Source organism: Nycticebus coucang, chromosome 12, assembly GCF_027406575.1.
Source record: "Nycticebus coucang isolate mNycCou1 chromosome 12, mNycCou1.pri, whole genome shotgun sequence".
Taxonomy (NCBI): Eukaryota; Metazoa; Chordata; class Mammalia; order Primates; family Lorisidae; genus Nycticebus; species Nycticebus coucang.
The window spans coordinates 101,159,404-101,289,289 of NC_069791.1; the positions used below are offsets into that span (position 1 = coordinate 101,159,404).

General features: G+C 52.4%; 4 protein-coding genes and 1 pseudogene across 7 annotated transcripts; 3 read left to right on the forward strand and 2 right to left on the reverse strand.

Moving 5' to 3' along the window:
* The first annotated feature begins 12,454 nt into the window (after positions 1–12,454).
* GLIS2 (GLIS family zinc finger 2) lies at positions 12,455–34,088 on the forward strand. 3 transcript variants are annotated; one of them, XM_053554318.1, is made up of 7 exons: positions 13,214–13,336; positions 26,968–27,208; positions 28,364–28,536; positions 29,063–29,239; positions 29,321–29,454; positions 29,569–29,687; positions 31,337–34,088. In XM_053554318.1, the coding sequence occupies exons 2-7, from the start codon at positions 27,037–27,039 to the stop codon at positions 32,134–32,136; spliced, it is 1,575 nt and encodes a 524-aa protein (XP_053410293.1). In that variant the 5' UTR covers positions 13,214–13,336; positions 26,968–27,036; the 3' UTR covers positions 32,137–34,088. The 3 variants fall into 3 exon arrangements, with proteins under 3 accessions (XP_053410292.1, XP_053410293.1, XP_053410291.1); XM_053554317.1 differs by lacking the exon at positions 13,214–13,336 and adding an exon at positions 12,455–12,570 and having other exon boundaries at positions 29,063–29,454; XM_053554316.1 differs by having other exon boundaries at positions 29,063–29,454.
* PAM16 (presequence translocase associated motor 16) lies at positions 28,599–44,586 on the reverse strand. 2 transcript variants are annotated; one of them, XM_053554319.1, is made up of 5 exons: positions 44,471–44,586; positions 36,938–37,022; positions 35,533–35,669; positions 35,287–35,352; positions 28,599–28,813 (listed from the first exon to the last, which is right to left on the reverse strand). In XM_053554319.1, the coding sequence occupies exons 1-5, from the start codon at positions 44,471–44,473 to the stop codon at positions 28,673–28,675; spliced, it is 432 nt and encodes a 143-aa protein (XP_053410294.1). In that variant the 5' UTR covers positions 44,474–44,586; the 3' UTR covers positions 28,599–28,672. The 2 variants fall into 2 exon arrangements, with proteins under 2 accessions (XP_053410294.1, XP_053410295.1); XM_053554320.1 differs by lacking the exon at positions 28,599–28,813 and adding an exon at positions 34,642–34,797.
* Positions 44,587–47,608: 3,022 nt separating this feature from the next.
* CORO7 (coronin 7) lies at positions 47,609–111,298 on the reverse strand. The gene is made up of 28 exons (XM_053554314.1): positions 111,121–111,298; positions 106,991–107,087; positions 105,766–105,840; positions 101,295–101,365; positions 100,797–100,977; positions 97,903–97,979; positions 84,075–84,125; positions 78,583–78,669; positions 77,711–77,793; positions 55,913–55,967; positions 55,411–55,468; positions 55,175–55,320; positions 55,004–55,096; positions 54,721–54,852; positions 54,154–54,280; positions 53,583–53,758; positions 52,971–53,079; positions 52,803–52,889; positions 52,580–52,722; positions 52,402–52,506; positions 52,234–52,319; positions 51,699–51,840; positions 51,522–51,611; positions 50,840–50,956; positions 50,443–50,578; positions 49,912–50,003; positions 49,373–49,459; positions 47,609–49,246 (listed from the first exon to the last, which is right to left on the reverse strand). Exons 1-28 carry the CDS (start codon positions 111,178–111,180, stop codon positions 49,241–49,243), a joined length of 2,769 nt encoding a protein of 922 aa, XP_053410289.1. The 5' UTR covers positions 111,181–111,298; the 3' UTR covers positions 47,609–49,240.
* VASN (vasorin) lies at positions 62,633–76,447 on the forward strand. Its single transcript, XM_053554315.1, has 2 exons — positions 62,633–62,773; positions 70,810–76,447. The coding sequence occupies exon 2, from the start codon at positions 70,819–70,821 to the stop codon at positions 72,847–72,849; it is 2,031 nt and encodes a 676-aa protein (XP_053410290.1). The 5' UTR covers positions 62,633–62,773; positions 70,810–70,818; the 3' UTR covers positions 72,850–76,447.
* LOC128561088 (60S ribosomal protein L7a-like) lies at positions 86,994–95,827 on the forward strand (annotated as a pseudogene).
* Positions 111,299–129,886: the final 18,588 nt, after the last annotated feature.

The following is a 129,886-nucleotide window of genomic DNA, read 5'->3' on the forward strand; positions in this document are numbered from 1 at the left end:
CTGGTGGACCTGTGAGTTATTTCTACTTTTTGGCTACTATGAATAATGCTGCCATGAACATTCTTGTACAAGCTTTTGTGCAGATGTTTTCAATTCTTTTGGGTATATTCTAAAGTGGAACTGCTGCATCACCTGGTAATTCTGTTTAACCATTTGAAGAGCTGCAAGGCTGTTTCAAAGTGTCCTCACTCTTCACATCCCCAATAGCAGTGTATGAGGTGCCAATTCCCCCCCATCCCAATGGGTGTGAAGCAGTATCTCACTGTGATTTAGACTCACAGTTCATTGATAAGCCAGGATAGGCTCATTTAATGCAGCATTTGCCTCAGCAAGTGCTCCGTGCTCTTGAGAAGGGAAGAACTGTAGATAGGAGGAGACCCTGGTGAATAAGGGCAGAATGAGCTCACACCTATAATCCTAGCACTCTGGCAGGCTGAGGTAGGCGGATCATTTGAGCTCACAAGTTCAAGACCAGCCTGAGCAAGAGTGAGATCCAATCTCTATTAAAAATAAAGACCTGTGGCCACGCCTGTAGCTCAGTGGGTAGGGCGCCAGCCAAATACACCCAGGCTGGTAGGTTTGAACCCAGCCTGGGCCAGCTAAAACAACAATTGCAACAACAAAAAAATAGCTGGATGTTGTGGCAGGTGCCTGTAGTCCCAGCTACTTGGGAGGCTGAGGCAAGAGAATTGCTAAAGCCCAGGAATTTGAGATTGCTATAAACTGTGATGCCACAGCACTCTACCGAGGGCAACATAGTAAGACTCTGTCTTTTTTTTTTTTGTAGAGACAGAGTCTTACTTTACTGCCCTCAGTAGAGTGCCGTGGCATCACACAGCTCACAGCAACCTCCAGCTCTTGGGCTTATGTGATTCTCTTGCCTTAGCTTCCCGAGCAGCTGGGACTACAGGCGCCCGCCACAACGCCCGGCTATTTTTTTGTTGCAGTTTGGCCGGGGCTGGGCTTGAACCCACCACCCTCGGTATATGGGGCCGACGCCCTACTCACTGAGCCACAGGCCGCCGCCCAGGCTCTGTCTTTTTTTTTGTAGAGACAGAGTCTCACTGTGTCACCCTAGGTAGAGTGCCGTTGCGTCACAGCTCACAGTAACCTCCAGCTCTTGGGCTTAAGTGATTCTCTTGGCTTAGCCTCCCAAGTAGCTAAGTCTCTTTCTTAAAAAAAAATAAATAAATAAAAATAAAAGGCGACACCTGTGGCTCAGTGAGTAGGGCACCAGCCCCAGGCGGGTTCAAACCCAGCCTTGGCCAAACTGCAACAAAAAAATAGCTGGACATTATGGCGGCCGCCTGTAGTCCCAGGGGGTCGGGAGGCTGAGGCAAGAGAATTGCGTAAGCCCAAGAGGTAGAGGTTGCTGTGAGCCATGTGACGTCATGGTACTCTACCTGAAGGCGGTACAGTGAGACTCTGTCTCTACAAAAAAAAAAAAAGGGGCGGCACCTGTGGCTCAAGGAGTAGGGCGCTGGTCCCATATGCCGGAGGTGGTGGGTTCAAACCTAGCCCCGGCCAAAAACCACAAAAAAAAAAAAAGAAAGAAAGAAGAAAAAACTGGGCTTGGCGCTTATAGCTCAGTAGTTAGGGTGCCAGCCACATACACCAACGCTGGCGTGTTCAAACCCGGCCCGGGCCTGCTAAATAACAATGACAACTGCAACAACAACAAAATAGCCAGGCATTGTGGCGGGCACCTGTAGTCCCAGCTACTTGGGAGGCTGAGGCAAGAGAATTGCTTGAGCCCAAGAGTTTGAGGTTGCTATAAGCTGTGACGCCACGGCACTCTAATGAGGGCAACATAGTGAGACTGTCTCAACCAAAAAAAAAAGAATAAGGGCAAAATGGGGTACTTCTAGGAGCCTTCATGCCCCAAGCAGAGGACGACACCAATGGCTTCTTCCAGGTGATCTGCCTGTGAATTGTGGTGTCTAACAGCAGTCCCCTTCCCTCCATGCCACTGCCCTGACCCCTGAGGGTCCCAATACTTTAACCCCCTACATCAGCTCCTGCGGGGATCCAGTTCCTTCCTCACAAGGGTCAAACCCCAATCCAGCTCCATTCAGCCGATGCCTACTGCCCAGGGCAGAGAGGTCTTGGATAAGTTCCTACACATTCCTTGCAATCTGTCCCTCTACTAAATGTCAGCTGTGTGAGGGCAGAGCTTTATCTGTCTGTTGCTGTATGCCCAGGCGTAGACAGGCCATAAATACTTGTCAAATGGATGAACACAAGATAAAGTGAGAGAATCGAGATGATGGCAGGAGGAGAAAGGGAATAGTAAAGGCTTGGGCTGTGGAATGAATCAGTTAGGACCTGAACTCCACCTCTGGCACCTCACGGCTTCATACTCTTGAGGAACCACTGGCTTCTCTGAGTCTCCCTTTCACTATCTATAAAATGGATCTCAGGGTCATGACCACCTGGGAGGGTGACTTTGAGGACTGAATGTGATAATTCAGTTTGAGCAATATTATGTGCCAAGGACTTTTACAAATGCAGTCTGGTAGTGTCAACCCCAAGAGCCTTGTGAGATTGGACTTTTTTCATCAACCTCACTGTTTCAGACGAGGAAACCAAAACTCAGAAGGCTCGAGAATCTGTCCAGTTCAAGATCTAAACCAAAACATCTGCGTGGATGCTGACACAGAAGAAAGCTGGGCAGGTCTGTGAGCAAGTAACAGGGTGCTCTAGGGGTACCTACCCATTCAGCTGATGCCCCAGTACCGTGGAATTTCTGAGCCCTCTAACTAGGACAGCAGGAGACAGGACACCTGCAGAAGCTGAGCCTGTTTGGGTGGGGTGGGGGAGGAATCGGGGTGCAGAGATACCCAGCTACAAGCCTGGGGACCTGGGACAGAGGGGGGGCTGCAGGAGGAAAGGTAGGGATCAAGAAGAAGGGGTTCTGTCAAGATGGCAAGCTTTGTGTACAGCTTCAGAAAGGACCCATACAGGCTGGGCTTATGAGAGTGGCTCATGCCTGTAATCCTAGCACTCTAAGAAGCCGAGGCAGGTGGATTGCCTGAGCTCACAGATTCAGAGACCAGCCTGAGCAAGAGTGAGACTCTGTCTCTAAAAATAGCCAGGTGTTGTGGCAGGTGCCTATAGTCCCAGCTACTCAGGAGGCTGAGACAAGAAAATTGATTGAGCCCAAGAGTTTGAGGTTGCTGTGAGCTGTGACGCCACAGCACTCTTCTGAGGATGACAAAGTGAGATTCTGTCTCAAAAAAAAAAAAAAGGACCATACAAAACCCAGAGCTGTTGGGCCACCTTAGGGTGACAGGTATGGCTAGATTCCCCTCAAATTGGAGCGTCTATTTGGAAGCACTCCAGTAGGTTAGCCAAAGGCAGACACCAAGCAAGTTCCTAAAACAAAAGGCTAGTGTGTCCCAGAGGCCGAGTATAAATATCAGGAACTCTATAACAGAGTACGCTCTTGCCCTTCAACTAAGGAATAGCCTCAAAGCAATGGAGTTTCCTGAGTAGAACCCTAGGGAATATTTGGTCTTCCCTAATATTTGGCAGAGGGAGGGACCCTACAGGGATTTAGGAGGCAAGAGAAACTGAAGGAAAAGGTGATCCCTGCTGGGATCTCAGCAGCAAAGTCACAGTGTGAAATGTTGGACGGACCACTTAGGACAAAGCAAGGAAGAAGGAAGGGGCAGCCTGGAACTCAACAGTAAGTGGGTGGCCTCAGGTAGCTAATCTCTGGAGAAACTTGGCAGGGGAGGTTTGTAGACAAAGCTGTGGCCAAAGAGCCACTCACTGATGATAGTTGCTCCAGCAGGGACTGGAATGTGTTTCAATTCAGTCATAGAAAACAATCACACGCACCCGCCTCTGGCTCTGGCTCAAGGCTGCTGGAAGGCTCCTGAAGGGGACTTATGGCTGTCTGACTGGGAGGTCCAGGATGGTAGTTTTCACAGGACCATGTGTGGTGCAATCACTTGGGGAGCTTGTTAAACATGCAGATCCCTGGGGCCTGGCCAGAACTTCAGCGGCTGAGTTTGAGAGCCCAGTAGGAATCTAAGACTCCAGAGCTCACTGGGAGGTGAAGACTGTAGAGGGAAGGAGGGACCAGCTCAATATGCCCACAGTGACTGTTCCCCATGAGCCCCTCCTCCCATTTTAGCCTTCTCTCCAAGAATCTCATGATGACCTCTGTAGCCACCCAAGGGGGTCCTTGTCCCCAACTATCCTCTACCCTGAGCACCCCAGTCACACCCACCTAGGCAGTCACTATAGCTCCAGCTATACCTTCAGTTCAAGGCCAAGGTGCACAGAGGTGGTTTAGGCTTCCAGGTGGAGTCATTCACATGAAGACATGCCCAGCTCCAAGACCAAAGTCCCCAACTTCACTCAGGAAGAAGTCGCTGGTGGATGATACTGCCAGCTGCCCTCTAAGGTGGCTCTGGTCCCAACTATACCAGTCCTACCCTGCAAAGGGACTAACTCCAAATGCTAAGGCTGGAGCAAGGCCTGGGAATGATATTGCTGAGAAGGAAGAGAAGAAAGTGCCTCTGTCTCCTTTGGTCTTTATCCCCTGTCATCCCTACACCTCTCCAGAGTGTGTGTGGGTGGGAGTGTCTCCAAGTAAGAAATCCACTCTGGCAAACATATGGCCAAATGCAAAGTACATACCCTCTGTTGAGGCGAATGAGCTCTGAGGGCCCTGCAGCCAAAGGTTTTGGACCTGAATCCCATTTCCGCTATTCCACAGCTGTGTGCATGTGAGCCAACCACTTAAGATCTCCAAGCCTCCCTGTCAAAATGGGCCTGATAGTGAGTACCTGATATTGGTCCTGTCCCACACAGGACTTCAGACTCACTGGCCACCTGAAGCAGGGGCTCATGGAACAGCCCAGCTCCTCAAACACAGAGAATGGGGTCCCACTCCTAGCCCAGCACCTTTCACACCAAGCTAGAGAAGGGGCAAATTCTAGCTGACTCACCATCCCCAGTTAGAGACCCGCAGGCCTTCAGCACCTTTAGGCCAGAAACACAGCCCAATCTTCACAGGAGCACAATAGAAAACATTTCTCCCCTTCCCACTGCAGAGAAGCCATCACAGCATGCAGAGCCTGGACTGGTAACCCTGAGTCCTTCACCCCTTAACTGAGCAGCAGGCACAGAGTTGGGGGGGGGGGAGGTTGCATGTGTGTGTGTGTGTGTCCATCTCTCCACCACCTGCCCTGCAGTTGTTCCAGAGCACTCAGCCACACAGCCCACCCCCCCATCCATCAGAGGTAGCCTCTTTAGGGCTCCCACCCTCCCTTTCCCAAAGTCACCTGTAGGAGTTCCAGAGCCTAGAGAGGTGACAAGTGCTTCCCAGACAACAAAAGTGTGTCTTAAGAACTTAACAGCTGTCTGCAAATGCTTTGCTACACCCTTGCTACACCTTTGCTACCCCGATTTCTGGCTGGCTTTAGGGGCCCCAGCATATTTGCATTAGGGCAGACAGGCTGTTAGGCTGACTGTCAGCAAATACAGCCCTGCTTGCCCATTTTGGGGGTCAGGGGGTGTCACCATCCTGTCTCTCAGCATTCTGGGAGGAAACTGAGGCATAGTGTGGTGGACCTGTTGTAGTCAAGGTCATCTCACTATGGTATGAGTCTTCAGGGTGTTTCACACAATCACATCAGTCTCTTTGGGTTCCAATGCTTATCTGGCCACTTCCAAGCTGTGTGACCTGGATTATTTAACAAATTATTTAGCCTCCCTGAGTCTAATTTCCTCCCAAATAGTAAGTTAATCCACCCCTGGACTGTCCCCAGGATGAAAAGAAATAATAAGCATAAAGCACTTAGCATATTGCTTGAGTAATTACCATCATTCTACCCTTTTTATTCTCTCCCCCCCTTCCTCTCCAGTCATGGCCTCAAATACCCAGCTGCCCCGTTCCCTCCGCCTGGATGCTCTTTCTAGAATGTTCTTGGATAGCTCCCCGCATGGCTTGTTCCCTCGCTTCCTGCAGGTTGTGACTCAAGTCACCTTCTCAGTGAGGTCCTCTGCTAAGTCCTCGCCTCGGCACTCATCTGAGTCCTGGATGTTTTACTTATTCGCCTAATTGGTGGCCTCTTGCGCCAGGAACGTGACCCCACAAGGACAGGGCCATTCTAATGTGAGGACAGGGCCATTCACTCCTGCGTCCCCAGCACCAAGAGAAAAGAATGCTCCCAGAGGCGCCTAGAAGCCCAACTCCAGGGCCGGGGCGGCCCCGCGGAGCCTCGGGCTGCTCCCTTCGGCGGCTCTGGTGCACTCCCGCAGGTCACGTCCGGGGCGCGCCAGCCGGAAGAAGGCCCAGCCGGGGTGGCGGAGGCGGGGCGTCCGAGCCTGGACACGCCCCCAGTCTCGTGCCCGCGGCGGGGGCGGAGCCCGCCTGGCCGGGGCCATCTCGAACTTCCGCTCCCCAGCCGGCTTATCCATATTCATGAGGCAGCGAGGGGCGGGGCTAGGTCACCCGTGGTACCCCGCCCGTGGGCCTGTAATCCCGTCCAGGTTGAGGATTGGGCCCCCACCGCCCCCTCTCGGCTTCCGCCTCGGGGAGGGAGTTTCCACTTGGTCACGACTCAAAAATGTGTTGCTCCCGCTCCTCCTCCCCGCCTTTCCTTGCTCTGGGTGTGTGGGGGGGTCTCCTCCCTCGGAAGGCAGGAGGGGCGAAGCCCGGGGACCGACAGCTCCTCCTCCCTGGAGCAGGACCGTAGAGATCCGGGCAGACCCCTCCTCGCCCTCCCAGTTAGCGCCTGTCTTAATCCTCGTTTTTAAAGCAGAATAATAGTCTTAATTTCCTCAGCGCTTATTCTGTGTCAGACGCTATGTGCCTTTCATATAAACAAATTCTTTTAACTCTCCCAGCAGTTCAACCGAGGTAAGAAAAACCCTGAACTACTGAGTGATTTACCCAGGATCACTCCAGCTTCTCGGGTAAGTTTGGTCTGGTTGGGCTGGGGGCCAGGTGCTGCTGCCCACCACCTTTGAGGACATGGGGCTTCCTACAGCACTTTGGATTTGCTGGGGATGGCTCAGGAGAGGGTCCGAATGCACTGATATGAAGGAGAAGCTCCATACTGGACGAAACCAAAGCATGAAGACAGGACAGGCTGAGTAATGTAAAATGAAAATGCCAGTGGAGGGAGGGTGCCCTGTATTCAAAAATAATTAGGAGTTTCAGGAGGGTGACAACAAAACAAAATATTCAACCAAATTCAGGCCCTTCTAAGGTTTTTTTTAACAGTTGCAGAGTTCACTTGTCCACTCCTGATGTTACTTTCCCCCAGCCCAGGAGCCTCATCCCTGCCCTGACACACAGGGCCCCAAGCCCAGACTTCCAAAAGTTGAGCACTTCGGCCAGGTGCAGTGGCTGGCCCCTGTAATCCCAGCACTCTGGGAGGCCAAGATGGGTGCTCATTATTGTGCTCACAGGTTTGAGATCAGCCTGAGCAAGAGTGAGACCCTGTCTCTGCCAGGCATTGTGGCTGGCAGCTTTAGTCTCAGCTACCCAGGAGGCTAAGGCAAGAGCATAACTTGAGCCCAAGAATTTGAGGTTGCTGTGAGATATGACACCATGGCACTTTACCAAGGGTGACAAAGTGAGACTTGTCTCAAAAAAAAAAAAAAAAATCTGAACACTTCAGGCTCTCCCAGGACAAGTTTTCTAGGGGTCAGGTGAGTCAAGTGTATCTCAAACCTGCCAAACCCAGCCAGGTCTGGGGACTTTGTTTCCTAGGCATTTCCAGCCCTGGGCCTTGCAGACAGGTGGTGCTATGTTGTCTGTGTCAGACCCAGCACAGCCTGCGTTCTCCAAAGTCTCCTTTCGCCCTGGAGCAGGGTGTGAGGAGCAGCCAGGCTGCTTCCCAGAATAAACACCCCGCCCATGCCCATAGACAGCCCCAGCCCTGCAGGCTCAGCAAGCCCATGCCAATGGGGAGAGATGCTCACCAGGCAGCCAGCTCAAGGTTGAGAAGTAAGTCATCCTGATCTCATTCCCTCCATCACTCCCCTTGTGCCTGGGCCCTGTTCACTGTGGGTTGTTTCATTAATAATAGCTACCGCTAATGTGCTGTTTCTCTCTGCCAGGTGCTGGTAAGAAGCCCTTTTTGTGTGCCCTGCACTGAGCCTTACCCCGCCCTGTGGTAATAGTCACCCTGAGGATTGCCATGTCACAGATGGGGAAACTGAGGTGTAGAGAGGTTGAAAGACTTGGCCTAGGTCAAGGGCTGGAGTTCAGAACCTGCCACCATTTATCCATCCTGGTTCCTGTCATCCTACATCTGCAAATAGGTTTTAAGGCTCATTTCTGTATGGTATCTGGTGTTATTTACTCTTAGCTTAGGTTCTCTGCCTATACCACTGATACCCTACTGGATCTAGCATTGTGCCTTTATTATACTAAGCTCCTACACTGTGCAGGATATCCTCCTTGCAGTGGGCAGGTGCATGTGAGTAAGTAAACTACGTCCCCTCTAGGTACTGACAGATGAGGGGTCCCCACTAGACCAAGAGATCTCCTCGAAGGCATGGGTCGGTTGCCTAGCCTAGTGCACACAGTAGACCTTCAATAAGTGTCGTTGAATGAACACATCCAGAGAGCTTAATAAGCATCTGTTGAATGAACAGGAACCTGGAAGATATTCAATAAATGTTTACTGGTGAAGGATTAGGGAAGCATGTGCAGCCCCCAAAATATATCGATCAGCTACATTCAGAAAACACTATATGCTACGCTTTCTGCAGGACCCTTCGGGGAGAGTGACAAAGCAGACAATGCCCCTGAGTCCTACTCCTTGTGGAAGTTACAATATAACAGGGAAAATCATGCTCCCTCAGAGGAAGCCCACCATGATGGCAGGGAGGGAAGGAGGGCATCCCTTCTTGCCTGCCTTTCATGAAGAAAGAGGAATCTAGACCTGTCCTGGATGTTACAGCAGGTGCTGTTTCTTGTCCTGAAAAAGCAGGACCAGAGAAAACAGCTCAGACCCTGGCTCTCTAGGATGACCCTGCCCCCACCTTGCCAGATCTGATGCCCCAGGGAAATAGTGGGTTAGATAACATGGTTTGGAATCAGACTACAGACTGATGTTAGGAGACGACAATCTGGACTATGTCTCCTCCTAGTTTATAAAACCTTGATTATATGAGTGAATTTCTCTGTGCCTCAATTTTCTCCTCTGTAAAATGGGAATCACAATAGGAGCCATCCTAAGGGTTGTTATGAATATAATAAAATATCTGCTAGAGAGAAAGAACTGGTCTGGCTGAGAATTGGAGGAGGTTCTAGTTGGGTGAACCCCACCAAGATTATAGAGTTCCTTCTTCCCTCTTGTTGGTTTTACAGGTGTCAAATAGCCAAGTTTACAGTTTTACTGCCAGCAAAACAGACACCAGCAGGGTCAGGCTTGACACCTAGCTGTGAATGCTAACATGTATTGAGAGAGTACCTCATTTAATCTTCACAACAGCCTCAGAAAGGACATACTGTTATTCTCCATTCAAACTTGGGAACTGGGAAGAGGTTGGGATCCCAGGTCAGAGTTCTTCTGGGAGCAACATACAGAAAAACAATCTCTGAGAAAGACCCTGGAGGGGTCTGATCCAGACTCCCTCATGGTTCCGGGGACATCTGATTTCTCTGGTCACTTGATTGAGGTCTGTCTCCTGCAAGCTTCATATTGGATTAGAGCCTAAAAAACAAACAATTCACACACACCCCCAAGAAAAAAGAAGAAGGAGAAAGAAAGAAAAAGAAATAACTCCTGCAAGCACTCCATAAATAATTTGCTAACATTTAAACTAGCCACTGGCCAGCGCTGTGGTGGCTCATGCATATAATCCTAGCACTCTGGGAAAGCGGAGGTGGGAGGATACCTTGAGCTCAGGTGTTGGAGACCAGCCTGAGCAAGAGAGAGACACTAGTCTCTACTAAAAATAGAAAAATAAGCTGGGCATTGTGGTGGGCCCCTGCAGTAAGCTCCTTGGGAGGCTGAGAAAGAAGGATCGCTTGAGCCCAGGAGTAGCCTAGGCAACATAGTGAGACTCTGTCTTTAAAAAATAAGCCACAGTGTACCTTTTTTTGTACATACCTGGATTCTCTGGGGCTGGAGCTCTGCCAGGCTGAGATCCGACCCTGAGACCATGCGGCGGCTGCAGGGCTACGCTGCCGGCTAAGCCGCAGCGATTCCCGGCGCCGGGAGAGGGCGCTATGTCGCCCTCAGCCTCAGCCCTTCTGGACAGTCGTGCTCGTCTCCGGACCTGGAAAGCCAACCTTTAACATCCCCCTCCAGGAAGTGCTAGGTCCCGAAGCTGGCCTTCCCCGGGTGCCCCATCTGTCTGGTAATGTTTAACCCGGCCACGCTCCACGTTATCCACACTCTGGAGACTAGCCTGGGGTGGGGGCGGAGTCGGGGGAGGTTACCCCCAAATCACCCCCTTCCTGGCCTTTCTTTCAGGTGGACGGCCTTCCTAAATCCCTTTTTTTTTTTTTTGTAGAGACAGAGTCTCACTGTACGGCACTCTGTAGAGTGCCGTGGCGTCACACGGCTCACAGCAACCTCTATCTCTTGGGCTTATGCGATTCTCCTGCCTCAGCCTCCCGAGCAGCTGGGACTACAGGCGCCCGCCACAACGCCCGGCTATTTTTTTGTTGCAGTTTGGCCGGGGCCGGGTTTGAACCCGCCACCCTCAGCATATGGGGCCGGCGCCCTACTCACTGAGCCACAGGCGCCGCCCCCTAAATCCTTTTTTTTTTCTTTCTTTCTTTCTTTTTTTTTTTTTTTTGAGACAGGGTCTCACTATGTCGTCCTCGGTAGAGTGCTGTAGTGTCACAGCTCACAGCAACCTCAAACTCTTGGGCTTAAGCGATTCACTTGCCTCAGCCTCCCAAATAGCTGGGACTACACGCGCCCTCCAAAATACCCAGCTATTTTTTTGTTCCAGTTGTCAATGTTGTTTAGCAGGCCCGGGCAGGGTTCGAACCTGCCTGCCTCAGTCTGTGTGGCTGCTGCCCTAACCACTGAGCTACGGGCGCCGAACCCTAAATCCCTTTCTTGTATCAACCAACAGGTTATGAGCACCTACTTTGTGTTCATTCGCGCACTAGATCACGAGCACCTAGTATCTGTCCATTAGATTACATATAATGAGCTGCTGTGCCCATACAATGGATTAGGAGTGCCTACTGTGTGGCTGCCTATTCACTTACTATATTCAAAATATGACCAACATCTATGTGTCCAGCTAATAGCTTAGGAATGCCTACTATGTGTCAAGTGCTGTGCCAGGCACTGGCGATGGCTTATAATCAAGAGCCACACCATTCAGGCTCTGGCGCCCGACCAGACCAAAAGCAGGAATGAAGACGGAATTAGGACCAGAGTCAGACGCCCTACTTCTATCTAGAGGAGATACTGATTCTAAAATGTCTTTTCCTCTCTTCGTTCCTCAAGGCCAACAGCAAAGTGTAGGCTTGGGCAACCGCAGTAGGGCTAGGTTTTTTTCAGTTTTTTTTTTTGTAGAGACAGAGTCTCACTGTACCGCCATCGGTAGAGTGCCGTGGTGTCACATGGCTCACAGCAACCTCTAACTCTTGGGCTTACGCGATTCTCTTGCCTCAGCTTCCCGAGCAGCTGGGACTACAGGCACCCGCCACAATGCCCGGCTATTTTTTTATTGCAGTTTGGCCGGGGCTGGGTTTGAACCCGCCACCCTCGGCATATGGGGCCAGCGCCCTACTCACTGAGCCACAGGCGCCGCCCTCAGTTTTTTTTTTTTAAGATGTAATTTATTTTATTTTATCATTATTTTTTGCAGTTTTTGGCCGGGTCTGAGTTTGAACCCGCCACCTCTGGCATATGGGACCAGCGCCCTACCCCTTTGAGCCACAGGCGCCGCCCTTTTTTTCATTTTAAGGACGTTGTATTACTCTCTTGCCAGGCTAGAGTGCAGTGACAGAATCATAAATCACTGCAGCCTTCAGCTTCTGGGCACAATCGGTCCTTCTGCCTCAGCTTCTCAGGAGCTGGGAATACAGACATGTGACACCTCGCACGGTAAAGGTGGGCTGTTTTTGAACAAGGATGTGCCACCAGTCAGCACAGCAGCAAGAGGACAACTGGGAGGAGGTCCGGGATTAGCCCAGATAGAACACATTCTAGAAGTCGAGTCTGTGCTTCAACATAAGGAGGTAGAAAAAAGCTCAGCCGGGTGCTGGGCTCTCTTATTCGCCTGTACTCACTTATTGCACTTACCGACCCCTGCCGCCCTCAGGCTCCCGGATGCCGTTGTCCCAACTTCTGGGAACAAGATATGGGGACTGAGCGGATGTCCTATTGGTCGGGTTCAGTCCTCCTCCTATTCCACCGTGAGGGAAACTGAGAAGGGCAAGGCGAGGGGCTGAGCCGGGTTTCGAACCATGGTTGCACCGCCCGGGAATCTGGACTCGGGGCCTCTGCCCGCTAGGCGCTGCCTGCGCGTTCCTGTAACTGGACTAGGTGAAGAAATCAAGGCCTGCGGAGAGCATTCCTGCCGCCTTCCTCGCCTCCCGGGGCCGCAGGGAGCTTGGCCAAGGTGACCCCTGGAGATGGCTAGGGGTCCCCACCCCTTCGGCCGCTAAGACCTGTTCCCCGTCTTCCCCAGTCTTTGGGGCTTCTTCCCTGGCCCGCAGGCCCAGCCCCCTCCCGGGGCTTCCCCGAGGGCGGGACAACTCCCGCTACCCCAGCTCCTCCTCCCCCCCCCCACCTCCAGGCCTTGTCCTAGAGCTGCCCTCGGGCCGGGGGCGGGGCCGCGTAGGGGGGTAGCAAGGGGTCCTGGAGGACGCGCACGGTCCGCGGCGGCTGGGCGCCCCCTCCCTGCTCTCTCCCTCCAGGTGCTTGCTCCCCACGGCCGCACCGCCCTCCCTTCCCCCTCCCTCCGCTCAGCGCCGGCCCCGCCGCCCCCTCCCCCAGACGCGCACGCCCCGCCTGGCAGCTGGCGCCCCGGGCCTGGGGCCGCAGCGGCGAAAGGGGTTTGCTGAGAGGGCGGGAGCGGGTGAGCTAGGGAGGGAGGCCGCCCCCCGCGCCCCTCCTCCGCGCCCGCCGGTCCCTCCTCCCGCCACCTCCCTCCTCCCTCCCGCCCTCCTCCCTAAGACATCCCCGCACGGCCCGGCCGCCGCGGCCACCTTCTCAGCCCGAGCTGCAGATGTGGCGGAGCGGCCGGGCGCCGGGCGGCTGTGCCAGGGGAGCTCGCGCCCCGTGAGCCTCGCGCCCCGGCCCCCGCCCGCCCCGGCCCCTCCCCCGCTCGTGCCCCCCGACTGCCGGAGCCTGCAGCCCGGAGCCCGACCGTCCCTGCCGCCGAGGTAGGAACCCCCGGGCGTCGCTCCTTGGGGACCGGGTCCGGGTGGAGGGGCTCGGCCGTCGCGCGAGGGCTGCAGGACCCGAGGGTCGCCTCCCCCTCCCGCGTCCGCGCCCCAGGCCATTGTGAGCTCTCGCCGAGGCCCCTGGGTTAGCTTGCTTGCTGGCTCGCGCGCTCCCTCCCTCGCCGGCTTCCCGGCCCCGGCTCTGGATCTCTCGGTCTTTCTTCTCCCCGCTTCCCTCCCTCTGTCCCGGGCCAAGCCCGGGCCAGGGCCAAGCCGGGGCCAGGCCCCAGGCGGGCGAAAACTTCAGCTAGGAAGTTGGGCGGCTGTGGTGGGGGCGCGGGGCGAGGTGGGAGGGGTCACCGGGAGCCTGGGTACGAAGTTGTCTGGGGCAGCCAGGCAGCCGCCCCTCGTCACGGCCGCTCCGGGCAGTTTCTAGGAAGGGCTTGGAAGCTTCCTCCTCACTTGTCCCGGAAAGTCACCCTCCTGCTGACCCTCTAGCAAGCCTGGACCCTTCCTTGGACCTTGAGAGGGGGAGTCCCTAGGGTTGGGGACTGGGAACTGGAGTCTTGTCCCTCACTTATTCCTCCCTTGTCTTCTGGCTGAGCGAAGATGGCAGGGGTGTCCAAACTCGCCCGAGGCGGTCTGGTGCGGGCGAGGGAGGAGGGGGCGAGGCAGGTGCATCCCAGGGGAGGCAGAAGCCTGTGCCTGGTCTCCTGCTGGCCCCCTGGGATGGGGCTGGGATCCAGGCTGGCACCTGGAGGCTTTGGCACACTGCCCTGCCCAGCAGGGCACTCAGGCCACAGCAGGGCAGCATGCTGCCTGTCTGCCTGTCCAGGAGGGCCTGCCCAGCCTGGCCAGAGAGCGGCTGGGAAGCAGTGGTTTCAGGGAGCAGCCTGGTACTGCCCTGGGGCCTGGGAAGCTGGAAGGGACGCTGGGAGGAGCCCTGGGCCCCCAGCCATCACAGCCCAGGATCTTGGCTCTGGAGGGAGCGCTTGACACTGAGGGGGCAGCCAGGCCAGCTGGGCCTGGCCAAGGCCTGGGCTTGGTCTGAGCCAGGGACAGGACCTGAGCCATAGTACTTGGAGGTTGTCGCCTGGTAGCAGGCCACCATCCTGTGTGTCCTGGCATCCTAGAGAGAAGGTGGGGTTGAGCCTGTGGCTGGGGAAGACAGCACAGAGAGGCGCTGCTCCCTGAGGGCTCAGGGCAGAGGAAACGGGCCCCTTGGGTCTACCTCCCACCTCACGTCCTGCTCTGGTGCTCACAGTGCCACAGCTGTCCCAGCTGCCCCAGCAGAGCCCACACATCCCTCTCTGGTGACCTCTGAGCCTTCCCCTCTGCTCCTTTTCCTCTGGGCCCAGGCTGGGCCTCCCAGATGGCCTTGCTTGCCCTGGAGGAGGGGTTGTACCTGGGGGCATCTCCCAGGGCACCCCTTGCCTGGCTCCAGCCCAGCCCATTCACAATCCACCTCCAGCTCAACTTGGCGCTGTCTGCAGCCAGCCAAGCAGGAGGCAGTGCCAGGGGCTTGGGGCATTGTTGTTTTGGGGGTGGAGACCCCTTGGAAGCAGCCCTGTTTTTCTTAGCCTTTTCTCCTCCCCCTCCTTTCCGGAGCTGCCATTAGCGCTGACCCTCTGACCCTCTAGGCCTGCCTGCCATGCCCTGTCTGTGACCTTTGACCTTTGGTGTTAAATCTCTCCAGCTGGGGCTCCTTGGCCCCTAAGTGACCCTGGCCCAAGCCCCCTGGGGGGGGTGTCTCTCCTTGCTCTTAGCTCTCTACACAAACACCTGCCAGTCCCCTCCTCACCAGTGGAGAGGGGGTGCCCTGGGAAGCCAGTGAGTCAGCTTACTTCCAGGCACCACTACTTTGGGGGTCAGTGGCTTTGGGGATTGCCTGGAGCCAGGCTGTAGCCTGGAAGGCCAATGGGAAAAGTCCCTGGCTTGGCAGTCTGATGTTCTGCGTTCTAGTCTTGGCTCTGCCACCAATGTCCAGAGGTCCTTGGGCCAGGCTCCTCTCCTTTCCAGGCCTCAGTTTCCTCATCTATAAAATCAAAGGGTCAGACAATGTAAGCTTCTTGAGCATCAGAGTTCCAGAATCCATGAGAAGACTCAGGGGGTGGCAGTGGGGTGGGTCCAGGGTGTAAGTCTAACAAAAGCTAACTCTCAATTATCCGTGGGTGGAGCTAGTATGAATAACTGGATGCCACAGACATCCCAAAACCTCATTCTAAACAATCATGTGAACCATGTCCCCCCAAAGCTTTTGTTCCAGAAAACCCAGCTGCAAATGGATAGCCATAGTGATTTCTTCTGCCCGGGCTCCCCTCACATGGAGTACATGTTGGGGGGGCCAGAGGGTGACTGGCTGGGTGGTAGGAAGATAAGGTCTGCCAGGCCTTTCCTGGGGCCTGGATGGAGGCCTGGACCCCAAGCTCCCCTCTCCTTCTCCTGCCTTGGGCAGGCAGGGGGAGTGTTTTTTCACCACCTAATCCTCCCAGGGTCTGAGCTTCAGTGTAGAAGGAAGAATGTGTAGATGTTTTCCCATGTGCATTTCCATCCACCCCTCTCTACTGCCAGGAATCCGAATTTCCCTCTTGGGCGGGGTGTGTGTGTGCAGTGCTGCTGCTGCTGCTCAGAGTTTGGGGCAATCCCTGGATAAGGGAGGGTGGTGACAGCTGTGACTGGGGGACCAGATGTTGGGGCTGGGGCTGGAGCTCTCTGGGAGGTGTTTGGGGTGGGGCTCTAGGGGAGGCTGACTGGCCTGCGGGGAGACTGCTGTTCCTGGCTGCCTTCCAGCCCCAGAGGCAGGTTCCTCATCCCAAGGGAGGCCCAGAAGGATCCTCACCCAAGTGGAGAATTCAGATTCCAGAGAAGAGGCCCTGAGCTGGGTGGAAGGAGGGGCTGCCTTTTTTGAGGCTGCAGAGAAAAGCCTTCCGGACTCCCTTCCTCTATTCAGGGTTATGATTGTTATTTTATATTTCATACCAGATGACTCAGGCCAAAGGGGGATCCCTTGAGATACTGCGTGGTCCTTTCTTCACCCAGATAAGTGCCCTTCTCAGGGGTAGGGATTGTCCCTGGCCAGCAGAGCTGTGTGCTGAGCAATAAAGGACCCGCTCCCAGCTGGGGACAGGGTGTCTCTGACCAGACGAAAAGAGGCAGATCTGCCTCTGCCCAGTTGACTCCCTTCCCAGGGCCTGTGACAGGGTCCACAAAGATGGGCTGAAGCCTCAACATGTGTGTAGGGGTTCACCTCCCTGAGCACACCAGGACTTGTGGGGGAGCTGCCCACCCTGCCCAACTTGGTGCCAGCCTGGGATGTGTGTGTGTGGGACCACAGCCCTAGCAAGGCTCTTGGGACACATCTGCTGTCTAGTGGTTTCTGAGGTGGCTGCCTTGGCCCCACCCTGGGTGGATTCTAAGTCAGGCGTGGCAGGGCGGAGACTCAGCATTTTCAACAAGCACCTCTACTGCTTTGTTGATGGGCCAGGATTGAGCCACTATTTTGATCCCAGAAACAGGAAAGGACCTGATGCTGGGCATGGGGTTCTTCTGTAGGAGCAAGGTCTAGAGTAGACTCAGATTTCTCTACTGACTCTACCTTAGCCTGGGTGGCCCCTTTTTCTGCCACCTGCCTGGGACACTTCCCTCCAGGCACCCCCCTCCCATGTTTGGGGAGGTGAACCCCTAGGCACAGAAGAGATAGAGAGCTCTGGTGGTCCTGCTGAGAGGGTCCTGAGTAGGGAGTGATTCTTATTGACTGGGACCCCTGGGGGAGTGGAGCACCTTCCAGGGCTACAACTATGGGGCAGGCCACAGGGCTCCCTCCTACCCTTTGTTTTCCTGCCTGAGAGGCCAGGTAGTGCCCACCAGAAGAAAGGCCACACACCAGCCCGGACTTGCAAGTGTGTCCCACATATGCAGTTGTCCCCCAGCCTTGGCAGAAGGCTGTGGGGGAGGGGACTCAGATTGGGCCCTCAGCCCCTTCCCCCAGTCATGGTCAAGGGCAGTGGGAAGCAGCAAGCCCCAGGAGACAGCCCTAGTCAACTGAGTCAGCCCACAGCTGGAAACCTCCGGAAAATAGCACTGTCTGCCAGAGGGTCTTACAGGCCAAGGTTTGGCCACAACCCTGGAAATAAAGAGCCCACTCCAGGGAAACTGGGCTCCCAGAGATTTGGAGGCTTGGCCTGAGGTCATTTGGGGTCAGGGAGGGAGAGGGGAACAGAGTCTAGGGCTGTCTGGCTCTGGTCCCTGAAATGTCAGTTTAGCCTGGGGGTCCCCCCCAGCTCCACTCCAGTCCTGCCACACACGGTAAGGGCAGTGCTGGCACATGTGACTGGAGCCAGCCTCTCTCCCTCCCCCCATGGTCCACCTGGGTCTGGCTGGCAAGTCCCAGCCTGCCTGGGCCAGTTCTGCCCTGGGCCTCTGCCTCTTCCATCCATAGGCCCCAGTCCCCACCCCCACACTGCAGGCATACTGACCCCAACTGTGATGTTGCCTTCCCCCAGGGCTGTAGAGCCATCTATTGTCCTCTCTGTTCTGAAGTCCCCATACCGGTTGCCACTGGGCCCCACCCTCCTCTAGGCCATGCGCCCATCACCGCCCATCACCGCCAGGACACCTAGTGGTCATCTTGCTTTGGCCTATGGACCCTGGACCCCAAGGGCCTGGAGCAGGCCAAGCCTGGCAGGCCCTGCTCAGTAGGTGTTTCCCTTTGGAAGGAAAAGGACAGCAATGGCTTTGGAGGCTGCCCCCGGCTTCTGAACTTGGTTTGCTGTCCTCAGTGGGCCAGCAGGGGAGGGGCAGAGGTGGCTGGAAGAAAGGCGTAGGGTGGAGTCCAGAGTTTGTGTGGGTGCCCCTGCTGTGCCTGGCCTTGCCCAGCTGTTCTGGGGCTAAGGGCCAAGGCTGGGTGGGAGTGGCAGGAGATGAAGCTAAGGGGACTGTTTGGGCCCCTCCAGTCGTCCTAGCTGACCAGGGTGATCCAGATTAGCCACTCCATCCTGATCCAGGTCTGTTTCTGGGTCCTTCACCTGGGATGGGGATATGTCAGAGGACCAGACCCTCTTCTACCCTTGATCTAGTCAGATCACTTCCTTCTTTGGGTGTGAAGCCCCTGCCTCACAGCAGACGGACTCGTTCCTTCATTCACACAACAAACATTGAGAGTATCAAGTGGCTGGGAGGTGTGCAGGGCAGCCACTTTGATGCCATGGAAGGGAGATTGGATGTTTGACCTCTGGTTCTGCTATAGGCCAATCCCTTTCTTTCATGGATGGGGACCCCGGGCTTAGGACCTTGCCCCATAGAAAACAGGTCAGGCCCGGTTTTTCTGGGTCCCAAAGACCTTGAATCACCGGTTGGTGCTCTGTGGTAAAAGTGGGCTTGGTGCCAGGGGCTGTGGGAACTGGGGCACTGGTCTGCTGGTAGGACCTTCTCTTTGACACTCCCAGTGGGCTTGGAGCTGCTCAGGGCCCCAGGCACACTCTGCCCACTCCAGGCCCCCATCTTGGCAAGGGAGATTGCTGGGTCAAAGGTTGGTGGCAATGCATGCAGCCCTGTGCTCAGGCTTGAGCATCCAGAGAACACTTGAGAGCAGGTGATGCTGTAGCACTCATGGTGCATAAGTGAGGATATGACCTCAGGGTGAGTGTGGTGGCAGCACAGGGCCACTGCTGGATCACCAGCAGGGGAACAAAGGTAGATTTTTGCTCAGCAGGTTCTCAGGCACCTGGAAGAACAGCCCATGTACATACAACTGCACGGGGCTGTGAGGTCAGAGAGGGTGAATCAAGGAAGACTTTCTATAAAAGGGGGCAGAAGGGGAATGGCACCTAGAGGAGAATATGAAGGTGTGGAGGGTTGTGATGCAGGAGAGCACTGTGTGGCTCCCCAGTGCCCTCCAGTTTCTGGCCCAGCCTCCCTGGCTTCTTCCTTTCCTGCCTCCTCTAGTCAGTGACAAGGAGGTTCACTGTGAGTCAGCTGGGGCCACCCCTGTAGGCTTCCACAGCATTGCACCCAGAAAGAGTGAGTTTTGGAGTCTGGAAGGGAATCCCAGCTGGGCTATTTCCATGTAGAAAATGGGGACAATAGCACCTTATCTGTGGGCTAGGATGGCATGCACAAAGCATGCAGACTGGGCAGTGGCCTGCAGGGCTTGTTTTGTGGCCATCATGCTCCCTGCACCCCTTGCACCCAAGACGCTTCACCCCATGCCCGTGTGGCTGACTCAGATCTTCTCCCCAGCCTCTGGCAGCAGCCACCACCAAGACATTGTCCTTTCACTGCCCATCTCCCCCATCCCAGTGGACCCCACCAGGCCTGGTTCCATCTGACTCCTCATGCTCCCCCCCCCCCCGCCCTCCCACCCCCACCTCCCACCAGCTGAGTGGAGGGTGAGGAAATGCATGAGTGCACAGCTGGATAAATGGGGGAGGGTCAAAGTCCAGAGCCTGCCCCTCCCACCCCCTGCTCTGGAAGTTGGCAGGTGCCATTCATACTGGGCCTGGTGCCTGTCTTAGGGTTGTGGGAGGGTTGGGCCATATGCCCCCCAGGAACTCAGGAGGTACTTGGAGTCCACCAGCAGCTAGGCTTGGTTTGGGAAGTATAGCGTTTCCTGCCCTTGAGGGAATCTAGTCTCACACCTGACCAGGCCTTATAACTGTTTTCCTTTCATAAGCTGAGTCTTGGACCCTGACACTAGAGTAAGGGGTGACTTTTGTGTCCTGTGTGTTCCCTGCGTGTCCTGTGTGTGCACAGGGGTGATATGTATGCATGCCTGGTGTGTCTGAGGGTGCTGGGGGTGCATATTCATGTCATGTGGGCTACTGGCCAAGGCCTTTGCTGGCCCCAGTGAGCTCTGGTGGAATGCCCAGGCCTGCCCGCCCACTCAGGATGTGCCCCAACCTTGCTGGGTGTGTATCCCTGTCTGGCTCCCCCTTGTCAGCCTCTTCCAGGGATTTAGGCTGCCTGAGCGCAGCCCTCCTGGCAGGGAGGTCAAGCATGCGGGCTGCTGGTCAATTCACCCCTGGCAGAGGCCCAGGTGCAGGCACTAGTAGCCCCATGCACCCCTCAAGCTAGGCAGACAGGAAAATACCAGACATAGTTGTGCAAAGGTGCTGCAGGCGGACAGGCAGCAGGGGCGGGGCCTCTGCAGTGGGGACTGCCAGCACCAGGGAGGCCACTGTGCCCCACGGGCCCTGCAACTGGACCACCATGGCCATTTGTGTGAGTATGCCTGACCGCCTGAGCATTGTATCACCCTCCCTGCTGGTGTTGGAGAAGGAGGTGCATCTGGTGGGGTCATCTCCCAGGAAGCCTGGGCTGGTGAGGGTGATGGGGAGCCAATGGTGCCTCCCCACCTCAGCTCTGCCTGGACTATCTGAGTGACCTTGGCAAGCCCAAGTTACTGCCTGCAGCATCCCCCAGCCTGGGGCTAGAAAAAATAATTCTCTGAGGGCTATCAGTTGCTGGCACTTTCTTTGTGGCAGGCACCAGGCCAAGGCTCACCCCGCAGGGTGCCCTGAACCCTGGGACCATTAAAGTAGTGCCTGTGTAACTGAGGCCCAGAGATAGCAACGGGGACCTATTTGAGCTCCCACAGTCAGGGTGAAACGGGACTAGAACCAGGTAGATTGACTCTGGGTCTCACTCTATAAACACTTCAGGTGGGGCTCTTGGCACACCCCATCCTCAGGTGCTACTCAGCTGGGGGCCTGTGCCTTCCTACCCAGGTAGGGTCTGCCCCCCGAAGTGACCTATGGGTCCTGGCAGAGCTCCTCTCTTGGGATGGGGGGCTGCCTGCTGAGCCAGAGGTCCCAGCTCTTGCAGGAAGCGCTGCCTACCTGGCCCCACTCCTGGAACCTGCAGGGCGGGCCTTTGGATAAGCATGCCCTGCCCCCTACTCTCCTACCCCCACACCCCTGCCCTGGAGGAGACTTCTCTGCTGTCCCTGCTCCTTCCAGAGCTGATCTAGCCTCTCCCAGGCTTCCCATGCTCCTACTTAGTGCAGGCAGACTCTGGAAGGTGGTTAGGGCCAGCTGTGGTCACTCCACAGGCTGGTAGAGGTCTGACGCTTTCTGAGGGACACAGGGTGGTTCACTGGCCAGCAGGTTCTCCCAGTTCAGGATGAGACTGGAGAGTCTGTGGGCCAGACTTGCTCAGCTGACCTTAGCTGTAGAAGGGCTACAGGCCGGGGAGTCAGCAGTGAACACATTTATCCAATAAGTTTTATTAAGCACCTACTATGTGCCAAGCACTGTTCTAGGTACTGTTACATACTAATGGGAAACACTGTGATTGGATGTGCAGCATTGTGCTGATTTCTTCCCAAAACTTGATGCAGGGGTCCTATTATTATGATCATCCCATTTCAAAGATGAAGATAGTGAGGTTTAGATAGGCCACATTGTGGGAAGCAGCAGAGCCAGGTTGGAGACCCAGTGGTCTGACCCTCATTTGTAGCCCTGCTCTGCTACCTGGGCAGGAGGGGACCCTGAGAGCATGAGGCCTGCCAGGGTCCCCCAGCAGGCTCTCCCTTACCCTCCAGCCCCCAGTGCTGGGCAGCCCAGGAGGGTGGAGCTCTTGGACTGGGCAGGGAGCCGCAGCGAGTTCCCAGGAATGTGGGGCTGCCGGCCGTTTGCTTTGGCAGCCTGTCTGCCCTCAGTGCTCCAAGCCTCCTGGTGGCCCCACCCACAGCCGCCCCCTCTGGTGCCCACCCAGTGCCTGCCAGTCTGCCCTCCTAGGCTATGTACCTAGCCCTAGCTCAGTCCCAAGGCCTGAGCCCCTTTGTAGTTCCCTCCCCATGTCCATGGGCACAGTGAGCTAATTGGGACAGGGTTTCTGGATTCACCTGGGATTGAAACCAACTATATCACAGACAAGCTATGTGGACAGGTCACATAATTTCCCCGAGCCTCAGTTTTTGCATTTGTAAAATGTGGATAAAATGGCATCTGCCTTACCAGGTGCTGGCATGCACCAGATTCAACAACTGGCAGTGGGTGCTGTCAGGATATTTATGCATGCTTCCAGTTCTGGGCTTGCCACCCTGTTCAGCCTAGGACAGGTGCCTCTCTCTGTGGCCTTTAGTCACTAGACTTAGGAGTATCTCATGGAACAGGGCTTAGCTAACTGGTATGGTGGGAGGTAGGTCAGCCTCCCCCTTCCATTCGATAAGCAGATCACGTGGACTACTGAGAGGTTCATCTTGGGGCCTCGTCCCCAAGTCCTAGGCTGGACAGGCCATAGCTGACCAAAGGGGTGATTTCAAGACTACCCCAGGAATAAGGGGTACCCTTCACATCGCCCTCAACAACACTGCTGTGTGGGGCCAGGATCAAGCCCCTATCTTAAGGAGGTTACTGTCTTCTCCATAAGCCCCTATCTTTTTTTTTCTTTTTTTTTTTTTGTAGAGACAGAGTCTCACTGTACCGCCCTTGGGTAGAGTGCCGTGGCGTCACACGGCTCACAGCAACCTCTAACTCTTGGGCTCACGCGATTCTCTTGCCTCAGACTCCCGAGCAGCTGGGACTACAGGCGCCCGCCACAACGCCTGGCTATTTTTTTGTTGCAGTTTGGCCGGGGCTGGGTTTGAACCTGCCACCCTAGGCATATGGGGCTGGCGCCCTACTCACTGAGCCACAGGCACCGCCCCATAAGCCCCTATCTTATGGAGGTTACTGTGCATGGTCCTCAGGCTGGGTACACACAGCCCTCCCCACCAGCCCACTCTGCACCTCCACTGACACGCAGCCTCCTGGCTCAGGCCAGCCAGCCACAGTCCCTCAGGCTTTATCCAGGAGAGGATTCCCACCTGCTCCCTATTAGCCTGGTGACCTTGAGCCTCAGTGTCCCAATCTGTGTGACAGGGAAAATGACAGCAGCTACTCATAAGAGGGGTTGTAGAGGACTCTGTGAACTCATGGGCAGATAGGCCTGACAGTCGTGTCTACTGTACGTTCACCCCCTTTGTGTGTGTCCCACTCCAGGCCAAGGTGGCCGGGAAGAGTCTGTGCCTTTTCTGGGCCTAGTTTTCCTGAGAGTGCTGGGCATCCGCCAGCCTCCCTGTCAGAAGGGTGGGCTCTTCCTCACCCTACCTAGGGGTAGGGGCAGGCAGTGCTGGGGCTGCAGCTGGGGGCCCTCTGCTGGGCCCAGCACAATAGCAGCCATTGTCTTGCCCTGCTAGCAGGGGGGCTGCCCAGCCCACCCTGCAGGTGACCTCTGCCAGTGGTAGGGGGAGGGCCAGGCCAGTCACCCTAGCCCCCACCACTCTGGTGGTCCTGTCACCCCCGCGCTTCCTCCTCCCGCTGCTCTGTTCTAATTAGTTCCTTTTGCAGCTGCAGGAGCACCAGGCTCTCTCTGGTGGTGGGGGCGGCTCCCTTCTGGGGTGGGGGCTTTGAACTCCACAATATGTGAGCAGGGGTGCCAGGTACATCACTTTCTAACCAGCAGGGAAATTGAGGCACGGGAGAATCTGCCATGAAGCTAAGGGGGTGGTAATGGTCTGCTGAGTGACCCCTGGAACCACCCCACTGGCAGAGGCAGTAACAGGGCCCTGGGGCCACACTTGGTGGGCTCATCTGCCCTCTCAGAACAATGCTGGTTGTTGTCTCACCCTTCGGAGAATCGCTGTCCAGGTTCTTTGTAGCAGCATTAAATTGACTGGTGGGTGAACTCAGGCTTTTTTTTTTTTAAAGACAGATCCTCAAGCTGTCGCCCTGAGTAGAGTGCTGTGGCATCACAGCTCATAGCTACCTTCAACTCTTGGACTTAAGTGATTCTCTTGCCTCAGCCTCCCAAGTAGCGGGGACTACAAGCACCCACCACAACACCCGGTTGTAGTTGTCACTGTTGTTTGGCAGGCCTGGGCTGGATTCGAACCTGCCAGCTCTGGTGTATGTGGCTGGTGCCTTAGCCGCTTGAGCTACAGGCTCCGAGCCAGGCTGCCTTGTCCCCCTTCTGGGCCCCAGGCTTTCAGGAAAGCACCAACTTGGCTCTCAGTTGCCTCCTTCACCCAGCCCTGAACAGACAGCAGAGCAGAACCCAGACCGGCTGCTGCTAGTTGGGGACCGAGTGGCAGGGGATATGCTGAGGTTGGCTAAGAATCAGAACAGGAGTGGGGTCACAGGCCGCTTCCCCCTGGGGTGGGGCTGGCCTGGGTGGGAGTGCTAGGAGGTGTGGGTGTCAGGGCAGTGCCTTCCTCCTTTCCTAGGAGGGGGAGGCAGGCCTTGGGCTGGGCTCTGGCTTTCATTGGAATGAACCTCTGCCTCCCAGGCAGAACCCAGTCGCAGGAAGTATGTGGGGACTCCCTGGGGACTGGGCCTCCTGATTAAGGGGGGGCATTAGAATGCTTCCTTCTCCTTTGGGCACTGTGCCCAGCCCCACCCTGGGAGACAGTTCTAGGTGGAAGCAGTGTCTCCTGCAGGTCCTAAGAACAAGGTGACCCAGGGCTCCTGGCTCCACTTACTCCCTCTCTGGCCTGGGGGAGAGCAGCCGGGCAGGTGCCAAAAGATGTTGCCTAGGCAGCCTTGCCAGTAGAGTCTGTGTCAGTTGGAATTCCCAGTTCCCAAACCATCCTGCCCTCATGGTCCTCTTCTCCGGAAGGGTGGGGGCGGGGTGGGGACAGAGGCTGTGGGAAGGCCTGTGGCCCTGGGCCAGCTAAGGGACCAGGCCACCAGCCTTTCCTGGCTCCTGAATTCTTAATCAGCATAAATATTTACTTCCTTCCTCCCCTTCCAGGCTCCCAGCACAGAGGAGCTTCAGGGAGGTTAGACTGGGCCTGTGTCTAAAAATAAACAGGTAGAAGGACAGGCAGACACACAGATAGACAGACATAATGAGGGAGGGGTCAGGCAGAGGGCAGCTCCCTGCCCAGCCAGAGAAACAGTGGAAGGTCCAAGTTCATCCATCATTGTCAATCACCCACCTATCTGCTGGCAGGGGTCTTGGTCAGGGGTGGGGTGTCAAATCCAAACAGATTTGACAGCTCCAATAGGACAAGTCACAGAGCTGGGTCCCAAGGCCAACTGCAGTGGCCTGTGTCCTGATGGTGCAGGTGGCAGCCTCCCTGTGCTCAGAGACTCCCATGTAAGCCATGTGCAGGTAGGATCTTGGGATGTGTCCTAGAAAGAAAGGCTCTCCAGTGAGGGACGGGACTGTATTATTCCCTGTGTGCGTGAAGCATCTCCCCAGAGTTGGGACTCATGGGGCTCAGAACCAAGTAAAGACTGGATGAAGCTGTTGAGGGTGGAGGCCTGAAGAGAGGGGATGTGGGCTGTCTTCCTCTGCTGCTCCATTGAGAGCATCCCAGGCAGTTCAGTGTACTCATTGGGTACATACAATAACTCCCACAGACATATACACACAGATGAAATAAACCGAAGGATCTTACCATGTGGTGGCTACGTCCACGCTTTTGTATTAAATTGTAAAGACCTGGGGCAGTGCCCATAGCTCAGTGAGTAGGGTACCGTCCACATACACCAAGGCTGGTGGGTTCGAACCCCAGCACGGGCCTGTAAACAATGACAACTCCAACAAAAAATAGCCAGGCATTATGGCAGGTGCCTATAGTCCCAGATACTTGGGGCTTAAGCCCAAGAGTTAGAGGTTGCTATGAGCTGTGGTGCCATGGCACTCTACCGAGGACGACATAGTAAAACTCTGTCTCAAAATAAATAGATAAATAAATTGTAAAGACCTGGATGTGGTGATTGGCAGAGAGATACTTGGAGAGAGAGATTGGCAGAGGTGTAATAAGCTCTGTAATGAGCAAATGTGAGGGACTACCATGCATTGTTCCACTGCATGTGGAAGGACTGCTGTTGTGCAAAGAAGTTTGGGTTTAGAATGAAGAATTGACCTTGTTCTTGGGTCACTGGATACAGTTAGTTCATTTATACATGAAGAAAATCACACCATTGAGAAATTGTAAGAAAATGATGACAATTACACACAAGAACTTATAATAAAAGAATATTATCACCAGTAAAAATTAATAAATACTTTTTAATTAACCACCAGACACAGCTGGTCTACCCCTCCGCCAGCCCTGCCCCCGCTGGCCTGGCTGGGCCACGGTCCCCAGCTGCCCCCTGGTGGTAGCTGGGAGCCCTGGGATTCCTGAAGCTTCTCCCACAGGCCTCCTCTGGGAGGGAGGAGCAGCCTCCTGCATGTGTCCAGTTCCTCCAGTGAGGCTGGTTTCCTTGAGGAGATCATAGCTGCTTGCCAGGAACATGAATGAATGGGCCACCTTCCTCCCCTGGCCTGGTTTTGTGTCTCCAGGCCCACACTCGGCTGGCCAGTTCCAGGAAGATCTGGCTGGCCTTCAGCATTGAATATAATGGCTCTGCCCCTTCCTAGCTCCTTGACCTGAGGCTGTGCCCCCAAAACTCAGTTTCAGGCAAAATGGAAGACCATGAGCTTTGCCACTGTTTAAAGACTCAAAGGAAGTGGATGTGGAACCTCTGACTAGGCAGGATCTCTCTTCATGTTACCTGCTGATAAGGCCGCTCAGAAGTCTCCTTTCCCAGAAAGACAGCCTCATACCATCTCTCCCTGCTCCTGTGGCCTTTAATGGGTGCACCCTGAGGAGGAGCCTGGGGTCATAGTGTCACAGCAAACCTACTGTTCTTCCCCAGGTTCCTGCCTGAAGACCAGCTGGGAGCCACCCACAGCCTGCTGCCACCTCCAACCCCAGCTCCATCACCATGCACTCCTTGGATGAGCCACTTGACCTGAAACTAAGCATCACCAAGCTCCGGGCTGCGAGAGAAAAGAGGGAAAGGACACTGGGTGTGGTCCGGCCCCGTGCTGTGCACAGGGAACTTGGCTTGGTGGACGACAGCCCCACGCCTGGCTCCCCAGGCTCCCCGCCCTCAGGTACTGCCCCAGGCAGGGCAGGGGACTAAGCCCTGATCCAGCCATGGTAAAAAGAAAGAATAGCCAACATGTGTCCATTGGCAGCCATATCTCCTAGCCCCCAAGCTTCTGGTTCATAGTGCAGCTCCCACACATGTCTGTTCATCCTCTCACCAGTGTTATCTTTGTGGGGAGTAGTTCACAAGGCTGGCACATATAGCCAGGATTCATACTGAGCCCCCGAGGAGGATCTGAAGCAGCTAGTAAGGGAAGCAGGGGGTCCCAGGTCCCATGATCTCAACTCCTGGGCAGTGTAGCTGGCAAACCACAGTAGTAGACTGGGGACCCAGCTCAGCAAGTGCTTTTCAGGGGATGCTTGCCATTCCAGCCCAGGCCAGCATTCACCTCTTTTGGTCTGCCTTCAAGAGGACCCTGAAAACCCTCCAAGAGGTTCATCATGTGTCTATGCTGGAAGGCTCTGGAAACAGTCCAACCCAAATCTGCCGATTTGAAGAAGGGAGCACTGAGGCAAGAAGGGGCCTGGGCAAAGTTAGAAAGGTCCCTACCTGTCAGTATGCCAGGGGCCCCAGGTTCATGTTTTTTTGTTTTTTTTTTTTTGAGACTGAATCTCACTTTGTTGCCCTAGGCAGTGTCATGGCATCATAGCTCACAGCAATCTCAAACTCTTGGGCTCAAGCAATTCTCTTGCCTCAGCCTTCTAAGTAGCTGGGACTACGGGTACCCACCACAATGCCTGGCTATTTTTAGAGACAAAGTCTTGCTCTGGCTCAAGCTCGTCTCGAACCTGTGGGCTCAGGCAGTCCACCCACCTTGGCCTCCCAGAGTGCTAGAATTACAGGCATGAGCCACTGGACCCAGCCTTGGGTTCATGTTCTATTCTTTTATTCACTCTGTATGCCAGGCTATTCCTATCTGCAAAATGGGCACTTCCCACTTCCTATCTTATAAGTGGCTAAGCTCTCCCAGCAGTAAAGATCAAAGGTGATGGGCAAGGTCATCTCATCTGTTAGTTATACAGGCTGCTCCTCCAACACCTGGGATCCGAGGGTAGTCCTGGGTGACTTGGGGCTGGTGTCTGCTCCCAGGATCATAGTGGGGATTCAGCCTGCCAGCACTTCAGTCCCAGCACTTCCCTGGTTCATGCCTTTCTCTTAGGCTTCCTGCTGAACCCCAAGTTCCCCGAGAAGGTAGAAGGACGCTTTTCAACAGCCCCTCTAGTGGACCTCAGCTTGTCCCCACCATCTGGGCTGGACTCCCCCAACGGCAGCAGCTCACTGTCCCCTGAGCGCCAGGGCAGTGGAGACCTGCCCCCAGTGTCTGCTGCTCCGGTAAGGCGGGGGGAGGTTTCACAGAGAGAAGGTTGCTGGTTTTCTGGGGTGGCCATAACAAAGCACCACCAAATGAACGGCTTTGAACGACAGAAATGTATTATTCTCTCATAATTCCAGAAGCTAAAGTCTGAAATCAAGGTATCAGTGGGCCATGCTGCCTCAAAGTTTCTAGGGAAGAATTTTTCGTCTCTGTCCTGGCTTCTGGTGTCTTGGCATTCCTACCGTGGCCTCTTCCTTCTGTGTGTGCCTCTGTGTCCACAGCTTCCTCTTCTTTCTGTTATAAAGACACCAGTCCCTGGATTTAGGGCCCACCCTAATCCAGGATGACTTCATTTTAACTTCATTTACATCTACAAAGACTCTATTTCCAAATCAGGTCACATGCACAGGTATGGGGCAGGGGATGGTGTAGGATCCCAATGTGTCTGTTTGGTGGACACCATGTAACTCATCACAGGAAGAGGGCAGAAGGGCCAGGACTGCTGTCTCAGTGGGGCCCTGACAGCTGTGCCCTCACCTCTAGGACTTCCAGCCGCTGCGCTACTTGGACGGTGTCCCTAGCTCCTTCCAGTTCTTCCTACCCCTGGGCTCTGGAGGGGCTCTGCACCTGCCTACTTCCTCCTTCCTCACCTCCCCCAAGGACAAGTGCCTCTCGCCAGAGCTGCCCCTGCCCAAGCAGCTGGTGTGTCGATGGGCCAAGGTGAGTGAGGGCTGGGTAGGTGGTGTGGGATCCAAGGCAGGCCACCCCCACATGGGCTCAAATCCCTCTCTGGCCCCACAGTGTAACCAGCTCTTTGAGCTCTTGCAAGACCTGGTGGACCATGTCAATGACTACCACGTCAAGCCTGAGAAGGATGCGGGGTACTGCTGCCACTGGGAGGGCTGTGCCCGCCACGGCCGTGGCTTCAACGCCAGGTGAGGTTGGAGACGGGAAGGAGGGAGGACTCAACACCAGGTGACGGGGAGAGGGGAGGAGAGAGGAGCTGGGGCTCAGGCCTCCAACAAGCTGAGCTGTCCCCTCCCGAGCAGGTACAAGATGCTTATCCACATCCGCACGCACACCAATGAGAAGCCGCACCGCTGCCCCACCTGCAACAAGAGCTTTTCCCGCCTGGAGAACCTGAAGATCCACAACCGCTCACACACAGGTGAGGCTTCCTGGGCAGTGTGGGCCACTGAGGGGCACCTTGGCTGGGGAGGGGTGGCTTGGCCGGGCTGGGCTAGGCAGGCCCCTTGGGAAGAGAGGACTCTAAGGCAGGCCTGGGCCTCAGAGATGAGGGACAAACCTTGGTGGCCTGTGGTCTCCTCTGAAGTGCTGCTTGCTGGGGGACACTCATCCTATGATTAGAACTCCAGACTGTGCTCTTGGAGCATAGCCACTATCTGTACAATTGTCTAATGCCACCTCTGTGATAGCAGAGGCTGTCTGCTTCACTCCTCGGCACCTGAGCCCACGGTAGAGCAGCCCTGGTGATAGGGCCATAGTCTTACTTTTATTTTTATTTATTTTATTTATTTTTTTGAGAGAGAGTCTCACTCTGTCACCCTGGTGTTGTGACATCACAGCTCACAGCAACCTTAAACTCTTGGGCTTGAGCAATTCTCTTGCCTCAGCCTCCCAAGTAGCTGGGACTACAAGCGCCCACCACAATGCCTGGTGAAGTTTTTCTATTTTTAGTAGAGACAGGGTCTCACTCTTGCTCAGGCTGGTCTCAAACTCCTGAGCTCAAGCAATCCACCCAACTTGGCTTCCCAGAATGGTAGGATGACAGGTGTGAGTCACCATGCCCAGCCACATAGTCTTAATTTTTTTTTTTTTTTGAGATAGAGTTTCACTTTGTGGCCCTCAGTAAAGTGTCATGGTGTCATAGCTCATAGTAACCTCAAACTCAAGCAATTCTCTTGCCTCAGCCTCCTGAGTAGCTGGAACTACAGGCACCAGTCACAACGCACAGCTATTTTTAGAGATGGGGGTCTCGCTCTTGCTCAGGCTGGTCTCGAACCTTTGAGCTCAGGCAATCCACCCATCTTGGCCTCCCAGAGTGCTAGGATTACAGGTGCGACCCACTGCACCCGGCCCTCACACAATCTTACTTTAAATTTTCTAATCACACATAAGAAGGAAGGAAAAAAAAATAGGTGAAATTAATTTTAATAATATAGTTCATTGAATCTAGTATATCCAGTGTTGTTTCAATATTAAAAACAAAGCAATGATTCTGAGCTTGTGAAAAAACAAAACAAATCAATGAGGCATTAACATTCTTTGTGTCATACAAAGTCTTCGGAATCTAGTGTGGGCTTTCCTGCTGTGGTTCGTGCTGCAGCCTCATGGCACGTCTCCATTTACAGAGCTATGTTCCCAAGGCTCAGTGGCCGCATGTGGCTCCTGCTTTGGCCGGTGCAGCAGCAAATGCTTAGTGAGTCTTGAGCCTTTGGGTTGTACAAGGGCCAAAAGCAGGGCAGTTGGCACTCAGGCAGATGCCCCATGGCCAAGCCCTTGCCAGGCACCGGTCTGACAAATCTCTGAGCTTGTGTTCCACCGTTGAGAACACTGTGTAGCAGAGGTGCATGGCAAGGCCATGGTAAAGAAGGGCTGCCTAGGCTGGGTTCTTAGGTGCCATGTTTTGCGGCCCCCACCTGGGGCCAGATCCCCTGCCAGGTGCTGGGGATACTACTACCCAACACAGGAGAGCCTGTGTTCTTAGGGCTCTTGACCTGGAGGATGTTGAGTGTAAGGGTGGGGAGCCCTGGGAGGGGGTGAGGCTCCTCATGGCGGCACTACACCACCCTTCAGGCGAGAAGCCCTATGTCTGCCCCTATGAGGGCTGCAACAAACGCTACTCCAACTCAAGTGACCGCTTCAAGCACACGCGCACCCACTATGTGGACAAGCCCTACTACTGCAAGATGCCTGGCTGCCACAAGCGCTACACGGACCCCAGCTCGCTGCGCAAGCACATCAAGGCCCATGGTCACTTCGTGTCTCACGAGCAGCAAGAGCTCCTGCAGCTGCGTCTACCCCCTAAACCACCACTGCCCACCCCTGACGGCAGCCCCTATGTCAGTGGGGCCCAGATCATCATCCCCAACCCTGCTGCCCTCTTCGGAGGCCCTGGCCTGCCCGGCCTGCCCCTGCCCTTGGCTCCTGGCCCCCTTGACCTCAGTGCCCTAGCCTGTAGCAATGGCGGGGGCGGTGGGGGTGGTGGGGGAATGGGTCCTGGGCTGCCAGGCCCCGTCCTACCCCTCAATCTGGCCAAGAACCCACTGCTGCCCTCGCCCTTTGGGGCTAGTGGACTGGGCCTGCCTGTGGTATCTCTACTTGCTGGCTCTGCTGGCGGCAAGGCCGAGGGAGAGAAGGGGCATGGGCTAGTGCCCACCAGGGCCCTCAACATGGAGGGTCGCAAGACACCCCTTGAAAGGACGGAGAGCAGCTGCTCCCGACCTAGCCCAGACAGACTCCCCTTGCTGCCAGGCACTGTGCTGGACCTGTCCACAGGCGTCAGCTCGGCGACCAGCAGCCCAGAGGCACTGGCCTCTGGCTGGGTGGTCATCCCACCAGGATCTGTGCTGCTCAAACCAGCTGTGGTGAACTAAGTCTCCTGTGGACAGCTGTGGCAGCCCAGCCAACAACTCCTGGCCCTGCTCGACGAACAGAAACTCTCTGCGAAATAGCAATAATGTCCTACTGCCCTGGGGCCTGGCTGGCTGTGCTCCCCAGGCAGCCCCAGCCCCAGCCTGTTGGGCAGCAAGGATGGTGCTAGAAGGTCATTGCTGGCTCCCTGGCTCCCTAATGGGGACCTGGACCTGCTGTCCAAGGAGAGCTGTGCTCTGGGTGCTGAGGCCTTGCTCCTCTCAGGCCCTCTTGTCCCATAGCTTCTTCACAATCCTCCCCTGCCCCTGGGTCCCTCTCCATCTCCCACCCTGGTGCCTCCCTCATCCAGTGGCCAAGCTGGGCAGGTCATCCTCTCTCCCCACCTGCCAGCTATGGGGATGGCAGAAACTGGCCACCCCAGCAGTGGGGGAAGGTGGGTGGCACTTGCCCTCCCGGTAGCTCACCGGGCTCCTTCCCCATCCCCCTCCCTTGCTCACTCAGCCTCTGTCCTAGGGGCTCTTTGGACCCCTTTCTCTCTGGCCCACCCTCCAGAGAGAGAGTAAGATAGATGCAGGCAAAGACCCAGGAAGAAGCTGCCTCCCTGCTCCCTGATAAGGTGCCTCCTGGCTTTAGAAGGGGGCCTGTTCTGCCAGCTGTCCCTCCTCACACACCCAGCCCAGGCAGACAGCACTGCCGGAGGGAGGATACAGCTGATGGCTCACTTGGCCCCTGCCACCCTGGAAGTGTGGAAGGAGGCCTGAGAGAGCCCTAATTTGGAGGGAAGGTGCCACATGGGCAGCTGTGGGGTCTGGGTGACCTGACAACAGGCCCAGTGCTGGCTCAGAAAGCAGGTGGGGCCAGGCTGAGTTCCATCTTTACATCTCTGCCACAGCTGGGCCTGGTCTGGGCAGTACCAGGTGCCTGCCTGTGTGGGAGAGCCTCAGGGAAAAGAGCTTTCTGGAGGCTGTGGACTGAAGGCCCCATTTGGAGATGGCCCCTTTACCCAGGAAGGGCTAGTCCAAGGAAAGACCTGGGCGAATGGCATGGGTGCTTCTAGCTTTCCCAGCTAGACCCCTTTCCTAGATGTGTCTCTCCCTTCTCTCTTCCCCCGCCATAGCCAGCTCCCCTAGGGTCTGGGCTACTCAGGGCCCATGGCAGAAGCCAGAATAACCTAAGGATGCTGGAGGTCCCTCTGCCCAACAGCCACTGCTCAATCCCACAGCAGTGTCTCTACCCTGGGCCTCTCACCACCCACACCCACCCCACTTACCTGCCAGGTGGGAGCTCTGGCTACTAGGCTGCAGAGTGGCCAATCCCTTCCATCTGCTCATCTGCAGAACAAAGGAGCTGCCAACTGCAGTGGGGTCCTCTGGAGCCTGCAGTTCTCTGAGCAGCTCTGCTCACCCCACCCTTTCCTGGACTGCCCTTCTGTCCCAGAGGGGTCACCCTGACCTGGCCTGCCCTGTTGCTGGCCTTAGGACCCCAGCCCTGACAGGGACTGGCTGTGTTGGCTCTGCCCCTCAAAGGGGCTGTGAGCAAGTAGAAGGGAGCTGGTCTCCTTTCTTCAGGCCCCACCCAAGACCCAAGCACCCCAAACCCTGTTAGGGACCTAGGCCTTAAGGCCCCAGCAGGGGCTGTGGGTTTGAGACTCAAGCAGAGCAGAGGAAGAGGGCACTGGAAGGTGAACATTAGCTCAGCATGTGATTCAGTGACAGACCAGGCTCAGAAGGCTGGTGTACTTTTTGTGTTGTTGGGTTTGTTGTTGCACATTCCAGGATATCAGTATTTTAACAGGTTCTAAGTGCCTTTCTATTGTAGCTTATTTCCCTCCTCTTGGCTCCATTGCTGTTAGCATAGAGTTTAAAAAAAAAAAAAAGATAAGCTAATGATTATAACAATATATTCCTCCGTGTGAGAGGAAGTTTATAAAGAAACAATAAAAGTTGCAAAGATGGTTTTTGTGTTGTGGACATGCCAAAAGCTTAGCCACCTGAGATGGATGTTTCCAGACTACACATTACAAGGTTTAGGTCCTTGTCCCACTATTGCTCCCTGTGACTCTAGTGAGCAACACCTCACTCCATGAGGCTGTCAAAGGCCTCTCTTCCCCAGCCACATCTCAGAGCACTCAGCCCAGATTACAGAAATGCTAGAGTCAAACCTGTCCCAGGGAGAAATGGCCTGTGATACAGCTCTGGGGCCTAGGGCTTTGACCCTGTGGGAGGGTTGGGGGCAGACGTGAGCATGGTACTTGGGCCAGGGTGTGGCAGGATGCCCAGGTAGGGAGTCTGGTGCTAGTGCTGGTGCTAGAGAAGCAGGAATGGCTGTGTCCGGTACATGACAGAACTCAGCCAGGGCCTGCTGGCTGGGCTGGCTGCCAACCTCACCCACCCTGGCCCCTCTGGGTTGTCAGAGGCTGCTGCCTCCCTGCCCCCAGCACACACAGCCCTACAACTGGCAGGAAGAGCAACCTGCCTTCTGGAATCTTGATGCATGCACACGAGAAATGCAGAACAGACGTTTATTACCAAGCTATAAATTAGAGGTGGCAGGGTGGGGTGGGGGGAGCCGAGCAGTCACGTTTTGGGCGTCTGCCCTTTCTCTCTGTCTTCCTGGGCCTGGATTCTGAGCTCCTCATCCAGGCGCTCCTTTGCGCGGACCACCTGAGGGGGTGGTCACAAATAATCAGGCCGGTGGGAACTTCTGCCCTGTGTCCCTTGCCTACCTGGGCCTCTTACCAGCCCAGGTCCAGGTCCAGGCTGATTTCCTCCTGGAGAGTGATGGCTGGATGCAAATACCTCCTTTAGCAGAGCCCCAGGGTGGAAGGGGTGACCTGGGAGTGCCACCTCCTCCATAGGGAGACGGAGCCCTACATACAAGCATACTGCGACACCAGCCAACAGAAAGAGCTGGTGCTTCTTTTCTTTCAAAGCCCCAGTGGCTGGCAGGGCCACTGGTAAGGGTGACAGCCTGAGGAGCTAATGCAACAAATGAGGGTGGCAACTCGGGGCCCTCCCCAACACACCTTCCTACTTGTCACTCCCTTAATACCAGATCCCCTGCTTGGAAAGGAGGGATCTCAAGTGAGAGGTGGTTGAGGAGCTTGATTCCTGTGGCTTACTTATCCCATCCTAGAATCAAAAACCACTCACCTTTGACTGCAAGTAGAAGGAGCCACCCATAGATTTGTCATTCACCTTAAACAAGTGTTCATAGTTCTGCACAGGAAGAGAGGACAGGTGAGAGGCCTCACAGATTACACCCCTCCACCAGAGAACCACGTGTATACCACAGAAGTCAGAATCTGAGTTGGCTGGGGCCAGAGCCTCTACACCTGCCCCCCACCCTTTCTGGACAGCCTAGGTAAGTTATGTTTGAGGGTGGCCTAGTGGCCTCACCTTCTGTATCTCCTCAGGGCTCAGCTTGGAGATGTTGAGAATCTGCTGTGCCTCCTGGAGGCTGAGGCCAGAGAGGTTGGATGCAGCTGCAGACTGGTGTCCAGCACGTCCCCGGGCATCAGCTGCTGCCCGGCTAGCTGTGTGGACATGGGGGTGATCGCTCAACCTTAGGCAGGACATAGTTCCCCCTGGGCCATCCAAGTAGGTGGCTTACCCCTGTCAGATGGCACAGAAGAGACACACAGCCCAGAGCTGTCTTTTCTCCAGGAGTGGTTTCTTTTTTAGGGGGTTGGGGATGGGAAAGTGAGGACAGAGTTGCCCCATGGGAGGCTAAGGGCAAAGTCTGACCATCGAACCTGGCTCCTGGTTCCCATCAGGACCACAAGATGACCCTGTTCCTCTTCTCCCCCCATCCCAGGAGAGCTTTAGGTCCCGATGGGGACTGGAGTGAAGTGTGGGTGTAGAGAGGTGGAAATGGCTCTGCCAGGACCACCAAAGCTGGCTGAGTGGGAGAACCCTTTCCTCTCAGAGACCCCAGAGTCAGAGCCAGTAAACTTTTTTTGGAGACAGAGTGCCATAGCACCAGCCTAGCTCACAGCAACCTCAAATTCCTGGGCTCAAGCAATCCAGAAGCTGGGACTACAGGTGTCAGCCACAACACCCAGCTAATTTTGTTTTTTTTTCTATTTTCAGTAGAGACAGAGTCTCACTCTTGCTCAGACTAGAGGTAAATGTCTTGTTAAAGGGTCAAGTAGTAAATAACTGAGGCTTTGCAGGACAGTTAGTCTGTGTTGGAATTACTTAACTGTCTGGAAAGGCAGAAGGGGGAGAGGCAGTATCCAATAAAACTTTATTTACAAGGCAGTGCCTGTAGCTCAGTGGGTAGAGTGCTGGCCACATACACCAAGGGTGGTGGGTTTGAGCCTGGCCTGGGTCTGCTAAACAACAATGACAACTGCAACAACAAAAAAAAATAGCCGGGCGTTGTGGTAGGCACCTGTAGTCCCAGCTACTTGGGAGGCTGAGGCAAGAGAATCACTTAAGCCTAAGAGTTTGAGATTGCTGTAAGCTGTGACATCACAGCACTCTACGGAGGGAGACAAGTGAGACTCTGTCTCAAACAAACAAACAAAAACTTTATTTACAAAAATAGGTAGTTCAGTAGGCCAGTTTATTGATTCCTGCCTACGTTGCTCAGGCTAACCAGTCCACCTTGAAGATAAACCTTTTCCTCATATGAGAATGTCCCAAAATCTGGCACCACTCCTACAGTGCACCAGGTTATCCAAGTTGCAGAACCCCAGTGCTAAGAGAGATTCCTGCAATTCACAGCTGGTGAGCCTGAGGGGAAAATCCAACCCAGGCAGGAGCTCCCAGCCTGGGGGAGACAGGGGCCCTCACTTACCTGCAAATTCCTGCCGCAAGGCCCGGGCGAAGGCCCTGCCCACCACCTGCACCCCCATCACAATGATCTGGGCCAGGTACTTAGCCTGTGGGCAAAGCAGGCACCTTGTGAGCAGGCTGCATTCTCAGGGCTCTAACAGAGGGGACTGTGGAAAGGATAAGTTTGCTGGCAATCTAAGACAATGACACACAGAGCTGTGACCCAGGCCTCCTCCAAAGCCCCCTGATAAAAGCTTCTGCACCCAGTGGCCTCAGATACTCATCAGACACAGGGACAGAGGGTACTAGCTTCAGAAGAATCACTGTAGCAGGGAGCCAGGACACAGAACTGCCACTAACTTTCTCTCGACCCTGGGACTGAAGATGGCTCCTCCTATACTTCCAAAGATCATCTGGTCCAATCTTTATTCTACCAGTGAAGAAACTCTCTTGGGAGAGTTTCTTCAAGAAAACTTGAAGAAAAAAGAGTTTCCCAAGAAACTCTCCCAAACTTCTCCCAAGTCTCCCAAGACTATTCAAGTCCTATGATTTTTTTGGTTTAGTCCATTCCATTCAACACAACAACTTCACTGAAGGGTCTAAAGCAAATAGTCTCCACCTTCAGGGAGCTAAAAGCCCACTAGGAAGGTATTTAGACAAACACACCAGGGACCAGATGATTAAGTAGAGTAGGCCCAGTTCATTTCTTCAGCCACTGATTCATGCATTCACCCACTGAGTTTACTCTGCTCAGCACCGAGTACAAAGACACACAGAATCTGTCATCAGAGTTGGCCGCACACTGACATGGCCTGGCAGGGAACCACCTGCAGCACGGTGAGGTTCTGCATATCTTAAGTCCGTGGGCACAAATCAGCACCACACAGAGACATACAGGGGAATGAGCAGAGTGTAGAAAATGCAGAGGGAAAACTCAGGAATGAAATGGAGATTCAGGAAGAAGATGATATTTCTCCTGAGTTGAGTTTTGAAAGGTGTATAGAATATGACAGAATATTAGGAATTTCTAGGCTGAACCAGAACTAGAAGGAGAGAAAGTATAAGGGATTTCTTAGGAGCAGCCAGTAGCCTAGGACAGAAGAGTAGGAAGGCAGATGACATGGAAAAATGCACAGATCTCACTGTGAAACAAAGAGACAGCACATATACAGACAGCACATATAAAAAGGATCCCATGCATGTGAAATGGTACAGACACGGGTGTAGGCAGGATGCTGGAAGAACACTCACCGTAAGCTGACACTGCTCGTAGGGCGCAGCCAAGTGACTTTCCCTCTCTGCTTTGCAATTCCCTATAGTTAGATTTCCTCAGTGAACATTATCAACTGAGTCTATGTGCCAGGCACGCGGCCAAACACATTCTATTTACTGTGCTACTTAATCCTGACAACTCAAGGGGTTTAGTGATTGCCCCAAGGACATGTGGCTAGAACTTGCGGGAGGCAGGCGGGAAACCCAGAGCTGTTGTCAGCCACAGTAGCTGCTACACAGAATCCTGGGGTCTGGAAGGAGGACGAATGAGCAAGCCAAGAGTATCAAGAACCCAATCCAGGGCTGGGCATGGTAGCTCACGCCAGTAATTCTAGAACTCTGGGAGGCTAAGGCAGGTGGATTCCCTGAGCTCAGGAGTTCAAGACCAGCCTGAGCCAGAGTAAGACCTCATTTCTAAAAATAGCCAGGTGTTGTAGCCTGCGCCTGTAGTCCCAGCTACTTGGGAGGCAAGAGGATCGCTTAAGCCCAAGAGTTTGAGTTTGCAGTGAGCTGTGATGCTATGGAACTCTACGAGTCTCAACAAAGTAAGACTCTGTCTCAAAAAAAAAAAAAAAACCTAACCCAGAGGCCAAAGAGAGGCTTAGACTCCAAAACTGACCATGCTCAGCCTCTAAGGAGCTGCTCTTTCCTAACAGGTGGGATGTGATTATGGGCCATTAGGTGAATGAATAAACAGAAGTGGGTTTGGATTTCACAAATAAGTGAAATTTTCATAAACTCTGGAAAGCAGAACACAAAGATCCTCCTGTGATCAAAGCCAGGGGGTGGCTACAGCCAGCAGTGCTGTAGGTGTGAGAAGGAACAACGGATGGATGCACCTGCCCACTGGGTCTCTCATCTGACTAAAGCTATCCCCACTAGAATTAGGCCTCTGAGACAGAATGCTGGTCCCTCTGAAGGACAGAAACTGATAGGCTAGATGACTCCAGAGGGCTCCCTCAACCTAGAACACCTCTCCCACTGTCTGCTGCCATCACATGCCTTGCAATCATTTACTTTTTTTTTTTTTGAGACAGTCTCACTGTGTCACCCTCGGTTGAGTGCTGTCGTGTCATAGCTCACAGCAACCTTGAACTCTTGGGCTTAAGCAATTCTCTTGCCTCAGCCTCCAAGTAGCTGGGACTACAAGTGCTTGCCACAATGCCTGTCTATTTTTTTGTTGTAGCTGTCATTGTTTAGCTGTTCCGGACAGGGTTCAAACCCACCAGCCTTGGTGCTTGCGGCCAGTGCTGTAACCACTGTGATACAAGCGCCAAGCCCATTTATTTACTTTTCTTTCTTTTTCTTTTTTTCTTTTTGTTGCAGTTCGGCCGGGGCTGGGTTTGAACCCGCCACCCTCAGTATATGGGGCTGGTACCCTACCGACTGAGCCACAGGCACCGCCCTCTTTTTCTTTTTTTAGAGACAGAGTTTCACTTTGTTGCCTTCAGTAAGAGTGCCGTGGCATCACAGCTCAAGGTAACTTCCAGCTCTTGGGCTTAGCCGATTCTCTTGCCTCAGCCTCAAATAGCCGGGACTACAGGTGCCTGCCACAACGCCCGGCTATTTGTTGTGGCAGGCAACTGTAGTCCCGGCTATTTTTTTTGGTGCAGTTCAGCCAGGGCCGAGTTTGAACCCACCACCCTCAGTATATGTGGCTGGTGCCCTACTCACTGAGCCAGACACTGCCCTCCCCCCACCCATTTATTTACTTTTCTGCTGAGGCCAGTGACTGTTGCTAAATCACCAACAATAAGAATGGAGGTTGTAACAGGGAGCTCCCCCCACCATCCTCTGCATATTTCCAAACAAAGTGGCGTGGGGGGCCTGTGCTTTCAGGCTGCCCAGAGCTGCAAGGAATGTGGCCTGGGCTGCAAAGTTTCAGTAGCTGTCCCAGGTGCCTAAGGAACTTCCCAGATGGCTAGTTGAGGCCACCAGGTTCCTATGGGAGGAATCTCCCAGAAGAGGCAATGTGGTATAATGGTCACACGAGCAGGCTTTGGGGATCACCTGTGAGCAAATCCCAGCTGCGTGACCCTCCACAAGTTCCCAACCTCTTTCAGCCTCTCACCTGTAAAATGTGGCTACCAATATGGCTGTCATTTAATAGAAATTAAATGAAATAATGCCTATAAAGTGCCTGGCACAGAGCCTAATAACATAGTAGTTCCTCAATAAACAGGGCTTCCATTCACTTTTTTTTTTTGTTTGTTTTTTCTGAGACAGAGTCTCAGTATGTCGCCCTAGGTAGAGTGCTGTGGCATCACACAGGTCCCAGCAACCTCGAACTCTTGGGCTTAAGCGATTCTTTTGCCTCAGCCTCCCAAGTAACTGGGACATGTACACGTCCACAACGTCCTGTTATTTTTTGTTGAGATTGTCATCGTTGTTCCTTTTTTTTTCTTTTTGAGACATAGTCTCATTATGTCGCCCTGGATAGAGTGCTATGGCATCACAGCTCACAGCGACCTCAAACTCTTGGGCTTAAGTGATTCTTTTGCCTCAGCCTCCTAGGTAGCTGGGACTACAGGCACCTGCCACAATCCCCAGCTATTTTTTTGGTTGTAGTTGTCATTGATGTTTGGCAGCCCCCAGGCTGGGTTCGAACCCGCCAGCTCCAGTGTATGTGGCTGGCACCCTAGCCGCTGAGCTACAGGAGCCAAGCCATCATTCATTATATTCTTTTTTTTTTTTTTTTTTTTTTTGGCCGGGGCTGGGTTTGAACCCGCCACCTCCAGCATATGGGACCGGCACCCTACTCCTTGAGCCACAGGTGCCGCCCTCATTATATTCTTGATTGCACAAAACTTGACAATGACCAGAAAGTGCGAAGTAATTAAGCTTTTTCCAATACAGAAGCTCATTTGATATAGGCCCTGATTCCTCAGGGGCAAAGGCTGCAAAATGCTGCCCTACATTCCCCAGGAAGCTGGGAAGCAGCAAAGAAGAATGAAAACAATGTCCTAGCACTCTGGGATGCAGAGGCAGGTGGACTGCTTGAGCTCACAAGTTTGAAAGCAGCTGAGCCAGAAGGAGACTCCATCTCTAAAAAAGTACCCAGGCATTGTGGCAGATGCCTATAGTCCCAGCTACATGGGAGGCTGAGGCAAGAGGATCACTTGAACCCAAGAGTTTGAGGTTGCTATGATGTGAGCTAGGATGCCATGGCACTCTACCCAGGGCAACAAAGTAAGACTCTATCCCCCCCACCACCCAAAAACAAATAAATAAATTAATTAATTAAAAAAATAAAATTTAAAAAGTAGCCAGATGTTGGGCGGTGCCTGTGGTTCAGTGGGTAGGGCGCTGGCCCCATATACAAGGGTGGTGGGTCCAAACCCCTCCTGGCCAAACTGCAACAAAAAAATAGCCGGGTGTTGTGGCGGGCGCCTATAGTCCCAGCTACTTGGAAGGCTAAGGCAAGAGAATCGCCTAAGCCCAGGAGTTGGAGGTTGCTGTGAGCTGTGTGACACCACAGCACTCTACCAAGGGCGATAAAGTGAAACTGTGTCTCTACTAAAAAAAAAAAAAAAAAAAAAAAGGGCGGCGCCTGTGGCTCAGGGAGTAGGGCGCCAGCCCCATATGCCGAGGGTGGCGGGTTCAAACCCAGCCCCAGCCAAACTGCAACCAAAAAATAGCCGGGCATTGTGGCGGGCGCCTGTAGTCCCAGCTGCTCGGGAGGCTGAGGCAAGAGAATCGCATAAGCCCAAGAGTTAAGAGGTTGCTGTGAGCCATGTGACGCCACGGCACTCTACCTGAGGGCGGTACAGTGAGACTCTGTCTCTACAAAAAAAAAAAGTAGCCAGATGTTGTGGTGGGAGCCTGTAGTCCCAGTTACTGGGGAGGCTGGGACTACAGGCAAGAGGATCGCTTGAGCCCAAGAGTTTGAGGTGGCTATGAGCTATGATGCCACAGCACTCTACCGAGGGCACATACTAAAACTCTGTCTCAAAAAAAAAAAAAAGCTTGACGCCCGTAGATCAGCCATTAGGGCACCTGCCACATATACCAGGGCTGGCAGGTTTGAACCTGCCCCAGGCCTGCCAAACAACAATGACAACTATTATAACAACAATAGCCAGGCGTTGTAGCAGGCACCTGTAGTCCCAGTTACTTGGGAGGCCAAGGCAAGAGAATCACTTAAGCCCAAGAGTTGGAGGTTGCTGTGAGCTGTAATGCCATGGCACTCTACTGATGGCAACATAGTGAGACTCTGTCTCAAAAAAACCCAAAGGCTCAGCACCTGTCATTCAGTGAGTAGGACACCAGCCATATACACCGAGGCTGGTGGGTTTGAGCCTGGCCTGGGCCTGCTAAACAACAATGACAACTACAACCAAAAAGAAAATAGCCAGGTGTTGTGGCGGGCACCTGTAGTCCCAGCTACTTGGGAGGCTGATAAAAGAAAATCGCTTAAGCCCAAAGAGTTTGAGGTTGCTGTGAACTGTGACACTACAGCACTCTATTGCGGGTGACATAATGAGACTGTCTCAAAAAAAAAAAAAAAAAGAATGAGAACAACAATGCTGACCTGGACTGGAATCCTAGCTTTGTTTTGCAATTACTGTGTGGACCTGGACAAATTACCCAAGTTCTCCAAAGCTCTGTTTTTGTTTTAGTTTTTCTGCAGTTTTTGGCCGGGGCTTGGGTTTGAACCCACCACCTCTGGCGTATGGGACTGGTGCCCTACTCCTTTGAGCCACAGGAGCCACCCCCAAAACCTCTGTTTTTTTAAACTGCCAAATGGAGACAACACCCTGTTTATAGGAAGGAAAGCTGTAAGGCCCCCAAGAGGCAATGCACATAAAACCAAGGGGACAGACAGAACCAGGTCCAGAGCAGGAACTCAACAGCTGCCTTTGTTTCTGGACCAGACTACTTGAAGGTGAAAGGTCTAGGGCTCAGGCAGTGTGGCCAGGCCTCTCATCCACCTATTCAGTAGCCAAGTGTTCCCTGAACACCAGCTATAGGTCAGGCGGAGCTCAGAGCTGAGGATACAAGAGCAGAGTGCAGTCAGCTACAGCTACCACAGGTGAGCAAAACAGCCACCGACTGAGGGTCCTAACAGAATCCAAAACATCTTATAGTCCATTGACTTGACACTCAGGCCTGCACACCCTCTACTCCTAGATCTGCTCAGTGTCTTTGCTGATCAACTTCCTCCACCTTGAATATCCTCCCACCAACCCTACATCCTTCAGGACTTACCCTGGCACAACACCCCGTCCCTCCTGTGAAATTTTCCCAGGCTCCTCCTGTGTATACCTTCCTATGTCATTTTTTCCTATTAATATATGACAGGCTGTGTACTCGCCTGCTGTCTCCTCTAGGATACAAACTCCTCTACAACCACGTTTTATTAGGCTTTGAGGGTAGCTCAGAGTTAAATGAGTAAACACATGCTAAGGACCCAGTTCAGTAAGGGCTCATGGAAGGTCCTCAATAAACGGCAGGGACCACCACAGGCAGGAACAACAATGTGGTAGTAAATGTGTATTCTTGGGACACAGAAAAGGCTGGGCTCAAAAAAGGTCTCTGACACTGTAGGGGAAAGACAGCATGACTTCCTAAGAATTAAATGAAAAAGAATCTACATAGAGCCTCAGCTCATGGCCTGGCACCTGCAAGCTGTTACATTAGCCTTACGATTAATTAAGAAGTGGCTCCCCAAACCCACTGCGTCGTAATTATGTGTGGTACTTATATAGACAGCCTGCAGGCATAGAGCTCAAGAATATGTATTTTTAAAGATTCCTCAGAAGACCTGCAACAGTCAGTGAGGCACAGGTCTGTGGACTGGCTCTCGGTGCCAGGGGTACCCCAGAAACGCACAGAGTTCAGTGCTCGGGACTTTGGAATCCCAGGTCTGTTACTACATGGACAAGTCAACTTTCAAATGGGAATAACAGGACGACAACATCGATTCTGCGGAGCCACAGGAACCGGGGCAGGGCAGATGCTCACGGCAGGACCTAGCCTCCACCACCGCTACCCGCAGCTGCTCGCTCACACGTGGGCTGGGCACAGGACAACTACATTTGCTGAGCTTCTTGAGGCCAGAGAAATCTGCCCTGCCTCCCATCCAGGCGGCTTTCCCAGGTCCCGGGGCCGCCGCTGCCGCCGGCCTCTGTCTCGCAGGTGCGACGCTCCCAGACCCTGCTTCACACCTGGCACACAGGGGGGCTCATGGCGCCCGCAACCCGGCCAGGAGCCCACCGTCCCACCCCCGCCTTGGCCCCGACCGTGACTCCGCTCCCCGAGCAGCGCCCGACTCGGGACTCACCATGGTGTCCGCGCAGCCGCTGCGGCGCGGGCTCCACTTCCTGGCCCCAGCGCCGGGGCTCAAGGACGACCGGCAGGTCAGAGGTCAAAGTAGCCTGCAGAGAGCGCGTGCGCGAGGCCACCCTAGACATGCGCATTGTCTCGGTTCCGGGGGCGGGGCACCAGTGGTGACGTATGTGGCGGCGGCGAAGTCAGGTCCCGGCTTGACACTGTGCAGAGCCTGCTTCTGCCACTGGGGACTGACACTAGAAGCCAGGGGCCCGCGAGTTTACTACGATGCTGGGAAAAAAGGGCGATTTCCGCCCCTGAGTTTACCAACATTACATGAAATGAACATAATATGGAGTAGGTTTATTAGGTAGATAGAAAGGGACCTCCTGAGACTCTGTTAGGGACAAAGTGGCTGCCTGGAGCAATTGCTCCACCTGATTAGAAGGATGCGGTGGACCCCATCTTGATGCTGCCCCACCCATAATCCTATTCCAAGCAACTGCCACACCTAGGAAGGAGGACCATCCCTCAGGCCAGGGAGCCCAGGCACAATAGGATTTGGAAAGTCCCATAGCAGCGGTTCTCAACCTTCCTAATGCGGCGGCCCTTTAATACAGTTCCTGTGGGTAGCGACCCACAGGCTGAGAACTTATTAGGTTACGGTAACCTAAGTTTAATTATCATCTTGTTAGCTGTGTATCAAAGTGGTTCCATGGTGATGTCTGAACCACAGGGAAGGCCCAATCCAGACAGTATAAAACAGAATCCCAGACCATAACCAAGGCCCCTTTTGGGACACAGGGCCTTGTCTGTTGTCTCTGGTGAATGTATCTTGCTCTGTAAACCAATCTTTCCCTCAATAAATTTTGTTGCCTTGTTTTTGGTGGGTCTGGCCATTCTTTGGCCAAGAAAAGACAAAGAACCATGAACGAGGACTACTGCCTAAACCCTGACATTCTCAGTAATATTTAAGAAAACAGGAAATTTCAAGATAAGTTTCACTACAGAAGCTTATGCTCTCCTTCAAATCTCTGCTCAAGGGCGCCAGTGGCTCAGTGGGTAGGGCGCTGGCCCCATATACTGAGAGTGGCGGGTTCAAACCCAGCCCCGGCCAAACTGCAACAAAAAAATAGCCAGGCGTGGGCGGCCCCTGTGGCTCAATGGAGTAGGGCGCCAGCCCCATATGCCAGTGGTGGTGGGCTCAAACCCAGCCCTGGCCAAAAACAGCAAAAATATATATATATATACATTATATATATATATACATTATATATATATATATATATTTTTTTTTTTTTGTGGTTTTTGGGCAGGGCTGAATTTGAACCCACCACCTCCAACATATGGGACCGGCGCCCTACTCCTTGAGCCACAGGCGCCACCCTATATATATATATTTTTTTATGTGTATACACACACACACACATACATATATCTAGAGAGAGAGAGAGAGAGCGCGAGCGTGCCAGGCATTGTGGCCGGCGCCTATAGTCCCAGCTACTTGAGAGGCTAAGGCAAGAGAATCGCCTAAGCTCAGGAGTTGGAGGTGGTTGTGAGCTGTGATGCCACAGCATTCTACCGAGGGCAATAAAGTGAGACGTTGTTTCCAAAAATTAAAAAAAAAATCTCTGCTCAAGTGTCACCTCCTCAATGAGGGCCCTCCCCCCCAGTCCCTTTACCATGTTGTGGCTTACCTTCCATTTTCTTTTGTGGTTTCTTTCTTTTTTTTTGAGACAGTCTCACTCTGTCACCCTGGGTAGAGTACTGTGTTGTCAGAGCTTACAGCAACCTCAAACTCTTGGGCTTGAGCAATCTTCTTGCCTCAGCCTTTGCAAGTAGACAGCCACCACAACCCCCAACTAGTTTTACTATTTTTAGTAGAGATGCGGGTCTCAGGCTGGTCTCAAACTCCTGAGGTCAAACAATCCACCTACTTTGGCCTCCCAAAGTTCTAGCATTATAGGCATGAGCCACAGTGCCTGGCTTTTTTTTTTTTTTTTAAACAGGGACTCAGTCTCTGTCACCCCGATTGGAGTGCACTGACATCAACATAACTCACTGCAGCCTGAAACTCCTGGGCTCAAGTGATCTTCCCATCTCAGGCTCTCCAATAGCTGGGGTTACAGGTGTGCACCACCATGTCTGGTTTTGCTTTTTGTGTTTTTTTTAACAGATGGGGTCTTGCTCTGTTGCTCAGGCTGGTCTTGAACACCTAGTCTCAAGCAATCCTCCTACCTCAGCCTCCCAAAGTCCTGGGATTATAGGCGAACTACCAAGAACCACTCATTTCTTTTTTTTTTTTGTAGAGACAGAGTCTCACTGTACCGCCCTCGGTAGAGTGCCGTGGCGTCACACGGCTCACAGCAACCTCTAACTCTTGGGCTTACGCACTCTTTTCTTTTTTTAATTAACAGCTTTATTTATTTATTTATTTAGAGACAGAGTCTCACTGTGTTGCCCTCGGTAGAGTGACATGGGATCACAGCGCACAGCAACCTCAAACTCTTGGGCTTAAGCAATTCTCTTGCCTCAGCCTCCCAAGTAGCTGGAACTACAGGCACCCACCACAAGGCCCAGCTATTTTTTTGTTGTTGCTGTCGTCGTTTAGCAAGCCTGGGCTAGGTTCAAACCCACCAGACCCAGTTATGTGGCTGAGCTACACCACCCAGCTACAGGTGCCAAGCCACCTAGCTATTTTTTTTGTTGCAGTTGTCATTGTTTAGCAGGTTGGGGCTGGGTTTGAAACTGCCTGCCTCCGTGTATGTGACTGGCACCATAACCACTGAGCTACAGGCGCTGAGCCTAATTAACAGCTTTGTTGAGATATAATTCACACACCATACAATTCACTCTTTTAAAATGCACAGTTCAGGCTTGGTGCCTGTAGCTCAAGCGGCTAAGGCGCCAGCCACATACACCAGAGCTGGCGGGGTCGAATCCAGCCCTGGCCGCCAAACAACGACAACTACAACCAAAAAGTAACCAGGTGTTGTGGCAGGCACCTGTAGTCCCAGCTACTTGGGAGGCTGAGGCAAGAGAATCGCTTAAGCCCAGGAGTTGGAGGTTGCTGTGAGCTGTGACACCACGACACTCTACCCAGGGCGACAGCTTGAAGCTCTGTCTCAAAAAAATAAAATAAAGGGCGGCACCTGTGGCTCAAGGAGTAGGGCGCCGGTCCCATATGCTGGAGGTGGCGGGTTCAAACCCAGCCCCGGCCAAAAAAAATAAATAAATAAAATAAAATGTACAATTCAGTGCTTTTTAGGACTGTGTTCACAGAGCTGTGGACCACCAACATCTAGTTCCAGTGAATTCTAGCACTCAGTCTCCATCTTTTTTCCCCAACCTTTGGCAATTATTTCTCTTTGTTCTGTCCCTACAGAATTGCCTGTTCCAGACATTTCACAGAAGGGGAATCATATAGTGTGTGACCTCTGTGATTGGCTTATCCTGCCTTTCTCCATCCCCTGTAGGGTATTTTTCCCCAAAGCTCTTCTCACCCCCTACCATATTACATAATTCATTAATTTTTATGTCTATTATTTATAATCTGTTCCCTCCCACTAGTACATGAATTCCCAGTAGGCAGGATGTCTTCTCTTTTCTCTATTCTTGGATGTCAAGCACCTGGAAGGGGGATTCCGGCACATGACAGGCAGATGCCTTGGGCTAAGTGCTGCACCACTGCCCTTTTTCCCTTTCATCCAACTCTCCAAATCCTTCTCCGTCAGTGCCCACCAGTGTCTATGTTCTTCTCATGGATCCTCCCAGGTCTTCATGTCTTTCCTCTCAGCTGGAATGGCACCTTCTCAGAACCTTGAATACTCCACATCCCCTGCATCCCAGTCACTGCCTTTCACACAATTCACCTTCTTTACAGCCTTCTCCACACACCCTTTGCTCACTTGCATGCAATCTGGCTCCTTAAGTGACAGGCTACAACAAGCTGAAGCTCCTTGGAAAACCATGTCTCCCCCAGTCACTGGAGCAGACCACTGCCCAGAACACTCCTGGGAGCCTATGTGCTGGACACAGTACTCCCAGTAGCACACAGTTATCCAGGCCTCAGGAGTAGAGTGAGGCTGGGATGAGGGGACCCTAGGACCACCCACATGCCTGTCCCTTCCCAACCAGCCCAATGACCATAACAGCACAATAGTGGCCAGCTTAGAAAAGTTTAATTGTTGAGAACATTGGGTATATACGAGCTAGTCCCTGTGGGGCTCAACATCTCCCTTACTGGACCACCAACTCTGGGATCCCCCTAGTCCTGGCTGCAAGCCTAGGGAACAGGGCAACTGCTCCCAGGCCCCTGAGGCTGGTGCTGCTCCAGACAGCCTAGTGGGGGGCCAGCCCCAAGGCTCTTGCCCAGAACTGGAGCAGCAGGCAAGATGGGACAGTGTGTAGTAACTGAAGGTTGCTAGATGAAGCCAGCCCAGGGTGGAACCAGCCTAGGACAAGGAAGAGGGTAGGGTGCAGCAGGGAACCCAGGGCCTGCCCAGGGACATGCTCTTTACCACCCCAGGCCCCCACACCCCTGGCTGCACATGCTAAAGGCAGCTGAGAAGCAACAGCCAGACTCAGAGAAAACAGAGGTCAGAAGATCCATAGCAGCTATGGAGGAGCCCAGGGCCAATAGGAAGCCAGGGCTTCTGGGATGGGGGGTACCAGGCCCAGAGAAGCATCTTCCAGTTTGAGAATGAGATGTGAAGTGTGCAGGGGCACCTAGGAGGTGGCAGTGACAGGCAAGGCTGGAGGCCAGAGGTGGTCAGCAGGCAGGCTAGTCCTAGGGTGATAAAGAAGAGTGGCATGAAGTCAAGAGGGCCCAGGAAGGGGGTTGGGGGGGGTGGTGCCCCAGGGTACACGGGAGAGTGGTCCTGCCATTCAAGAAACTGGGCCACTTGCCACTCACCCATTCATCCTCGTCCACACCTTCAAAGGAATCCTGGGGGAGTGGGTCTTCCCGGTTTCCTAGCTTTGCCACCATGGCATTCAGTAGCTGCAAAGGAGGTGAAAGAGGTGGACAGGGAATAGGGCTCCCCAGCTCCAAAAGCATCAGATGTCCCTCCAGTTTTAGCCCCAGCAATATTGTGAAAAGAGCCATTTTAATTAGAGCCCTGACAAAGTTGATGAGCTTTCATTGAAAAAGACACAAACAGTGACAGGAGAGTCAGAGGCAGACTGTGACATATGGCACCAGAGATAGGGGCTACTCTTCCAAAACATTTCCTCAAACACTCAAATGTACTCCAGGGTTCATTTGGGTCCAAACCTCCAGCATTAGCTGGGTTTGGCCTCACCAGGGTGGGCTCTCATTGCCCTCCCCAGTTTCCCAGGCCCCACCAAGCTCTGGTGTGGAAGGGTATGTGACACGTGGCTCTTCTACCCATCCAGGGACAATGGCAAGCCTGACCCCATCTCTTCTGCACAATCATATCCCTCCCTGCTGACCTCTTCCTTCTTTTGCTGGTCTGACTTTTCTTCCAGGTACTGCGCTGAAGATGGGGCTCGACGGGCAGGTGCCTCACGGGGGGCTTGGCTCACTGGGACAAGGCAAGGACAGGTATCAGAAAGTCCCTAGGGCGGCAGGTGCTGGTCCCATATGCCAGAGGTGGCAGGTTCAAACCTAGCCCTGGCCAAAAATCCAAAAAAAAAAAAAAAGAAAAAAAAGAAAGTCCCTGGGTTGGAGCTCATTGGTGCCAAATCCTAGGGTATTCTGTGGCATAGACCCCAGAGGTGACATAACAGCCACTGAAACCTTTGTTCACTAGGCCCGCCCTAGGTACCAGCGCATGTGCACTTGCATGTGTGTGTCTGAGGTGGGGACCTCCCTCCAGAGGCCCAGAGACAGTGTGGATACAGCTACCATATCCCTGGGAGTGCCAAGGGTCTCTGCAGGCCAGCAAGAAAGACTTGGCTTTCTGCCCTTTTCTCCACCCTCCTCACCCCTGGTGCTTCCCCACATCCGGCCCCTCAGTCCACCTGGGGTCATGTCCGGTGGCTGCAGGCTGAGAAGCCGAGGCTGCCCATTAGCACCCCGCAGCCAGGCTTCTGCACTAAGCACTGGCTCCCAGCTCACAGCCGTGTCTGGGAACACATCATCCTGGAAGAACTCTTTCTGTAGGGGGAAGAAGGGGCTGTTTTGAGATCAGAGGCCTAGGGCACACTGGTGTCCATCAGGAGACGGATATGGCAAGACCTGGAATTCTCCCCTGCGTCTAGAATTTCCATGAATTTCAGAATCTCGGTAGAATAAGGGGGTAGGTATCGCCAACAAACGATGAGTAAGGAAGTTTTAGGGCAGGGTCAGACAGGACCTACAGCCTGAGGGGTGCTGGGAAGGGGGCTGGGCATTGGAGTCCTTGGCTTCCAATCTCACCCTGACTCGGGGAAGCCGGAAGGCCACGGGCTCCAGGGAGGTTTGGCGCAGCCGCAGGCATCGGGCAAACTCTACTTCCCGCACATCACACTCTGTCTTAGGCAAGAGAATGAAGCCCTGTGGAATCAAAGGGTTAAAGTTGGAGCACCACCAGGATGGACCACCAGGACCATGGCCTATCCCTGCACAGTGATGTACTAGTAATGTTGCACAACTGAGTCTTAGAAGGGACAAGCCATTATGTGCTGCATTTGCCTATTTCCACCATGGACCATGTCATACTACCAGCTCAGTGGACAGACACTGGGATGAGATACACGGTAATGCACCACATGGCCTTCCCACCGTATGAATCCAACAGAAGGATGTGCACAACCACAACTTCACAAATAACAGTAAAATCCAGCAAAACAATCAGGAAGTGAAAAACTAAGGGTTCATTACCTTAATTTTTAGTATATTTATTTACTTGTAGATTTGTATTGCAGTTCATATAGTTTAACTTTGTATAGTTTAGTTATTAATAATGGTTAGTATAACAACTACTCTCAAAATTCCTAGATGTCACCCCCGCCAGCTGCTGGGCACAGATGCTCCATTGGCCCCTGCACTGCCCCACATGACCACAAGGAGGCGGAGAAGCACACAGTTCCATGTGTGCCCAGGGGTGAGGTGGCCTCACCTTGTGGGGGTCAGAAGACATGAAGCTGTTGCACTCCAGGAAGAAAGGGGCCTCAGGGAGCAGCTCATATAAGAACACGCGAGTGTCGCCCTGAGGGGGTGGAGGGGAGCAGTGTCGGTCCTACACCAACTTTAATACCCCCACCTCCTCTCACCTGCCGCCCATCCTCCAGCCCACCTTGCCAGTAAGGAATACCAGGCCCGTGTCTGGGTCGTAGCTGGGAAGCAGAGTTGAGGGGGCCACATCAAGTCCTAACACTGCTAAGGGGCCGCCTGCCAGGGCCTCAGCCGCATAGAGGAGCAGCTGGCGCTCACTTTGGCTGCAAAGGAGGGTCAGGGGCAGAGTGGGTCCTTAGAGATGAAGGGGTGAGGACAGGGCCAGTCCCAACCTCCCATCAAAGCATCTGCCCATCTCTCAGGCCCTTCCAGCCAGCCTAGTTCAGTTTCCTGGGCCTCACTTAGGCCACTTAAGGCCCGGGTTCCTTGTAGCAGAGCCTCATCCTCTCTCTCCCAACCCACCCACCCACCCATCCATCCATTCACCTGCCTATATCCATCTACCACTTATCTTCTCATTCATCCATCCCTCTACTCACTCAACCATCCAACAAGGGGCAGGGACAAGTTCTGCAAGCCTGAAAAGTGTGTGTGACTTTTGGGAAGGGGACACAGGTGCTGTTGAAGCCTGGAAATAGCAGTCCCTGAGTCCTCACCTGTCAAAGCCGGATACCAGCAAACAACGACCATCACACACCCAGACAACACGCGCTCCACGGCCCCCCTCGGGCCCTGGCCCTTCCTGTTGAGAGATATATCACATGAAGCTCAGCCAGGGCTCCCCAACAGGGTCTGAAGGCCACCCCTAGCCCACATTTACTCACCTGCAGGGGCTCAGGGCCACTCCGGGGCTCATAGACCCGTACCCGCCCATCTCTGCAGATGGTGGCCAGCTGCTGTCCATCAGGACTCCAGGCCAGGCCAAAGATCTGGGGACAGGAGGGAACATGAGACACAGCCTCTCACCTCATGGCTGGGGCCCTGCCTCCGTAGATGTTCTACCTGGTCTTGGTGGCCCTGCAGCCTGAGCTGCTCAGCTCCAGCCTGAAGATCCCAGATGCGAACAGTGAGGTCATAGGAAGAGGAGGCTAGCACATTGGCTGCCAGTGGATGGAAGCACAGGGAGTAAATCTTCTCTGTGTGGCCTGGCAGAGAAGCACGGGGTGACAGTGAGCCCTCAGGAGTCAGTGCCCATGCCTCTGTCCCCATCCCCGGTCCACCTGACCTGTGAGCACAGCCTCTGGTGTGGTAAGCACTTCTTCCAGGCCCTCCAAGGGCACCCGCCACAGTCGGATCCTGGCATCCTCGCTGGCTACAGAGAGTGGCATCCTATCACTGCAGGGCCCATTCAGGCCCCTAGACCCTCCTTCAACCAGGCACCGGGCCTCCTTACCCACAGCAAGGCGGTGAGGGTCGAAAGGGTCCCAGGCCAGATCAGTCACAGCTGCCCCATTCTGCAGTGTGGGCAGAGCCATGTCGGGCAGGCGGCCAGGCTTCTGCAGCTGCAGGAGGTGCCCCCACCCAGCAGTCCATTAGTGCCAGGCAGGAGAGCCAGTCCCCAAGGGATGCGAGACAAGCAGTGCACCTGGCCCCTGCCCTCTGCAGCAGATGCCCCTACTGTTGCATGGCCCAAGCTCTCTGCCTTAACCATCTTTGCTCTAAGCCCAAGTGTCAACCATGAGGCCCCAGAAAGTGAGTGGATAGCAGTGTGAATTGGTGGGAAGAGCTCAGGTTTGTGGCTCAGGTGGCCTGGGTTTGAATCCCACCTCTACCACTTACACGGCTATGTGACCTGGGCAGGTTACTAAATCTCTTTGTCCCTCTTCATCTGTAAAATGGGGAGAAGAGTAGCACTCCAGTGGGGTGGCTTGGAGGACTACAGGACAGGCCGAATAGGTGCTTGGCGCACAGTTTGTGTTCAGTGAGTTGGGTGCAGGTGGCTAATGCCCTCAGCACCCTTGATGCCTCCACGGAGCAGCAGCCCTGGCAGGGTGGGGGCCCTCACCTCAAGCACTGCCACCTGGCCACCGTTGCTGAGCAGGGGAACAGCCACACGCAGCCGATTGGCACAGAAGCCGTTGCTCTCACCAGGCGTGGTAAGGTTGAGCCCTTTGAGGTTGGTGATATGGCTGTCTCGGTGCAGGACAGTGCCCTGAGCATGGCGGAACTTGGAACTAGGACCTAGAGGTGGCAGGGACAGGGAGCTTCATGTAAGGACATTGTCCTTCCCCACCCTGTGCTGCAGGCCTGGCTGCCAGTGCCCCTCACCACAGGTGGGTACACAGCATGGGCCTGGAAATAATGCCTAGGCATAAGACCTTTGCTCCTCAGAGAGATCTCAGAGGAACCTGGGAGCTTCAGGGTGTTACCAGGAAACCAGTGCTCCCAGAACCCTCCCATCTTGCAGGAGAGCCCTGCTCCAGCCCCCAGGGGACCCATGAGTCTGGATGAGTGGGGATGCCCTGGGTGAGGCCTCCCCTCAGGGTGGGACAAGACAGGGCTGGAGTACAGAGGAGGGTGATGAGGATGGGGCAGCTCCTATGATAGGGTGTGAGCTCTGCATTCGACCCACTTACCCAGCAGGCTCTGCAGTGACCTCTGGCTGGGGCTGGTCCCAATGCCACTGGTGCTGGAGTGCGAGGGCCCCAGGCTGGAGGGTGTGGATGGTGAGGTCAGCGAGCTGAGTGGTGAGGAGAATCCCTCCTGGGGGAAAGTGCAGGTGAGTAGACAAGTCCCCGGGCATGCTGGCCAAGGTGTGAAGGTACAAAGAGGTGCTAGGTGACTCCATGGACATTACTCTGTACCCCCTCCCCAGGGCCACCAAGGGCACTTGGAACACTAGGTGGGCACAAGCCCCAGCTTCAGGGGAGGAAAGGTCAGGGGAACACAGGAAGGCTGGCTGAACTTCAGGGCCTAGGGACAGCAACCCACCTTTTGGGAAGATGTGCTAGCATTTCAAGAGCAGCCAAAAATCTAGATTTTTTTATGTGAAAAGTCTTGCTTTTTAGGTGTTTGCTCAATTCAGGAAATAAACTATTAAGTTCCTTTCTGACATTTCATCTGTTCCTGTCTCTGCTACCAAGCCTGTTGGAAAGATGAACACTGCACCATCCACAGGAGACAAAGTTAGCCCCGATACTTACACTTGGGTCTATGTCATCCATGGGTGGCTCCCAAGGCTGGGGTACATCAGCTGGGGGCTCTGCAGGGGGCACCAGGCAGGATGTAAAGCTAGGCCAGGGTCGGCTGGCTGGGTTGAGGCTGACCTTCTGTACCTGTGGGGAGACTGGCAGCTGAGGCCATGGTGGGCACGGGCTGTACAATTGGGAGGGAACCCCTGGGTGGGGAGCAGGGCAGGGTTGGAGACACAGGTAAGCCCAGCTGAACTGGTGCACAGCCACTGGGGATTGCCAGGCCTTGGCCTACCTGCTGGCTGCTCCCAGCCCACCAGGTGTGGGAGTCAGAGGCAGGCACACAGCCTGCGGTGTCTGGAAATAGGTCCTCATGAAACTCCATAGCCTGGTGGCAGACAGATGGCCAGTGAGGCCTGGGCCCCCCACTCCCTAGCCACCTGCCCCTAACGCCAGACCCCCTCACCTTGCGGGGCACATGGTAGCTGATGGGCACAATGGCTATGTCGCTCAGTTGTAGGATGCGGAGCACCTCGCAGCCCATGACGGCTAGTGCCCGCCGGGGCACGAGGGCTGCGCCCCGGAGCACGCTCTCCAGAACACACTGCGTCACTGTTGAGGACATCAGAGGGGAATAGGCAAGGTGGGCTGTGGGAGGGCCGGGGGAAAGCTGAGAGAGGACCTCAACCAGGCGAGGCCTACCTGGGCTTAGTGCCGGCTGCTGTGGGGTCACCTCGTAGCAGTACAGCTGACTCTCACCCTGCAACAGGCCCAGCCTGAGCTCCATGTGCTGCCTAAGCCCTGGCAGCCTGGGTCACCCAGGTCTGGCCCCAGCTCCCTCCAGCCCTCCACCAAGACCTTAGCCACAGAACCCAGCGGAAGTCTGCAGATCGCTTATATGTGCCAAGCTGAGCCCACGGTAGCACCAGCTGTGCATCAGCATTTATGGAGCCACATGTGTGCTAACGCTACTCTGTTCTCAGCCTGCTCCTGGGAAGCCAATGTGCTGGGGGAGTTATAGTCACTTTCGGCTGCACCTGTAAAGATGCAGAGAAGATGCAGAGGCCCTGGCAGGAGGCCGCTCACCTGGCCATCACGGGACTGGGTCAGCAGCCTGGCTGCCCTGTCTAGTTCTTCCTCTCCCTAGGGCACAGGGGCTGGGTCATGGGTGGTAGACATGGGTGGGCCCCAGCTTCTGGCTCACCTTTCCTGCCAGTACCAGGAGCCTGGAGTCTGGGTCCAGCAGGGGCACCAGAGACCTGGAGAGAGAGGGCCAGGCGGCAATGGCAGATGAGGGGTGGCAGAAGGACTGAGAGCCCTCCTGCTAGGCAGGAGCTCCAAACAGTGCCCTAGTGACCAGGAGCTCTAACCTCCTCCCACTGCATCCAGTCTTGTTCCCAGACCCTTGGCCCCCTCTCTCTGTGTTGCCAAGAGGCCCAAGTAGGGCACACCACCTGGCCCAGTGGCTCCTGCCCCATGGACCTCCACCTGACCATGTCTGTTATTTTATTTTATTTTACTGTTTTGAATTAGAGTCTTACTTTGCCATCATTGCTGGGGAACGTGAGGGGGATGCTGCTCCACCCCACCCAGTGCTTCCTGTGGGTAGGTGGGCTCCAGATTTACACCAAGATTTGGGGGCATCTACTCAGTTGCCCCACACTCCTTGGGCCTCAATGATATGGTAGAGACTCAGGAACTCCTGCTGAGGCTCGGCGCCTATAGCTCAATGGCCAGGGTGCCACCCACATACACCAGGACTAGCAGATTTGAACCCAGCCCAGGCCTGCTGAACAACAATGACAACTACAACAAAAAAATAGCTGAGCATTGTGGTGAGTGCCTGTAATCCAAGCTACTTGGGAGGCCAGAGAATCGCTTAAGCCCAAGAGTTTGAGGTTGCTGTGAGCTGGCCGAGGGCAATATAGTGAGACTCTGTCTCAAAAAAAACAAAAAAACAACTCCTGCTGACTCGAAGTCCCTAAGTCCTGACACTCTGCTTGGTTCAGCTTCAGCCCTTGCCTGTCACTGCCTAGGTATCACACCTCCCATCCCAGGCCTTGTGGTGGCCCCTTTTCAACCCCCCACCCATCTAAGAGCTGCCTTCCAGCTTCTGAGGGGAGTGGGGGCCCAGAAGAACTCTGACAGATGCCTTCTTCTGCTTCTGTTTGTTTCTGGTCTTAGCTTCTTTTTTTTTGTTTTGTTTTGTTTTGTTTTTGTAGAGACAGAGTCTCACTCTATGACCCTTGGTAGAGTGCCGTGGCCTCACCCAGCTCACAGCAACCTCCAACTCCTGGGCTTAAGCGATTCTCTTGCCTCAGTCTCCCGAGTAGCTGGGACTACAGGCGCCCACCACAACGCCCGGCTATGGTCTTAGCTTCTTATCTCTGCAAGCCTGAACCCCTGCTCTGACCCTGACACTCACCCTCAAACAGAACCCTAGTGCCACTGTGGTCATGGAGTGAAAGGTCACCCAGCTGTAGCAGCTGCCTCTATCCCTCTCCTAGGCAACAAAGGAGCCAGCCTTGCCCCAGCCCCATTCTCTCTTTGCCAGCTGCCCACCACATCTTCCTGCCCACCTACCCTCCCCACCCTGCCAGGAGCCACAGTGAGCTGGGAGGCTGGGTGGGGCCCTGAGTGTCTCCACAACTTCCTGGAGTGCCCTGGGCTGGTCACCTGTGAGTAATGCAGGCCTTCAATTAGTTTGGGCCCACTAGGGTGAGCCAGACTGCAACTGCCTTTCTCAGCCCAGCCTGACCACTGCTTGCTGCAGCAGAGGGTGGATGGGGGACAAAGGTGCTGTGTGACCTGGGATGCCCTCTACACTGACACTGGCTCCCAGAAGGAGGATTCCTTCAGTAACTCTAACAGGGCTTTCATTCACTCATTCATTCACAATCATTTATTCCTTTGATGAGCTGGTCTATCCCCAGCCCTTGGCTGGACCTGCAGGTATAGCCAGAGAAAAACATGACAGACTCCACACAGAGCTTAAGTTGTTCACAGTCTGATGCGAGAGACAGACACAATCCCACAGATGAATACACAAAGGAAAGGTTCTCTGAGAACATGAAGCTGGGGCAGGGGACTTGGGCCCTGGCTGGACCATGACAGGTGGGGGTGCTCCCTATGGAGAAATGAAACACATCACAGGGAAAGAGTTCTAGAGAAAACAGCATATGCAAACGTCTGGCAACAGGTGAGCACATAGCCTATTTGAGGAACCAGAAGGATGACATGCCTAGTGGCCCCGGCAGTGAGGATGAGGAGCTCAGGCTTGGGATGAGATAGGCAGAAGCCAGATGGAAAAGGGCCTGGTGCATCACAGGTGAGTTCTCAAGAAGTCAGGCAACAAAAAGCTAATGGTACGTTTTAGGCAAAGGGGGATAGGAACCAGATTGGCACCGCACAGAGATCACACTGGCTGCTACACGGGGACAGGCTGAAAGGAAAGGGAGCAGGTGTGGCTCCAGACAGAGGCTGAGAGCAAGAGGGCTGTGCAGGGGTTCCTGGAGCCCTCAGCTGCCCTGGTAGGGATTGTGGAACAGGCACTGATGGTGGCCAGCCTCCCTCATCCTGCTCCACTGGCCACCAGCAGGCCCACTGACTCAGGTACTGGGGCGAGGGCAGGAAGTCAGGGAGGGCAGGACTGGCTCCTCTGACAGGTCAGGCTAGTCTTCCTTGCCTCAAGCAGAGTCATCTGGGCAGCTCCTCCAGGCAGCATCATCCTGACTGCCATAGCACAGGCCAGGGAAAGGGGTTATGGCACCAAGTCCCAAGGATTGGTCAACAGCTGGCACAGGCCTGACCCCAGGCCTCTTTAAGAGAGCCGAACTGGGTCTGGGTCCAGAACGTTGGACATGAGCCCAGACTGGCAAAGAGCCAGTGGTGGTATCAGCTGGTGCCAGCACCTCTCCTGCCATGACTTAGGGGCCTGCCCAGACTGAAGTCTGCTCCCGGAAGTAGAGGACAACTGTGGCACCCACTGGGTGGCACAAGGGGGCTTCCAGCCCCCTGAACATCCCTGCCTACTCTTCCAGCACTGCTGCAATGAGCACACAATGCTAGCACCAGGAGTGCTGGCTTCACACAGCAGCCTCCAGACTCTCCCCACTTTCCCCTCTAGCACCTTTCTCTCCCTTTAGGGTCCTTTCTCACCAACCCAGACAGCCTGTCATTACCCACAGTCCAAAGCATAGTCCAGGTCTCTTGGATCTGTCCCTCTCATGCAGGGTGGTTAGGCCCTTGGACCTCACCCACACTCCCTAGTTCCCTCTCTCCACAGAGATTGCTAGTAACCAAGTTCTAAGAGAGTGATGAAAAGATTGAGCAGACTGGGAAGGGTCCCCTAGAAGTTGCCCTTGAGCCTCTGGGTGAATGGCACCTATGTAAACCCAAAGCATGGGATCAAGGAAGGGTGGACATGCGGTGCCTGTGGCTCAAAGGGGTAGGGCGCCAGCTCTATATGCTGGAGGTGGCGGGTTCAAACCCAGCCCCGGCCAAAAACTGCAAAAAAAAAGGAAGGATGGACACATTAGGGAGGTGGGGTCTCTCCTCCTGCAAGAACTGGCCACAGAAGTAAGAAGCAAGAGCTCATCAGGAAGTCCTGTTCCTTGGAGAAAGTTAAGCTGGAGGCTCTGGAAGCCCCTCCCAGGCCCTCGGCATCTGTGGACACTTTTGAGGGCCTCAGAGGACACATGGCCCAAGGGAAGAGGCATAGGAAAAGCTTGACAAAAAGCCATTTCGCACTGATGGCAAACTCAGATGCTTCTGGAGCCAGGCAGGAAACTGGAGTGAGTGAAGAGCCTGGCGTGGGACAAGAGGGAGAGGCGGGGACTTGGGTGACCTGTGAGTTTGAGCCTTGGCCAGAGGAGGTAGCTGTCACTCAGCCCCAGCTGAAAGTTCCTGTTCAAGGCAAGCTGGGAAGCCCCATTTAAATGTGAAATCACCTGATGTTGTAATGTTAACAATGCCTGCAAAGTTTTAAAAACTCCCAGCACTTTGGGAATCCAAGGCTGGAGGATGACTTGAGGACAGGAGTTCGACAACAGCCTAGGCAACCTAAGTGAGATCCTGTTTCTAAAAAAAAATTTTTTAGGGCCAAGTACGGTGGCTCACGCCTGTAATCCTAGCACTTTGGGAGGCTGAGGTGGGTGGATTGCTTGAACTCAGGAGTTTAAGCTAGAACATGTCTCTAAGAATACCTGGGCACTGTGACAGGTGTCTATAAGTCCCAGCCACTCAGGAGGCTGAGGCAAGAGGATTGCTTAGGGCTTGGCACCTGTAGCTCAAGCGGCTAAGGCGCCAGCTACATACACCTGAGCTGACAGGTTCGAATCCAGCAGGGCCTGCCAAACAACGACGGCTGCAACCAAAAAGTAGACAGGCATTGTGGCAGGCGCCTGTAGTCCCAGCTACTTGGGAGGCGGAGGCAGGAGAATTGCTTGAGCTCAAGAGTTGGAGGTTGCTGTGAGCTATCATACCATGGCAGTCTACCCAGGGAAACATCCTGAGACTCTGTCTCAAAAAAATAAAAATAAAAATAGCCAGGTATTGTAGTGGGCTCCTGTAGACTCAGCTATTCAGGAGGCTGAGCCGAGAGAATCACTTGAGCCCAAGACTTTGAGGATGTGGTAAGCTATGACACCACAGCACTCTACTGGAGATAACAAAGTAAGACTCTGTCTCAAAAATAAATAAATAAATAAAATAACCAGGCACACACCTAAGGTCCTAGTTACTTTGGAGGCTGAGGCAGGAGGATTGTTTCACTTGAGCCCAAGAGTTCAAGGCTGCAGTGAGTTATGATTGAGCCATTGTACTCTGGTCTGACTGACAGAATGAAACATCTCTTTAACAAACAAAAAAACCTGGCCAAGCACAATGGCTTATGCCTGTAATCCTAAGATTCTGGGAGGCTAAGGCAGGTGGATTGCTTAAGCTTAGGAGTTGAAGCCCAGCCTGAGCAAGAGCGAGACCCGTCTCTACTAAAAATAGAAAAACTAGCTGAGTGTTGTGGTGGGAACCTGTTGTCCCAGCTACTTGTGAGATTGAGGCAAGAGGATTGCTTGAGCCCAGGAGTTTTAGGTTGCAGTGAGCTAGGTTGATGCCACAGCACTATAGTCTCAAAAAACAAACATAGCCAGGTGTTGTGGCAGGTGCCTATAGTCTCAGCTACTCAGGAGGATGAGGCAAAAGAATTGCTTAAGCCCAGAGTTGGAGTTTGCTGTGAGCTGTGACACCACAGCATTCTCCCGAGGGTAACATAATGAGACTCTGTTTATTTTATTTATTTATTTTGAGACAGAGCCTCAAGCTGTCATCCTGGGTAGAGTGCTGTGGCATCATAGCTCACAGCAACCTCTAACTCCTGGGCTCAAGCGATTCTCCTGCCTCTGCCTCCCAAGTAACTGGGTCTACAGGCACTCGCCACAAGACCCAGCTATGTATTTGGTTGCAGCCATCATTGTTGTTTGGCAGGCCCAGGCTGGATTCAAACCCACTAGCTCAGGTATATGTGGCTTATGCCTTAGCCACTTGAGCCACAGGCGCCGAGCTGAGACTGTTTAAAAAACAAAAACGAAAAAATCCCCAAACAAACAAAAACCCCAAAAACCCTTCATCATATAGGCCACACTGGTCTAGAAACAGAGGTTCAAAAGCCATGCTCTACATCTGTGCATATTAAGAAGCGTATGAGGTGTGGAGCTCTGCCTGTCCTGGAAAGAAGCCCTGTAAAGAGAAGGGCCTAGGAAGGGACATTTATAAGGGGGTTGTTGAAGACAGACCCTACTTAGTCCCTGACAACGGCTAGACACAGAAGCCATCCAGCCTTTTGAAGACAACTGAGTCCTCCAGAGACTACACAACCTTCCAGCTGGTGTGGCCCAATCTCCTGGGACAAGCCTTCAGGGCCCCTAAAGACCAGAGCTGGCGCAGCCAAAGACTTTGGCTGTTTGCCCGGTTGGAGGGGGTGCTGGTGTCCGAGGGCTCTCCGGAAGTCAGGAGCTGAGCTGGGTCCCCAAAGGCTAAGGCTTGACTCTGACCACAAAAACAGAGTGGGAGGGAAGAAGAACATTTTCCTGGAATCCTTCAAGGCAGGGGATTTTTCTGGACTAATCCAGCCATTGGCACCCGCCTGGCTGCCCAATCAAGGGCCACTGTCAACTGCAGCCCAGCCCCCACCCACTGATGGTGACCTCCCCTCCATTCTGGGCTCAAAGTTGCCAGTAACTGTGGGGCTGGGGCAGACCCTCAATGTCCTTCCTATCTCAGTCCCTTCACCTAAAATGTGGGGTGAGGAGCTCCAGTGATGCTCTCAACCCTGAAGGCTGTCATGGATAAAAGGGGCCCACAGAGATTTGGCATTAGAGTTTATACTTAGCAAGTTCTTGAGAAGGCTTTGTGTGGGCTGCTCAGGAGTTTTCTGAAATTGGGATTAGCCACCAACAATAACACACTGAGGGATTTCACCTAAAACTGATTTCCAGCTTCTCTTGAAAAATCTGCAGCTCTGGCAGGCTGAAGCTGGTCATGAGGGCTGAGCCCTCTCATCAGCCCCACTCCCCGCACCCCACCCCCTTTCTAGGTCTCCATGGGCCCTGGGGGATGTTTCTTGCATTTTAAGTTACCTGCCTAGTTCTGTACAACCGTCACTTGCCTTTAACACAGGACCATGCCCGGTGTCACACGGGAAACTAGCGCGGGAAGATTGGATCCCGGGACTCCCAACTAGGCCGCACAGGGTCCCTCCCTCCTGCCCAGGTCGGGGGTCAGCAGGGTGAGGTTCAGGTTGCCTGGCCGGGAGCCCCTCGCTCAGAAAGGGATGGGTCTCCACACGGCCCCGCCCCGACCAATGGGGAGGGATCCCGCCCCTATCTGCGGTGGCCCCGCCCCTCAGTATTAAAAGCGCGACCCGCCTCCAGTGAGCCGACTCAGGAGCCCGAGCCCGGGGGGAGACACAGAAAGGGCTTTCTCGGGACCCACGACCCCCTCGGGCCCGGCCGCCCGGTAAGGACTGAGGCCGTTGCCCGCCCTGCTCGTATCTGTCCACCGAGGCATCCCGGTGAGTCTCTGCGGTACTGGGGGGGGCTGCAGGCAGGAATGGGGCACCACGGCCAGGCTGTGCACAAGCGCGCCATCCACGCGCGGAACCCTGTAGCGCGCACACGCATTCGCCGGCGGGACCGCGACTCCGCACAGTCACCCGGGCCGACTGGGACTCGCGGTCAGCAGGCCCAGTTCACTTCTCCCCCGGCTGTTCTGGGGAGCCGGCAGCCCTGCAGCCGGCTGCACTAGTGTGTACAGTGAGCCAGTGAGGCTTGAGCAGATAAAATAAACACCTCCCCCACACACACACACACACACACTTTGCTTCCTCCTTCTAGACTGGGCCCTCACGGCATGACCAGTTTTATGAATCAAACCCCTTTCAGGGGATAGCCAAGCGGTGGTCTTGGGTTACTTCTCCTGGGGTTGGGCAGCCCAGTGCTCCTGTCCAGAAGGGCTGCCTGTGGTACTCAGGACCCTTGTCACTCAACAAAGCAGGGGGCCACAGATACGCAGGCCTGGGAGGGGCTAGGCGGGATGGCTGTAGGTATCTGAGGTCCTACCCCTCCAGGTGGCGGACGCACCCTTGGGTGAGCAGGGCATTTAGTGTCCCAGGTATCAGGGTGCCCCATCTCTGCCTCTGCCAGGGAAGGGGCTTTGCTTGGCCTGCAAACCTAATGGCCTAGAGCCAGCCTAGTCCTTTGTGTCCCTGGGCTGGCAGTGCTGGAGCCTTAGGACTGCTGAGGTCTCTTGTGGTCACTGGCAGGCCAGATGATTGGTGCCAACCATTCTGCCTCACCCCTGTTCGTTAACGATTACCACGCCAGGGTCGCTGACCGCCTCTCCTGCTGTGGCCCAGGGGTAGAGTCCCTAACATGGAGGGTGGAAGAAAGAAGACACCTTTGCTTGTCTTTGCACCAAGGGCAAGTAAGGTTCTGGAGAGAGGCACCAAAACTTAGAGGCCGCCCCCAGGTCAGAGAGAGCTTCCACGCCTGGGGACTGGAAAAAAATCTTAAAGGTCCATTTACAGTAGCCTAGACTTCAGGTGTTGGGGGCATAGAGGGATGATCAGGCTGCTGCCCTCTGAGCAGAGTCCATTAGAACCAGCCCAGTGGGCAGTTAAGTCTAGTATGGGCCTGGCTATCAGCAAACCCCCAAAGAACTGGGACAGACTATGGGCAGATAGGGAGCAGTCCCTTGAGTTTGCTGTCTTCTCCCAGGGGAGTCAGCCCCAGAGCTTCTGTAAACAGAATGTCAGAGGCAGGAAGAAGGCTCTGGCAATGAACAGCGCAGCTGGATTCCCTCCAGACCATTATCTTGCCTCTCCTGGGTCCTCAGAGGGAGGATGAGCACACACGTGCCAGCCTAGGGGCCTGGGCACTGCCTGTCCCCACCTCCCCCGGCCTGCTGCTGATGCTGCTGTACATTAGAACAGCCACCCTGAGACCTGTGGGTCCAGAGAGTCAGATGGGGGTGGGGTGGGGGAAATGGTGTCCCAGGGCATTTGTCCAGATAACACTGCTCTTTCCATGCTCTGTAAATGGGGGAAGGAGTTTTGACACAAGGAGCCCCTCAACTGTCCCAACCTGTGCTCTCTCCAGGGTGTTTGGGTTCATAGCTCCTTTTGCCCATTACTGACACCCCTATGATAGCCCTGGAGGAGCTAGGACAAGTCCCAAGTAAACTAAGTCTTTGTGGGGGCTAATAAGTGGATCCCACCCCTGGGATGGGCAACCCCTACCTCAGTAGGCCAGCCAAAGAGTCCCCCACCTCTCTGCTCACCAGAGAGGATGATGTTCTTAGAGGCATCCGTGACTGCTGGAAAGCCCTATGCTCATGGGAAGAGCAGCAAGGCCACCAAACTGGGTTAGTGACCCCTCCTGGAGCCCTCCTCAGTCTCTGTAGAGTCCCTCCCTGAGCCAGGGAGCCCAAAGCTCTGTGCTGCCAAGAAAACCAGCTCCCCTCACTGCTGTGGAATTTGCGTGAGTTCTTGGAGAGGGGGGAGGGCGTGTATGTGTCGGCAGGAGTGTGGCCCAGTGGGTGAGTCTGGTGTGGGCGTGTCTGTGTGCGCGTGACTGGAGTAGGGCTGTGTCTTCGGGGGCAGGCAGCGGTGTCTGGGGAGCCCGTGTGCAGGGGGAGGGGCTGAGCCTCAGCCTCCTTCCCTTTTATCGGTTTCCACATTCCAGAGGCAGCCAGATTGCTTTCCCTCAGTTCCTGGCCACAGCCTCCCTGCTTTTCCTCATTCCAGCCCACCCCCCCCCAGGCTGGAGGAGGCTCCCTCTGGCCACCTTGGTTTGGGAGCTGGGGGTAGGCGAGGGGCCAGCTCTTCTCCAAGGTTGGGGACAGCCCCCACCAGACTCCTGGGGAATGCAATAAGGCTCTGACATTCCTCAGAGGCTGCCTGAGAGATTTAATTAAGGAGGGAGCTAGTGTGCACTTGGGGCCCCTACTGGCCCTGGGCCCTGATCCCAGCTGGGCAGTGTGGGGACAGGGTTGTGGCTCAGTGACCAGGGTCTGCTCTGCCTCCTCAGATCAATCCCACCTACCTGTTGATTACGTACCCCAGGAAAAGCCAAGAACCCTGGGTGGCTGGTGGAGATGAAGTACCCTGCTGGGGCCACTACTCCCTTCTCAGACCCCTGGGCCCAGGGGCCTTGAGACTGGCGGCCTCCCTTTGTGACTAAGGTGTTCTTCTGGTAAGTTCAGGGTTAATTGCAGGGCTAGGGACTTACTAGATAGGTGCTTGGCACTGGGTGGGGACAGGGCCAAGCTTTGATGGCATCACACTTGCCACTTGCCAACAGTGGCATCTGAACTGGCCTCTTTCTAGTTGGACCACAGCCACCACATAGCTTCCAGGGCCACAGGTGTCCTTCCCCAACAGGTGGCACCTCTCTTGACTGAAATGGCACGTCCTGCTGCCCTGAGGGCTCACTTGAGCTGCGGAACTGGCCTTAGTCACTGGTCTCCCTGTCCTGGGCTGACAGGTCTGGCAGCTGCCAGATCACCCACGGTGCCACTGAAGGCACCCACCTGGGGCCAGGCCAGCCCCCTGGGTGGAGGGAAGAGGAGGAAGGCCCAGTTCCTGCTCTTCTCCTAGCCTTGCCAGTTGGGGAGATGAGCTGACATCCTACCTATCCCCCTTTGTAACGCTGCCTTGATGTCCTGATCCCTGGCTGGGCAGAGGAGAGTACTCACCTAGGGAACTTTTTCTTTTTTTCTGGGGGGGGGGGGAACTTTTTCAAAATACAGCCATGCCTGGGCCTCACCCCTCACCCAAATTCTTATCATAGGTAATGTTCCCTGGGTGATTCTGATGTAGATCTCTGGTTGAGAAGCCCCTAGGGTCACAAGAGAGAAAAGGAAGCCCAGAGAGGGGAGAGCTTGGGTGAGTGGGTGAGGCTGCAGAGCGTGTGTCAGACTGACTCTTGGCTGGGGCATTATCTGTAAACACAGCCAGCTTGGAATGGGGGATGAAGCAAGACCAAAAGGCTGAAAACAGTAGGGACCTCTAAGCTTAATCACTAGCCAGGGCCACAGGCCCCTCACCTGGAGAGAAGGCCTACCCAGAGCAACCTCCAAGGAACTTGAGGCCCAGAACAGAGACCCCTGACCTCTCTGCCCTTCTGGGCCAGGAACTGCTATGTCCCAGGGAAGGGAAGATGGGGTGGACCCAGCCTGGGCCCTGAGCCTTCTCGGACACGTCAGCGAAACTGGAGCCAGCAGTCCTGGCCGCCGGCACAGTCCCGCCTGCCTGGAGGGGGTTGGCAGACTCCCGGGCCTGGGCCACTGCCAGGCCTGGCTGGCTGCACAGAGCAGAACACAGAGCCCAGGCGGGCCAGCCCTGGGAACCAGGCCTGGAGCTCAGGTCTGACCTGCAGTGCCCAGGTCTGCACAGGAGGGCTATACAGTCCTCTGGCTGGCTGTCCAAGAACATCCCCTGCCCGCTGGGCATACAGCTTTTCCCAGGAGCAGTGAGAGGCACCAGCCCCAGGGCTGGTGTGGACACCTGGGTACCACCCTGCCATGCCACCCACTGGCCTATCCCTGTCTGACCCCCGCACGTGTGTTGCACATTCAGGAGTGGGTGGGTCCTCCTGAGAGTTGACATGACAAATGCTCTTAGTCTTCTTTACTCATAGCTCCTCCCTGAGGTCACATGCTGAAGGGGCCTCGCCAAGAGGTAACTCACCCCTGACTTCTCCACCACCTGAGGGTGGAAGACAGCCTCAGTTCAGTTCAGAGGCCTTGACCCTGTCCATGTAAGCCTGGTCCAAAGCCTCTGCCTCTGTGGTACCCTCACCTGTGAGAATGGTGGAGCTCTGGTTTTATCGGTGACAATGCAGCAGCTACTGTTTACTGACCACTTAATATGTGCTCCAAGTACAAACCAAATCCCTCCTGAGAAACAGCTGTAATGATTAGCCCCCACTGCACAGATGTGAACCAGTAGGGGTAGTGGGCAGGCTGTGAGCCCTGGTGGTCGGACCCTGACACCCCATGCCAGCTACTGCCTTGGAGGCAGAAAGTCTTGGCCATAGGACCTGTGACCTGCCTCTCCACCACACTGTGGGCTGAGAGTGAGACCCTGCACCCTAGCTCTTGCCCTCTGCCCCTAGCATCCCTGAAGCACAGGGTTATCTCCAGAACTCTTCCTAATCCTGGCTCAATGGATCAGATTACCAAAGGTAGGCCCCTGGTCCTACCAGAGCCACTGTGATCTTAGGCAGCACAGCAACCCCAGCAATGACCCCTGATGAGACACCCCCACCCCCACTCTGTGCACACACCAAGCGTGCCCAGTCTCTGGATGCTTCCCAGGACTTCTTAAAAGAACTTCCCCATTTCAAAACAAACAGAACGGGCTGGGCGCAGTAGCTCACACCTATAATCTAGCATTCTGGGAGGCCAAGGCAGGTGGTTTACTTAAGCTCCAGAGTTCAAGACAGCATGAGTTAGTGTCAGACCCCATATCTAAAAATAGCTAGGAGTGGTGGTGGGTGCCTCTAGGTCCAGCTACTTGGGAGGCTGAGGCAAGAGCATGGCTCGAATCTAGGAGTTTGAGGTTGCTGTGAGCTATGATGCCATGGCACTCTACCCAGGGTGACAGAGTGAGACAGAACAACCCAGAACCCAGAACAACACTACAATTGCAGAGAGAGAGGGGTTTAGGTCTGTTTATGCCAATTTTGCAGGTGAAAAACTAAGGCCCAGTTGAACAAGGACTTGAGAGTCTATCTAGGTGCCTCTGTCTCCTGCCACTGGGCTGCCTGTTGCCTCCGCCCTCTCTGGGTTCCTCCCCAGGGTTATTTGACCTCTTGGTGCCAGGAGCCCCGTGGCTGCCCACCTGTGGCTACAAACTCAGGGGGTTTTCCTAAGCCCCAGCACTGCCTCCTGCCTCCTCACCTTGCTGGTTGGGGTGGAATCAGCATTCAGGCTCACACCTGCATCTCAGGGGTAGGAAGCAGGCTCACTACTGGGGGTCTCCTCAGCCCACAACCCCCTTCCCTCTCCCCACCCATTAGGGAGGCCGTTCACCAGCCAGCTTGCGGCCCATAGGGTCCTTCACCCCTTCTAATGACTTTGCTAATTAAAGGCCCAACAGATGATAAAGCCTAGAGTGTATAGCTGTACCCTGCCTCACTGTAGAGTGGTCAGCATCCCCCTAGGCTCCTGTGGGCCAGCCCGGATACCCAGCCTATCAGTGCCAAATATGTCCCATGCATCCTCCCCCTGCAGCCCTGAAATGTCTCAGATTCACAGATGAAGAAACCAAGGTGCTGAGAGTAAAGCAGCTGCCTGCGGCCTCACAGCTTGGACACCTCTGAGCCCAGGCTGCCTGCCTGGAGTTGAGAGCTTTTAACTGACCTTCCACAAGGCCCATGGGAAGCTGAGGCCACAAAGGTGGCTAGGCTGACCACATGCAGAGTCCAATCCCACCCTGGAGCCTGGCTGCTCCCTTCCTGACCCCAGCCTGGTCCCACTGGGAGGGCTGATTCAGGGGGAGGTACCCTCACTCCCCACATGGACGGAGAGTGGGCGGGGGTCACTCACAGCCCACATCTGGAAGCCAGGCCGCACCCCTGTCCTCTGAGTCAGTAAGGGTGGAGCAGGTCCCATAAGGGAGAAGGCAGGGGTGGGCCCAAGGGCCTTTGGTCATCGGACCCTGCAGGGTTGGTGCCAGCAGGGCCAGAAGAGATACATGAGGCTCTGCCCTTCACTCAACAGACAGACAAGCTAAGTAGGCTCTAGGGACCCCTGGAGCAAAGGCAGACAGAGTCCCACCTAGAGAACTAAGAGTGCGACACAATGGGGGCCCCACTGGGATCAAGGAGGACTTCCCAACTAGCCTCTGAAAGGTGTTCATTAGTAATGGGCAAGGGGGGTGGCGCCGGTGGCTCAAGGAGTAGGGCGCTGGCCCCATATACTGGTGGGGGTGGGTTCGAGCCCAGCCCTGGCCAAAACTGCAAAAAAAAAATAAAAAAGAAAGAAAGAATAATGGGTAAGGGGCTTGGGATCAGAGACTCCTGGGGAGATTACCCTCCCCTGGCTGAGGGATACTGCAGGTGAGCAGGGCCTGCAAGGACCCCCTCACCTCTAGTTCTTGTCAGGAACCTGGGTAACAAGGCCTCTTCCCTTCACCTTGAGCTGGCCCCAGACCTCAGTGGCTACCTCACCAGGGACTTGTCTAATGTGTCCTGGATCAACTGCCTCTCCTCAAGCCTGGGGCAGTGTGGCAGAAGCAGGCTGGGTGGGGGTTCATGTTACCTGGGTTGGCCATATGGGTAAGTGGGGGAAGGGGAAGCCAGGCTTCTGCACAAAAGGCCCTTGTGCAAGCCCAGCCATGGATGCCTGGAGGGGGAGGGGGTAGCTGCCACTGGGCAAGACACATCCCAGGAACAGGCTGGCATCCCACTTGAGGCTTAGGGACTCCTTGGAGCACCAAAGTTGAGGGCTGCTCCTGGATTATGGTGATAGGGGCGAGCTATGGCCCCCTCGCATCTTAGGCAGTGACACCTTAGAGCTGGAGCTCAGAGTGGCTAGAGGGTTTCCCATCCCTACTGCATCTCAAGGCCACAGCCCTCGTCATAGGTGATAGGATCTGGGCTCTGGCTCAGACTTGTTGGCGCTGCAATGGGCACCTCCACACACCCCGCTTTCTCCTGTCACCTGGAAGTGATGAGAATAGTTTCCTCTGGAAGTGGCTGATGGGGGTATGAAGGTGACTGAATATGTTAGTGGGCACTGGCATGTGGGAGAGATGTGGTGCTGCTGCTGCTCATCTGTCTTGGCACCCAGCCTGGGCAGACCCCAAGAAATACTAGATGAATGAATCTGCAGAGCTTTCCCAGGCCCGTACTGCCTCTAGGGAAACCATGCAACCCATGTCCTGCCACCTGAGCCCTGGAGACCCTCTTAACTCTAGTCATTAGCCTCAGAGCCTCCCTAATCCATACCCCCACCAATAGCTGCAGTGGCCTCTACCCCCTCCATCAGGAACTTTCCGGCTGACCATGTCCTGGCAGGCCTGCAGCTCCCATCCTGGGCAGGTCTGACTTCACAAGTGGAAAAACACCGATCCCATAGTTTCCATGTGAAGTCTTCCCGCTGTGGTCTCTCTTCCTTTGGAGGGAGAGCTGTGAAGCGTGGCAGCTGGGGCCAGCAGCCCGGGCAGCCAGCTTCTCTGCTTACATGCCTGGCTGCCACTCCAGGACCTGTAGCTCTCTCTCTCTCTCTCCTCCCCTGTCTGTTGTGCCAGTGGGCAGCTGAGGGACCTGCCACTGAGGCAGAGGCAGGAGAGCCTGGGGTTCTGGAGGAGAGCACGCTCGCTGGGCACTGTACTACTGAATACTTTTGACAGCTGACATCATATGGTTAAAGTCACATAGCCAGGGAGTGACAGGGCTGGGTTAGGAGCTAGGCACTGGGGCCCTGACTCATACCTACTAGGCCCTTTTGCAGTGTGTGTATGTGCGTGTGTATGTGTGAGAGAGATAAATTCTCTCTGGCCCTTGATGCATAGTCTAATCTCGGCCTTCTCTCTGCCCCCAGGGATAGAAGATGCCCTCCAGGATCCCCCGGCCACCAGTGCCCCTGCTGCTGCTCCTGCTGCTGGCCTTTGGACCCAGAGTGCAGGGCTGCCCTTCCGGTTGCCAGTGCAGCCAGCCACAGACAGTATTCTGCACTGCCCGCCAAGGAACCACAGTGCCCCAAGATGTGCCACTTGACACAGTGGGCCTGTATGTCTTTGAGAATGGCATTACTACACTCGATGCAGACAGCTTTGCCAACCTGCCAAACCTGCAGCTCCTGGACTTGTCACAGAACCAGATCACCAGCCTGCCTGGTGGGGTCTTCCAGCCACTTGCCAACCTCAGCAACCTGGATCTGACTGCCAACAGGCTGCGTGAAATCACCAATGAGACCTTCCGAGGTCTGCGGCGCCTTGAGCGTCTGTACCTGGGCAAGAACTGTATCGGCCACATCCAGCCTGGTGCCTTTGATGCACTTGACCGCCTCCTGGAACTCAAATTGCAAGACAATGAACTGCGGGTGCTACCCCCACTGCGCCTGCCCCGCCTGCTGCTGCTGGACCTCAGCCACAATAGCCTTCCGGCCCTTGAGCCAGGTGTCCTGGATACCGCCAATGTGGAAGCACTGCGGCTGGCTGGCCTGGGGCTGCAGCAGCTAGATGAGGAGCTCTTCAGCCACCTGCGCAACCTCCATGACCTGGATGTGGCCGACAACTACCTGGAGCGGGTGCCACCAGTGATTCGAGGACTGCGGGGCCTGACGCGCCTGCGGCTGGCTGGCAACACCCGCATTTCCCAACTGCGGCCTGAGGACCTGGCTGGCCTGGCCACCCTGCAGGAGCTGGACCTGAGCAACTTGAGCCTGCAGGCTCTGCCAAGTGACCTATCAGGTCTCTTCCCCCGCCTGCGGCTCCTGGCAGCCGCCCGCAACCCCTTCAACTGCGTGTGTCCTTTGAGCTGGTTTGGCCCTTGGGTGCGCGAGAGCCATGTCACACTGGCCAGCCCTGAGGAGACACGTTGCCACTTCCCACCAAAGAACGCTGGCCGGCTCCTCCTGGAGCTTGACTATGTTGACTTTGGCTGCCCAGCCACCACCACCACGGCCACAGCACCCACCACCAGGCCTGTAGCATGGGAGCCCACCCTCTTGCCATCTAGCTTGGCTCCCACCTGGCTGAGCCCCACAGAGCCAGCCACTGAGGCCCTGAGCCCACTATCTACTGCTCTGCCAACTGTGGGGCCTGCCCCCCAGCCCCAGGACTGCCCACCATCCACGTGCCTCAATGGGGGCACCTGCCACCTGGGGGTGCAGTACCACCTAGAGTGCCTGTGCCCCAAAGGCTTCACAGGCTTATACTGTGAGAGTCAGGTGGAGCTAGGGCTGTGGCCCAGCCCCACACCAGCCACCCCAAGGCCACGCCAGCCCCCACCCCTTGGCATTGAGCCAGTAAGCCCCACCTCCTTGCGTGTGGGGTTACAGCGCTACCTGCAGGGCAGCACCGTGCAGCTCAGGAGCCTCCGCCTCACCTACCGGAACCTGTCAGGCCCTGACAAGCGGCTGGTGACACTGCGGCTTCCTGCCTCACTCTCTGAGTACACTGTCACCCAGCTGCAGCCCAATGCCACCTACTCCATCTGCGTCATGTCCCTGGGGCCTGGGCGAGTACCTGAGGGTGAGGAGGCCTGCGGGGAGGCACACACACCCCCAGCCATCCGCTCCAACCACGCTCCAGTCACCCAGGCCCGTGAGGGTAACCTGCCGCTCCTTATCGCACCTGCCCTGGCCGCTGTGCTCCTGGCTGCCCTGGCTGCTGCGGGGGCAGTCTACTGTGTCCGGCGGGGGCGGGCTGTGGCGGCAGCAGCTCAAGACAAAGGGAAGATGGGGCCAGGGGCTGGGCCTCTGGAGTTGGAGGGGGTAAAGGCCCCTTTGGAGTCAGACCCAAAGGCACCTGAGGGTGGTGGGGAGGCCCTGCCCAGGGGTCCTGAGTGTGAGGTGCCGTTAATGGGCTACCCAGGGCCCAGTCTCCAGGGGCCTATGCACTCTAAGCCCTATGTCTAAGCCAGGGAGACACAAGCAGTTGGGGGCCAGGCTCTCACAGGGCCATGTGTCTCAAGCCTCAGCCCCAGGAAGCGAAGGAACAAAAGAAACCAGGGAGCTGGCCAGCATCGTCCGGCTGCCATGACGAGAAGTTCTCAGTCCCTAAAGAGGGACACATGCAGGGTGGGACTAAGTGATGCAACCAGTCCCTGCAACTCTCTGGACCTCAGTCTCCTCATCTGTGAGATGCTGTGACCCAGGAATGCCTGCAAGGATGGTGTCTGCCCAGCTCTGTGCCATCCTGAGTGCAAGTGTGGAGGGCCCTGCCGTGTGCTGGTAACACAGGCCGGGGCCCTACGGAGCTCCCCCAGCCTAAGGAGACTCTGGGGCCAGTGAAGGAAGCCTCCAGAAAGAGAGTAGAGGGGGACGGGGTATAGGACAGGGCCATGTGTCTCAAACCTCAGCCCCAGGAAGCGAAGGAACAAAAGAAACTGGAAAGGAAGATGCTTTAGAAACATGCTTTGCTTTGGTTGTTTTGTTTTTAAAAAATATATTTATAAGAGATCCTTTCCCATTTATTTTGGGGAAGTATTTTTCAAACGCAGAGATAAGGAGTTTGGTTTTTGTAAGACAAATGACGATATGAAGGCCTTTTGTAAGAAAAATAAAAAATGAAATGAAATGAGTGTGTTCCTCTGGCCCAGCCACAGGGCACATGGCTGGAGGGACAGCCTTGCTGTGGGCAAGCTGTTGGCTAGGCCCCCTGCCCATCATCCCTTTGGCTTGGGAGCTGTTGCCCAGATTGTACCTAGAAGGGTAGCCCTGCCAGGTATCCTGATTCAGGTGATGTCTACCCCAGCCCGACTGAGGCCCAGTCTTCTGCGAGCAGGAGCTGTACTGCCTGCATGTGAGGCTGGTGGCAGATGCTGGGCCAACAAGGTCCCCCAACCCTTAGGAGGGTCTGACGGGCAAGTCATTGCTTGCCTTCTTCTATGGAGAGGGTACTTGGGGCTGTCTCATTCCAGGTCTCACAGATGGTCCCCACTACAGAGAGCATGGTGAGGAGAGGAAGTACAGATCACCATAGGCAAGAACCCCAATTGGTAGGTACGCAGGGCGGAGCCAAGACAGAACTGATAGAGCAAGCACAGGGACAGGATCAGAGGGCTGAGGCTGGCTTGCAGACAGCACCAGGCTTGGTGGCCTCAGGATGCCTCACTGCACTAGGGATATACCTAGGCTTTCTGGAAACCCTAAAAATGGAAGTATTTTCCAGGAAGGCTGTAGGCTGAGATGGGAACATGAGGGTGACACAATACCTCTTCTTATTGCCCTCAGCGGCAGCCTGGGAGGCATGAGCCAGTAGCTTGCTCATGGCAGCTGGGGACAGGCCCCCCACATCTGCTTGCAGGCCTAGGATGAGGTCGACATTGAGCAGATTGGAATGCTGTGAGGAGGCCTGGCAAACGCTGGAGCTAGCCTCCCAGAGGCCCCATGCCAATGTCCTTCCATAGGTCACGGCCCCAGCCTCTGGCCTCAGCCCTGGAGGGAAGGAGGCGGCCCAGCCAGGCCCAAGGAGCAGCCCTGTGGCTTGGGGTGTTGATGTCAGTGCCGAGTCAGGCCCAGCCACGCGAGGCTCTGGATTCAATTAGCGGCTGTTAGGGCTCTGGCACAAAGGGAGAGGGGTGGGTGGGTCTTGGTGGGCGGTGGGTGATGGCAGTGGGCCTGGGTAGGGCCCTTTCCTCCTAAGGCAGTGGCAGCCCAGGTGGATTTCCTGTAGGCCTGGGTCCCATTAGGGGAGTGGCCCAGCAAGCCCTTTCCCCTTCAGCAGCCTCCTCAAAGGGGCCTTTGTAGGCTGCGGCTGGACACGGCGGCTGCTGAGTAAATGTTTTCACTGCAAAGCAAATCTGGCGTAGTGGAATGGGTGGGGTAGGGGGTGGGTGGCAGGACCCAAAGAAAGGGTCCAGGAAAGGCATTTGGAGTGTCCCATCAGAACAGTGGCTGGAAGCAGAGAAAACCTAGGCTAAAGAGACACTAGGCCAAGATGCAGCACCCACTCCCACCCAGGGCAATCCCACAACTGTAGGCCAAGGACTAGGGTCAGATGACGGGATGTTCTAGCCCCAGTCACCAGGTCCTGACCACAGCAGGCCCATGCCATTCAGGCAACTCATACTCTCATTTCATGCCCCCAAACCCCCTTTACAGAAAAGGCGCAGCCTAAGAGAGATGAGACAGCAGCCTGCTCATAACAAGTGGGGATAGGACCCCCACATCTGCTTGCTGGCCCAGGATAATGCTGCCACCAGTGTGGGAGGGCCTGGGACTGCTGTGACCTGCAGAAGCAATCAGCTCTGGTACTACCTGTGTGGGGGGGGGTGGGTACAGTTCACTGGCACCCTCACATCCCTCTCATTCACACCCATGAGCATGGCACCTGACCCAGGTGTCTCTTAGCCTCTTGGATCAGAGCACAAGCTGTTCCTTCAGTGCCAAACTCTGCCAGTCCCTCTGGTTATTCCCCCCACCTCCACCCTATACCAAGCACGGGGGGGCCAAGCATGTAGAGTGTGGGTAGCACAATGTAGACTGGCTGCATAAGCCCTGCTTCACATGTAGGATCCAATACTCTGAGGCTGGCCTGGCCCTGCTCTCCCCACTTTGTCATGCCTCCTTTTAACACTCAAGTGACAGGGAACTGTAACAGAGGCCCGTAGGAGAGGATGAGACAGGATGGGGCACATGCCTGATCCTGGCCTCCTGTAGCTCTCATAAGAGCATATACTGTGCTGCCCAAACCAAAATGGAAAATCTGTAAAACAGGGAAGAAATAGAGGGTAGCAGAGTGGACACATTTGCCAACCTCCTCCTCAGCTATGCCCACAGCCAACACTGCCCACTCCATTTCAGTCCAAATTCATTTCACAGCCCCAACACCCAAGGCAGGCACGGGGGGGTGGGGGTTTTCCAGCTTCTTGGGTCCCCTGCCCTCCCCCAGAAAACAGTCCAGAGGGTGGCATATATCCTTGGTGTTACCAGCTTCATGGAGGCTGATGAGTCCTGACTTCCTTGCCATGGGTGCCAGCCTGGCGGGGTGGGGGCAGGGGCCAGAGCTAGAGGACATTGGCCTGGCTGCCCATCTGGGAGTGATTTGAGAAATTCCAGTCCTTGCTGGCCCTTCGAGCTATTCTTAACTACTATAATTACAGGGTCAGCCTTGGCTGATGGCACCGGGGGGTCTGGGCATCGTTAATTCCTCCAGAGGCCAGAGTTGGGCTGGGCAAGGGATGCTTGTATGTGTGTGTATGTGTTGAGGGTGGGAGGATCCCATCACTGGTGGTGGAGCCTGGAAGGCAGGAAGTGGTGGGTGGAAGAGCACTTGATCACTGGTGCCGTCCCTTCCCGCCAACGCCTCTGCTGTGGGCCCTATAGGGAAGGGGCTGTCTGGCTGACAAAGGCCTGGATTATAAGATGCCAGGGCAGCATCAGCCAGGGGTCAGAGGCAGGGGGGCAGCTGCAGAACCAAAGGCTCCAATTCCTTGTGAGCAAGGGTGGGTCCTGCTGACTCTTCTTTGAATCCCCAGGTCCCAGAGCAGGCAAGATGCTGGGAGTGTGCATAGCTCACCCTCTCACCTCATGTGGTCTTAAGGAAGGTACAGAGTTTTACTCAGCCTTGTCTTCCTCTGTAAAATGGACCTAGTCAGCTTCTCATCCCCTGCTGGGGTGTGAGAGGATGGGAGGGAGGGTCACCGTCACCCCAATCACTACCCTTCCTCTGGGAGCCCCTGACAGGAGTTCTGACTGGCACTCAGGTAGGGGGCTCTTCTGGAGGGTTCCAGAGAGGCCCCACAGCCTTCCTTGCCCCAGACACACTGCCTTTCCTGATCCCAGGGCTTGGACAGGTTGCTGAGATCTCAGGACTCAGAGTGTCAGTCTCAGGACTGAGACCTCTCAGTCTCCTCAGCTGTGAAATGGAAGAAGGGTTTAAATAAGCCAGCCAAGGACCTAACACTCCCAGATGTCCCCACCTGGGAAGGTTATAGCAGATCCTTCCCTGAATCATGACTGAGACCAAGTCCCTGCCTCCTCCCTCAAACCATGCTGAGGCTGAACTTCCCTGAGCCTGTTTCCTAGGCTGTGATGTGGTGGCCACACGGAATGAATGGATGGGTCACTCATTAAACACTTGCTGTTGGCCTCTTGGCATCTAATTTCTAACCTGGCTTGGCCCAGCCAAGGGCCCCACCAAGCACTGCAGCAAACTCTCTTCACACACTTCTTGGGGGCAGATGGAAGGACCAAGTGTATATGAACGCTCAAGCTACCTGGGGCCAGCCCCACCTGCAGAGAGACCCCAGGACAGACCAAGGACAGCCAAGAGGTTGGTGCTGAGTGGGCCTCATAAACCACATCAGAGTTCAAGATGCACCTCAACATGTACCCACATGCCTGCCGATCTGTCCCAATGCTACCCCACATCCACCTGCATCCCCCTTCCTACCAGATGCTTAGGCCCCAGCCACACCAAGATGTCCACAGCAAAATCAAGTGTGTTCCTGCTCTGCCTGACAATGTCCTTTCCCCAAATGCCAAAACACATCTCCATTGACCCAGCTGTGAAGCCTGCTATGACCAAGGACCCACTTCTCTAACAGGGAGGTGGGCAGGCGCCTCACTACCTGCTACTGGGATGGTCTGGGAGCTCCTGGAGCACAGGGCCAGATTCCTTTTGCAGAGACCTTTACAGCCCAGCTCAGCACACACAAAATAGTCAGTAGTCAGCCCACCTCACTGAGCCAGCAGCACTCATCCATCAGCCCGGACTCAGGACACTATCTGGGCCCTCAGCCCAATGGCCCACCCAACAGGCTGCAGCTCCTACCCGGATGAAGTGTCCAAGGTGAGGGAGACCAGTGCGCTGGAGAAGAGCCGGGTGTCCCAGAGCTTCACTTCACGCTCACGCATCTGTGGGGAGGGCCAGAGAGAGGGTGAGAGGGGCCTGTCCCTCAGCCTACCCCACAGCTCTTGGGGAACTTAACACCTGAGGGCACAGCCTGGCAGGGCACACCTGCCCATAGAGAGCTTAGAGTGGGGAACAGTCACACCAGGGAGGCAGAGTTTGGGTTTTCATATCTTTGCTAAACTCTTTATTTAGTTATTTATTCTGAGACAGAGTCTCTTTCGCCCAGGCTAGGGTACAGGGATGTCATCATGGCTTGCAGCAACTTCAAACTCATGGCTCAGCCTTTGGAATAGCTGGGACTACAGGCACCACACCCAGCTAACTTTTTCTATTTTTAGTAGAGATGGGATCTCGCTCTTGCTCAGGCTGGTCTCAAACTCATGAAACTCAAGGGATCTGTTCCCCTTGGCCTCCCAGAGTGCTAGGATTACAGGTGTGAGCCACTGCACCTGGCCAGCTTTTCATATCTTGCCCCTTTAAGAAAACTTAAGTGACAAAGGACAAGGGGTGGTTCCCTCCATGGACTCTGGTCCCTGTGGGGCCACCAGGCCACCATGGTTCCCGGGTCAGGCTTAGCTCTTGCAAATGGAATCTGTCAGTTTTCAACAGACATTGGTCCCCTGGGGTTCTTAGACTCAGCTGTGCGGCCAAGCCGTATATGGACAGGCCTAGAGCTGGCCCTCAGAACCCCACCTCCCAGTGACCTCACCCCCGCCTCTTGGGGCAGGAATTTAAAACGCTGCTCAGGTCCCCATCTGGCTATGCCCTGCTCACCCAGAAGGATCCCCTACCTGGTTGAATCCAGTGGACACAAGATGGTCTTGGGTGTCCATCCATGCCAGCCGGCTATCCCTGCTGTTCTCATGGGCCCATGTGCTCTGCAGGAGACAAGACATGGAGCTAAGCCACCAGGGGCCCTTGATGGGGGACAAGGGCCTCTGGGATGGGCCTGAGGGGGGAAGTTCTTCTGCCCACCAGCACCTTCCTTTTGGTTTACATCGGGCCCTTCCCCACCATTGCTTCTGTAGGTGCCCAGAGGAAGCTCTCAGCTTAGCGTCCCCATGTGAGTGACCCTGGGGGCCCCCACTCCCTCTTGTACAGCTCACATTGCCGGTGCCACTTACTCCTAAGGCTGTCACTGTGCAGAAAGACAAGCCTGGTGCACAAATCCAGGAATTGTGATGATTACTACTGCCTCCCGAGCAAGAAGCAGGGCTGGGGGCCAACCTCGGGAACATCCCAGCAAGGGCAGAGAAGTGCCCAGTGGCCCTCCCACGGTGCTGGAGCTGCCAGCAGGAAGACTCCCAACCCCAGGGAGGAGATAGAAGTTCACACAGTAGGCGGGGCCCTGGCAGGGGGGAGTTGAGGGGGCTAGAGGAAATGTACACAGCTCCCTCCTGGCCACCCCAGCCCCTGGAGCCTAAAATGGAGGACCCTGTTACCAAAAATAGCTCACCCCAAACCGTGGCCAGCTTCCTTCAAGCTTCCCACGATCTCCTTGGGAATGAATAAGGGCGGGAAGTAGCCCTGGAGGAGCTGGCCCAGGGTCCCCTCCCCAGCCTGCACAAGCCGACCCCAGCGTGGGAGACCATAGGAAACAGCTCTGTGTTGTGTCCTTCAAGGGGCTTTTCTCATTGCTCCTTCCCAGCAGGCCACAGCCAGCACAGGAAGTCGGGGTTAGAGCCTGAGAACTAGGGCCCCACACCACTCTCTCCACGTTAAGAGGGGCCGCGGGGGTCATAAAACAAGAGCCAGGCCACTGGCCAGACCTGTCCCCAACAACCCCAGAAGTAGGTCAGAAGTGTTATTCAGGTTCTCATCCTCCTGTTAGTGTGCAAATATTCCTTGTGTAATCAGCAAATCAGATGGCTCCCAACTTGTCTATAGATCATTCATTCATTCAACAAACATGCAAGGCCTCCCATGGGGCCAGGAGCTGTGCTAGGAGCTGGCAGTGGGCCAGACAGTTCTCAGATGGAGAATCAGGTAGTGGGGGGAAGCATTGCAGCTCCTTCATTTGGTCTCTACTAATTCATACATTTGAGCCAAACACTATGCTAGGCACTGGGGACATTGGGACAAAACATAAAAGGTTCCCAAGCCCATGGAATATGCATGTCAGGGAGGCAGATGTGGGCCAAAGGGCAGTAACTGTGACATAAGGCATTACTATAAGCACCATGAAGGAGCAGTGTGGAGGTTACTGCAGTAAGCCTTGGAGTCAGACTAAGTGAAAGCCCAGCCACGCATGGCCAGTCCCAGAATGAACCCTTAAGTCTGTGCCTCACCTCGCTTGTCTGTGAAAAGCACCATAACAGTACCTATTTTTGAGGATTGCAGCAAGGAGTGTTAACACCCACAATGTGCTCAGGATTGTGTCTGGCACACATCCAACATGCATTTCCATGGGATGATAATGGTACAATAAGCATATAAGCAAGGGAAGTCAATGTCTGGTGACATTCAAGCTGTCATAAGAGTCAGTAGGTGGGAACCAGGTAGGGGAATAGTCAGGAACTGGCAACAAAGGCCAGGGCAACCGGTAGGTGGCCATTAGGGAGGCAGAGGCAGGCCAGGCCTGTGGGGGACCTGGGCTGCAACTGAGCATTTTTCATCCAGGGGCACAGCCTCGGAGTAGAAGATCTCCTGTCCCATCTCCTACCTTACTTTTTCACACACAGAGATCTAATGTACTCAGCCCTGCTATGAAACTAATTTATGGCTTTCACATGAAAGGTATAACCCAGTTATAATCTAAGAATGGGGGAAGGGAAAAGGGAGGGAAAGGAGGGGGGAAGTAAGCGCAGGGAGGGTGATTGGTGGGTAAGCTGTGGTACATCTTACAAGGGTACATGTGAAACTTAGTAAATGTAGAATGTAAATGTTTTAACACAATAATTAAGAAAATGCCAGAAAGGCTATGTTAACCAGTGTGATGAAAATGTGTCAAACGGTCTATAAAACCAGTGTATGGTGCCCCATGATCGCATTAATGTACACAGGTATGATTTAATAATAATAAAAAAAAGTTGGCAAAAAAAAAAAAAAAAAAAAACAGAGAGATCCAAGGCCTAGAGAGAGGAAGCCATTGGTCCAAAGTGGCCCAGCAACACAGCTGTGGGCCACTGAACCTCGCACCTCCTGTGAGCTGGGCCCACCACTATCTCCTCAACCTGCACCTGAGACTCAGAGCAATAACAGATTTGCACAAAGTTGCGACCAGAAGGCAGCAGAGACAGGACCAGGAGAAGCCCAGGACAACAGTTGCCCTCTGGACACCTTCTGGTTTCCAGCAAACATCCCTAGACAAGCTGACACTGCAGATAGAGCCAGGCATATGGGCTGGCAAGTCTTGCTCTCCCAAGAAGTCAGCCCAGCCTGAGCTCTGAGGCCAGCAGGAGAGGCATTGGGAAACCAGAGATCAGGTAAGAGCTCAGGCTGCTTCTCCCCACACCCTGCTACGGGTGCAGCCAACTCGGTTTGCCCAGGGACCACAGGAAGCCCCCAGCTGGCGTGGGGATCAGTGGCCAACCTTCTACTTTTCTTTATCCCCTCCATCACCAGAATGATTTTCAGTATCAAAAATGAAGAGTTTGCTGACCTCAAGCAAGCCTCAAGGATGCCCCCCATTCTCATTTTCCTGAGCTGGCAGGAGGTGAGGATGCTACAGCAGGGAACTAGGCATCCTGCTGCCCTGGAGCTCAGCCCTGGCACTGGAGGCCCTATGGGAAGGTACTGGGGCCTAGGCCTGGGGTTTCCGTCTTGGAGGCAAAGTAGACCACAGAACTACCAGCCCTGCAGGCAGCAGGGCATCCTGCTCACAGAGAAGCCTCAAGAGGGCTTCACTGTCCCCCAGTCTCCTGACCAAAGTCCCGCCATACCTGGACCTGTGAAGAGAAGGGGAAGGGCTGTGGCCAGCCAGGGCCAGCCAGCAAAAGGGGCACAGGAGGGGAGGCGCATACCCAGCATTCCAGCTGGGGCAGCCAAGCCCCCCTTCGTTCCCATGGTGATGCTTCCTGAATAGAGCAGAGCGCTTGTGCCTGGGTGCTGAGTCCTAGGGTCAGGACATGTTCCAGGGGTAAAACCCTGCCACCCTCTCCTCCCCTCCTGGGGGCTCACTGTTGGATGGGAGTCTCCCCCAGCCCCTCCTGCTACCTGGGGCTGGGCACAAGCCCACCTGCCATGCCACAGTGCCATTTGCAGAGCAACCCCTGGGTTTTGGGGCTGTTTCCCTGGGGGAGCAATAGCTCCAGGGCTCAGGGCCTCACCCAGCCCCTCTCCCCACCCCTCCCACCTCCTCCCACCCCTCCACCCTTGGGAAGGGGCAGTAGCAGGGCCAGTGGCCATATGATCAGACAGATGGAGCCTGATGCTGACATTTTGTGGCGGGACCCTGGAGCAGCTCCAGAACCTCTGTCCTGACCCTCGCATCCTCACCTAGAAGGAAGTCCTACATGCCAAGTACCAGGGACATAACAAATAATCACCTGCAATCGAAAAACAAAATAGGGGTGGGATGGAGGGAACTACCAGGGTGCCTTGCTCCAAGCTCAGATTACAAGGCAGGGCCCAAAGAAGACAGTGAAGGGAGGACTGGCCCTTATTGCTTAGCCTCCAGGCTCTGGGGACAATAGTGGGCCCAGGTGAGTGAGACTCAGAGGGACAGAGGTTGGGGGCAAACTACACTCCCTCTTTGGCCCTTCAGCCACACTCCCATAGGCAGGAAGGAGGTGTTCCTGAAATGGCGCCCCCAGAACGCCTCTCCCCCTAGCTGGCCCCTCAGCTCACACCGGCCCTGGTCGCCAGCAGCGGTTTTCCTAATAGAAGCCAGGTGTGGGCCAGATGCCCCGGGAGGAAGTGGGGGCAGGGCGGTGTGGAGGGCGGCATCCCAGCCCTCTGCCCCTACAAGCCAGCACCCTAGCATCTGGGAGAGGGGTGGGAGCTGCCCACGCCCTTCCCAGGTCTCCTTGCCCTGCAGCCCGCCCTCCCACCCGCTCCCACCCACTTCCCCAGCCCCCACCCGGGGCTCCCTCCAGAACCAGACCCTCTCCCTCTGTCTTCCAGGAACTGGGAGCCCTTTGGACCGCAGCCACTCCATCTCCACCTCAGCATCAGTCACCACCCCCAACCCTGCTCTGGAAGAGGAGGAGAAAGAAGGCTGGAATGAGACAGCAGAGGAGGGAGAAGAGAAGAGGAAGGAAATGGGGTGGGCATGCTGGCTGAGTGTGATGCCCAGGTGGGGGCAACATCAGAGGTCCTCAGTAGGGCCCTGGAACTCTGCAGGGAGAGCAGCCTGGGAAAGGGGAGGGCAGGCCCCTACTTCTCCTTCAAGCCAAGCCTGGGCAAATGCTGCCATGCACATGGCTCCCAATCCCTCCTAAGACTCAAACAGCCACCAGGCACCAGCTCTAAGTCCCCTGGAAAGAAAATGTCAGCCAGCCTCCCCAGGAAACATGGCCCGGGTGTGGCCAAACCCTCTACCCATCTCACTTCACTTTTGAGTAAATCCAGTCATCTCACTTCCTGCTTAAAACTCTTCCCACAGCCGAGGTGACAGGCCCTCTACTGCAAGCTCCTGGGATAAGCTCAGCCCACCTCAGGCTACCTTTGCAGCACCTTTGACATTACCCAAGGCCACAGGTCCAAGGCCAATTGCTCCAAAGCCAATTGCTGAACCAGCCCAGCAATAGAAGGCACCAGCCATTCTCCTGAGACCTGCCTAGTACCCAGCTCCTGCCTAGAGGTCTCGAGGTCCCCATGACTGAGGCACACATCCAGACCTCAGCTTCCCTTCTGGGGACTCAACTGGCCCAGTGCAATCCTTTTATAGACACAAACCAAAAATGCTCAGGTCCTGGGCCCCACTCACAGACTCAGAGCCCACCTAGTGTCAGACAGCAGGGGCACAGCAGAGTGCAGAGGGTAAGGTTTGTTTTTGTTTGTTTGTTTGTTTGTTTGTTTTAGCTCCCCTGACCTTATCTGGGAGTGGGAGGGAGAGGGACAAAGGATGGGAGGGGGGGAAGGGCAGGTGGGGGGGAATGTCTCAGAGGAAGAGAAGAATCTCAAGTTACCTGCTAGAAAATCCCTGGGGTGGCCTGGCTGTGCCCCACCCTGTAATCAAAGCCAGGGCCAGACAGCTTCCCAGAAAGAGCTTATAGCAGCAACAGCCCACCTCCACCTTCCAGGGGACCCCTGAGCCTGCCCCAACCTGCACCTGCCAGAACTGCTGGGCCCACAGCCTGAGCACAGGATTCAACCCACCCTGGCTGCCAGTAAAACTCACCTGAGAGGCCTGGGGCTTTTCTCTGGGGTCAAAGATCCGCAGCTGCTTGTCCTGGAAAAGCAGAGAACAGGAAATGAGTGTACAATTAGGAGGTAGGGGGCGCCTGGGGCCAGCCTGTCTCCCCACCCCTGGCTCCCATGTACACAGATGTACACAGGGCTGGCTGGCATCACACACCAAGGGAACCCCCAGTCTGGTTCTGCCTTTTTACCAAAGCGGGCAACCCCCCTACCTGCCAGCTACCCAGAACAGTAAACGAAGTGACAAGAATTCACCTTTGTAAGCACCCACCGCATACCAGGCATGCTGGACACATAGCACAATGTGTCTTGGTCTTTCCAGCTACCTTATGGAGCGGGGCTGTTACCATGACCCCTTCATGGAGCAATAAACGGAGGTCCCAAACCAAATCCTAGGATAAGCTGCTTCCGGTGTGTTTAGCCCTATGGTAGGCTCATTTGATGGCATCATTTCTGCACTTAAAGAATTTAGCATTTAGCCAGGAAGAAAAGCCTACACATCACAACCACCCATTCAGCACAGTTACTGATTCAATTACTCCAAGATAAGCATGGAAACAGATAAGACTATTAGACTAAAATATCTATACCTCGTATACAGCCTTATTTCTGTGGAATAATCTGTGTGTGTGTGTGTCCATGTGTGCATATGTGTTTGCATACACAAAGAATCTGTGTTCATTGACTATTTACAGGCTCACCCATAATAAATTGTTCAACACAAAAAGGCAGCTGTAGAATAACATGGCATGGTGTGGTTCTACTGTAGTTCAAATGAACAACACAGTCTCTATTTGTGGGGACCATGATCCTGCATCTTTTGTTTACTTTTTTTTATTGATACACAAAAGTTGTACAGCTTGTACATTCCACAAGTTTGCTGAGCAGGAGAAAGGTCTTGAACAACACAGGCCACAGTCTTTTTTTTTTGCAGTTTTTGGCCGGGGCTGCGTTTGAACCCACCACCTCCAATATATGGGGCTGGTGCCCTACTCCTTTGAGCCACAGGTGCTGCCCCAAGGCCACAGTCTTACTGCTGCAGGACCAAGGGTGGGGAAGGTGGGGGCTGATCAGTTTTCCACATCTTAGCATAGCTCTACTTCGTTTTGTTTTTTATTTTTCATATGTCTCCAATTGGATAAACGATCCACTTTATTTCCATCTACACAGATTCCTATTTTCTTTTCTTTTTTGGGGGGGAGGCGGGAGACAGTCTCACTTTGTCACCCTTGGTAGAGTGCCATGACATCATAGCTCACAGCGAACTCAAACTCCTGGGCTTAAGTGATCCTCTTGCCTCAGCCTCCCATGTAGCTGGGACTACAGGCACCTGCCACAATGCCTGGCTATTTTTAGAGATGGGGTCTCACTCTTGCTCAGGCTGGTCTCAAACTTGTGAGCTCAAGCAATCCACTCCCCTTGGCCTCCCAGAGTGCTAGGATTACAGGAATGAGCCACTCACCCGGCCCCACAGATTCCCATTTCATACTTTGAAAAAACAATAAATTGGAATTCAAAATTAAAAACATCATTTGTATCAGCACCAGAAAGCTGAAATAAAGATGTTCCTTGACTTATGATGGGGTTGTATACCAATAAACCCATCACAAATTGAAAATAACCTCAGTCAAAACTGCAGCCCAGAGAGTCACTATTCTAAAAGCTTGTGGTTGCCTACAGCTTTCATACCACTGTAAAGTAAAACAAATTGTAAATCAGGGACCTTTTGTACTTAATTACAAATCTAATAAAATATGTACAAGATTTAGCTACTTGGGAGGCTGAGGCAAGAGAATCATTTAAGCCCAAGACTTTGAGGTTGCTGTGAGCTGGGACACCGCAGCAATCTACCAAGGGCAACATAGTAAGACACTGTCTCAAAAAAAAAAAAAAAAAAAAGTACAAGATTTAAATGAGGAAACCCATAACATTCTGATGAAAAAAAATCAAAGATCTAAAGAAATGGACTGGGGCGGCGCCCATAGTTCAGTGGGTAGGGCACCGCCACATACACAGAGGATGGAGGGTTCGAACCCAGCCCGGGCCAGCTAAAATCAACAATGACAACTGCAACAAAAAAATAGCCAGGCATTGTGGCGGGTGCCTGTAGTCCCAACTACTTGGGAGACTGAGGCAAGAGAATCACTGGAGCCCGAGAGTTGAGGGTGACAAAGTGAGACTCCGTCTCAATAAAAAAATAAAAACAAAAATAAAAAAGACCTACACAGATGTGGTCAACTGATTTTTTAAAAAAGGAACAGAGGCAATAAACACAACAGAGAAAAGATAGTCTTTTCAGCAAATGATGTATAACAATTGAATATCCACATTGAGGGTGAAGAATCTATATACAGACCTTACCCCTTTAGCAAGAATTAAAATAGATCAGAGACCTAAATGTAAACAATACTATAAAACCTCTAGACAGTAACATAGACGAAAACTTTAGGTAAGCTTAGGTCTGCCAATGACATTTTAGATATACCACCAAAAGCACAATTCATTAAAGAAAAACTTGATAAAGTGGATTTCATTAAAACTGAAAACTTCTGTTTTGTGAAAGACACCATCGAGAGAATAAAAAGACAAGCCACAGAAGGAGGAAAAACTTTCTAAGACATATCTGATGAAAGATTTATATCCAAAATATACAAAAAACACTCAATAATAAGAAAACAACTACATTTAAAAATGGGGAAAAGACGGGTGGTGCCTGTGGCTCAAGGAGTAGGGTGCCAGTCCCATATGCTGGAGGTGGTGGGTTCAAACCCAGCCCTGGCCAAAAACCACAAAAAAAAAAAAAAAAAAAAAAAATGGGGAAAAGACCTGAACAGATACTTCAACAAAAAAGATACCCAAATGAAAAATGAATGTGTACCTTTCTGCTCCAGAGGCCAAGATGCCAAAAAGAGAGAAAGCCTAGAGGAAGAAGGTGGACTTGGCCCCTGCCATCATGAAAAAGTGGGAGGCCAAGAAGGATGAATCTCCTGTTTGAGAAAGGCCGAAGAACTCTGGCATTGGACAGGACACGCAGCCCAAAAGGGACCTTACCCACTTTGTCAAATGGCCCCGCTACATCTGGCTGCAACGGAGAAGAGCCATCCTCTACAAAGCAGCTGAAAGTGCCTCTTTTTCTTTTTTCTTTTTTGCAGTTTTTGGCTGGGGCTGGGTTTGAACCTGCCACCTCCAGCATATGGGGTCGGCGCCCTACTCCTTTGAGCCACATGCAGCACCCGAAAGTGCCTCTTTTGATTAAGCAGTTCACCCAGGCTATGGACAGCCAAACAGCTACTCAGCTGCTGAAGCTGGCCTACCAGAGACAAAACCAGAGAAGCAGCAGCAACTGCTGGCCCAGGCTGAGAAGGAAGCTGCCAGCAAAAGGAATGACCCCACTAAGAGACCACCTGTCCTTCGAGCAAAGGTTAACACTGTCACAAACTTGATGGAGAACTTTTTTTTTTTTTTGAGACAGAGTCTCACTTTGTTGGGCGGCGCCTGTGGCTCAGAGTCTCACTTTGTCACCCTCAGTAGAGTACCATGGCATCATAGCTCACAGCAACCTCTAACTCTTGGGCTCAAGTGATTCGCTTGCCTCAGTCTCCCAAGTAGCTGGGACTACAGGTGCCTGCCACAAAGCCCAGCTATTTTTAGAGACAAGGTCTCGCTCTGGCTCAGGCTGGTCTTGAACCTGTAAGCTCAGGCAATCCACCCAGCTGGGCCTCCCAGAGTGCTGGGATTATAGGTGTGAGCCACTGTGCCTGGCCCTGGCAAAGAACTTCTTAAGAAGCCTCAGCTGGTGGTAACTACACACAACATGGCTCCCATTGAGGTGGCTGTGGTCCTACCTGCCTGCATAGAAGGAGGAGACTGCATTAGCAAGGGGAAGGCCAGGCTGGAACATCTAGTCCACACAGGAAGACCTGCACCACTGTTGCCTTCACATAGGCTAACTCAGAAGACAAAGGAGCTCTGGCTAAGCTGGCGGGAGCTTTGAGGACCAAATACAACACATACAATGAGATCCATTGTCACTGGGGAGGTAGTGTCCTGGGTCCTAAATCTGTGGCTCCCAGTGCCAAGTTGGAAGAGGCAAAGGCTAAAATAGCCACTTGGCTCAGCGCCTGTAGCTTAATAGCTAGGGCGCCGGCCACATACACTGGGGATGGCAGGTTTGAACCCGGCCAGGCCTGCCAAACAAGGATGACTACAACAACAACAAAAAAAAAGTAGCCAGGCATTCTGGCGGGCGCCTGTAGTCCCAGCTACTTGGGAGGCTCAGGCAAGAGAATCGCTTAAGCCCAGGAGTTGGAGGTTGCTGTGAGCTATGATGCCACAGCACTCTACCCAGGGTGACATAGTGAGACTCTGTCTAAAAAAAAAGAACTTGCCACTAAACTGGGCTAACTGTACACTGTTGAGTTTTCTGTACATAATAAAAATTATCCTTCAAAAAAAAAAATGAACATGTAAAAAGACACTCAACAATTCAGGGGTATGCAACCGGTAGCCTATAGGCTGGATGCTGATTTTTTGAGGACTTTTTTCCCTAATTTCTTTTTTTTTTTTTTTTTTTTTTTGTAGAGACAGAGTCTCACTTTATGGCCCTAGGTAGAGTGCCATGGCATCACACAGCTCACAGCAACCTCCAACTCCTGGGCTTGGGACTACAGGCGCCCGCCACAACACCCGGCTATTTTTTGGTTTGCAGTTCAGCCAGGGCCGGGTTTGAACCCTCCACCCTCAGTATATGGGGCTGGCGCCTTACCAACTGAGACACAGGCACCGCCCCCTAATTTCTTGATATCTGTGGTATCAGATATTATGAAAAGTATACACAGACTTTTTTATTGCTAATCAGTTTTCCTTAGGGTTTGTGTATTTACTGTGTGGCCCACGACAATTATTCTTCTAACACCTGTCAGAAATGAGAAAAGGTTTGACAGCCCTGCTCAGCATCATATGTCATTAGGGAACTATAAATTAAAACAAAATTTTACCATCCATCTGCTATTGTAGAATGACTGACATCCAAAAAATTGACAATACCAAATGCTGACAAGGCTGTGGAGCAACCAGAACTCTTATTTATGGCTGATGGAAATGAAAAATAGTATAGCCATTTTGGAGGACAGTTGGCTGGTATTTTCTCACTTTTTTTTTTTTTTTGAGACAGGGTCTCACCTTGTTGCCTAGGTCCAGGCTAGGGTGCAGTAATAGAACACCTGCGCTTACAGCCAGGTGTAGTAGTGAGTGCCCATAGTTCCAGCTACTCAGGAGGCTGAGGCAAGAGGATCACTTGAGCCTAAAAGTCTGAGGTTGCTGTGAGCTATGATGCCACAGCACTCTACCCACAGTGACAGAGTAAGACTCTTGTCTCAAAAAAAAAAAAAAAAGAACTCCTGGGCTTAAGGGATCCTCTTGTCTCAATCTCCTGAGTAGCTGGGAATACAGGTGCTTGCCACCACACCGGGGTGTTTTTTTTTTTTCTTTGAGACAAAGTCTCACTTTGTCACCCTTGGTAGAGTGCCACAGCATCACAGCAACCTCTAACTCCTGGGCTCAAGCAATTCTCTTGCCTCAGCCTCCCAAGTAGCTGGGACTACTAGAGCCGGCCACAAAGCCCGTCTATTTTTAGAAACAAGGTCTAGCTCAGGCTGGTCTCAAACCTGTGAGCTCAGGCAATCCACCCACCTCAGCCTCTTAGAGTGCTATGATTATAGGCCATGAGCCAGCACACCCAGCCCACCTGACTGTTTATTAAAAATTTTTGGAGAGATGGAGTTTTCATATTGATATATTGTCCACGCTGGTTTGAAATTCCCAGCCTCAGGCAATCCTCCCAGCCTCCCAAAGTGCTGGGATTAGGGATGTAAGCCATCGTGCCTGGCCAAGTTGGTACTTCCTTGCAAAGCTAAATATACTCTTATGATATCAGCAATTGTGATGCTCAGTGTATTTACCTAAAGGAATTAGAAACTATGTCAACATAAATGTTTTTTCCTTTTTTTTTTTTTTTTGCAGTTTTTGGCCAGGGCTGGGCTTGAACCTGCCACCTCCGGCACATGGGGCCAGCGCCCCACTCCTTTGAGCCACAGGCACTGCCCCTTTTTTTTTTTTTGAGACAGAGTCTCACTATGTCGCCTTCAGTAGAGTGCTATGGCGTCACAGCTCACAGCAACCTCAAACTCTTGAGCTTACGTGATTCTCTTGCCTCAGCCTCTCAAGTAGCTGGGATCACAGGTATCCACCACAACACCCAACTATTTTTTGTTGCAGTTGTCATTGTTGTTTTAGCTGGCCCAGGACGGATTCAAACCTGCCAGCCTCGATGTATGTGGCTGGCACCATAACCATTGTGCTATGGTTATGAGCCAACATAAATGTTTACAGTAGTTTTATCCCATAATTACAAAACTAGAAGTAACTAAAATGTCCCTCAATAGGTGAATGGATAAATAAAGTGCAGTACATTATTCAGTGACAAAAGAAAAAATTAGACCCCAAATCATAAAACTCCTATAAGAAAATATAGGGGAAAAGCATTATGACACTGGATTTCACAATGATTTCTTGTATGTGACACTAGTGGCATAGGCAGCAAAACCAAAAATAGATCAATGGAACTACATCAAACTCAAAAAACTTTTCTTCATCAAAAGACACAGAGCTGGCTTGGCACCTGTAGCGCAGTGGTTACGGCGCTGGCCACATACACCCAGGCTAGCGGTTTGAACCCAACGCAGACCAGCTAAACAACAATGACAACTGCAACAAAAAAATAGCCAGGTGTTGTGGCGTGCGCCTGTAGTCCCAGCTACTCGAGAGGCTGAGGCAAGAGAACTGCATAAGCCCTAGAGTTTGAGGTTACTATGAGCTGTGACACCTTGGCACTCTACCAAGAGCAACATAGTGAGGCTCTGTCTCAAAAAAAAAAAAAAAAGGCGGCGCAAAAACTGCTGGGGAAAAAAAAAAAAAGGAAAGGAAAGAAGTGGGGAAAAAGAGACAGAGCCTGTCTCCGTGGCTCACACCTGTAATCCTAGCACTCTGGGAGGCTGAGGTGGATAGATTGCTCAAGCTCAGGAGTTTGGGACCAATCTGAGCAACAGAGAGACTCCGTCTCTACTAAAAATAGAACAACTAGGCTTGGTGCCCATAGCTCAATGAATAGGCCCAGCCCCGGCCTGCTAAACAACGACAACGCCAACCAAAAAAAAATTAGCTGGGCATTGTTGTGGGTGCCTGTAGTCCCAGCTACACAGGAGGCTGAGGTAAGAAAATCACTTAAGCCCAAGAGTTTGAGGTTGCTGTGAGCTGTGATGCTACAGCACTCTACCAAGGGTAACGTAGTGAGCCCCTGTCTCAAAAAAAAAAAAAAAAATAGAAGAACTAGCTGGCCATTGTAGCCGGAGCCTATAGTCCCAGCTACTTGGGAAGCTGAGGCAAGAGGAACACTTGAGCCCAGGAGTTTGAGGTTGCTATCACCTATGATGACACTAAGGCACTCTACCCAGGGCAACTCCCCCCAGCCCCTCCCCAATAAAAAGATACAGTTGGCTTGGCAGAGTAGCTCACACCTGCAATTCCAGCACTTTGGGAGGCCAAGGTGGAGAGACTGCTTGAGATCAGGAGTTTGAGACTAGCCTCAACAAGAGTGACCCTGTGTCTACAAAAAAATAGCCAGGTGTAGTAGCCCATATCTGTAGTCCTACTTACTTGGGAGGCTGATATATGAGGATAGTTTGAGCCCAGCAGTTCAAGGCTACAGTGAGCAATGATGACATTACTGCACTCTACCCTGGGCAAAATAGTGAGACAAAAAAAAAAAAAAAAAAAAGGATATAGCCAACAGATTGAAAGGAAAATGTACAGAATAGGAGAAAATATATGCAAATCATGTACTTGATAAAGAGTTAATAGTCAGAATATATAAAGAACTCCTATGACCCAACAACAGAAAAATCAAATAACTTGATTTTAAAAAGGAACAAACAGGCTCACTGCCCATAGCTCTGTGGTTAGGGCACCAGTCACATACACCGAGGCTAGCGGGTTCAAGCCCAGCCCAGGCCTCCTAAACAACAATGACAACTACAACAACAACAACAAAATAGCCAGGTGCTTTGGTGGGCACCTGTAGTCCCAGCTGTTTGGGAGGCTGAGGCAAGAGAATCACGTAAGCCCAAGAGTTTGGGGTTGTTGTGAGCTGTGATGCCAAGGCACTCTACTGAAGGCAACACAGTGAGACTCTTGTCTCAAAAAAAAGAAAAGGAGCAAAGGACACTGAATAGACATTTCTTCAAACAAAATACACAAATGGTCAGTAAGCACATCAGTGATGTTCAACTTCAATAATCAGAGAAATGCTAATCACAACCACAATGAAATATCACTTCATACCCATTAGGATGGCTACTATAAAACAACAACAAAGATAACAAGTGTTGGTGGGGGTATAGAGAAGTTAGAACCCTCCCTCGCATACTGTTAGTGGGATTGTAAAATGCTACAACCACTAAAGAAAACAGTACGACAATTTATCTTGTGATACAGCAACCCCACTTCTGGGTATATATCCAAAAGAATTAAAAGCAGGGTCATGAAGAGATATTTGCACACCCATGTACATGGCAACACTATTCACAATAGCCAAGAGGTAGAAACAGTCCACGGGTCTACAGACAAATAAATGAACAAAATGTGATATATGTGTGTGTAATACTATGTAGCCTTAAAAGAGAAGAAAAAAATCCTATCATATGCAATATATAACATGAATAAACCTTGAGGATTTACCATTTCATTACGCTAAGTGAAATAAGTTAGTCACAAAAGGATAAGCTATATGATTCCACTTACATGAAACATCTAAAGTAGTCAAATGGTAGATAAAGCAAGTAAAATGTTGATTACCAGGAGTTGGGAGTGGGGTAAAGGGAAACTGCTGTTTAATAGGTATAGAGTTTCAGTTCTGTGAGAAGAAAAAACTCTTGAGATTTGTTTTGCAACAATGTAAATACACTTAATACTATTGAATGGCACACTTAAAGATGGGAAATTTTATGATATGTGTTTTTTAACCACAATTTAAAAAACAGCTATCAGTCAACAAAAAGACACGAAGAAACCTTAAATATATGTATATTGCTGAGTGAAAGAAGCCAATGTGGAAAGGCTATATACTACCAGATTCCAACTATATGACATTCTGGAAAAGACAAATCTATAGGGCGGCACCTGTGGCTCAGTGAGCAGGGCGCCGGTCCCATATGCCGGAGGTGGCAGGTTCAAACCTAGCCCCGGCCAAAAACCAAAAAAAAAAAAAAAAAAAAAAAAAGACAAATCTATAGACAACAAAAAGTTTAGCGCTTACCAGAGCTTTGGGGAAGGAAGCACAGGGGATTGTTAGAACAGTGCCACTCTTCTGTGAGATACTGGAATGGTAGGTAATTACACGACATTAGGCATCTGTCAAAACCCACAGAATGTACAACATAGAGGGAACCCTGAAGTAAACGATAGGCCTTAGTGAATAATGATGTATCAACATTGGCTCATCAACTGTGAGGACTGTACCCCACCAATGTTAAGGATAGGAGAGAATGAGGAAGGAGGGACAGAGGGAGGTATATGGAAAATCTCTTTACTATTGCTCAAATTTTTCTGTAAACCAAAAAAAAATTGTTCTAGAAAAAAGCCTATTAATTAAAAACGTGGTTAAACATGGGCAGCACCTATGGCTCAAAGGAGTAGGGCGCTGGCCCCATATGCCAGAGGTGGCAGGTTCAAACCCAGCCCTGGCGAAAAACTGAAAAAAACAACAACAACAAAAAAAGTGCTTAAACAAAACAAAGGGGAAAACTATAGGAATTTCTGGTCTGTGCACAGCCCTGACCTGGGAGATAAAAAAACCAGTCCCTGGCCAGGTGCAGTGGCTTTTGCCTGTATCCCAGCACTGTGGGAGGCTGAGGAGGGAGAATTGCTTGAGCTCAGGAGTTCGAGACTTGCCTGAGCGACAGTGAGACCCCGACTCATGAAAAAAATGGAAAAACCTAGCCAGGCGCCTGTAATCTCAGGGGCTTCCGGAGGCTGAGGCAGCGGGGTGCCCGCAGCCCTAGTCTGAGGTTGCGGTGAGCTACCACGCCCACTGCACTCTGCCCAGGGGCATAAGGTGGGACCCTGTCTCAAAAAAAAAACAAAAAAACAAAACAGTCCCTGGGCTTGGCGCCCATAGCATAGTAGTTACTGCACCAGCCACATACACTGAGGCTGGCAGGTTTGAACCCAGCCCGGGCCAGCTAAACAACAATGACAACTGCAACAAAATATAGCCAGGCATTGTAGCAGGCACCTGTAGTCCCAGCTACTTGGGAGGCTGAGGCAAGAGAATTGCTTCTTAAGCCCGAGCATTTGAAGTTGCTGTGAGCTGTGACGCCATAGCACTCTACCAAGGGCGACATAGTAAGACTCTTTCAAATAAATAAATAAATAAAACAGTCCCTGCTACTCTGAGCTTGTGGCTAAGTGCTGGGCTCTGAAACCCAGGGGTGGTCACAGGAAATTCTGGGGAGGAATTCAAAGCTGAGCTGAACATCAAAGGCCAAGCAGAGCTTGTGCCAGGAAGGGAAAGGTATTCAAAGTAGGTGGAACAGCATTAGCAAAGGTGTGGGGACAGGAACTTACTGGTATGTGACATCAGGGGGAGGAGAGAGCCACATGAGGTGGGTAGCAGGAACAGAGGGGACATTGGGCAAGGTCACAGGTGGACAAAGCAAGAGGCCTGCCTGGAGAGCACCCCAAAAGTCAAGCCTCCCTGGCACACCTCAACAGGGCCCCGGGTTCTGTGCCACTGCTGGCAATGTGTCCCGGTGGTGTGCCAAGCAGGCACCAGGCACTGTCCTAGAATTAGCCCTTTAACACTATCCAGCTCTACAGCCTTGGGTTCAGCGGGCTGCTCAGAAACAGAGATCAGACAGGTGAGGACAGTGAGAGAAAGAGGGCAAGGATGGGGAGGACCAGAGAGAGGACAGAGAAGACAAGAGACAGATGACAGTGGCAAGGGGCAGAGAGAACTGGAGACCAAGGACACAGAGACAAGGCAGCAAGAGACAGGACATGGGAGAAACGGAGGTAGGAGAAAATCCCAAAGCGCTGTGACAGACACAGCCTGGGTTTCAGCGCCAGCTCTGCACTGAGGGCTCTCTCTTGGGCCCTGCAGCAGCACCCACTCCACCTCCCAGAGATTCCTGCTGGTTACAGGGTTCAGAACAGCGCAAGGAGCTGCCCGGAAGGGGCGCAGGGCTCACTCAGAGTGCAGAGCAGCTCCAGACCAGCCATCACGAGGCCCGCACGCCCTCTTGCGGCTGCCGTATTCTCCTTTCCTCCTGGCTGCGTCCTGGGAGGTGGGGCTGGGATGGAGCCCAGCCATGGCAGTGTAGCTTCCCCAACCGCACATATTGTCAGAGGAAGTGTGGCCCCCACACTCCACTACACAAACCCAGAGTCAGGCCACGACCACTGGGGTGGTCTGTGCACCAGCTACTTCTAATGCTCAGGACAAGCCCTCACCTCTGCACACCCAGGGGCATTTCCACCTGGTCCTAAGGGCAACCCCACACTGCAAGGGCCTCCTGTGTGATGTACACACATCCAGGATCCCCAGGTGCCCCCTCTATAGCAAAGCCAGGCGGCAGTGAATGCAAGACTGAGGTCACCATCGGTCCTGGCATGTGCTGACAGATGTGGGTAGCTTGGAAAGATGCCACCTCCCTACAGGTAGACACCGAGGCCTGGGAACCAGACCTAGGGGAGGAGGGAAAGTCACCACCACACCAAGCATCACTCTCACCACCCACTTAGAAAAAATGTGTTTCCCATCCCTGCAATTTTAAGCTCTGCATCTAGTGTAGCAAACAGAAGGAATTCCATGTGCTTCCACTCCTATTTCCTCCTTGCAAGAAACCAGCAGCCAAGAAAAGAAGTGGTCCTCCCAGCAGATCACAGGAATGCCATCACACAGATAGGTCCCTGGTGACCTACAGCCTTGCTTGGTGTCCTTCCTTGCCCAACTTTGCTGGTAAATGGTCTCAGACCCCCAAGGAGGAGGTGTTGGACCAACATACCAGTGACAGGGAGCAGAGCAGATCTCTGGGGAAAAAAGGGGAGGTCACAGCCACAAAGCAGTCACCTTTGAGTCCTGCGGAGACTTTGCCCAGACTGTCTTCTCTGCCTGGGACACCTAATCCCTCCTTCTCAACCAGAGCTTATCCTTGAGGACTGGCCCTAGCCCACTCTCCTGGGAAGCCAATCCTAGCAAAGCTAAGCCCCAACACATAGAGGCTGCTGAGGGGCCACAGCCAAGTCTTGTTACACCTTGACCCCCAGGTCTCAGGCCAGTGTCTGGAACCCATAATTCAGGGAACAACACAGGGGAAAAGTGATAAAGACTGGGAAATGCAGCTTCCACAAAAGCAGAGTAATGAAGAGAACGCTGGAAATAGGGTCCCTGCAAGTATTTAGAACCACAGGTACAGGGGCACTCACAGCTGGTCCCCTCCCCTTCCTGCTCCATTCCCTCACCCCTATCCATTATTCACCCAGAGCACTCCACCTCAAAGGTCACACAATGGGGTGGTGCTTGTGGCTCAAAGGAGTAGGGCACCGGCCCCATATGCCAGAGGTGGCGGGTTCAAACCCAGCCCCGGCCAAAAACTGGAAAAAAAAAAAAAAAAAGGTCACACAGTGGCCCATATCCCCCAGAGATTTGACACCATATCCTGAGGAAGCCCCTGGCCCAAGGTCTCAGGCCCCAACCCTGCATTGGCTTTCCTTTTCTACCTGTTCCCTGCAGGCTGTTATCCTGCCGGCCACCCTTCTCAATTGCTCCTGAGGCTCCCACTGCCTAATGAGCAAATCCACACCACCACCCACCTTTCTCCTTTAGCCTAGAGTCTGGTCAGAGCCCACCTAGGTCAAGACTCAACTGACACCTCCGCTCAGACATCTCCAGCTATTGCCAGCTCCATAATGCACCTATAGCTGCCCCTGGAGCAGGAGCAGGTCCCTGCTTAAACACTATGGTGCCCCTTTAGCTGCCATGCCTACCATGTGTCCCATCTCTCTAGTGGGCCTCTCCTCCTGAGACCAGAAGCCAGCTCCGTGACCCACCATGCCTCACACCCCTGCCCTCTACCACCCCATTACCCCCTCCTCCCAAAGGGCTTCCACACCCACCCCGTCTCAGGATGGCACTCTCCCCCCAACTCTTCTGCTCACAGACACTGCCCACCCTGCCATGCTGTCCACAGGGTTCCAAATGCTTATCTGCTTACCTCTTGGAGCCACCTACCTTTCTCTGGCCTCTTACATCTCTGCTTTCCCATTGCCCCAGTACATTAAGTACAGCCCTTACTCACCAGCCTTGGCACCTGCCTGCCCTGCCCCTCTCCAAACATCTCAGAGCACATGTCACAGGTCTGCTCATCCATGCCCAGCAGCATGAGGCTAATATGAGCCTCATGGAAAGAAAGGCAGCTCAGACAAACCAGACAGGTGGCCAGGTTTGGCTGGCTGACGGGGGAAGTGGACACTAAACAGCACAAACTAAGTACTTGCATCAGCCAACATGGGGCTCTTAACTGTCAGGGACTCAGACTTAGGCAGGATGGGGGCTTCCAGATGCAGATGTGAGCAGGAGGCCCGAGAGGCAGCTGGGGTAGGAGCCCATACATGCCTATCCTAACCTTAGGGCCCGGTGGCACAGCCCCAGGTGCCTATACAGAGCACCCCAGCATTCCCACCTGCCTGCTCACCTTACATGCCGTGCCCACAAGGGCTCCATCTCGGCTCCAGACGGCACTCTGCACCAGGTCCCCATGGGCCGCCAACTCTGCAGAGAAGCAGCCAAGGTAAGGGCCTGGGCAATGAGGGCACCAGGGAAGCAGGCACAGGTGGGCCTGGCATAGGGTAACTCCCACGGGAAGCGCAGCAGCTTGGGGAGGTCCCTTTCAGCTGGAGGGAGCTCCTTCCAGATACTCTGTACCTGTACGCACAGGCTTCTTCCTTCCGCCCTGCCCTCATCTGACTGTGCTGCCACCCAACAACCTTCTCAGGATCCCTGCTCCATGGCCCAGTTCTACTTTCCTCCCAGGCTCACTTCTAATCACTCCCCCAAATCCCCCCACCCCACAGGGTCACTCTTGCTGTGGGCCTCAGCTCCCGCCATCTCTGCTGCCTCCCATAGAGTGGGGTGGTAAAATATGTCCTCTGAAACTCCTGTTATGGGTTGAATTGTGTTCCCCCCACCCCAAAAAAATGTTAAAGTCCTAATCCCCAGTACCTGTGAATGTCACCTTGTCTACAGAATCTTTGCAGATGTTCAAGTTAAGCTGAAGTCTGCAAAGTGTCCTTATGAAAAGCAGAGAGATGTACACAGAGGGAAAGCCACATGAAGACACAGAGAAGATAACCATGGACAAGCCAAGGAATGCCTAAGGCCACAGAAGCCGGAGAGAGGCTAGAACAGACCTTCTCTCACCTCAGGAGGAAATGACAATTGCTAACAACTTGATCTCATACTTCTGGCCTTCAGAACTGAGAGAATAAATTTTAAGCCACCCAGTTCATGGCTCTTTTTTATAGTGGCCCTAGGAAGCTAATCTACCTTCATTCAAAACGTGGAGCCGGCTCGGCGCCCGTAGTACAGTGGTTACGGCGCCAGCCACACCCACCAAAGGTGGTGGGTTCGAACCCGACCCAGGCCAGCTAACCAACAATGACAAATGCAACAAAAAATAGCCAGGCGTTATGGCAGACGCCTGTAGTCCCAGCTATTTGGGAGGCTGAAACAAAAGAATCGCTTGAGCCCAAGAGTTTGAGGTTGCTGTGAGCTGTGACACCAAAGCACTCTACCAAGGGCGACATGGTGAGACTCTGTCTCAAAACAAAAACAAAAACAAAGGGAGGATGGGCGGAGGGAGGGTGATCGGTGGGATTACACCTGCAGTGCATCTTACAAGGGTACATGTGAAACTTAGTAAATGTAGAATATAAATGTCTTAACACAGTAACTAAGAAAATGCCAGGAAGGCTATGTTAACCAGTGTGATGAAAATGTGTCAAACGGTCTATAAAACCAGTGTATGGTGCCCCACGATCACATTAATGTACACAGCTATGATTTAATAATAAACAAACAAACAAACAAACAAAAAAATTAAAAAAAAACGTGGAGCCTCCTCTTGGGTGTAAGTAGGACTTAGTGACTTTTATCTAACAGAATCTGCTGGAAATGATAGCATGTGGCTTCCTCTTCCTCCTTGCTCCCTCTCCCCTAGACTGTTCACTCTGGGGGGAACCAGCTGTCGCATGGCAGGGCACTTAAGTGCTCACAGGACTGAGGCATCCTATGAGGGCACCATTGTGGAAGCAGAGCCTCCAGTCCCAGTAAAGCCTTCAAATGGTGGCAGCCCCACAAAAGACCTTGAGCTGGAACCCCCAAATACCTGCCCCTTGGGAGCTATCGGATAATTGTTTATAGTTGTTCTAACCCCCTACATTTTAAGGTAACTTGTTCTGAAGCAATAAATAACCACATACCGAGATTTACTCTCCTGGAATTAATGTCAGCCCTGTCATCCACTTGCACTGTGGCCTTGGCTAAGTTAGTTAATCTCCTGAGCCTCATCTGTACCACAGGAATGACACCTTCCCTGGGGATGCTGTGAGGCAGAAGTGGAGAGGGGTCATCGAGCCCCCATGGCACCTTCTATTTCATGCCCTTATCCCCCACAGCACAAGACAACTCCACAATGGGCACCAGGTGAATGCCCAGTGACTGGTCCTGTTGGGAGGGAGTCTCTAGGACTCCTGGTTGTACTCTTCACAACCCTCAGTTGGCAGGGCACAGGCCTCTAGGTTCCAGCCCTGGAGGGTGGGTACTTAGTCCACTCTGGACACTATGCACAACCCTCTGGGACAAGTATGTCCCTCAAGTTTTTCAACTCTCTGAGCCTCTGTGGCTTTACCTCTAAAACAGGGATCGGCAGGTCAGGGAGGACCCTTGGCAGAGAACTGTGTGAAGTCATCACAGTGCACCTCTGAGCTCAGATGCCTGTCACACTAGTGCAATCATGACCCAGGGGGATGACCCAGTGTGTGATCACCCACAAGGAGGCTGGGGGGAAATGTGCATGTAGGGGTGGTACTCTAGCAGCAATAGCTTCCTCTACCATGGTGGGAAGTCAACAGTTTGTTTTTAAAACCGAAAACAATTTCTAGAAATAAATGTAAGGAAATTATTTAGAAAAATGGAGGAAAACAACAGAAAAAAAAAAAAAATACAAGGGCGGGGCATGGTAACTCACGCCTGTAATCCTAGCATTCCAGGAAGCCGAGGCAGACAGATTGCCTGAACTCAGGAGTTGGAGACCAGCCTGAGCAAGAGCAAGATCCTATCTCTACTAAAAATAGAAAAACTGAGGCAAGAGGATTGCTTGAATCAGTTTAAAGTTGGTGTGAGTTATGATGCTACAGCACTCCCTTAAGGGCTATAAAATGAGATTCTATGTAAAAACAAACAAACAAAAAATCAACAGCTAAAATTGCTGAAAATAGATGCCTGCATGGAGTAGAAGGGAATGTCAACAAAGAAATGAAGTGTGTCTGGACAGGGCTGCCTTGGAGGGCAGGGCAAGGTGGCCTGTACCTGCCAGAGGCTGCTGCTTGGATGCATCCCAGACCTTCGCCACTGTGCCTGCTGCGCTCACCAGAATACCATCTGAAGTAGGGTGGAACTGCAGTGCGGCCACTGGGAGGTCCTCCTCCAGCACCACTCCAGGCACCGAGGGCAGGGCCTGGCCTGGGGTGGGCAGTCGCCAGAGTTTCACCTATGAGAAAGTTGACATCTGTGAGCCAGGGTGGAGGCCTTGCCACTTCCAGGGAGCCTTGCCTAGTGCTGCCCCTGACCTCAGTGAGGCCCGTGCTAGAAAATTGCTCCCACCAGACATCCTCCACCCGTCAAGGACAATTCGTCTGCCTCTGCTGCTGAGGCTGGGAGCTGCATACCCCACACTGGGGAAAGGAGGGAAGGAAAGCGAACTCAGGAACTACATGGTATGGTCAGAGGGTGAGAAAATACGAGAGTGGGGCAGGAGCCCCAGCCTGGAGGGGACACGGAACAGCTCTTCTACCTGACTCCACTCACCGTCTTATCAGCTGAGCCCGTGGCCAGGAGGAAGTCATCAAAGGGAGAGAAGTCCAAGTCGGTGACCAGGTCTGTGGGAAAAGGATGGCTGAACCCACTGGGACATTCTGCTTCCAACCCAGCATGATCCTCCCCAGGCCAAGGGCTTCTGAAGTGATACCTTCCACCACTCCAAAGCAGGGCACTTCTGGACACAATGGGGACACATGCCACAGACCCATGCCTGATACACGTCCCCAGGAGACCTGCTGACCCAGAACAGCCAAGGGCCCTGGCATCAGGAGGTAGACAGGAAGTGGACAGGAAGCCCCTTGGATTATAAGGCACCTGCATGAACGAAGCTGCCCAGCCCAGCCCCTCCTAAAGTGACACAGCTAGGCTGCTGCTTCCATTGTGGAAGGTCCCCAGGACTTCCCAGTAAATCCATTTTTAGCCTAGGTAAGCTGGAGTTGGCGTTAGTTCTCTGCAACTCAGGAACCCAAGCAGCTCAGCTCAGGGGGTGGGGCAGAATGACTAGAGCCCAGAGGTAAAGAGAGGCTGCTGGTCTTGGGGGCGGGGGTAGAGACAAGGTGTGGAAGGCAGCAGGGTGAATAGGGTGAGACCAGAGTTGCAGGCCTGCGTCACCACAGCCAGAAGCACAGCCACCACCCCTTGCTATCTGTCCCCAGTAGGGCTGAGGAGGACCACTTTCCTTCTAGCAGAAGGAAATAGGGAAGAGATGGGGCAGATGTGGATAGGCATCCATGGGATAGCCCCAGCCTGGAGTCTCATTGGCAAGACCATGATAGACCTAGGCCTCTGCCACCCTCACCCTGGGGGATCCTTGCTGGGCAGGGCAACCCCTAGCCAAGTATAGCCACCAGCTCAAGCAGTCTGGTGTCCCTGGGGGATGAGATGTGGTAACACAATTGAGGCATCTGAGCACTCAGCACATACTAGTGATGTGGTGCCAAGTGCTAGGCATGCAGGGACCTCACCAAATCCCCATATGGATCCACTGGGTGGTACTGCCACAGCATCTCCAACTGAGGGATGAGGACACCAAATTCAGAGAGGGCAAGCAACTTGCCCAGAGGCACACAGCAAAGAAGAGGCAAGGCTGAGGGTCAGGCCTAGGCAGCCTGGCTCTAGAACCTGCACCCCTCAGGATGACATGACACTGCCTTTCCCCAGCAGACCAGGCCCTCAGTTGCACCCCAGAAATGCATCCCAGATATTTCCCGTGGGTCTGTTCCCCTGGTGCTAGGTTGGAAGGCAGAAGTGATCCTCAGGTAAGGGGACAAAGGGACCCCAAAGGCAAAGCACCCTCTCCCACCACCAGCACCGCCAGGGCAAGATGGCACCTAGTACCTGCAGGGCAGCTATAGCCACAATGAGACTACAGCCTGCCCACAGAAGCCTGGTCCAGCTTCTGTTTGGAAAGCCCTAGTAACAGGGGCTCATCACCTTGCAAAAGACCTGGGCTGTCTCCTTCATGAGTAAAAAGCATCAAAAAGGACTTGGCACAATGGCTCATTAAACCAGCACTTTGAGAGGCTAAGACAGGAGGATCACTTGAGGCCAGAAGTTCAAGACCAACCTAGGCAACATAGCAAGACCTGTCTCTATTAAAAAAAATAAATAAATAAATCCAAAGCAAACATATGTGGATCAAATAGACATGGATTCACTGAGCCTCAGTTTTCTCAGTTAAGTTTTTTTTTTTTTTGTAGAGACAGAGTCTCACTGTACCGCCCTCGGGTAGAGTGCCGTGGCGTCACACGGCTCACAGCAACCTCTAACTCTTGGGCTTACGCGATTCTCCTGCCTCAGCCTCCCAAGCAGCTGGGACTACAGGCGCCCGCCACAACACCCGGCTATTTTTTTGTTGCAGTTTGGCCGGGGCTGGGTTTGAACCCGCCACCCTCGGCATATGGGGCCGGCGCCCTACTCACTGAGCCACAGGCGCCGCCCGAGCCTCAGTTTTCTTAATTGAAAAATGGGTTATTTTAAAACTTGCTTTGAAATTAGATGAGAAAACAGAGTGCTTACACATGCTACAACATGCATGGATCTCTAAAACATTATGCTAAGAAGTGAAAGAAGCCAGATTTGAAAGATACATATCGTGAGTCCATTTCTGGAAAAGGCCAGTCTATAGGGCAGATAGAGGCAAAAATTTCCAGCAAAGGGTGAGGTAGAAAATACTTCAGGATTTCAGGGCCACGTATTTTCTATCACAACTACTCAACTCTGCAGTTGCAAGAAAGCAGCAAAAATCATACATTAATGAACAGGTATAGCCATGTTCCATTAGAGTTACTTACAAATCTGCCTGGATTTGGCCATGACAGTAGTCTGCAAACACCTGCTACAAAGGCAGAAAGCAGATCAACAGTTGCTAGAGGCTGTGGTACCCTAGCATTATAGACTGGAAATAGATTAAACACAGAAGGGCCCACAGGATCTTTTGGGAATAATGGAAATGTTCTAAAATTATATGGTGTTGTATACAACTCTATAATCTTAATAAAAAATCATCAAATTAGGTTCGGCACCTGTAGCTCAGCAGCTAAGGCGCCAGCCACACACTCTGGAGCCGACAGGTTTGAACCCAGCCCAGACTGCCAAACAAAGATAACTACAACAAAAAAAATAGCTGGGCATTGTGACAGGCACCTATAGTCCCAGCTACTTGAGAGGCTGAGGCAAGAGAATTGCTTAAGCCCAAGGGTTTGAGGTTGCTGTGAGCTGTGATGCCACAGCACTCTACTGGGGGCACCAAAGTGAGACTCTTTCTCCAAAATAAATAAATAAATAAATAAATAAAACAATAAAACTTTAGCTGGGTTCAGTGGCTCACACCTATAAATGTAACACTCTGGGGGTGTGTGGCGGGAGGGGCGGTACCCTTGAGATCAGGAGTTCGAGACCAGCCTGAGCAAGAGTGACACCCCATCTACTCCACTAAAAACAGAAAAATTAGCCAGGCTTGTGGTGGGCACCTGTAGTCCCAGCTACCAGAGAAGCAAGGCAGGAAGATCACTTGAGCCCAGGAGTTTGAGGCTGCTGTGAGCTATGCTGACACCATAGCATTCTAGCCTGGGTGATAGAGTGAGACTGTCTCAAAAAAATTAAAAAAGCTTTTTTAGGGCAGCACCCATAGCTTAGTGGGTAGGGCGCCACCCATAGCTCAGTGGTAGGACGCTGGCCACATATACCAAGGTTGGTGGGTTTGAACCTGGCCTAGGCCAGATAAAACAAAGACAACTGCAACAACAACAAAAACAATAGCCTGGCATTGTGGCAGGCACCTGTAGTCCCAGCTCTCGGGAGGCTGAGGCAATAGAATCACTTAAACCCAAGAGTTGGAGGTTGCTGTGTGCTGTGACTCCACGGCACCCTACCCAGGGCAACAGCTTGAGACTCTGTCTCTCAAAAAAAATAAAAGGCTCGGCGCCTGTGGCTCAAGTGGCTAAGGTGCCAGCCACATACACCTGAGCTGGTGGGTTCAAATCCAGCCCGGGCCCACGAAACAACAATGACGGCTGTAACCAAAAAAATAGCCGGGTGTTGTGGCAGGTGCCTGTAATCCCAGCTACTTGGGAGGCGGAGGCAGGAGAATCGCTTGAGCCCAAGAGTTGGAGGTTGCTGTGAGCTGTGATGTCACAGCACTCTACCCAGGGTGACAGCTTGAGGCTCTGTCTCAAAAAAAAAAAAAATAATAAAAATAAAAACATTTTTTAAAGAGACTAGATGAAAAAATGCAGATAACATTCTTAGCACGGAGAGAGCCCTCCACAAATCTTCATTAATAACAATAATCATTGTTATTAACTGCCACCACCACCATCATCAGAACCCTGCATGGGTGCTGTTCAGCAGCCTTAGAACCAAGGATCAATAGGCAACTGGGAACTGAGGCCAGAGAGCCTGGGCCCAGAGCTGCTACAGCTGGCCAGGGAGAGGCGAGGCCAAGCATGGGTATTCCTCAGCCTGAGGCAAGCAAACTGCTTCCTCAGGTGGGCAGGCTGCCAGGTGGACTGCTGGGTACCCCCAGAAGCAGCTGCTGTGACAAAAATTCTCTTTGTGAGGGCCCATCTCTAGCCGTGTAGCCCAGCACAGCCACCTCCTTGGAAGGCCCTGAGAATGCCAATGTGGACGGGTGCCCTACTGAGCTCCAGGAGAGAATGCAGGGCCAAGAACCACACAGGTTTGAGTCCTCAGCAGTGACAAGGAGCCCACACCAGCCTGCAGCTGGCAGCCGCACATCACCCTCCACTAGCTCCACAACCTGCAGCAATGGCTACCTGCCTCTGTGCAGAGGCTGGAACCCTAAACCCCAACGCAGCCTCCTAAGGCCACCATCTCTCAGAGAATGCACAGCAAGAACAACGAGAGAGACCTGGCAAGTCATGGGGTGTAGGATAATAGGCATGGAGGGAGGTGGGCAAGAGCAAGTTCTAGGCTTCCTGGTCAATCACCCACTTACCTGAATGGCAGCCCAAGTGGACCACCTGTCTCTTATCCTCTCCTTGGTCTTCCAGAGGCACAATGCCCAGCACACCTGTTAAATAAACACAGGATCTCTGACTTTGGGCCTAGAAGGGACCATGTACCTCCCCATCCAGGGGTTCCCAGAGGAGACAAGACCCAGGGCCTTGGACCTTCTCAAAGGCTCCACCAATCACAAGACCACTACTTTCTGAACATAGTGATTGGCCCAGGGTTAGACTCTTGGCTCATGCAAGAACCATCCATGCAATGGATGAATGGAAGACATGGGGAAAGAGGTTCTCTGTTCATATTAAGGGTCAGATCAGAGGTCAGCTCAAGGTCACTCTTCCCACCTTTACTTGAGAAAGAAGCCAACACCAAAGGCAGCAGAGCTGAGGGAATGAGTGAGAAGTCAGGGCCAATAATACATGTGAGTTTCTGGACACAGTTCTGTCTGAAGCCCCCAATTCATAGACAAGCCAAAAATTATCCATTTTTTGCTTAAGTCAGTTTGAGGTCTGAGCTATCACTAGCAACCAACAGAGTGCCAACCAACACCACTCAGGCTTTTCTTTTCTTTCTTAAGACAGAGTCTCACTGTGTTGCCCTGGGTAGAGTGCTATGGCATCACAGCTCACAGCCACCTCCAACTCTGGGGCTTAAGCAATTCTCTTGCCTCAGCCTCCTGAGTACTTAGGACTACAGGTGCCCACCACAATGCCTGGCTATTTTTTTGTTGCAGTTGTCATTGTTGTTTAGCTGGCCCGGACCAGGTTCAAAGCCACCAGCCTCAGTGTAAGTGGCTGGTGCCGTAACCATTACACTATGGGCACTGAGCCAACCTAGGCTTTTCAAATCGTGTCTTCTTACTGACCCTGGCATCCCTGGACCCATAGATGAAGAGGAAGAAACATATGGGGACAGCTGGAAACAGAAGCGGCAGTCACTTCCCAGCCTTCCTAGCCATGTTCTTGAAAACCATAATCAACATGGTTTCTATACACACATGTCCTAATCAAGGTCTCTGATTACTGCACTTTGGCCAGTAAGTAGGGGTCCAAGGCCCTGTGTGGTGCTTACCTCTGAGCAAACCATTCCAAGTCCCCACTGACAACACCTCCCCCCTCACCAAACCATTCTAAGTCCCCACTGATACCTTCCTCCCCACCCTATCTGGGGTGAGGATGTTTGAATCTCCACATCCATAGCCACTCCCCTACCTGAACGGTCTGAGTTGAATGCTATCAAGCTGCAGCTTGATTTGATGTGGTTCCCACATGAGGGGGTGGTCCCAGCCCGAATGTCATTGATCCAGGCCTGCAAATAAAGAATAAGAAGTGTGTGGCAAGGATCAGGCCTCTCTCTTCCTACCTAAAGCAGGGGAGTAGAGCAAAATCCAGAAACTCCACCTTAAACCTATACCATTAGAGATGCATTCCTTTGGATCAAACCCTACCCCACTCACCCAGTCCCTTAGAATATGCAAAATGTTCTTAAAATGGTAACCTCAGTCATTAAGGAGACAATTTTGCTTATTAAGGCAGTTCCCTAATAAAAAGGAAGAGGCTGGGCAGCTGCCAAGATGTCTCAGCCCAAGAAAAGAAAGATAATCTTTCCTGATGGAGAGTCGGAGAAACCCCTGGTGCTGTCCACGTCACCTTTTCACTCGGCCACCCACTGGAAGCAGGCGCTCCTTTATCTGAATGAGCCAGTGCAAATGGAGCAAGACACTGACATTTCAGGAGAGATTATGCTGCTGCCCACCTGAGACAACCCGCATCGCCTGCATGTGCTGCTGCGCTACAAAGTGTGGGACCAGGAGGAAAAGACCATAGACTTTGCCATGGAGGACTGAGCATTACCTTTTCTCCCTGCTACCTCCCCAGATGGTCTGACCTGTGTGGGAGAGGGTAGGGAGGTCGGAGGAGAAAGGGAGAGTCCCATGATGCAAGTAGGGGACAACATCTGTCTCCCTTTTCCCTCATGGCTGGGGAGGGAACAATGATTTCAGTGTCTGTTTGAGGAGATTCTTCTGGCTGTGTTTATTTTAAAAAGTTGCCCTCTTGGCTCAGCACCTATGGCTCAAGTGGCTAAGGCGCCAGCCACATACACCTGAGCTGGCAAGTTCGAATCCAGCCCAGGCCTGCCAAACAACAATGATGGCTGCAACCAAAAAATAGGCAGGCATGTGGCGGGTGCCTGTGGTCCCAGCTACTTGGGAGGCGGAGGCAGAAGACTCGCTTCAGCCTAGGAGTTGGAGGTTGCTGTGAGATGTGATGCCACGGCACTCTAACCCAGGGGGACAGCTTGAGGCTCTGTCAAAAAAAAAAAACAAAAGTTGCCCTCTCAATGACAGATACAGTGTGCTTATTAATGGGCTTTTAAGCCTCAGAAGGATGTAGTACCAAGCACTTGCATTTCCAGTTATTTTGTTTTGTGGTAAAAATAAACACGAATGATTGGGCTGTGAGATAATAAATGGTATCATTTAAAAAAAAATGAACACAAATGAAAAATACCAAAAAAAAGGGAAAAGGCTGGACGGAATGGCTCAGTGAGTAGGATGCTGGTCCCATATACCAAGGGTGGCGGGTTCAAACCCAGCCCCAGCAAAACCACAACAACAACAAAAAAAAATAGCTGGATGATGTGGCAGACGCCTGTAGTCCCAGCTACTCGGGAGGCTGAAGCAAGAGAATCACCTAAGCCCAAGAGCTGGAGGTTGTTGTGAGCTGTGATGCCACAGCACTCTACAGAGGGCAACAAGGTAAGAATCTGTCTCTAAAATTAAAAAAAAGAAGAAAGAGGCTGTCATAAGAAAGCTCAGGTGGAAAAGGCTAATTGAGCAGTATATGTGTGTGTGTGTGTGGGGGGGGGTTTTCTGTTACAGGAAGAGAGAAAAGCAGGGCGGCGCCTGTGGCTCAAGGAGTAGGGCGCTGGTCCCATAAGCCAGAGGTGGCGGGTTGAAACCCAGCCCCGGCCAAAAACCAAAAAAAAAAAAAAAGAGAGAGAGAAAAGCAGAGAAAAGAGAAGCAAGGACCTCAGACTCAGCTTCCTCAAACATATTGCTAAAAACCTCCTCCATGTACCGGGAAAAAAACACCCAGGCTCAGAGGGAGGAAATATCAAGGCCTGGCCTCATCAGACCATGCCTCTCCACAAAGTCCCACAGGTGACTAAAAGATGCAGGCCACACATGTGGAGGCAGAGGAAAACTTTTTCTGAAACTGAGATCAGTGAGGTCCATGTATTTCTCCATTGGTGTCAAAGCACTGCTGGACCCTCCTACCTACCCCTGATTAAAGAGCACCCATATTTCCCAGTCCACCCACCTGAAGCCTCTAGGAAATCCCTTCCACCACCTGAAACTTCTATTTCAATGTTCACTTGCTACAGAACATCAGTACCTTGCATTATTTTTCCCTCTTGATTAATGTTTTCTGTATAAACACAGTGATAGGAAATATAGAAAGGTACTGGAGCCCATAGTGATAGGAAATATATTTGAAAAGGAGAACAGACCATCTGTTCTTTCACCTCCCTAACATAAACTGTTTTAAGCTCTTGCTGTAGTCCCTGATTCCACACCTATCTGTTTAATTTGCAAGACTGAGGCCCACCCAGGAGCAAGAACCATGGCCCCTTAAGCACTCTCTAGACCCTTCCAAGCAGTACTTACTGTACTCAGAGAGACTGCCTTTTTTTTTTTTTTTTTTTGATACAGAGTCTCACTGTGTCACCCTCAGTAGAGTGCCATGCTATAATAGCTCACAGCAACCTCAAACTCTTGGGCTTAAGTGATTTTCTTGCTTCAGCCTTCCTAGTAGCTGAGACTACAGGTGCACACCGCAACGCCTGGATATTTTTTGATTGTAGTTGTCACTGTTGTTTAGCAGGCCTGGGCTGGATTCGGACTCAAAGCAACCTCTAGCTCTTGGGCTTCAGCGATTCTCCTGCTTCAGCCTCCCGAGCAGCTGGGACTACAGGCGCCAGCCACAAAGCCCGGCTATTTTTTGGTTGTAGTTCAGCAGGGGCTGGGTTTGAACCGGCCACCCTCGGTATATGGGGCCTGCGCCCTACTCACTGAGCCACAGGCGCCACTCCCTTCTCAGTCTTTCAATGGCTCCTCATCTGCACTCAGAATAAAACCCAACTTCTTTCTGTGGCCTTCTAGCTTTGCAAGGACTGCTCTGGACTCATTGTCACCATGCTTCTCTGGTCACTGCCCTCTATCCACATCCATTCCTCCACTTTCCACTCCTCCACTAAGTTCCTTCTCAATTATCCTTCTGGCTTCAGCTGAATGTTACCTCCTCCAATCAGCCTTTCCTGACCACCCTATCGAGATTATGCCCCACCTCACCATTCTCCATTTTACCCCTCATGTGTGTTCTTGAACGTACTTATTAAAACTTGCAATGCCCTTGTTTGCTGGGTGTCTCTGTCATGAGGCTATAAAGCTACAGGAGAAAGAAAAAGCTGTCATGATCGCTGTTGTGATGCAGAAGAAACACGGCCCAGGGAACGAAAATGGAGCCTCTGTTCCAGGCTGCCCTGACGTGCTCTAGGGTCACTAGAGGTCAATTCCTAGGCCCAGTTATCCGAGGATACTCCCATGCCTTCTAAATAACACAGGAAGCAGCAGACAAGGGCTAGCATCATCCCTGAAGCACAACCCGCATCAGTCCTGCTGCCCTTTCGAGGTCCGAGGTGCTCCCAGCAATTGGCTCAGCTCTTCCTCTGGGTTTCACCTGCTCAGGCTTCCCCAGGCCCCACCCAGACCCTGGCAGCATCACCCAGAGTAAGGCAAGAGCTTGGCCCAGCAGAAGAGGAAGCGCTGGCGGAAACCCAAGGGAGGGGTGCGTGTCTGATGGAGGGGCTCCCTCCCTCAGCAGACACCTCGTACTAGCCGAGGCCGGGAGAGAGAAGGGCATCTCTTCCACACCCTAGCCCGGGGCAGGGGCGATCAGGAGCAGCGGGAGGAGCCGGGTTCCAGCAGCACCCGAGCCCTGGCTCCCGTGCGTGGCGGACCGGAAACCACGAAGGCAGGCGGCCTCGCAGGCCTTGGCCCTGGCCTGTTGGGCTGCGCAGCCTCGGCGGTCCCGGGGCGAGGTGGGCGAGCGGGACAAACAGCCAGGATTACCAGGGCGGCCAGAGAGAGTCACAGGAGCGCCGGACTCTCCCCTCCGGTGGCTACTGAACGACGTGCACAGCAGGGCCGAGACCTGAAGGGGGCGCCCTAAGGGAGGAGGGCTCTGGTTCTGGAGGTCCTGGTGAGGGACCCGAGCTGAGGGAAGGGCAGCCGGCCAGGACCAGGGGTGAGAGTGCAGGGCCTACAGACCGGGCTCACCTCGCGGCGGGGCAGCCGAGCCTCCGTGTGCCGGAACTTGGACACCTTAAAGCGGTTCATGGCGGCGGAGACGGCGGCGGGCAAAGCTTCGAGGAATCAGGAGTCAGCTCTCAGGTGCAAGCCCAGCAGCCGCAACTCCTGCTGCCTGTGGCCCCACCCGCGGCCCGCAGCCTGCGGCTACGCCCCGACACAACCTGTGGCCAATCGCCGCCGCCTCCGACCCGCCAGGCCACGCCCCCAGCTCCTTTACCGCCTCCCGCTACTGGCCCCGCCTCCAGGCCGATAGTGGCTCGGCCGCCCCACCAAGCCACGCCCCCTACAGAAACCACTGGCCGGCGCGGGTGGGAGGTCACGTGGGTCGCAGCTGTCCACCCACGCCCCCTTTGGTGAGTGCGTGGGAACTGGAGTTCAACAATCGCTGACTTTGCTGGCGCGATTTGCCGCGGGGGGTCTTTTCCGTGTACCTCGCACGCTCTCCTTGCAGTGTCTCCTTAAATAAGAGAAAGCAGAAATAAATTCCTTTTTAGTGACAGGAAACTGGGGATCAAGGAGACACCAATTGTAAAGGGCGGAGGATGAACAGAAGCCCAGATTTGATGCAAATCTCTGTTCTGGGGCCTAAGCAAAAGCCTTTGCATCCCACTCACCGTGCTTAGACGTGGCGGGTTCAATGAGTGGGTGGGGGCATACCCCCATTAGGGTTTGTCTTGGCTTGTCCCCTCCGCTTGAGCGTGGGTGGGGCAGGACTTCTCTTAGCAAATCAATGAAGTCCTTTACCGGTAAGCAGAAGAGGAGAAAGATAAGAGCAGGGAATCCCTTAGCTAGCAGTGCTCTGCCTGGCTTACTTCCCACCAAATCAAGAGAAAAAGGAGACCAGGTTCAGTCCATCTGGGGCGGTGCATTCCTCAACCATTTCTCTTTGCTTTGAAAATTGACTCCATGATTCCAGAATATGCTTTCTGCTTGAAAGACAGGTGTTCAGGCGTGTCTGGAAAAGGACTTTGATCTGAGGACTGCAAATGATTGATCGAGAATGGCCTGCTGCTTCAAAAGTTCTCTGGCCACAACCCGACCCAGATGACAATCTTAGCAGAAGTGATTCAGAAAGTTTGGTCTGAGCCCAGCCCCGGCCAAAAAAAAAAAAAAAAAATACACAGAAAGTTTGGTCTGGAGATGGGCTCCAAAAGACCCCAAGACACAGGTTCTTTTTTTCTTTACTCACAAGTAAATTGTGAGGACTAAAAGTCTACTTACCGGTAATCTACTAAGTTATTTAAGAGCAACTTTGATTCCATGAAGTAAAAATAGGATATTAGTAGAGTTGACTGATGCCTGGGATTCAGAGTTCTAAGCACTTGGCAGGCACAGGTTAACAGCATTGCCGGGGCACACACTCACTTGACGCTGGAATGCCAGCATCTTTGGAAGAGGGACCGCCAGGAAAGTTTTTTTTTTGGAGACAGTATGTCACCCTCTGTAGTGTCGTGGCGTCACAGCTCACAGTTTGAGCAACCTCAAACTCTAGGGCTTAAGCCAGTGGTTCTCAACCTTCCTAATGCCACGACCCTTTCGAAATAATTTTATGGTTGGAGGTCATCACAACATGAGGAACTGTTTTAAAGGGTCGCGGTATTAGGAAGGTTGAGAAACACTGGCTTAAGCCATTCTCTTGCCTCAGCCTCCCAAGTAGCTGGGACTACAGGTGCCCACCACAACACCCAGCTATTTTGTTGTTGTTGTTGTTGTAGTTGTCATTGTTGTTTAGCAGACCAGGCTGGGTTTGAACTCTTTAGCCCCGGTGTGAGTTCACCCTAACCATTGAGCAGCACAGAGGCCACCAGGGCAGTCTTGAGCTGATTGTGGTGTTCAATTACTGCAGATACTGCCTTTTTTTTTTTTTTGCAGTTTCTGGCCTGGGCTGGGTTTGAACCCACCACCTCCGGCATATGGGACTGGCGCCCTACCCCTTTGAGCCACAGGTGCCACCTGCCTTTTTTTTTTTTTTTTTTAAGAGACAGAGTCTCACTTTGTTGCCTTTGGTAGAGTGCTGTACTGTCACAGCTCACAGCAACCTCTAACTCCTGGCCTTAGGTGATTCTCTTGCCTCAGCCTCCTGAGTAGCTGGGACTACAGGCCCCTGCCACAACACCCGGCTATTTTTTTGTTGGAGTTTGGCCAGGGTCGAGTTCGAACCAGCCACCCTCGGTATATGGGGCCGGTGCCCTACTCACTGAGCTACAGGCACCATCACAGATACTGCTTTTTTTTTTTTAAAAGTGCGGGGCTGGTGGTTTACATCTGTAATCTTGCTAGGCCAAGTTGGTGGATTGCTTGAGCTCAGGAGTTCCAGACCAGCCTGAGCAAAGGAGAACCCTGTCTCTACTTAAAAAAATATATTTACATATACATATATATACATATAGATATACAAACACACACATACTAGACAGGCATTGTGGCAGAGTACCAGCTGCTTAGGAGGCTGAGACAGGAGGATCTTTTGATCCCAAGAGTTTGAAGTTGTTATAAGTGATGACGCCACAGCACTCTACCCAGGGTGACTGAGTGAGGCTCTGTCACACACATCAAAAAAAATTAAGGGCGGTGCCTATGGCTCAAAGGAGTAGGGCGCTGGTTCCATATGCCAGAGGTGGTGGGTTCAAACCCAGCCCTGGCAAAAAAAAAAAAAAAAAATTAAAATTTAATTAAAATTTTATTTTATTTTATTATTATTTTTTTTATTGTTGGGGATTCATTGAGGGTACAATAAGCCAGGTTACACTGATTGCAATTGTTAGGTAAAGTCCCTCTTGCAATCATGTCTTGCCCCCATAAAGTGTGACACACACCAAGGTTAATTAAAATTTTAAAAAAATAAAATCTTTTTTTTGAGACAGAGTCTCACTTTGTTGCCTCTGGTAGAGTGCTGTGGCGTGATAGTTCACAGCAACCTCAGACTCTTGGGTTCAAGCAATTCTCTTGCCTCAGTCTCCCGAGCAGCTGGGATTACAGGCACCTGCCACAATGCCCAGCTATTTTTTAGAGACTGGGTCTCACTCTAGCTCAGGCTGGTCTCGAACTTGAAAGCTTAGATGATCTGCCCACCTCAACTTCCCTAAGTGCTAGGATTACAGGTGTGAGCCACTGTGCCAGGCCCAAAAGTAAAATCTTATAAAAAATTTACCATCTTGGGTGGCGCCCGTAGCTCAGTGGGTAGGGTGCCAGCCACATACACCAAGGTTGGCGGGTTTGAACCCCGCCCAGGCCTGCTAAACAACAATGACAACTGCAACAACAACAACAAAAATAGCCAGGCGTTGTGGCAGGCGCCTATAGTCCCAGCTACTTGGGAGGCTGAGGCAAGAGAACCACTTAAGCCCCAGAGTTGGAGGTTGCTGTGAGCTGTGATGCCACAGCATTCTACCCAGGACAACATAGTGAGACTCTGTCTCAAAAAAAAAAAAAAATTACCATCTTGACTATTTTTTTAAGACTGTTTCACTCTTGCCCAGGGTAGAGTGCTGTGATGTCAGCCTAGCTCACAGCAACCCCAAACTCCTGGGCTCAAGCAATCCTTTTGCCTCGTTCTCCCAAGTAGGTGGGCCTACAGGTACCCACCACAAAGATGGCTCATTTTTCTGTTTTTAGTAGAGACAGGGTCTTGGTTTGCTTAGGCTGCTCTTGAACTTGTGAGCTCAAGTGATCCTCCCTCCTGGACCTCCCAGAATGCTAGCGTTACAGGTGTGAGCCACCTTGACTGGCCTACCATCTTAACTATCTTTAAGTATCTGATTCAGTGGCATTAAGTATATTCATACTGTTGTGTAATCATCACCACCACCCATCTCCCAAACTTTTTCATCTCATAAAACTGCAACTCTGTTACATTTCCCCACCCACCAGCTCCTAGTAACCATTATTCTACTTTCTGTCTCTATGTATTTAACTATTCTAGGAACAACATGTAGGTAGACTCATACAGTATTTGTCTTTTGTGACTAATTTCTCTTTGAACATTATGTCCTCAAGGTACATCTGTGTTGTAGCATGTAACAGGATTTTCTTCGTTTTTAAGGATGAATAATAGCCTGCTGTATATGTATACCCCATGTATCCATCAGTGGACACTTGACTACTGTGAATAACACTGCTATGAAAACGGTGTATGGATATGTCTTTGAGAGCTGGCTTTCAGTTATTTGAGTATATACCCAGAAGTGGGATTGCTGGATAATATGGTAGTTTTATTTTTAACTTTTGAGGGGCAATCATACTAGACATAGCTTTTTAAATGATAATTACTAATAGTTCAGTACCATCCTTTACTTACCGTTTGCATCAACAGTATTTGACATAACTGTCTAGGAAGGGGATGTTCAGACATTATGCATTGTGGTTCAAATATACATCACTTCTACACATACATTGCAAAGATTCATGTAAACCTCTCAAATGTGCTTGGTGTCCCTTCATTGTTATCTTTAGGTTTTTATATATTTATTTTATTTTTCTTGAGACAGAGTCTCACTTTGTTGCCTTGGGTAGAGTGCGGCGTGATAGCAATCTCATACTCTTGGGCTCAAATGATTCTCTTGCCTCAGCCTCTCAAGTAGCTGGGACTACAGAGACCCACCACAATGCCTGGCTATTTTTAGACACAGGATCTCGCTCTTGGTCAGGCTGGTCCTGAACTTGTGAGCTCAAGCAATCCACCCGTCTCGGCCTCCCAGAGTGCTGTAATTACAGACATGAAGCACTGCACCTGGTCACTCTATTTTTATTTTTAAAGATAGGGTCTTGTTCTGTTGCCCAGGCTGGAATCCAATGGCATGATCATAGCTCACTGCAGCCTTGAACTCTTGGGCTCTAATGATCCTCCTACCTCAGCCTTCCCAGTAGGCATATGCCACCACACATGCATTGTGGTTCAAATTTTTTAATATTTTGCAGAGATAGGGTCTCACATTACTTCTTGGCCTTTTGGCTAAGATCATGTGAGATGGGGTCTCACTATGTTACCCAGGGTGTTCTCAGACTCCTGGCCTCAAGCAGTGCTCCCTCCCCAAAGTCCTAGGATTGAAGGCATGAGGCCCTATACCTAACATATTTATCTATTTATAAATCTGCCATTATGCCAAATAGGACTAAGGGAGCACAGTCAGAAATTAAGAAAGACGTTAATCCCCAAAAGTAACAAATGGACATAACATGGGCTACATCTGGTCCAGAGATACTGTTTTGGATTTCATGTTTGTGTCTTCCCAAAATTTATATAGTGACTATTACCCAATCTCCAAGGGACAACATGAGGATATAGGGCTTTTAGGAGGTAATTAGGTTTAGCTGAGGTCACAAGAGTGAAGCCTTATAATGGGATTAGTGTCCTTACAAGAACATAAAGGGACTAAAATTCACTCTCTCCCACCAAGGAATGTCACGTAAGGACAACCAGAAAGAGGGCCCTCACCAATAACCTCATCATGCTGACACCCTGATCCTGCACTTCTAACTTCTAGAACTGAGAGAAGTAAGTGTGTGTTGTTTAAGCCACCCTGTATATGTTTTATTATTTTTATTTTATTTTTTTTTGTAGAGACAGAGTCTCACTTTATGGCCCTCGGTAGAGTGCCATGGCATCACACGGCTCACAGCAACCTCCAACTCCTGGGCTTAAGCGATTCTCTTGCCTCAGCCTCCCAAGTAGCTGGGACTACAGGTGCCCACCACAACGCCCAGCTATTTTTTGGTTGCAGTTCAGCCGGGGCCGGGTTTGAACCCGCCACCCTCAGTATATGGGGCCGGCGCCTTACCAACTGAGCCACAGGCGCCGCGCCATATGTTTTAATTTTTTAATTAAATCTTACAAAATTTAAATGAAACTGGGAAATTTTATAAAAGTTTGGATTTCAGTGTCTTCTGGAAAATGGAAAGCTTTGGCAATGCTGGGTCCACATCCTCACATGGCTACAGTGGGCTGCATCTGAGTACCGCTTGTCACTGTGATAGCAAGTATCTTCCTGCTCACCACTGTTCCACTGGTCCTTGTCATCTTATGCTTGGCTACTCCACTCTTACACTTTACCCACCAGGCGTTGGCACCTAAGTTTGTGACCTCTAAGTTTCTCTGCTGTCATATGACTTGGGGGCCTGTTGGAAGCAGAGTAGAAGAAAGTCAGCTTTCCCATTTACTGAGTGGCCAAGCTGAGCTCCATAGCTAGGGAGCAGGAAGGGACAGAGGGATATCAAGGCCCAGAGAGTGACCATCCATCTCACGTGTTCCCAAATCCATTCTGGTTGGAGAAAATGATTCCTTTTAGTAGAGAGGTGGGAGCATTATGGCTCCTGCAAACTTCAGCAGAATAAATTACTTTGTGAACAGCAAAATTGTACTGGAGGGCCTCTGAGATCCCTCCCAGTCCCATAGCCTATGAATTACCAGCTTTGTTTCTCTATACTTCTAGTAATGCAGACAACTCCACTGGTTGTAAGAATACTGGAAGACATTTCTTTACCCTGAATGGCTGGCTGTCAAATGGCAAGCCAAATTCCACCAAAACAATGATGTCTAGTTAGCCTGGTGTGGTAATTTAAATTTCACAGATCCAATTTCAAGAATAATTAAGAATTTGGTCACGCCTGTAACTTTAGTACTTTGGGATACCGAGACAAGTGGATAGCTTGAGCTCAGGAGTTCGAGACTAGTCTACATAAGAGTGAGACCCCGTCTCTACTAAAAATAGAAAACCTGTCTTCATAAAGACTGAGGCAAGCAAGTGCTGTGAAATAACATCTTAGTTTATTTGTTTTTTTATATTTTGAGAATAAAACTTCATATAAAATTAAAAAAAAAAAACAGAAAGAAAACCTGCCTCGGTGGGTACCTGTAATCCCAGCTATTTGAAAGGCTGAGGGAGGAGGATCATTTGAGCCTGAGAATTCGAGGTTTCTTCGAGCTATCATGCTATGTTACTTTATCTAAGGTGACACAGTAAGACTCTGTCTCTAAAAAAAAGAATATTTAAGAATTTGGTAGTCCGGCTCAGTGAGTAGGGCACCGGGCCCATATACTGAGGGTGGTGGGTTCAAACCCAGCCCCAGGCAAACTGCAACAAAAAAAATAGCCAGGTGTTGTGGCAGGTGCCTGTAGTGCCAGCTACTCGGGAGGCTGAGGCAAGAGAATCACCTAAACCCAGGATTTGGAGGTTGCTGTGAACTGTGATGCCACAGCACTCTACCGAGGGTGATAAAGTGAGACTCTGTCTCTAAAAAAAAAATAAAGAAATTGGTAGTCTACTGTAGTGAGGTCTTCATTCTGGAAAGCTCAAAAACAATTCATTGTACTGAAGGAAGGAACATTTAACAGAAAGAAAAGGAAATAGCAAAGAAGAAAAAGGCAAAAAACCTGCAGGAAAGCCTTATGATATATCCCAGATTTATTTGTTTGTTTGTTTATTTATTTATTTTTTGTGGGTTTTGGCCAGGGCTGGGTTTGAACCCACCACCTCTGGCATATGGGACCGGCACCCTACTCCTTGAGCCACTGTTTGTTTATTTATTAATTTTGAGACAGAGTCTCTGTCACTCTGGGCAGAGTGCTATAGTGTCGTAGCTCACAGTAACCTCAAACTTTTGGACTTGAGCAATACTCTGGCCTCAGCTTCCTGAGTAGCTGGGACTACAGGCACACCCTACTATTCTCAGCTAGTTTTTCTTTTCTTTTTTTTTTTTGTAGAGACAGAGTCTCATCCTATGGCCCTCGGTAGAGTGCCATGGCCTCACACAGCTCACAGCAACCTCCAACTCCTGGGCTTAAGCGATTCTCTTGCCTCAGCCTCCCGAGTAGCTGGGACTACAGGCGCCCGCCACAACGCCTGGCTATTTTTTGGTTGCAGTTTGGCCGGGGCCGGGTTTGAACCCGCCACCCTAGGCATATGGGGCCGGGGCCGGGTTTGAACCCGCCACCCTAGGCATATGGGGCCGGCGCCCTATCTACTGAGCCACAGGCGCCGCCCCTCAGCTAGTTTTTCTTTCTTTTTTTTTTTTTTTTAGAGACAGAGTTTCATTTTGTTGCCCTCAGTAGAGTGCTATGGCATCACAGCTCACAGCAACCTCCAGCTCCTGGGCTTAGGTGATTCTCTTGCCTCAGCCTCCAAAGTAGCTGGGACTATAGGCATCCGCCACAATGCCTGGCTATGTTTTTGTTTCAGTTTGGCCAGGGCCGGGTTTGAACCAACCACCCTCAGTATATGGTGCCGGCACCCTACTCACTGAGTCACAGGGGCCGCCATAGTTTCTTCTATTTTTAGTAGAAGCGGGGTCCTGCTCTTGCTCAGGCTGGTGTCTCGAACTCCTGGGCTCCAAAAATCCACCTGCCTCAGCTTCCCAGAGTGCTAGGATTACAAGCTTGAGCCATGACGCCCGGCCTATATATTCCAGCTTTAAACTGCAATGCAAAGAAAGAAGCTTCCAACTTGATGTTCTTTAATCTTCTGGAAAATCAATGATTTTCCTAAGTCAGAGTTTTATAAGAGAGGAATAAACAAGGCCACCTTCAATGGCAACAACGGTTTCTTTAGATCTAGTTATCTGTCCCTAAACTACTTATTGAAATGCACATTGAAGGGCGGCGCCTGTGGCTCAGTCGGTAAGGCGCCGGCCCCATATACCGAGGGTGGCGGGTTCAAACCCAGCCCCGGCCAAACTGCAACAAAAAAAAAATAGCCGGGCGTTGTGGCGGGCGCCTGAAGTCCCAGCTGCTCTGGAGGATGAGGCAAGAGAATCGCTTAAGCCCAGGAGTTGGAGGTTGCTGTGAGCTGTGTGAGGCCACGGCACTCTACCGAGGGACATAAAGTGAGACTCTGTCTCTACAAAAAAAAAAAAAGAAATGCACATTGAAAACATTTTTATATATAAATCCCACTTTGTTCACTTCAGCTGTTGCAGAAAGGTACATGTAGTTATCTCAAAAATAAACAATTATGAAACAAAATACATTTCAAACATTGGGCAAAACACTTATTATCCCTTCTCAGCATGACACTGTACTTTGAAATATTATTTTCTTTCTGAAATGGATTGTACCAATGTGTTCTTGGGGCTGTAAAGTTTTTAACTACCCCAAGTGACCTATTTTTTTTTTTTACAATAACACATAATTTTATCACTGAGAAAAACAAAATTTAACTTTTGTGTTGATAATTCACAACCAAAGGGCATTTTTATAAAAAAGGACTTTTTTCTAGGATGATGTATTTCACATTAGAGGTCGTGATCACCACAGGATCCTTAGCTTTATTCTCAGCATCTGTGACTTTTTTTTTTTTTTCTTTAAAAGAGATTCAGGCTCAGAGGCTGTAGCACAGCAGCTGGAGCACCAGCCATGTACACCGGAGCTGGAGGATTTGAACCCAGCCTGGGCCTGCCGAACAACAACTGCAACCAAAAAATAGCCAGGTATAGTGGAGGGCACCTGTAGTCCCAACTACTTGGGAGGCTGAGGCAAGAAAATCACTTAAGCTCAAGAGTTGGAGGTTGCTGTGAGCTGTGAAGCCACAGCACTCTACCGAGGGTGACATAGTAAGACTCTGTTTCAAGAAAAAAGAAAAAGGGCGGCGCCTGTGGCTCAACGGGTAGGGCGCCGGTCCCATATGCCGGAGGTGGTGGGTTCAAGCCCAGCCCCGGCCAAAAAAAAAAGAAAAAAAGAGATTCATGCATTTCTAAGGTTTATAAAAGGTTTTAACCCTGGTTTAGGCAGGAGGACATTTAACTTCAAGCGAAAACCACTTGCTGTTTATTTAAAAGGCATTCTTTTTTCTTTAAACAGAGTCTCACTCCATTATCCTGGGTAGAGTTGCGTGGCATTGTAGCTTACAGCAACCTTAGACTCTTGGGCTCAAACAATCCTCTTGCCTTAGCCTCCAAATAGCTCAGACTACAGGCGCCTACCACAGATCCTGGCTACATTTTGTTTTGTTTTGTTTTTGCTGTTTTTAGTAGAGACAGGCTCTCACTGTTGCTCAGGCTGGCCTGGAACTTGTGAGCTCAGGAGATCCACCTGCCTCGGCCTCCCAGAGTGCTAGGATTACAGGCATGAGCCATCACAACCAGTCTATTTCAAAGGCTTTTTAAGAAATCATTAAGAAAGAAAATCATTAGGATGGTGGTCTCATTGGAATATACTCAGGCAACCAAGGCAAGGACATAGCCCATTTCCTTTCACAGGGAACTGCACCCATTGCAGATGTCACAGCCCAAAATATGTGGATCACACCTTCACACGCCATTGAAATTGTTCCAGTTTCTTAGAGAATAAAGGAAATGCTTCTCATTAGAGAAGTCATAACATAGCTTTTATTGGGCGGCGCCTGTGGCTCAGTCAGTAGGGTGCTGGCCCCATATACCGAGGGTGGTGGGTTCAAACCCCGCCTCGGCCAAACTGCAACCAAAAAAATAGCCAGGTGTTGTGGCGGGCGCCTGTAGTCCCAGCTGCTCAGGAGGCTGAGGCAGGAGAATCGCTTAAGCCCAGGAGTTGGAGGTTGCTGTGAGCTGTGTGAGGCCACGGCACTCTACCAAGGGCCATAAAGTGAGACTCTGTCTCTACAAAAAAACAACAACAACAAAAAAAACATAGCTTTTATCACCCCTGGAGAGACTGGCTCAACCCTTTCTGCCCTCCCTGGAATGGACTCACCTGGGAGGGTTGCAGCCAGCAGGAGCCATGAACTTGATCATTATACCTGGAATGGTCAGTGGATTCAGCAAGAAATCACAGAGTAGACCCTTTATCTTCAGACAGGCACTCTGAAGAGCCATACTTTTTTTTTTTTTTTTTTTGAGATAGAGTCTCACACTGTCACTCTGAGTGTTGTGGCATCATAGCTCACAGCAACCTCAAACTCTTGGGTTCAAGCAATCCTCTGCCTCAGTCTCCCAAGTTACAAGCATGTGCCACTGAGAGAACCAGACCTACGCCATCTTAAGGGTTCAGCCATTTTGGCTTCTGTCAGCCATTTTGTTCAAACTGATGAGTCACCGTGAATCACCATTTTCCACCTTGAGTCATCGGCGTCCAATCAGAAACTGCCTTCTGGGCAGCGCCTGTGGCTCAGTGAATAGGGCGCCAGCCCCATATGCCAAGGGTGGCGGGTTCAAACCCAGCCCCCGCCAAACTGCAACAAAAAAATAGCCGGGTATTGTGGCGGGCACCTGTAGTCCCAGCTCCTTGGGAGGCTGAGGCAAGAGAATCGCGTAAGCCCAAGAGTTAGAGGTTGCTGTGAGCCGGGTGATGTCACGGCATTCCACCTGAGGGCGGTACAGTGAAAAAAAAAAAAAGAAACTGCATTCTGGAGTGGGCCATATGGCAGGACCAGTGGCAGCCAATCCAGAAGCAGTTCCTTTGTTTAACTTGTATACACCTACTTTGCTGTGCTATACTATAAAAACACCCCTGTTACAGAGCTCAGGGCTCCTGGCTTGGATCCTTTGTAGCGGAGTCCCTGGGAGCCCAAGTTTGGAACTTGCAATAAACGGCCCTTTTGCTTTTGCATCGGACTTGGCTCCCTGGTCATCTTTGTGGGGGATTTCGGGATCTGGGCACAACACCACCACACTTTTTTGGTAGAGACAGAGGTCTCATTCTTCCTCAGGCTGGTCTTGAACTCCTGAGCTCTGGTGATCTGCCCATCTAGGCCTCCCACAGTGCTAGGATTACAGGTGTGAGTCAGCATGCACAGCCTGGAGAACTATACTTAACCCCCCTGCTTGTTCTCACAGATCTCTTGGTTTAGGAGATGGAGATTACAGTCCTTCAAAATGGACAGTCTAGTCAAAATGGAAAGTTTAGGGAGGAAATGCTTGCAACATTGCAGGCCTTTTGCAAATTACATTTGTTTATCTTTTTTTTTTTTTTGTAGAGACAGAGTCTCACTGTACCGCCCTCGGTAGAGTGCCATGGCATCACACGGCTCACAGCAACCTCTAACTCTTGGGCTTACACGATTCTCTTGCCTCAGCCTCCCCAGCAGCTGGGACTACAGGCGCCCGCCACAACGCCCGGCTATTTTTCTGTTGCAGTTTGGCCGGGGCTGGGTCCGACTCGCCACCCTCAGCATATGGGGCCAGCGCCCTACTCACTGAGCCACAGGCGCCACCCGACATTTTTTTATTTTTTAAAACTCAAGATTTTAAAGACATGCAGGGTTGCTCATGCCTGTAATCCCAGCAGTCTGGGCGGCTGAGGCTGGAAGATGGCTTGAGCTCAGGAGTTGGAGAGCAGCCAAAGCAAGATAGAAACTCGTCTCTACTAAAAATAGAAAAATTAGGCTGGGATTGTAGTCCCAGCTATTCAGGAAGCTGAGGCAGCAGGATCCACTTGAACCGAGGAGTTTGAGGTTGCTGTGAGCTAAGCTGGCACCATGGCACTCTAGCTTGGGCAACAGAGTGAGACTCTATCTCAAAAAACAAAAAAATCTATGTTAGGCATGGTGGCTTACACCTGTAGTCCTAGCACTCTGGGAGGCCAAGACCGTGGATTGCCTGAGGTCAATTAAAATCTTGACCTTAAAATCTTGAGTTTTATTTATTTATTATTTATTATTATTATTTTTGAAACAGCACCTCAAGCTGTCACCCTGGGTAGAGCGCTGTGGCATCACAGGTCACAGCAACCCCCAACTCCTGGGCTCAAGTGATTCTCCTGCTTCCACCTCACAAGTAGCTGCGACCATAGGCACCCGGCTAATTTTTGGTTGCAGCCATCATTGTTGTTTGGCAGGCCTGGGCTGGATTCGAACCTGCAAACTCAGGTGTATATGGCTGGTGGCGCCGAGTCTATTTATTTATTTTTGAGACAGAGCCTCAAGGTGTCGCCCTGGGTAGAGTACTATATTATCACAGCTCACAGCAACCTCCAACTCCTTGGCTCAAGCAATTCTCCTGCCTCCACCTCCCAAGTAGCTGGGACTACAGGCACCTGCCACAAGGCACCGCTAATTTTTGGTTGCAGCCATCATTGTTGTTTGGCAGGCTGGGGCTAGATTCCAACCTGCCAGCTCAGGTGTATGGGGCTGGTGCCTTAGTCTCTTGAGCCACAGGTGCTGAGCCTATTTATTTATTAATGGCATTAATTACGTTAAGAAAAATCTTGAGGGGCGGTGCCTGTGGCTCAGTGAGTAGGGCGCCGGCCCCATAGGCCGAGGGTGGTGGGTTCAAACCTCAGCCCCTGCCAATACTGCAACCAAGAAGTAGCCGGGCGTTGTGGCGGGCGCCTGTAGTCCCAGCTACTCGGGAGGCTGAGGCAAGAGAATCGCTTAAGCCCAGGAGTTGGAGGTTGCTGTGAGCCGTGTGACGCCAAGGGACTCTACCCGAGGGCGGTACAGTGAGACTCTGTCTCTACAAAAAAAAAAAGAAAAATCTTGAGTTTTATTTATTTATTTTTTTTGAGACAGAGCCTCAAGCTGTCGCCCTGGGTAGAGTGCGTGGTATCACAGCCCACAGCAGCCTCCAACTCCTGGGCTCAAGCGGTTCTCCTGCCTCCGCCTCCCAAGTAGTTGGGACTACAGGTGCCCACCATAACGCCCGGCTATTTTTTGGTTGCAGCCGTCATTGTTGTTTGGCGGGCCGGGGCTAGATTCCAACCTGCCAGCTCAGGTGTATGTGGCTGGCGCCTTAGCCTCTTGAGCCACAGGCACCGAGCCAAATCTTGAGTTTTTTTTTTTTTTTTTTTTTTTTGGCCAGGGCTGGGTTTGAACCCACCACCTCCAGCATATGGGACTGGCGCCCTACCCCTTGAGCCACAGGCACCGCCCAAATCTTGAGTTTTAAAAGATAAACAAATGTAAGACTAACCTTAGCAAGAACGAGACCCCCATCTCTGAAAATTAGCCAGACATCATGGCAGGCGCCTATAGGGCCAGCTGCGAGGATCACTTGAGCCCGGAAGTTCGAGGTTGCTGTGAGCTTTGATACCACGGCACTCTGCTAAGGGTGACAAAGTGAGACTCTGTCTCAAAAAAATAAGTAAATAACATAAATAAATAAATAAAATAACCTCCCCAAAACTCAAGTTTTCAGAGCTTCAGACTGGAGAACATAGTGGCATATTTTGTCTGGGAATATGGATAGGTGTGGCCTGTGTGCTCACCAAAATCTTTGACAAGAAGCCTGGGATGAATCTATTTGTGATCAGTCCTAGCTGAAGTCCTTGGAAGTTTGCACAAGAGGGTGGTAATGAGGACTTGTCCAGCAAATGAAATTAAGCATGACAATGTACTTTGTAAACTGTCAAGGGATATAGGACTGGGTGCTGCCAATCACAATGACATGACAGGCACATGGTTTAAATAAAGCAAAGAGCCACAGTTTTATTGTTTACAACACCTAAGATTGGGTCTTGGTTTACTCAGTCAGTAGCCATGTGACCTTAGACAAGTTAAGTTTTTCCATCTTTCAGGGTTTATTTTATTATTTATTTATTTATTTTACAGCAGTCTTTTGTTTTTTTTTTACACCTATTCTGGCATGAGGTCACAGGAATAGGTCCCAGCAACTCAGGCTCTTTTCCACTGGTTCTCACAAAGTGAGGTTCTCTAGGTGGAGCAGGCTTGTGTTTCAGTTGAACACAGGTATCTCTTGTTTTTATTTTTGAGACAGAGTCTTACTCTGTTGCCCTGGATAGAGTGCTATGGCATCATCATAGCTCACAGCAACTGCAAACTTCTGGGTTCAAGCAATCCTCTTGCCTCAGCCTTCAAGTAGCTGGGACTACAAGCACCTGTCACAATGCCCGGCTATTTTTAGAGATGGGGTCTGCTCCCCATGGGTGATCTCAAACTCCTGAGTGCAAGTAATCCACCTGCCTTGGCCTCCCAGAGTGCTGGGATTACGGGTGTGAGCCACTGAACCTAAGTCTGGCTTCCTTCTTTTTTCTGATTGTTTTTCCTTCACAGATTTCAGGAAGCTATCTTGGCTCTTAGAGTGCTTAATATTCTCAATATGCATATTAATCCTCTTGGCAAGAATCTTGCTCTTAATTTGTTTACAGTAATGCCGACAGCATGGTGGGTAACACTGTAAACTGTCCCAGTTTTGCCATGGTAACATTTGTGTGGCATGTCTTTTTGAACAGTACCCATTCCCTTGATGTTTACAATATCATCTTTCTCGTAGACTGCACGGATGTGGCCAAAGAAACAACTGCATGTTTTCTTTTTGAGACAGAGTCTCATTTTGTCGCCCTCAGTAGAGTGCCATGGTGTCACAGCTCACAGCAACCTCCAACTCTCCAGCTTAAGCAATTCTCTTGCCTCAGGCTCCTGAGTAGCTGGGAGTACAGGCGCTTGCCACAAAGCCCAGCTATTTGGGCATTGTCATTGTTGTTTAGCTGGCCCGGGCCCCGGTTTGAAGCTGCCAGCCTAGGTGTATGTGGCCAGCGCCCTACCCACTGAGCTACGGGCACTGTTGTACAACCCCATGTTTTCTTTTCTTTTCTTTTTTTTTTGTGTTTTTTGGCCGGGGCTGGGTTTGAACCTGCCACCTCTGGCATATGGGACCGGCGCCCTACTCCTTGAGCCACAGGCACTGCCAACCCCATATTTACTAAAAGGCCTAGAGAACATGTATTGGGTGCCTCTCCTCTTTCCCTTTGTGTTCATTATTTTGGTGAATTACTGGAAGATGTCATCTCTGGCAGAGAGGCTCAGGGTTTATTTTGTCGGTTTTATTTTCCTGGGGGTGGAAAGTAGTCCCAGCTACTACGGAGGCTGAGGCAAGAGAATTGCTTAAGCCCAAGAGTTTGAGGTTGGTGTGAGCTATGACACCATAGCATTCTACTGAGGGCCACAGAGTGAGACTCTGTTTCAAAAAAAAAAGAAGTACGTGTAGCTGGGCACAGTGGCTCACACCTGTAATCCTAGCACTCTGGGAGGCTGAGGCAAGAGGATAACTTGAGCTCAGGAGTTTGAGACTAGCCCGAGCAAGAGCAAGCCCCCATCTCTACTAAAAATAGAAAAGTTAGCCAGGCCTTGGGAGTGTTGACTGCCTGCAGTTCTCACTACTTAGGAGGCTGAGGCAGGAGGATCACTTGAGCCCAAGACATTGAAGTGGCTGTGAAGTAGACTCACCCCAAGGCACTCTAGCTTGGGGCAACAAAGTGAGACTGTCCCAAAATAATAATAAAAAAATCATAATTAGGTGCATTGCCTTCCAACAATTATCCAATCAGGGTATCTGAGAAACCACAAACCAAGGACCATTATTATGATTTTGCAAGTTTTGTAATTTACCCATGTATAGTAATTGTGTCACCTTCTGCTTCTCCACAGTAACTAGCAGTGAAAGAAACCATGTATAGACCCAGGATGCTCTTAGAAGGGAGTCTTTCTGTTTTATTTGTTCCATTTGGTGGATCCCAAGGTCTTATTTTCCTTTCTTTAGTAGCCACCATCACTCACTTCATTCCTTTGAGGTTCTCTGCTTCCTAAAAGGAAACATGGGCTCCCCAACAATCAGCCTTTCTAGTATACCTTAGAACAAGAAAACACCGGGTGGCGCCTGTGGCTCAGTGGGTAGGGCGCCAGCCCCAAATAAGGAGGGTGGTGGGTTCAAACTTGACCCCTGCCAAACTGCAGCAAAAAAATAGCCAGGTGTTGTGGCGGGAGAATCGCCTAAGCCTGGGAGTTGGAGGTTACTGTGAGCTGAGATGCTATAGAACTCTACAGAGGGCGATAAAGTGAGACTCTGTCTCTACAAAAAACAAACAAAAACAAGAACACACCCATTCTTTCTTTTTTTTTTTTTGGTTTTTGGCCAGGGCTAGGTTATGAACCCGCCACCTCCAGCATATGGGACTGGCACCCTACTCCTTGAGCCACAGGCACCGCCCCACCCCCATTCTTTCAATGTGGAGGATTTTTTTTTTGTAGAGACAGAGTCTCACTTTATGGCCCTCGGTAGAGTGCTGTGGCCTCACACAGCTCACAGCAACCTCCAATTCCTGGGCTTAAGCGATTCTCTTGCCTCAGCCTCCAGAGTAGCTGGGACTACAGGCGCCCGCCACAACGTCCGGCTATTTTTTGGTTGCAGTTTGGCCGGGGCCGGGTTTGAACCTGCCACCCTCGGCATATGGGGCCGGCGCCTTACCGACTGAGCCACAGGCACCGCCCAATGTGGAGGATTTTTAAGGTTCATTACTATAGGGAAATAGATAGGAGATAAACTAAAATACCAAAAAATGAAAAGTCACAAAACTATACAAGTTTTAGTATTATTTAGCCCTCCTCCAGTTCCTTACTCTGAGGTAGTAACTTAAAGTCCCTTGAATTCTTGTTTTCAGCTTTTATTCCTGAAGATTGTTCTACTCAATTGTTAAACTCCCCCCACCCCGCTATTTCCCCTAGGTTTGGGGTTACCTGTGGGCAAGTGACCGAGTTCTTTGGATTCTCAGGCTCAGCACAAAGCCTGGCATGTAGGACTAATGTGGATGGAGTATTTGCTATGTTCCAAGTACTGTATGAAGCCTTTACCTGAATTTTCTCATTTATTTCTCAGATGATCCTGTGATGTAGTTACAACCATGCCCCCATTTTAGAGAAGATGAAACTGAGGCAGAGAGAGATGAAGCAAGCTGCCGGAATACACACAGATGGTAAGTGGCAGAACTAGGATTCAGTCCCAGGCAGTCTGACTCCAGAGCCTATATTCTTTTTTTTTTTTTTTGTAGAGACAGTCTCACTTTACCACCCTTGGTAGAGTGCCATGATGTCACAGGACTCACAGCAACCTCCAGCTCTTGGGCTTTCGCGATTCTCCTGCCTCAGCCTCCCCAGCAGCTGGGACTACAGGCGCCCGCCACAACGCCCGGCTACAGAGCCCATATGCTTACCCACTATGGTACATTTGGTAAATGTATTAAATAAATTCTTGCTCTCCCCCTACTCCATGACACTCTTTTCCTTGTCTCTCTAAAATGTCCTATATTCACCTTGGTCCTTTCCTTTCCCTAGTCTAAACTCTCTTCAACAATTAATATTACTTGCATTTTATAATAGCCTGATAACTCTTCTTAATTGGACTTCCAGTCTCAGTGCCTTCTGAGAATTTGATTGAGGAAAGCTACAAATTATCTACCCAGATTAACATCCCCGTTCACAAAAATTTTTGTACAATGTTGGGTTTTGTGGGTGGGTGCAGGGTTAGGAGCACAGATAATCTAAAAACCCATCCAAGAATCATCAGCTTCCCTTCCTTATTGCTTTAGAGAGTGGTGGTGATGGAAGTGTAAAAGTTAACTTTCTTTTGCAAGATTTACCAGGCCAGGTCTACCTTTCTGGTGAAATCTCTAGACACACGCTCTAAACTTAACAAACAGGTCTTACACAGGGCAAACTCGCCCACCTCTCTACGAATTTGCTTTTTAAATTTGGAATACTTCATCCCTAGCAGATCCACTTTTCATCAAAGCCCAACCGGAACGTTACCACTCAGAAGCCTCGACACTCCACCTCCTCCACCTTCAGAAAAACGGAATGATTCTGTGTGTCTTTAATATTTTATACCTATCCTGGCATTTAACAGTTGCTAAGAAGCCTATCTCCCTCCAGAGCTGGGATTGCATATATATACTCGTATTCACCATTGCACACTTACACGGTTTACTAAATTAGTTTCTGGGGAGCTCGGCTCACGTTCTGAACCAGCAAGTTCATGATAGGTTTCTTTCTTTTTTTTTTTTTTTCTGAGACGGAGTCTCACTGTCGCCTTTGGAGTGCCG

Coding starts and splice junctions, on each gene's coding strand:
- CORO7 (XM_053554314.1), bottom strand. CDS start 111,180: ATGAACCGCTTTAAGGTGTCCAAGTTCCGGCACACGGAGGCTCGGCTG. Junction 107,088..111,120: donor CTCGGCTGCCCCGCCGCGAG/GTGAGCCCGGTC, acceptor CTTTATTTGCAG/GCCTGGATCAATGACATTCG. Junction 97,980..100,796: donor CAAGCAGCAGCCTCTGGCAG/GTACAGGCCACC, acceptor GCTTCTCTGCAG/AGTTGGCGGCCCATGGGGAC.
- PAM16 (XM_053554319.1), bottom strand. Junction 35,353..35,532: donor GCCCTGAGGAGATACAGAAG/GTGAGGCCACTA, acceptor CTTCCTGTGCAG/AACTATGAACACTTGTTTAA. Junction 28,814..35,286: donor CCTTCTACTTGCAGTCAAAG/GTGAGTGGTTTT, acceptor TCTTTATAACAG/AAAGAAGAGGAAGCTGTGGA.
- VASN (XM_053554315.1), top strand. CDS start 70,819: ATGCCCTCCAGGATCCCCCGGCCACCAGTGCCCCTGCTGCTGCTCCTG.
- GLIS2 (XM_053554317.1), top strand. CDS start 27,037: ATGCACTCCTTGGATGAGCCACTTGACCTGAAACTAAGCATCACCAAG. Junction 29,455..29,568: donor GGCCGTGGCTTCAACGCCAG/GTGAGGTTGGAG, acceptor CCTCCCGAGCAG/GTACAAGATGCTTATCCACA. Junction 29,688..31,336: donor CCACAACCGCTCACACACAG/GTGAGGCTTCCT, acceptor ACCACCCTTCAG/GCGAGAAGCCCTATGTCTGC.